The sequence below is a fragment of the Phalacrocorax carbo genome, chromosome 5, assembly GCF_963921805.1.
Source record: "Phalacrocorax carbo chromosome 5, bPhaCar2.1, whole genome shotgun sequence".
NCBI classification, from domain to species: Eukaryota; Metazoa; Chordata; class Aves; order Suliformes; family Phalacrocoracidae; genus Phalacrocorax; species Phalacrocorax carbo.
In genome coordinates this window covers 752334-890000 of record NC_087517.1, presented here as the reverse complement: position 1 = coordinate 890000, position 137667 = coordinate 752334, and the positions used below count along the sequence as shown (strand labels likewise).

The following is a 137667-nucleotide window of genomic DNA, read 5'->3' as shown; positions in this document are numbered from 1 at the left end:
TCCTGCACTCTGCACCCCTGCATCCTGCACCCCTGCACCCTGCACCCCTGCATCCTGCACCCTGCATCCTACACCCTGCACCCCTGCATCTTGCACTCTCCTGCATCCTATGCCCTGCCCCTTGCACCCTGCACCCCAATCCTAGAGCTGACTGCGCCTTCAGAAAGTTGGGAGAGTGTCTGTCTGATATTAGTCTGTGTTTCTTCTTGCTCTTTCCCTCCGGCAGCTCCCCCGCGCCCCGGTGCTGTGTCACAGCCCTGTTTGCCGCAGTCTGAGGCAGATCACACCTCTCACCATCAGCAGTGAGATAACAATTCATATGTAGCTGAAAACCTTAGCACCAAATATTTTCCTAGGTTTGAAGGTCCTGCTGCCTTAAAATATTTATCAGCTAAGTTTGACAGCACAGCTGCCTGCTAAGTGCTGTTTTTATGGTGAGGGGGCTGTATGCTCCTGTGCAGCCTGGCTCTGAACAGCAGGGTCCCTCCTCAGCCTCGGGGGTGCTGGTGGGAGGGGTGAGGCCAGCAGAGGTGAGTGGGGACCCCCACCAACACAGCCCAGGTCCCGGATTGCCTCAGAAGGCTGAAGCTGCCTTTTCTTGACATTTAGAAAGGATAAGCGCTTGGTTTAAGCTAATCCACTTTAGCCAGCCCTCGTTTGTTGGGGGTCGTTTTGACAAAACAGGGTGCCACCCACCAGCACCCCGGGAAGCTGGTAGAACAGAGAGAACCTGGTTCTGAATCCTCCCCTCCTGCCTTTGCTGGAGCGCCCCGGGTCCTGCCCCCCAACACGAGAGGCAGGATTTGCGCCCAGGCTGCCGCGGGAGGCAGCGGCCGGCGGTGAGCAGAGCCAGCCCGCGGGGGGGCGGCGGCGGCCCCGACCCGCCTGTCCCGAGCCTGGCCGAGCCCCGCAGCAGCCGGCGGTCCCGCAGCAGCGGGTCCCCAAAGCCTGGGAGAGAGGGAAGCGGGTGCAGGGCCCCAGCGGGGCTGCCGCCGGCGGTGCGGGCCGAGCGCGGCGCCCCGCGCCAGCCTCGAGGCAGCGCGTCCGCGCCTACACGCGGTGCCGCTGCAGGAGGGGCCAACGCGCCGCGCCAGCGTGCGGGTGGGCCCCCCGCCTGCGGGAGCGAGGGCGCCCCGCGGGCCCTTCACCGTCGCGGGGGCCACGGCCGGGCGGGGGTGGCCAGGCTGGGCGGTGGCAGGGCAGAAAAGGCGCGGGCGGGCAGCAAGGGGAGCGCAGCGGGGGAGGGGCGGCGGCGCAGGGCGCCCGCCTGCAGAGGGGAACCCCTCCGGCAGCTGCACCGGGGGGCCGGGGGCAGCCCGCAGCCGGCGCGGCGGCCGCAGCCACGGCACACGCTGGGGAAGATGCCAGCAACGGGGGCTGTCACCGCAGCCAGGGGGTCAGGATGGGCACAGAAACACCTTTGGAGGGTGGGCATGTCCGGTAGTGCAGAGGGGCGGAGGGGAGGAGGAGGGAGCTGCCTTGAGTGGGACCTTAAAGAGCAGGTGAAACGCACATCTGAGAAGGAGGCAGGGACACCCAGGGAGCCGGTGGCCTCTGGCCGTCCCTTCAGGCCTGTCCTTCAGGGGCTGTGAGATGTCTGGACTCCCCAGCCCCACCCCGGGTCAGGTCCTGCCAGTCCTTGACGAGACCAGGCTTGCAACCTGAAAACTGGACTCAGCAAATAATTACAAACTCCTGCTTTCATTTCTAATGTCCAGAAAACCAGCCGTTTTCAGACACCCAGTTGCTGGAGGCTTCCCACAGCTGGCAGAGCAATGGCCACAAAGGCAAAGGCATTGCTTGCTGTGGATAACCAACTAGGAAATAAGAAACCCCAGAATAATCCTGGCAGCAAACATCCAGAGTTCATCCAAGAGCTCAGACTTTCTTAACTTGCTTAGCTATTTATTTTTCCCTTCCCCTTTTCTTCCCTCCCCATTCCCTGGGGCTCCCAGCACGGTCAGTCATGGGAAGGAGCTCAGGATGTCCATATGGCACCAAGGACAACCTGGGACTGTGCCGAGCTGTAGATGGTGGGGCTGGGAGCTCCGGGCTGGAGCTCAGCCAAGCCTGAGTCACCATGAAGAGTTTCCATGTGATATTTGAGATAAACCATGAACTGAACCTGCTGTGGAGCTGGGGGCTGCGCCCGGAGGGGTGGTCAAGGGGTCCTGCACTGTGCTGGCTGGTGGCACGGGGGTGCTTTGTGCTTTTGGGGCGGTGAAGGCGAGCTCTGGCTGCCTCTTAGCTAGCTGGGTTGTAAAGGGGAGAGGGGAATGCTGCAGCCATAACCGCTAAGTGTACCTCCTTACCACCACCCCTGCCCTTGCACAGCACACCGGGCAGGCTCTGGGGTGCCCCAGGAGAGCTGCAGCGGGTTGAGCACTTGCCACCCGTGCAAGTCCCCATCGCCCGGAGCGGCCACCACATCCCTAACAGGGCACTGGCACACAGGGGGCTTCGCACGCGCTTTGCAGCCCAGCACGTTAACATCAGCGCAAGCTGATTTCTTCACAAACCAGACCTGCGGCCTTGCCCCAGCGTGAAGGCAGAGCCAGGGTCTGTTTGAGGTACTGGGAGAGGGGTGGGAATGTGGGAAACTCATGGGACACCAAAGCCATCCCTGCTGCCCAGGTGAAGGCTGCAGCGCGGACCCTGCCATGGAACCCACCTGCAGACGCCGGAGATGAGGGCGCAGGTCTGACGTTCTCCCTGCACGGTGCTGCTCCTGGTAGAAAAGCAGCTGCTCCCTGCATTAACTTCATTTCCCAAATGGTTTTAAGGTCTAGCCCCATGTTGAGCCTATTGCATTAATCTGTCCTTAATGGCACTGCATACGCAGGCATTTCATTAAGTGCCTTGCCTTTATCTACGTGCTCTCACTGATGTTGATGGGTCTGAGAAACTTGCCATTGATTTCAGTGGGAGCTCTCTGGTCCTCGCCATGTGAAACGCAGCCTATTTTTCAGCAGCTATTGGAAATGAAAATTAAGGCACAGGCGCTCTCTTTCCACGCTTCTCAGCGTTTCCAGAGCTGGGCTGTGCTGGGTTCAGCAGCGAGCTCGGCACCGGAGGGGGTGTGAGGGAGCGGGAGGATTTCCAAGAGGGCAGAGGGGATGAGCAGGGGCTGGTGCAGGGTTAAGGGCTGTAGGGCGGCCTGGGCTGTTATGGGGGGACAGAAAAGCCACCTGCTGCTGAGCTGCAGCCTTTGCCCACCCCTGGGTTTGCTCTGCAGCCGCAGCTCTCCGCTGCATCCATCCCCACGGCTGGGACCCCTGGGGCTCCTGCAGCCGAGCTCTGCGCTGAAGCAAGCGAGGGGCTTGTACAGTGCTGCAACCTTCCTGACCACACATGTCCATAGAGGAAAATAATAATGGAAAAATGCAATCTGCTTAAATATCACATGGTGGGGTTAGAACACAAAAAGTATGCCATCTTTTAACATACCCTCTGGTGCCTTTAATTTCCCCTACTGCTTTCAGTAATGTGTGCAAGGCAATGATATTGCAGTCAGAAATTATGGGGTTGTAGGAAATAAAGCAGTATGCCTTGTCAGAAGACTCAAGCAAAACTGGAGTTAGAGACTTGCTAGGCAGTTACCGACACAGTAACATCGCCACAGGCGGTATCTAGAAGAACTCGTCCCAAGGGTTAAACTCAATGGGCAGCAAGTGTTCCTCTAAAAGAGTAAAACAAACAAAGTTTTAGCATTTCTTACTTGAGGTCTGAATCCAGGTTACGTTCGGATCACAGCATCACACTGTTCCTTGCCAGCTCAAATGGTTATAGCTTGTTTGTCTACAAATGATTTTCCCGCTCGCATGCACACAGCACAACATCTTCCAGTGGCTGATGGCACCAAGGCTTCAGTCAGCCGCTGGACCCCTTCCTGAATGAAAAGACATAGCTGGTTTGAGTCCCCACGCAGCACTGGACGTGCTGAGGAGCAATTGTGGCGGGTCAGCCGAGCCAGCGCCGCCGAGCCCCGCTGCAGCGTGCCAGGGAAATGCCCCGTCCTGCTCTGGCGTGCGAGCGCGCGGGCCGCGGGCCGTCAGTAGGGCCCAGGGCACACAGCGCAGGCGGGGCGGGGGCAGACGGAGCCGCTACCCGAGGCTGCCCGTGCGGCGCGGCCGGCAGGCAGGAGCCTGGCAGCGCGGAAGGCTTTGCGTGGTGCACCCACCTGGTGCAAGGGGGCAAAACGAAAGGTGGGCGGCCCGCCGCCGCTCGGCCCCTCCGGGGTCTCGGAGCCCCTGGCGGCTGTGTTGGCCGCGCGCCGAGCGTAGGGTTTGCAGGCTGCGCGCCCAGCAGCGATCCTGCTGGCACCCGGTGGGTGCGCTGGGGCTGCTTTCTCGGGGCCAAGGAGGCTGCATGGCGGGGGCGAAAGCCCGGCGGGGCTGCTTTGGCTCCAGAGCCGGGTCAGAACCTGCAGAGCCGCAGGGACGAGGTGCGGTGTAGTGACGGGGTCTCGGTTTCGGACCATCCCCCCGCGATGGCTGCTTTACACCGCCTCATTCCCACAGCAGAGCAGGGTACGCACCCACGGGATTTGCGCCTGCTGAGGGTGTGCACAGACACGGAGAACAGCCGAGGAGACGTTGTCCTGCACCGTGCTCTCAGCCCTGGGGCTGTATCTTCATGCCTTTGTGGACACAGAGACACTCTTGCCTTTACACAGGCTACCCTTACCAAACGTACGTGCGTGCAGATACGTGCTGGGGAGTCTGCGAAGAAAGAACGCAGTTTTATACTAATTCCCTTAATTTATTCACACCAAATGTCAGTGCAGTGTCATATAAAAATCTTTAATGATTTTAAAACAAATGGTCCCTGAGGCAGGAAAATAGTTATAGTGCCATTTCTAAAATTAATTTAATTCCTGTGGAATAGAAATAAAATAAAAAAAAAAAAAAAAAAAAGAAGTGGCTGCTCGGGTGCCTATGCATTACAAATAGCATGAGAAAATACCTGAAGAGTCTTTTCAGCTGAAATCACACAGGGTTTCCCAGCCTTTCTGCCAAGTCTCTCGACACGGCAGCGCTGGGGGCACCTCGCTTTGCTCCCTTGCAGCTCAGCAGCGTGCTGAGGGCAGCCCTCTGCCTGCCGCACCCCTCCTCGCTGCTCCCCTGTGCCACGGAGAGCACCCAGATTAATTAGTACCTGTTATTTTCTTTACACAGTAGCAGAACCTATTTTTGCTACGTTTCTCAATGACTCATAATAGTATATCTTCTCTGCCATATGCGCACAAGCTCAGGACAGCATTGCACTGATATTCTGGGCCTGGAATCCTTCCTCTCGCAAGCTCATGGGATGATCATGTATGGTCCCGCTTCGCTGCCCACCACCCCGCTCAGATGCTGTCATACCTACTCACCATATGGTACGTTGGTTTCACACTGGGATGCTGCTGGCAGCGGCTGCGATGGGCAGCCAGCACCGTCTCTGTGCCACCGCTTCCCCCCGTCCTTCTGGCAGGGGGGGATGCTGCCATCGTGCCCCGCTCGGCTCTGCCCGGCGAGCCCGGCCATCTCCCGATGGAGGCGGCGCGGAGGCGGCCAGGGCGGCCGAAAAGCCACTCCACTCCCACGGCTCTGGGTGCGATGTGCCAAACTCAGGGAGAGGGAGGAGCAGCTCGAGCATCGCTGTGCTTGGTGCTGGTGCTGGGCTGCTGCGGGGTCTCCCTGCACGTCCTCTGGACCCCGGGGCGGGGGGCCCGCAGAGAGCCCGGACGGCAGCGGGGTGCAGGGAACATCTCAGCCCGTTCGCGTCAGGGACCACGTGCTTTCCAGAAGAAAACAGGTTAGTGGAGCAAAGATGAGCTTAAGCACATGCTTAAGCCCAAGGAATCAGTAGCAAAAGCCAGTCCCTCAGCTAGAGCTGCCGCAAAACAGAGGTTCGGCTGGCTTTTGCACGACAACTCCACCTGACAGCTGGGACCTCCGGGGACACAAGCAATACATTTAGTGTAAGAACCAAACATTCGGGTCAGTCACCGCCCCCAACCCATGAGTCTGTCTCAGAAATCAAGCACTTTTATTTTAAAGATGATACTATGACACCAAATTTTCGTCTGCATTTTTAGATAATTTGTGACCCACGAAGACTGAATTTGTTGCCAGACCTCTTACACGCCCTGAACGAGACGAATTTGGAGATAATTCTCCTCTGTACTGCCTATTTGTACAAATTTTCTGGTCTTTCCCCAGACTTCCAGGTCCAAACTAATGATTTTTCCCCTTCTCCCAGCGCTGCAATGAGTTACATATGCCTTGGTGGTGCTCACCAAGAGGCAAAGTAACTCCGATAGTTCCAAAGTTTAAAGTGTTTGACCTTGCAACCTAAAGGAACTAATCTTCTGGCTTTTTTAACAATGCTTTTGTAACAACAGCACCATTTATCCTCTGCTCAGAGGATGAGCATCCTCTAAAGGCAGAAGTCATTCTGCCCTGCCACTGTGGAAGCTGCTGGTTCCCTCCATGGCTCCCGCTGGTTCTCTCCCCTCGGCGAGAGCATTAACAGGAAAGCTAGGCAAAGGAGAAGTACATCGTGCCAGATTCCTCGATAGAAGCTGAGAAGGGACAGCATCAGATGGTGCTGCAGAAATTGGCAGCCCCTTCCCCACTGGAGCTGCAGGGAGACGGGTCCCTGCCGGAGCGGCACGGGTGGTCCTGCGGCGGCTGGGACGTCGGTCTGCACCTTCTGTGCTGAAGTTGAAAGGGATTTCCAGAATTTTCGGACTAACATTGGGCTCATGAAATGGTGGAGAATGTACAGAAAAGAAGCACCCAGAAAGGAGCCCCGCAATGAGAGGGGCCGCAGGGAGGCTGCTGGTGCGCCCACCTCCCACTTCCCGGGCTATTGAGTCAGTCGGGATAGCGGGACTTGGATCTCAGCTTGAGACCTGGTCCTTGCATGACGAGGGAGAGGCTGGTGCGTTAGGGAAAGCAAAGGGGAGAGCTGACCATAATAGTTTTCAGCACCTTGAATGAAGCAACGTGTTTGCCCTTTGTAAAGCACTTTTGCTGAAAGGGTGTCTCAGTAATTCTGGGGTACCTGTAACCACAGACAGTGCTGGGATGTCGCTGTCTGTAGCTGGGATGACACAAATGTGCAGTGCTTTCTTCCAGAACAGTATCCTTATCCATCCTTCTACCTCTTGGACCCTGAAGTCTTCACCGCATGTCCTGCATGCACAGCTGCAGCATAAGACCACCTGTAAAGGCAGACTAATATTAAAAACAGCAGCCTTTTTATGACAAGGTGCCTGTGATTGATAAATCACCCATTTGTTCCATAATTTCACCTTCTAAGTAAATCTCTGGGGCGGCAGAGGGCCAGACTACTCGAAGGATGCGTCTCTTCCCCAGCCTTGCCGTCCCGGCTGCGCTCAGCCCGTGTCTCAGGCCAGGAGAGGCGCAGGGTGCTGGCTCCGCGCTGTGAAAGCAGGCTGGCGGAGGCGGCGGTGCCAAGCCGTGCCTCCCATTGAGGCTGGCGTCAGCGCTGGAACCACAGGGGAGCGCTGGGAGGCGCACAGAGGTGGGAGATTTCCTGAAAACTGGCGGTGTGGATAATTAAAATAAAACCCAAACATACGAAATTATGTTCAGTGACTCAGTCCACACACTCCCTCCCACTGTCCTCCCACACGCCTTCTGATGCTTGGGGAGAAATTAAGCACTTACAGTTTTTTCATGCTTTGTACTTCACATTTTCGCTCTCCTTCTGCCCACCTGGGGCCACCTCCAGCGTGACGGCAGGTTTGCAAACCTACCGGAGATGCCTTCAGCCATCCTGACTAACCTGAAACCCTTCGGCAGCTGCATTGTTAAGATAATTATTTTACATTCCTTATGGCATTATTTAAAGTACCCAATGGGTATAGGCTTTAAAAAATTGAGAGATCGTTTAATTGCTGGGTTCAGGGTTCAGAGCAGAGCTGGAATTTATTGTGAATCACGTTCATTATGACTTTGGCGGACTTCCGTGGAATAATTGCGCATTCATTTTCCAGCCCTTCTCCCCCCTGCGTGGTGGAAGCAGCTCACAAACCCCGCAGGGCTGTGCTCCCTGGTGCTGAATCCTTGGTCGGCGTTGGTCGGCTATTCGCCAGGAGCCTTCTCTTGGCTCTCCCGGAAAACCCGAGAAAACCACGCGCAGGGACGCGATGCGTGGATCCCCCGCCAGCACGCGGACCAGCCGGGCCCTCAGCTTTCGGTGACTCCCCTGGGAGAGCGGGGGTGCTAAGTCAGGAGCCCAGCAGAGGGGAAAAAGAGAGAAATGCTCTTAAATACTTTGGTTTCCTTTCCGTTCCACTACATCTGTCACCACATAGGCAGTCTCTATTACGGAGCTAACACTGTGTTTAAAGGGAAACATTTCCAAAGGCGTAAAAGGGAGCTAGGTGCCTAAACCACATTCGTTTTAATTAAGGAAGAGGTAAACAAATCTGTCTAAATGTATATAAAAGATCCGCTGTCAACAATTCAGTGCCCTTATTTCCAGCACTGCTGTGAAGGAAGCTAAACACCATGACTTTGAATTAGTGGTTGTGCTTAAGCTGAGGTGCCAGGTTCTAATTATTAATAGATTCGATAGCATCCACATGGCAGTAGATTACATTTCAAACGAAGATCTGACATGTTAATTTCAGCTGTGCCTTTAGATTTATTCAGGTGGAAAACAGAGCAAATGACCATCTCCAAATACATCGTTAAGCCGTATGTTCTTAGCCTGGCTCTGCTTTGCTTTCAGTTTAAAAACTGAGCTGAGATGCACGTGTACTCTGAAAAAGCTCCAGCCCCAGCCAGCTGGAGCGCTTGATTCCACGCAAGGCGGCTGCTCTGCCCCGCTCCTTACCAATGGGCGCGGGTTTCTGAATGTTCTGGAAGCCTGGGGAGGGGACAGAGGCGTTCGAACGCGGCAGCACACTGGGCACGTGTGATACGGGCAGCCGCGGAGCCGGCAGCGTGCACGCCCCACACACGTGCACGCCCCACACACGTGCACGCCCCACACACGTGCACGCCCCACACACGTGCGCAAAGGAATTTTCAAGTCACTTATGGATCAAATCATTTTCAGGTCTCTGAGAAACCTGTCCGTGTAGGACGGGACTTGCCAAGGGCCGTACAGCTTAGGGCCGCAAACTCTTCTGGCTCCTGAAATCCCATTGTGGTGCCTCCTTATACTCCTCACAATACGTCCAGCAACAGGTTTTGTGTCCCAAGGTCTTTAAAAGCACTTTAAAAAAATCTGTCCTCGGGGTCATCAGCCTCTTCCACGCTGGCCAGCCTCTGGAGGGTGGGAAGCCTTCTTAGGATGTGAACATCAGGAAGATTTGAACAAACAGCAGAAACCCTCAGCGTCCTGGACAGATGATTGAATGCCATTTCCAAAGTCACCAGTTCCATCCGCAGGATGTGCAATTCAGGAAAATAATGGGGGGATAAGGAGTCAGGGCGTTAAGCGTGGGGGTGTATTAGTTGGCGACACACGGAGGGCCAATAACAGGTTTTAACATTGTTTGTGCATGGAAATAAGCTATTGCAGCTCCACACACAGTCACACCCAGCTTTAGCGCTCAGCTCTCTCTTGAAAGTCACTTTTTCAAAACGGTCTGATCCACTTTAACCCAACTACTGAAGAGCGGCACTGTAGGGGAATAGACAGGGATCGGCGACCGGAAGATCACGGGATGTCACGGAAAGATAGACTCCTCCCCATAGGAGTGGCAGGAACAGGAACCGCAAGAGCTATATAAGCGTGTGACGCAGCCAAATAGACGGACATTTTGTATCCATCATATTGGTGTCTGTGCATCACTGTCCCCAGGGTGGGTAGAGCCCTGTGTCCCGGAGGTATGCGGCCCAAGATAAGTTCTCCCGTAGAAGCGTACAGCTACACGGCACCAGCCATCACCTGGGAGAGCCCAAATCCAGAGCCACAGCCTTTGCAAAATGCACATGAAATTATATTAAACTCTCAGAAAAATTTAAAGATCGCTAAACTTGGGACAAGTGAGAAGAGGAAGATAGCATCATCTCCACTCTGCTTAGCCTTTTTGGACAGAGCAAGCGGAAATGTGGAAGCCCACGGCTGGTGCCGCAGCCTCTGCTCGAGCATCACCCTCACTGAACCCCAGCGGGGCGGGCGAGGGGTCAGCTCGGTGCGAGGGGCAGCGGCCGGGAGCGCATGCCCCTGCGGGGATTTTGGAGGGGCCAACCTCCCGCGAGGTGTGGGACGAGTCCTTGCGGCCCCACGCTGGGTGAGTCCTTGTGTCCCCTGCCTGATGGAGGCTGAAAAGGGACCGAAGCAGCTCCTGCTCCGGCACAGCATGGCAAGCCTCTGCAAACGGACGAGGCATGGGATTGCTGTGGTCACGTCTTGGTGGGTAAAACATGCTTGAAACAGCTCCCGTAGGGTGGAATAGGGAACAATAGCGCTTATGTAGGTACTTAAAAGTGTCCTGCAGAAAGCAACTAGGCAATTACACCTCTGCTACAAAACTTTCTGATAATAAAGTTAATAATAAAGATAATAAAGCATATGGAAATGTACTTCATTTCTGTATTTGTAGAGCGTGGCGCACCTTGGCTTAGTCACTGTGAAATCCCGACAGACTTTCCCACGAGGACTCCACGGGTTGCGGCCGGCGTCCTGCGCGCAGGCAGGCAGGCAGCGAGGCTGCGGGCCTCCACACCCACAGCACCCTGCCCGGAGCAGAGCCTTGGCTCAGACCCCGCGCTTCGCAGCAGCTGCTGGCAGGGGTGAGCCCACGCGGGGCGATAGCCGCGGTGCCGCGGCCGATCCGGCGGGCAAAGGCATCAGCCGGCGGCGGCAGGGAAGGGCGGCCGCGGCGGGACCCCCAGCTTGCTGCTGAAACACCCCCTCGCTTTCCCCTGCAACAGCGGCGTGCACTGTCATGCCCCAAGGCTGTGCAGAGTCACCCCCGAGTCCTCCGCACCCTGAAATCTTCCCCCCAAAATACCCTCCAGGTCCTGCCAGAGAAACCAGGTAAATGCATCCCATTGCCCTAAGAGAAATGGTATTTTCAGTCCAAGCCCTTGCTTTGGGGCTGCATCATTAGTCCACCCCAGACGATGCCCAAGGAGAGCCCCGGGCCGCAGGGAGGGTGCGAAGCTCACGGCTCCCGAGGGCTGCCCTCGCACCCAGACGCCGGCAGAGAGGCACGGCTGTTCAGGCTGTGAAGGAAAACTTGTGGTGGTGGTCTTGCTTCAGTTTCCCTAAATCTGCAGTTGCTTTTTTTTCCTCCACGAAAGGGAGGCAGGCAGCCCGCCTCCCCGTGCCAGCCGAAATAACCCTCCCACATCATGTCCGCAGCCTACAATGCCACACCTGGCCCTGACCAGCCTCGGTGGGAGGGATCCGCTTCTCAGTTTATCATCCCTGCTACGATGAAGAACAACTTTAAAATATGAATTCCTGGTTATTTGCTGCTTCCTTTCTAAGCAGCGCGGTCGGCAGCAGCAGCCTGATGCGCCTGCTCGTTCCCACAGGCACCGCTGTGGGACTTGATTTTGGACGCACCACAAACAAGACCAGGAATTCATTTTTACATAACCCATGGGCTTTTGAAGTTGCTTAGGAAACCATTTTGACCGGCAAGACCAAGGAGGGTACATTCCATGTTACTGACTTCTTTCCCTGGCTTGCGATAGATTGCTGATTATTTTTACTTTCTTATGCATCATGCATGTGAATTGCTCAGCGAGACAGTGACAAACTGCCTTATGGCGATCGTGCCGACTATCTTTACATGACATATCGTTTCATGGCCATCAAACTACCAAAACATCGTCACTCATTCTCAGGACAGGACTATCACACACAGCGACCGCCTGGTTACCCCTGATTTCATGGGAGGTTTTTTCAGATTAATCCCATTTCTGTGATCACTCGTCTTAAAATATTAAATAAGGACTGTACATTTGCTGCTATCGGTTGCTTTACCAATTGCAGTACTTCTAAAATATTAGCGTATTGCACGAGCGACTGAGGATACAGAGCACACACTGCCTGGTGTCTTCCAGGAGAGTTGGAACTGGTAACTTAAAGGGAAGCGCCAGTTCAGCCTCGGAGGAGCCGGGGCCACGCAGAGGTACCTGTGCAGAGGTGTCCTGCCCTGCCCAGCCCTGCCCGCAGCCCCCCCGGGGCGAGGATGCTCACAGTGCGGGCAGCCCCAAGTAACCGTGCGGGCTCTAGAGTGTCAGGGAGGGTTTTCAAACCTTTGCTCACCACCCGAGAGAGGGAAGCACTGAGGAAAAAACATCCAAACCAAACCATTTGCGTTTTGTTACCTAACCCTTTTGAACTCCCTGCTAGTTTTAATTTCTGCCAATGCCCTAGTTGAAGGGATTATCAAGATCAATGACCAAAACAATTCAAGAGCACTTCCCAGAAATAGGTATCGTAAAAAACCCTACAAATTCCTGAATATTCACTTTGCACCAGAAAAGCAATGCTGTGCAGAGGGCAGGAGAAACCAGACTTGCGGACCTACCTGCTTTGCACGCGAACGGGGAGCTGCTCCCGCCACGCTGTGACACAGGAGCCAGGACCAAACGCGCGCCCACGTACTGAAGAAAATGTCCCTCTTTTCTTAAAGGACTGTGTACAGAAACTAATACAAGAAGTGATTCATTTTAATGTATTTACCCAGCAACTTTAGTCCCCAGGTAGTTAAACATTATCCCTCAAAGAGAGACGAAGGAGCAAGCTGAGATTCAGAAGGGAGACTCTTATCTTTGATTTTACATTGATGGAGATAAGCAACGCTACAAGCTTATTTTGCCAGACTTCTGGCAATGGGCTGCACGTACTCAGGGAACAACCAGGCCTTTCTTCCCCGCCTGCAGGAGCTGCCCCCAGACTTCACGTCCTGCCTTACTCACAGGCTTTTGCAAGTTTCATCCGACATCGCTCAGACGTCAGGGAAAAAAAATCAAAGGGTGGGAGAAGAGTCTCTGCACGCCAAAACTCCGGGTCCGCGGCTCGCAGGGAGGGGGGCGCGGGGAGGAGACCCCCGCCGAGGCTCCCGCATCGCTCCAGGTGCCGCTCAGGGAAGGAGCAGCAGGAGTGCCTCGGCAAGGCGGGCTGTGCCTGCAGCCAGCCAGACACCCCCAAAACAGTGTGTGGAGGCATTTGTCTCAACTCCCGCCGGCGAAACAGCTCAGCCGCGGCCCGCCCGCCCCGTGTTTGCTGTGCACTAACGTATGTGTGCCCAGTCCTGCTCGTGCAAATATTAGGAAAGTTGCGCTAATGTCCACCGTCACCAGCAGAGGTGCACACGATTGCACACCCGCAACTCATTCTATAGAACCAGCACTCGTGATACCTTTCTAACGGTTTTAGCCTTTCAGGCAGGAGACAGGAGATAATGTATAGCCCAGGTGAGCTGTCAAGTACCTCAGATATTAAAGAGTTATTTTGAACAGGCTTCGAACGCCCTGCCCCGTGAGCTGAGCACATACAGAAGTATAAATTTACAAAAATCTGGATCCGACCATGCATTAATCAGGCTGAGAATGAAAGGTTGAGCTCTCCTGCTAATGCATTCATGGCGGGGCCGCCATCCTCAGCAAGCAGGAGGAGCAGCCGCCCCGAGCAAACGGCCGGGGCCCGCCCCACGTGCCCCGCGACTGGTGGCACCCCTGCCCCACAGCCACCCCTCCCCGCAGCCACCCCTGCCCCACAGCCACCCCTCCCCGCAGCCACCCCGCCCCACAGCCACCCCGCCCCACAGCCACCCCTCCCCGCGGCCACCCCTCCCCACAGCCACCCCTCCCCGCAGCCACCCCTGCCCCACAGCCACCCCGCCCCGCAGCCACCCCGCCCCGCAGCCACCCCTCCCCGCAGCCACCCCTCCCCGCAGCCACCCCTGCCCCGCAGCCACCCCTGCCCCGCAGCCACCCCTCCCCGCAGCCACCCCTGCCCCGCAGCCACCCCTCCCTGCAGCCACCCCTGCCCCACAGCCACCCCTCCCCGCAGCCACCCCGCCCCGCAGCCACCCCTCCCCGCAGCCACCCCTGCCCCACAGCCACCCCTCCCCGCAGCCACCCCTCCCCCACAGCCACCCCTGCCCCACAGCCACCCCGCCCCGCAGCCACCCCGCCCCGCAGCCACCCCTCCCCGCAGCCACCCCTGCCCCACAGCCACCCCGCCCCGCAGCCACCCCTCCCCGCAGCCACCCCGCCCCGCAGCCACCCCGCCCCGCAGCCACCCCTCCCCGCAGCCACCCCGCCCCACAGCCACCCCTCCCCGCAGCCACCCCGCCCCGCAGCCACCCCGCCCCACAGCCACCCCAGCCCCACAGCCACCCCTCCCCGCAGCCACCCCTCCCCGCAGCCACCCGTGCCCCGCAGCCACCCCCGCCCCACAGCCACCCCTCCCCACAGCCACCCCTCCCCGCAGCCACCCCTGCCCCGCAGCCACCCCTCCCCGCAGCCACCCCTGCCCCACAGCCACCCGTGCCCCACAGCCACCCCGCCCCGCAGCCACCCCTCCCCGCAGCCACCCCTGCCCCACAGCCACCCCTGCCCCACAGCCACCCCGCCCCGCAGCCACCCCTCCCCGCAGCCACCCCTGCCCCACAGCCACCCCGCCCCGCAGCCACCCCGCCCCGCAGCCACCCCTGCCCCACAGCCACCCCGCCGCAGGGCTGCAAACGCTGCTTTGGGGGCCCCCGCGATGGGGTGCCAGGCAGGAGGGCCGGGCAGCGGGACGTGCAGGGGAGGGCAGAGGGCAGCTCGTGGCCATGGGGGCGTGCAGGGGGGGTCCTGAGGAAGGTTTCCCACTCCCGGGGAGTCTAACACGCGGCTGCTGGAAGGGTCGGGGCAAGACGGGCTTTCCCTAACCGGCGGGCTGAGGTGGGAATAGCCCGGGAAAGCGCTGCAGTGGTGGGATGGGGCGGTGGGGAGCAGGGTCACCCCGTCCTCCAGAAGCTGTGCACATTTGCTAAAATATAGTGTAGAGAAAAAAGAAAAAAACCCAGCCCTATCAAAATTCACATGCTCGTGCCCTTGTTGTGGCAAAGTTTCTTCTTTCCTAAATTTCCTCCTTTAATAATTCTCGGAGTAATTTCTCTTACATTCTCTTGTACAAAATACCCTCTTTTGAAGTGATTCTAAGTGATTTTTTTTTCCTGGAATTTTCTTGAAAATTTGGGCACTTGCAAAAATAATTTGAGCTCAAAGTTGCTGAAGTCTCAAAATCCTCTGCAGAAGGTAACTGCCCCCCTCCAGGAAGCTCTGCTGGTCAGGAGGAGGAAAGGCTAGCCCTTACACAGTAGAAACACAGACAATTATACCCTGGATAACACTTCAGCTGCGGGAGGAGGAGGAAGGGCACCCTCCTAGGGGTGTTACCCCAAGAAAGATAGCTGGACTGCAAGGACACAGGGAAGTGCTTCGTATTTCTTTGGATCTAGTCAGGTATAAAAGGAAAGAATTCAGGAAGCTCAGACGAAACGCTGCTGTAAATCTGTTTGCACCAGCAGAAATGTGCTGTGTAAGCGTATTTGGTGTCTGGGACCCACGGGAACAAAGTGTATTCGGTGCATTAATGCCACACTTGGGATTCCTCACTTCTCCTTACCCTCACAGCAGTACATATAACTTATTTATTCACATTTCTGCGTGACGGGTGGTGAGTGAAGCTTTCTAGCTCACAGCAACCACTCATGCAGGTACCTGTCCTGAGTTCATGGCTCACTCTCGAGTGCCCCAACAGACCTAGGCACTGTTCGCTAGCACTTGGTTTTTAGTTTATCTTCCACACCTTCTTTCACAGCTCCTGGTCCAAAAAAAGGAAATCTCGGGGTCGTGTCAAAGGAGGAAACACAGCAGAGTGCTACGGGCCGGACAAAGAGGCTACGAACCCGGTTTGCGTTGCAAAAGGCGCTTTCACTCCACCGCAGTGTTTCCGCTCCCCTCTGAACGGTCTCCTCGCCGCGGAGGAGCCAGCTGGGAAGCCGGAGTCATTCCTCCTGAAACTCAGAGTCGGCAAATCGCCCCGCCGGGGCTGTCGAAGCGGCTTACACCCGCGGAGCGCTGACAGTCGAGGCTGGTTTTCTTCGGAGAGAGGCACAAAGAACAGAGATAACCTCTGCCACCGCTGCCCGTTGCAGGGAGCATCGCTTCTCTAGCAGGGCGTCGTCTCCTCCCGCACGGCTGAGCCGGGTGTCCCCGTGCCCATCCCCTGCTGCTCCCAGCCTTTTCACCATCCCTGACCCGGTGAACCAAACCCCACGAGAGCTGCCGACCCCAGACCTGCCCTGCGCAGCCCCAGGACGCATGCCGGGCGCGGCAAGGCTCCCCAGGAAAGGTGCGGGAAACGATGCTCTTCCAGGCACGAGGAGGAGGAGGAGGAGGAGGCCGACCTGGGATGAGGGTGAGGGGCGAGGGTGGCGAGGCCCGAGGTCTGCCGGGAGGTCTGGGGAGGGCGCAGGGGCATTGGAGGACGTCCGGAGGGTCCCCACAGGAGCTGGGACCCGGGGGTGATGGCCACACCGCGGCGGCGGCTCCAAACATCCCAGAGCTTTGCCGACAACTTGACAAATTTAGTTTAACTATTTTGATGTAATAATGTAATTAGGTAAAAGGGTTCAGCAACCGATTGCGTTTCACTAATTTCAACCATCTGCTTCAACATTTGTTCTTATGTGTACCAGATTTCAGAGTGTCTTTGCTCTAATAGTAATTAATGAAACTGTTAATAAGCTACATATATCATATTATGCTGCAATAATTTATCAAGGGATAACGTTATGAGACAAATTATATATAACAATTATAGAAAACGGCTTACATTACTAAATGTTGCACACTGCTAACTAGTTCCTTTACTCTTCTCTTCTTAATGAATTCCCTAATTAATTTAATGCATACTTTATGCGTAATTTGAAATTTAAAAACATTGCCGGGTCAGGATTTAACCATCCTCTTTTACATGCTGTCTGCTTCTACAAGACACATATTAGCAAAACATGACCTCTATGCAAATTGCGGAGCCCCGCTGCTGTTTCCATTCCCAGCCCCAGCGAACGCCGCCCCGCGCTCCCCCTCACGCCCGCGTAGCCCGGCTGCCCTCGCCGGCCCCCGCACGCCCCTCGCGTGCCCCAGTGCCCGCAACGGCAGCCGCCTAACAGTGGCGTATGTCGCGAGAGCCACAGTGAATCTAGGTCACTGTTTATAACCAAAAATAAACATAAATGGCTGTTCTAATCTTTTATTACGTAACCAGCTCCATTTGGGGGAAAGCTGCTCTCAATCACGCTTGGCGCAAACAGCATCTAAAAATAGAGCTTTGCCGCCATCGTACACCGAAAATCGCCCCGGCCCCAGAATAACGAGGTCAGCTTAAAAATCCAGAAACCTTTCAAAATAGAAATGTAAACTTTAAATCTTCTGGGTTTTAAGCCTCCAACACACAATTGCCTGGTATTTCCCAGTTTTCTACATGCACAGATCTGCAGTTTTCCTACAGAACACGACCCTAAACTTTTCTTTCAAAGCCAAAGTCTCCGTTCTCGTCCGACTGCGAAATTGCTGTGTGGGGGGACTTCAAGAAAATCGTCAAATACCCCAGGCAGTACAGATGAACTGCCAGGGCACTCTCCGGTCAGTGTTCCCTAAGCTTTTACGGCCTGAATTTCCATGGTGAGTGAAATAAGACAGCCCACCACGGAGGGTACAGCCAGTAACTTACGACCGGACTGTTCACGAAATGCACGGTGGAGGTGAAACTCCTCTCTCTCGACAGTTACATGAGAACTGAGTCTTCTTTCAAGTTTTGAGGCTCATCTGTGACTTGCCAACATACTGTAGGACACCCCTGTGTTTATACAGTGCACGTACCCGCTGCTTCATTACATCAACAACTTGGATCTGGAAAGGGATTCAATGGAAAATTGTGGATCGCACTGAGGAACAGGCTCGCAGCTACGGGGATGGCAGATGTTTGTTTCTGCGGCACAAACATTTGCTGTCATACCAGTAATCGACTCTGCCCCTCGCTGCAGGGCCAGCGTTTGCCAAGGCTCCCTTGGAAAGCTCCGGAGGTTCGGGTTTCTGGCACCTGCGGTGCTGCCCAGGCAGGCAAACGCGCACCACGCCACCCGAGAGGCTTGGGATGGCTTCGTGCTGGCCAAAGGCTGCCGTGCCCGAGAGCTTCCGCGGTGCCGCATGGAAATACAACCCCAGCTCCAGCATCAAATGGTCAGAAAATAATTACTCCCAGCGGTCATAAATACGTGACAGGTAGAATTGAGGTTTCATGTGGAATTATTTGCATTACTAACTAAGACTCCCGAAAGCGATCCAGCGAGCCACGGTGCCGCGGCCACGGGCTGTGCCTGGCCAGTGTCTCCCGGGGGAGGATGGCCAGCACCGTGCATCCACCCTCGCTGCTCGCAGACCCCCGCGGCGAGTCACAGCGTCCGGCCCCTGCCCGGCGCCGCTCAGCGCCGGCACGGAAGGGGCAGAAAACGAAGTAATACAAGTAGCTCCGTGATCAGAGCAACGCGCAGTTCTTTGCACGCTCCCTGCTGCCAGGTACCCCCGCCGGACAGGGCAAGGGTCCGGTGAAGTGCATCCTGCCGCCGAGCCCCCATCACAGGCCACAGGTGTGGGTTCTCTGATGTCTAAAGCAGCAGCTGAGCATTCACCTTTTTTTTCAGTGGGATGCTGAGCTGGGTCTTTCTTTCCTCCACTTGGGTACTTAATGTCTTCAAGACATGTATCTTTCTTTCAAATTGAATTAAAGTTGATCAGCAGATTCAAAAGCCAGCAGAACCTCAGAGAGGACACACGGACACAGAGAGACAGAGAGATATTCATCCTATCACTCAATACAATTAATATCTTATCGAACTTAATGAACAAATCACAAATAATTCACTACTATTCTAGTAGTTTATTACCATTTGGTATTTTTGAATGTATTTCAGAAATGAAAACGTGACTTAATAACGGGAACGTGTAGCTGAACGATAAGGTGCGAACTAGATGGAAAGAGCCAGAGTGCTCAGAGACGCCCGGGGTCCTGGGAGAAGGGAAGGACCTGTCTCGGGGTCCTGCTGAGAAGCTCTCACAGCTCTGGAAGCGCCAACGGGGCACAGCCCTGCGCAGGAGGAGCCAGGCACCTCGCCAGGAAAGCCGCAGCTGAGACCAGTGTTCTGGAGGCAGAAGTCCTCTCCTAACTCCTGCCACGGCCACAAACCGTCCCAGCTGGAGGGCAACGGGCCTGAGGACACGTTAACCACCCCGGTGCGCCAGACACCGTGATGCCTGCAGTGCATGGAGGCATCCTGGGCTGCTAACCTGCAAGAGCCCATGCAGAGGTTCCCGGTACAAGTCTCTTCGCCCCTCCCCACCTGTTTTTCCATCAGGGTTTCCCCGTTTGTATCTTTTGCTTTCATTAATTTGCCAGATTTCACCTGACCGCTACACCAAGCTTGGCTTTTCTTGCTCAGGAGGGACACGTAATGTTAGTGAAAAGTCACATAAGGAAGATCTAAACTGGGATGTGTTTCATTTAAAATAGCTTCGGTTACTGTGGGCAGCCCTCAAGCACGGAGACGGAGCAGCCCGAGCCACCGCAGCCTGTCGGCAAAGCAGGCGTCGCGCTGCCGAAAGCTGCCAGACCTGGCACCACGGGGACGCCGCCCCTCTGGGGTCACAATAACCTGTGCGTATGGCCGTTCCCCCAGCAAAATGGGGCCACGCGTATGGCTGCAACGTCGGCAAAGAAAGGTAGCCTGGCCTTTTGGCAGGTTACTACCAGTCAAATGTATACCTCCTCTAGCGTCACCTCTGCTATTAAATTTTATCCACGCATATAGTTGCATAGAAACTTGCTACAGTCGCCCGTACATCGTATATTGTTCATAAACCGATTTCTGAGAAAGCTCCTCAATTGTCAGGTCTTTCCTCCTTCTGTTTGCTTTTGTGCTTCAATACGTCTGCTTTGCCCTGCCCCCTTCCGTGCACAGAGCAGGTTTCTTCAAACAAATGTCTTTTTCAACATGATTTGCTTAATGCAGTGCCTGTGCCCATATCCGTGTCGGCTGCCCGTGAAGAGTACGCTGTGGTGCTCTATGACGGAGAAGTAACTAAGTAATCAAGTAATTAAGATATAGCAGATCCTGCCTTGTGGCAAGGGGAAGAGCTGGATGGCTTTTTGCGCTACCCATTTGCGCTATTTTCTGCTGTTTTCAGCCAAAAGGGCCCTTGTATTCCGCATGGTAGGATCAGCCATGTGTCAAATCCTGCCCTTTGTGGACCACTGTGTTGGCTTCGGCTCTGCATGGTCTCTTGCGCTCCAGAGCAGAAATACAATTTATCAAGCCAGCCAGGCTTTAGCAAGAGATCATTCCTTCCCAACTTTTCTTTGGACAATATTTTTTTTCCGTTAATAAAATATTATACAGAGACCCAGAGAGACTTATTATAATGTTACCTCATCTCCCGGGACGCTTCTGGCTGGAAAAAACGTTGAGTTTTCGTCTTCAAGTTAGCTTGCTTCTGTGCTTTTCCATCTGACACTTCAGATTATTTTAATGATGGAGTAGCCTTGATTAAATTAATTCCTCCCCACAAAAGCAGCTGTCTTGTGTCAAGGAATCTGTTCAACTATCTGGAACATTTATACTTGCCAAGGAGGAGAGCCAAAGCACGGTTAGGAGAGGGAATGCCTGACCGTACCAAACCAGCAGCAACGTTCCCACAGCTCACAGGCATGGAGCCGAAGCTTGGAGGCACGTCTTGGGTCTCTCTCCCCGCCCTGCGCAGGGCCGGACCTTGCCGCTGATGTGCCCCGCTATTAGGAAAAAGGCTCTGCAGAGGCACGTGCTCCCCCGCAGCTCCTGGGGACCGAGGTCCGGGGGGGCTCGGGGCTCGCCGGCACACACCGCCAGGTCCCCCCGCACAGCTGCACCCCAGGGCTGGCTCCCGGGGGGTGGCACGGCCCGAGCGCCCGGAGCGCAGCCCTCGGACGTGGTGCCCAAGCCCCAGCCGCGGGGAGGCCGGCCGCGCCGGGACATGACGCTGAGGCGGGATCCTGGGCGCTCCCGCTGCTGGGCGAGACAGTAAGGAACGGCAAGGGGAGAAACCCAAATAAAAACGAAAAAACAGTGCCAGCGCGGTGCATGAACTCAGCCTGTGGTTTATCTTAAACTTGTATTTCTAAACCAAATGTATAATTTCATTTAAGTTTGATCTTGACTCCAAGCTTCCTTATTCTCAAACAGCTACTCATTTTTTTCCCCTTTTAACCATCCTTTTGCAATTTCATCCTTCACTCCCTCTTACTAAAAGTCCTTAAGCATGTACCATCCATACACGGAAATCCTGCTGGACTCAGAGCTGCCTGCCACGTCTGAGGGGAGTTTGCTTTACAAAGAAAAGCCTTGGAAAAAACAACAGGATTGCCTTTTTTTTTTTTTAAATACATGTTTTCAATCTCACAGTATAACCATAGGCTGGACTTCGAAATTACATTTTTTTTTTTAAGTATGAATATGAATGTAATCTTTTCCCCATTTCTTTTCCTTTCAATACTCACAAGCACTGCAGTGGGTTGGAGCCCTTTATTTAAAAAAAATCTCCTGCTTTGTGATTTGGGATACTGTGCATTGCTTTTAAATTTATTAATACCAGAGTTTGAGAGAGCTGCAAAATAGTGACTGGCTCAGGCTTTTTCCCTCTTTCACTTCAGGGCCCCTATCCCGAGTTTCTGCAGCTGATGCCCACACATCACGACTGATCTTACAGCTCTTTAACCTGGCCGTGCCCGCCGGTGCAAGAGATGCCACGCCGCCTGTGCGACGCTGTCCCCGCTCGTGGGCTGCGCCGCGTTCATTAACGGAGGGAAGCTGCCTGATGGGGACCTTGGCGCGGGGAATAGAGTGTCCCAGACAGGGCCAGTGCCCGGAGGTGACGGGGTCTCTGCTGCAAGGCTCCTCGCAGCGGTGGGGTGGCAGAGACTCTCCAAGCCATGGTTTTGCTCAGTTGGTGCAATCCAGCCATGGGGGTCCTGTGCGACTGCCCCAGCATGCGGAGCTCACCGTGGCTGGCACACCTTCACCCAGCACACAGCTTCTCCTAAATATCCTAACCCTGCACAGGCCGCCCCATGCGACCATATCTGCAGGAACAGCTTCTATGGATGATTCACCAGGTTTTACCCTCCACAACGTACCACCCCGACACCAGGGGACACCGCAGGGTGCTGTGGGGCACTGCACCCAGGCGTTAACCCACAACCACAGCCATACAGACCCGAGCCGGCACAGCGGGGCTGCCCTGGGGCTGTTTCCAGGGCTCCCTGCAGAACCCACCTGAGCCCTCCCCAGGCTGGAGCAGCCGTTGCCTGGTCCCTGCCGGCAGCCCCAGCCCTCGCCTGCATGCACGGCCAGCACGGCCCGCACACCCAGCACAGCCAGCATGGCCAGCACAGCCAGCACAGCCCACATGGCCAGCACGGCCCGCACACCCAGCACAGCCAGCATGGCCAGCACGGCCCGCACACCCAGCACAGCCAGCATGGCCAGCACGGCCCGCACACCCAGCACAGCCAGCATGGCCAACACAGCCGGCACAGCCCACATGGCCAGCACGGCCCGCACACCCAGCACAGCCAGCATGGCCAACACAGCCCGCACAGCCAGCATGGCCAACACAGCCAGCATGGCCAACACAGCCCGCACAGCCAGCATGGCCAACACAGCCCACATGGCCAGCACGGCCCGCACACCCAGCACAGCCAGCATGGCCAGCACGGCCCGCACACCCAGCACAGCCAGCATGGCCAACACAGCCGGCACAGCCCACATGGCCAGCACGGCCCGCACACCCAGCACAGCCAGCATGGCCAACACAGCCCGCACAGCCAGCATGGCCAACACAGCCAGCATGGCCAACACAGCCCGCACAGCCAGCATGGCCAACACAGCCCACATGGCCAGCACGGCCCGCACACCCAGCACAGCCAGCATGGCCAACACAGCCGGCACAGCCTGCATGGCCAGCACAGCCCACATGGCCAGCACGGCCCGCACACCCAGCACAGCCAGCATGGCCAGCACAGCCCACATGGCCAGCACGGCCCGCACACCCAGCACAGCCAGCATGGCCAGCACAGCCAGCATGGCCAACACAGCCCGCACAGCCAGCATGGCCAGCACAGCCCACATGGCCAGCACGGCCACCATGGCCAGCACATTCAGCATGGCCAGCATGGCCCGCACACCCAGCACAGCCAGCATGGCCAACACAGCCCGCACAGCCAGCATGGCCAGCACAGCCCACATGGCCAGCACGGCCACCATGGCCAGCACATTCAGCATGGCCAGCATGGCCCGCACACCCAGCACAGCCAGCATGGCCAGCACAGCCGGCACAGCCTGCATGGCCAACACAGCCCGCACAGCCAGCATGGCCAGCACAGCCCACATGGCCAGCATGGCCACCATGGCCAGCACATTCAGCATGGCCAGCATGGCTTGCACAGCCCGCACGGCCAGCACAACCAGCATGGCCCACACGGCCACCACATTCAGCATGGCCAGCATGGCCACAGCCCGCCACGTCTCAGCCCGCGATGCGTGGCAGGAGCAGGATCAGAGGGGTGGTTCCCGGCTCTTTCTTCACCCCAGCCGTGGCTCAGCCCGGCGGGAGCAGCACCGTTCGCCGCCCGCTTGCTTGTCCGCGCGTGCCGGCTCCTGTGCCCCGTCATCGAAGCCGGGACGTGGAAACCAGCAGAGGCTGAACGTGCGGCGCTCTGCGACCGCTGCCACGCAAAGCACCCCGCGCTGCTCTAGCGCTGCGCGATGCCCCTGGCACCAGAGACCCCCGTGCCCCCGCATGCCGCCCCGCCCCGCCGAAACCAGACCCTTCGCGCCCCGTTCACCCCGGAGAGCCCCTTGGAGCGCTCGCCCGCGGGCTGGCGGGCGAGGGGCCGCGGGCGGGGGCGGCGGCGCGGAGGGTCACGGCCCCGCGGGGTGCGAGCGGCGGGGGCCCGCCGGGCCGGGCCGGGCCGGGCCGGGCCGGGCCGGTTTCCTCCGGCGTTGGGTTACAGCGCGGCGCTGGGTGGGGCGGGAGCGGCCCGGCCCCGGCCCGCCTCCCCGCTGCCTGCGGGCCCGGCCGTGCGGCGGCCCGGCGGCTCCCGGTCGGCCTCCGGGGATGAGCGGGCTGCGGCGGCTCTTCCGCGGCAGCGGGCGAGCGCTGGCGTTCGTCTTCGCCGCCTCCGTCGTCTGGCTGCTCCTCGACATGGCCGCGCTCCGCCTCTCCCTCGGCGAGGCCGGCGGGCGGCTGCTGAAGGAGGCGGCGGGGCGCGGGCAGGGGGAGCGGGCGCGGCCGTGGCGCGGCCCCGAGGGCCCGGCGGGCAGCCCCCGGCCCGACCCCGCCGCGCTCCGCCGCGGCCGCCGCAGGGGCGGCGGGACCCCGGCCGCCCGGGCAGCCCGCCGGGAGCCCCCCCCGCCGCCGCCGCCGCCGCCGCCGCCGCCGAGCCCCCCGCCGGGCGCCGCCGGGGGCCGGGGGCCGCGGGGAGGGCAGGCCGGGGGGCGCCCCGCCGCCCCCCCGGGGGCTCGGCTGGCCCCGCCGGGGCCGGCTCTCACCTTGCGGGGCGGCGCGGGGACTGTCGCGGCGCCGGCAGCGAGCAAAGCCCCGGCGAGGTTTGTAACACACCCTCCCGGGAACGGAGCGGGGCGGCGGGAGGCAGCGCCGTCCCGGGCGGGCGCCCCCCGGGCTCCCAGCAGGGCCCCCCCGTCGGCGCCCGGGCAGCGAGCTGGGCGTGGGGCGGCGGCGGCGGAGGGACCCGCGGAGCCCCCCGACGGGGGTCGGCAGCGACCCGCCGGCACGCCGGGGCAAGGCGGCCTGCTGCCCCGGGCAGCCTCCCCGGGGGAGGCCAGGGCGGGAAAGAAGGAGACATCCTCGGAAACCCACTTCATCCTAATCAGCAAAGAGGGTGCAGAACCCGGCAGCCCAGCGGTCCCGCGCCCCGGATCCGACTCCGCGGGGAAGCTCACCAAGAGCCAAGAGAAGCACAGAGAGCGGCAGCTCGCTAACGAAGAAGGCGAGGGTGCCATCACCGGGGCCGCGGTGGCGGGTGGCCGGAGCCGGACGCTGGGTGCGACACAAGGAGCGGCTCCCAGTGCACCCATCGCTGGCGAGGACGGGCGGGCGGCAGCAGGCGGGAGCAGCCCGGGAATGCACAGGGTCTTGGCAATGGATGCGACGCTTGCCCCGAGAGACCCCCAAGCTCCCGGACAGTTTGGGCACCCTGTTGCAGTCCCGGATGATAAAAAAGAAGAAGCAAAAATTAGATGGAAAGAAGGAAACTTTAATGTCTACCTCAGCGACCTGATCCCCATAGACCGAGCCATAGCGGACACCAGGCCTGCCGGGTAAGATCTGCTTCCCCTGCACAAATACCTGTGCCGCGACCCCGGGAACGTGTTCGGTGGCTCCTGGGGAGGGCTGCTGGGCACACCGAGGCCTCCCCGTCGGGCATGCTAGCCGTGAGATGGCTTTTGCCTTTTGGGGTAAAAGCAGCTTGTTATTAAATGTAAGCTGGGTAAAATTTGCCGATCATCTTAACCCACTAAGCTCCGCTGTCCAAAGCGGCTGGGGCACAGGAGGCAGGCAGTGGGGCTCGTTTTACCTGGTTTGGTTTGTCAGGTGCAGCACTGAGCACTGTTTGGTTTTGATATTTGTGCTTTTGGTTCCTGGACCGCTCCTGCACCCCGGCAGCAGAAGCCCTCCCTGCCCCGGAGGTGCTCTCACACCTGCAAGGTGCCGCTGCCCTTCCCTCGAGGCAGAGGCACCCCAACAGCCCCCCCTGCTTGAAGGGGGCTCCAAAAGCCTCCACGGGAGACAAAGCCGCGCAGCTGACGTGGCTGAACAGCACATGCCAGGCTGCAGTCGAGGCGGTCCGGGGGATGCCCTCGGGGCGCTTCTTTCTGGGGAGCGATGGCACTGCTGCCCTCGTGCCGCAGAGCGCTGCGGTCGGTCCGCGCTCTGCAGAGGCGGCTTGGGGGACTCGCATCCACGGGCACGCGTGGGGAGGGGTGCAGGGGTGTGCGCTGGAAAACTGTGGTTTGGTTACAGCTGTCCCCACGAAACGTGCAGCTGATTCTGCAAATCTCAGTATTGCGCTTCAAAAGAGACTCTCCCCCACCCCCGCAATCCCCGTAGAAAAGTGAGGTATAAGGTGTGGGCAGCCCCTTGCCGAAGGAAGGGGTGAGGGGCTGGAGGGGCTCCCTCTCCTGAGCTGCTGTGAATGGCAGGTTCATCTTATACTCGTCTTTTCCTGCGGCAAATGTCCCTCAGCCCCTTGGCAGGTGAGAGACCTGCCTCGTGCAGCGACCCTCCCGTGTCCCCCTTCCCATGCTCGCAGACCACAGGTGCGGTGGGACGGGAGTTGTGCTGTGAGTTGCCTCATGTCCCACAGGACATCGCGCAGACGTTCCCGCCGCGCTGCCGGTGCTCGCCTGTGAGCCGAGGTGAGGTCCTGCACGGGACGGAACAGGGCAGGGAAGGGAGGAGACAACGAGGACTGCTTTCCGGCAGGCGGAAGATGCCAGCTGCAGAAGCCACCTGTGCACAGAAGAAGAGGCGCGGCCGCTCAAAGCCAGTGTTTCGGTCTTTGAGAGCAAAGCCCTGGGGCTGCGGGGCAGAAACCCGCCTCCCGGGAGCGCCCGTAAGCACAGCCCACCTGCCTCCGGTGAACCACGTACCTGCGTTGCTGTCTGGGCGTCACGGGGACCGCCGTGGCTGAGCAGGGGCGCGGCCGTGACGGCGCTGCCTGGGCACACGTTGGCATGGCAGAAATGAAGTCGTACGGGTGAGCTCACGGCAGCGGCTGCTGGCAGCTTTCCGTGGCCAAACAGCACCTTACTTTTTTGCTGGATCCTTCTGGTCTCTCCCAGCTTAGACCACAGTTCATCTCTTGATCCTTGCTGGAGTCCTGGACTAGACCACTGAAATTGGGCCAGCAGTAAACTTTTTCTGTTGCAGCCTTCAGTCTGTCTGTCTGGATGCAGTGCTTGCTGCTGTGTGAGCTTTACTTACCGTGCTGGTGCTTGCCGAGCACCGTGTCGCTGCAGGAATGCGTGTAGGAAGAACTCCACCAAGGAGCAGCGAGATGAGCCAGCCACACGCTGAAGGCTGGGGGTGGCCAGGAGGCTTGCGGGGAGCGCTCCTTGCAAAGCCCGGGTCAGGAGCCCTGGGCCCCGTTTCAGCCCAACACTGCAGCACTGGCGGCAAAGGTCCCGGCGTGCCTCTGGCTTCTGCCCAGGCTGCCATCGTAGCTTCTCTGGGACAACCAGATTTCCTGGCCTCACAAAAAAAGACTCATGGTACATGGCATGGTATGGTCTGGGTGAGTTAGCACCCTTGCCGGCAGGCGTGGGGAGGGGACGCGGCTGCGCCAGCCAGCTGGGAGAGGGCAGGGCTGGGCACTCCTGCGGCTCAGGCTGTTGCCAGACTCAGGGCAACAGGTCTAAGGTGACTTTTTCCCAAAGCAACTTTAGCAAGAGCCTACATTTTTCTGACTTTCAGTGTGATGTCAGCAGAACGTAAAGGCTGTGGGCTATTTTTGTTTAAAAGCCTGATTGGGGTGGAATTTCAGAAGGATTTAACTTCTACTTAACACTAGTTTTATGTATTATTATATACATACATATATATAAAAATATATTACGTGCATGTATGTGTATAGTTAGCTGTCATGGTTTAACCCCAGCAGCAACTCCGCCCCAGGGGTGGGATGAGGAGCAGAAAAGGCCTTGGCTCTGTGCAAGCCCTGCTCAGCAGGAACGAAACCATCCCTGGGTTATCAACCCTGTTTCCAGCACAGATCCAAACCACAGCCCCATAGTAGCTACTGTGAAGAAAGCTAACTCTACCCCAGCCAAAACCCGCACATTAGCACAGAAACGGAGCCCAGGCTCACGCAGGACATTGTGAAATGTCTTTAGCTGGAGGTGAACAATAACAAACCCATTGCTCTCTGCCTAGAAACCCTGCATTTTTAGCTAAGAAAGGAGAAAAAGGTGTTCCTCAGTTTGAGGTTTCCCGTCGCCCTCGCACGGATGCTTTCCAGCTGCCCAGGGTACGCGCAGGCTCTGGCCGAGAGCCCATTTGCTGCCTATGAAGGGGCTAAAGAGAGAAGCCCTCGTAGCAGGTGCTGCCTGGCTGCACGCAGCCTTCATGGCTGGGGTCTCAGCTGCATTTTTCCTGCTGCTCTCACATCCCTCTCTCCATGCAATGAAAGCTGTTGTTCTCAGCAGATCTCTCCCGCTTTATCCCTGGTCTCTGTCCCTCCTCCACAAGCTGCCTCCTTGGGTTTACTGCAGGAGCAACTACAAATTCATCTTTTTCCTCCTAGTTTTGCTGTCCCTTGTTCTGTCTCCTCCTCACAAGTGACCTCCCTGGCAGTTCAGCCCCTGCCTTCTCTCCATCGACCCTGGGAGTCCTGCCGGCGTGCCCAAACCCCGCGCTGCAGAGGGGTCCCATCTCCACGGGCCAAGGCCGCTGCAGTTTCCAGCCAAGCCATATCGAATAGCTCATCCCCTCCTGGCTGAGCCAGCCCTGGCACTGCCCGAGGTGAACCAGGCTACAGAAGAAAAAGGAAAGACACGTCCCAAGGAATGTCACAGAGGGTAATTCTGGAGTTATTTTCACTTACCCAGAGCACTTCTGATTAGCTGCGAAGCCCTGAAATACCTCTGAATTTTCTTCTCTGAGCTGAGCAGTGCCCTGGCATCAGCATTTGAAATGAATCCAAGGGCCCGTTCATCGAGGCAGAAGAACAAGAAGTCAGTTTTCCGTATGCTCCCACATACGTGTCCCTGTTTTCTGTCCATTGCCGACAGCAGAGAGAACGGTGTTTACATCACCAAGAAATCCATTCTCTGCACCCGCAGATAGGCTGGTGCCTGACCTGCCTGCAGGAGGTCTGCTCTGGAAGGAAGAGAGGAAAACCTCCCATCAGACTTCAGCTTATTGACAAGAGAGAGGAAGCACGTCCCAGCAATTTGTGGGTTTTCTGGGGCAAACCCGCCAGTCTGGGGGAGAGGAGTCAGGCGTTCTGCAGGCCTGGAGATCCACTTGGAGATAGGAGAGCTGAGGGAGCCCCGCTCCCCAAGCCACGCAGCAGAGCGGTGCTTGAATTGCAAATGGAAGATGAGAAAAGCTGCTCCTCGACCTTTTGTTCAGACGCTGAAGACACGGGCCTGACACAGCCGCTGCATTTTTGGCTGTCACAGAATACAATGACAAACTCATAGACACGGGAGAAATTTTATCGCCCCCTCAGATCCACCGATGCGTATCGCTGGCTGTTGGCGAGGAAGCAGGCGCCGCTCAGAGCCCCTGCACGTGGGCTCGGGGCACAGCTGGCCAGGCCGGGGCATCCCGGGGGAGGCGTGGGCCCTCGGTGTGAGATACGGGGTGCTCAGGGAGCCGACCCGCTGGTGCCATCGTACGTGAAATTTGGATGCTTAAATGTTTTCCCATCCTCCACGGTGCCCTGAGCTAGGTGCAGAAGTTGGTCTGGGAGACTTCCTCACTGTCTGTGTGTTTGACAAGTTGCTGTGCCGAGTAACCCTTCATGGAAATGGCCGTTTCCCTGCATTTTGAACATAATACCGGTTCCTGTTTTTCCAGAGAGGGTCTCTCATGCAGCCCAGGATCCCAAGCCCTGTGAGCGTTGCGGGAGCGCACCCAGCACACGGGGATCCTTTCCCCCAGGAGTCCCCGAGGCCACTGGTGCAGAGCTGGGATTGGCCTCGCTCTGTTTGCTGATGGAAAGGAGGTGATATCACCCGGGCGTAGGGAGGGAAAAAAAGGGTTGCTGTTAGAAGGGAGCGAGTGTGTCCTGTCCCATGGGGCTGCCCACGAGAGGGGTCCTGTGGCTGAGCGGGGAGTTCCCCCCGCTCACCCCTCTCCTCCCTTTCCCGACGAAATCCCATCACAGGGGTTTGGCCCTGTATTTCCCTTTTGGCAATTCTCCTCTTCCTGCACATTTTCCCAAAAAACCCTAAGCTTGGAGATTTTCAGGAGCGCAACAGGCCATCGCCTGTGAGCCTGTGTTGGTGTTGCAGGTGCTCCGAGCAGCAGGTTCACGATGACCTCCCGACCACCACCATCATCATGTGTTTCGTGGATGAAGTTTGGTCCACCCTCCTCCGCTCCGTTCACAGCGTCCTCAGCAGATCTCCTCCGCACCTGATTGAAGAAGTCATTTTGGTTGACGACTTCAGCACTAAAGGTAGGCGAAGCTTCTTCTACCTTTATGAAAGTAATATAACTTGAGGCCAAAATATGATTTGTTCTTTGTAATTCAATTCTGAATAGTAGAAAGAAATCGCATTTTCTCCTTTTGATGTATGGGCGTGCGTCCCCCTGCGCTGTTACCTTTCCAGATGAGGGGGATCAGAGGCCAGATGGGCATCGGGGTCGGCTGTGGCGCATCGAGCTGCAGCTCTTGCCCAGCACCCTGCCAGATGTTATCGTCCACGTCTCTCCCATCCCAGTTCACTCGCTCAAACAGCTGCTACATCTACAGCTGTGCGTCGCTAAGTGAACGCTCCTGTGCTGCTTTGCACGTGTGCCGGAGGCTGGAGGAGGCGCTGCGGTCCAGGAGCACCAGGGAGCTCTGTCCCACCCGACCCACGCATCTTCAGGGTGTCCTGGCTCAAGGGCTTGTGCGTTCATAAAATACCCACTGTCACCCTTCTCTGTGCAGTTTCCAGGTGCGTGCGCCCGTGCTTTCAGTGCTGGTGGCAGGGGAGGAGCGGCGCACGCTTCCCAGGTTGCTCAGAGAACGGGGTAGTTGCAGCAAGAGCAGTGGTGAGCCAGGCGGCTGCACGTGCACAGCGGCTTTGTGTGCATGCTCACGGGCATTTCAGATGATACTGAACCTCTGCTTTGTAATGCTTTGGCTCTCTGCTGACTTCAGCCCTTAAAAATTTAGGAATGATGTAATTTTCCAACTGCTGGTTCTTCAGGGAAAGTGCTGTCTCAGGCAAACTCCAGAGCTCATGCCACGCATACAAAGAGCCTACAATGCAGCAAGACAATAGGTGAAAAAAAAGAGGAAAAAGACTCAGTTTGCTAATTTTTGAAATAATCATTAAAACATGTTCATACCATTTCCCCTCAAAAGCATCTCTTTGAGTTTCCTCTTCACTTTCTCCCAGTGACTTCCCTTTGTACCTGCTCGTTAGCCAGTGAACATCTGAAACGGGCCTTTGCATTTCAGGCACCTTTGAAGCCTTTCAAAGATTTTAAGTGGCTTTTGAAATGCAAACAGTTGTATTGTCCCGAAAAAAAGCAAAGAGCACCAAAGAAGCCGGTTGGTGAGGGAGGTCGGGGGTCCTCCCCGCAGACCAACGATGTAGGTGGGCGGCTGGCTCCCTCGGAGCAGCAGCAGCCGCAGCAGAGGCCACCGGGCTCCTCTGCCGGGGGGAAACGGCCCGCAAACAGCACTGCCCACCGCTCGAGTCCCCCAAACCACCTTTCTCGCACTCTCTTATTCCTGGGAGTTTACCACCAGCTGCCTCCACAGCCACGGGAAACCATGACAAAAGCAACCTGGGAAGTAGAGATGTGCCACAGCAAACCCTCGTGCAGTTTGAACCCAGGCTGAGTCTTTAAATGTGGCGCTTAATATCAAGGAATTCGTAGAACACAAACAATATTTTTTTTTAGGCAAAGGAAAAAAAATTTACAGCCAGATTTTAATTGCAATTATAGTGCAATGAAGAAAAAAACCCTCATTTTGGAGTCTGTGAGCAACTGTTCGATACCTGGTTTGGATCATGAAGTACCCAAGTGAGGCCACTGGGATTTTGCTCGTGGCCCGTCACCAAAAGCCCTGCACTTGCTGCTCTCCACTTCCCACACCTCCCGTGTGCATCGAGTCACCGCGCTCACCCAGCACCGGGTACGCGCCCGCCTCTGCTGCGTCCGCTGGGTTTGTGCCGAGGCAGAGCAGCCGCCCGCTGTGCAGGGAGCCGGAGGCGATGCCACCACCCGCAGCCCTGCCCTTCGGAGGGGCAAGGGCAGCCCGTGGCGAGCCCCCAGGACCAAGCGGCACACCCGTCACAGACTACCAGAAGACACATCTCCAACAGAGATTTTTAAACTCTTCAACTCCAGCCTAAACCTGCTGGCACTGATGCGGCAGGGAGTTTCAGTGGAGAGCAGGCTCGGACCGCAATGCCGTGCACCAGAAGCCCTGCAGCTGTGCCCAGATGTTCACACCCCAGACCCGAGGACCCTGGTGTGTCTGGAGATGCTTTTGGGGAAAATCTGCCTTTTCACCCTGGAAGTGGGTGTGAAGTGGGTAAGTCAACCTCACCCTCTCCTTCTCCTCCTCTGCAGAGTACCTCAAGGAGAAGCTGGACAAATACATGTCACGGTTCCCGAAAGTGAAGATCCTCCATCTCAAGGAGAGGCACGGTCTAATACGGGCCAGACTGGCAGGAGCGGAGATCGCCAAAGGTAAGACGAAAGCCATTTTGCAGCCCTTTCGGGACCACCCGGAGGAGCCGATAAGCCATCTCCAGCACTGAGCTTTAGTCCCTCCTAAGGAGCTAAGGGCACCTTTTCCACGCGCAAAGCACGAGGCCTGACGAGGGCCGAGCAGCGGCTCGTCCGGCACCTCAGCACGGCCCGAGCGAGCGGCAGCGGGGACGTCCAGCCGCGCCGCCCCGGCTCCACGGCCAGCTCAGGCTGGGCTGCGTCAGCACCGAAACGGCCGTTTCTGCTGGGAGCCGCCCCACTTTGCTCTGCAGGCCGCGGTGGCCGAGCGGTGAAAACATCCTCTGTGCTATGGCTGGGTGGGTTTTGGGAGCCGTGGAGGGTCGTGGCGCCGCCAGCAGCACCCTGAGCCCGGGGGACGCCCGGGGAGGCCGGCAGGAAGGGGACAGGACGCCTGAGCCTGATGCTGCCCCGGCCTCTGCCGCAGGCACCGTCCTGACGTTCCTGGACTCGCACGTGGAGTGCAATGTGGGGTGGCTGGAGCCGCTGCTGGAGAGGGTCCGCCTGAGCCGGGCCAAGGTCGCCTGCCCCGTCATCGAGGTCATCAGCGACAAGGACATGAGGTAAGGCAGCGCTCGCACCCCTGGGAAACCTAAAATCCACGCCAGCGGCTTGAGCAAAACCTCTTACTGGGACCACCAACATATTAATTACAGGAAGACGCAGGTCCAGACCTCCTAACTGGCCCTCAGCAGCGTTTCACAGGGGATACGTACTATTGCCGTACACCAGAAATTAACGTTAGCGGTGGATGTGGCCCCTATGTTTATCGCACACACCTTTTCCCTTTTTCATGACTTTCAGTATATGAAGAGGATTCCTGATGAAGTTTGTTAAAATCTGCTTTTAATTATGTACAGATATTCATCTTCACTCATTAAGGGTGACATTTCAATCAGGAATGTGACTCAGAATTAGTCATCCCGATCTTTTCTCCGTTTAGTTACATGACTGTGGACAACTTTCAGCGTGGGATTTTTACTTGGCCAATGAATTTTGGATGGAAGCAGATTCCACAAGAGGTGATCGAGAAAAATAAAATCAAGGAAACCGATATAATAAGGTAAAAACAGGCAAATGTGAAAGCTTTGTGAACCAACCTGTTCCTTTGTTAATCATTTAGCAACAAAGGCTCCTTCGAGGCCAAATGTTCCTTTGCTTGTAAGGACAACAGAGGCGATGGTGCACGGTGGGCAGCCACATCGCTGGGCATGGGCAAAGCCCAGCGAGCCTTTCTCACGTCTTGCGGCACCGCTGGCGTTTCACCGGCGCTGCCAGGGCCAGGGGAATGTACCGTTGCATTTTTCCCTTCCATGCCCCACTACGGCTTTCAGACTGGGTAAAGCCGCCTAAATAGCATCTATGTGAACATTGCATCTGTCAGCCCGCAGCGAAGTGACGACCTGGGTGCTCCTTGCTGTAAGCGCAGGCTCAGGCACCATCCCTGAGTGTTTAGGAGCCCGCAGCTTCCAACGATTCCCTCATCAAAGCAAGGGGGGAAGGGACGGGCGCTTCCCAACCAGCTGACCCACGTGTGGCTTCTCTGTTCCCAGGTGCCCGGTCATGGCAGGTGGCCTGTTTTCCATCGATAAGAAGTATTTTTTTGAGCTGGGAATGTACGATCCAGGACTGGATGTTTGGGGAGGTGAAAATATGGAGATTTCATTCAAGGTATGTCTCTCTGACCGGCCTGTACCCCCACCAGCCCGGCTCGGGTGCCTGGGGCTCAGCCAGGGTCTCCCCGGAGCAGCCCCGTGCAGGAGACCCCGTCCCTCCTGGCAGTTTACTTGTTTCTCTGCTTCTGTCTGGCTTGCACAGAGCCAGCACCCGATATTTGCCCGTGTTTCTATCAAAGCAACCTGTGTTTCTCAGGTCTGGATGTGCGGGGGAGAGATTGAGATTGTTCCGTGCTCCAGAGTTGGACACATTTTCAGGAACGACAATCCTTATTCCTTCCCGAAAGATCGGGTGACAACAGTGGAGAGGAACTTGGCCCGCGTTGCAGAGGTCTGGCTGGACGAGTACAAGGAGTTATTCTACGGCCACGCTTACCACTTAGTCTTGAAAAACCTGGATGTCGGCGACCTGACTCAACAAATCCAACTGCGAAAGAGGCTTCAGTGCAAAAGCTTCAGGTGGTACCTGGAGAACATCTACCCGGACCTGGAAGCTCCTCTGGTTAAAGCCAGCGGGCTGGTGCGTACCCAGGTTACTTGCTATCCTTCCTTTAAACACGTTTCCAGTGGCTGGCTAGGGACTTGGTGGCATCCCAGTACACTTGTCGCTGAATTGCCTCCCTGGCATTTGGTAGCATTTTTGAATATTTAATATGCCACAGTGGTCTGGATTCCCCAGTATTTTTATAAAGAAATAGGTCACGATTCCAAGGGACAGTTTCCCGTTAAAGCGCCAGTTCGGTGGTTACACGCCGGCTGAGCTGCCCGTGACGGTGACGCTCAGGGGACGTGCCTCCAGGGCGGCGGGTCCAGCATCCTCCCTACCTGCACAGCTTTTTGGCCACGGCAGGAGGAAAAAGTTGCGTTTTGGGGCGGATTAGCAGTGCCTGGGCGGCGCAGGCAGGGGAGGGCAGGAGGCCGCGGGCAGGGTTTGTACTGGTGCTCTGCTGCCAGCAGAGCGCAGCAGCAATCTGCGTTTGCTCCGTGCAGGCAGGTTTTCGCTCTCTGCAGGCGGGCAGGGCAGCAGCCTGGAACAGCCCCCGCGTGTTTGCAGTGCAGGTGACGCCTGCGCCTCGGGGTGGGGGTTAGTGGGCAGAAAACACCTTGAAGTGTTGGACTGGGGTCCAAGGACTTGGGTTAAGTCCTCCGTCCTGCCTCCCCAAGCCCCTTTGCTGGCTGGGTGGTTGAGGAGCGTCACCGGGTCAGGCTGCGTTTCTCCTCCACCATCCCTCCGGCTCCACGCCAGGGAGCTCGTGGTGCTCTCTGGCACTGGGCCCTACTTGTGCAGCTGCTCCACGCGTGTTCAGTGTCTCTTCAGCAATTTTAAAAGGTGAATTAAACAAGAATAAAAGGCGGGTTCTGAATTTGGCCCAGCCCTGAGCCTCGGCAGAATATCAGCTGCTGCTCTGAACGTTCAGAAACCTCAAATATTCTGCCAAAAGAAAAAAACCACAACAGTGCTTGTGATCTAGTTATAATTGCAATAACAAAAGTAAAATATCTGGTTTGTCCGAAAAACTACAGCGATGCCAGGAATGAAAACTAGAGGGTTTGCTGCCTTCCCCACCCATCCCCGTCTCCCGGTGCCGCGGCAGGAGCGGCACCGGCCCAGAGGAGGTGGCCAGGAGCCGCTGACCACAGGGCTGGCACGGCCGGGGGAGCGAGAACAAGAACTGCCTGTCCCCTCCATCCCTGCCAAGGTGCACGGCCTCCAGTTACTGCACCGGCTCTTCTGGGAGCCAGGAAAAAGCACAGCAACTCTTTGGCCGCGTTTCAGGCTTGTCCGTGGGCCAAGGGCGTAACGTGAAGGTTCCCCGTCGCAGGGATCCGTAGGGATCAGGTCGGGCTCTCTGCCAGCCGCAGCCAGCGCGTTACTTTGACGATCGAGCCGTGAAGGTGTGGGAGGGTGGCTCTGCAGAGAGCACGGGGAGGGGTGCCGTGCTTCCTCTGGGTGACCCCTCGGCACTTGCGGAAAGGCTGGAGGGAACTGCTGGGTCCGGGCACTTCGGTGGATCCGTTTGGATGTGCCCGCGGGTCTCGGCGTGGCAGCAGCGGCCGCTCGGAGCCGCTGCAAGCACAGGGGCTGAGGGCTGCCTGCTGGGGCAGCCGCTCTGAAGCCGTTGTGTGGCTGAAAGCCCGCGTCCCTGCGTCGCCTTCTAGAAAGCACCGTTTGGATTAGACTGAAGGCTTCAGTGGAACGTCGCCTTAAGTGGCATTTTTTAAAAAGAATTAGCTGTAATAATCTTGAGAACATCAGAAATGGAAATAGCTTGAGAAATATTTGCTTTTTCAGCTCTTTTGTTTCAATCAGAGGATTAAAACTTGATGTCATACTCAATGCAAATCAGTTAGACCATATAGAGAGACCTCTCTTTCAACTGAACCAAGACCTTGGCTTTTCAGAGGTGTCTGTGAAGATTTTCAAGATGTTGCCTTGCTTTGTCCTGACCCAGGCCACCTGAATCGCTCCTTTATCTTCATTCTCAAAATTTAATAGGGCAGAAAATCTGTTTTTCATCTAGCTCTGCAAATTCCAGCTGTCCTGAACGTTATCCAAAGTTACTTGAGAACTGTTTTCTGAATAGCTTATTTATTCACTGGGATTAATTCATAAGTTCTTCAGAAATTTTGAAAGAAAGAGAAGGAACGGCATCTGCAAGGAATCGGAGGCGTGAGCAGCCCCGACTGAAGCTCCACCGGGGTTGCCTGAGGAGCCGGTGCCCGCCGGCTGCAGCCAACCAAGAGCCCCTGCAGCGCGGGGGGCTTCAGCCCGGGCACCGGCGGGGGCTGCCAGGGCTCAGGCCAGTGTTTCCAGCTTTCCCATACAACCTCCTGAGCATCCTCTGAACGCGCCACACCAACAGCGTTAGGAAGGCGCCTCTTGCAGAGCACGCCGGCCAGCAGCGGGGTGCCCGCTCGCCGGTGGGGGACGGCTGCAGGGAGGCAGCGCGAAGAGGAGCTGAGCCAAGGAGCAGAGCCCGGCGCTGGCTCGCAGCGAGCTGGCGGCCGAATACGCACACACGGAGGAGCATCTGGTCTGCGCTGCGCAGGGCGCAGTGCTCGCTCGTCCTCTCCTTCACCCCACCGGTGCGAGGAAACGGCAGTTCAGTTAAAAACAGCTTCATGACGACGTTCTCTCCAGGGTTCCCCGCTTTGGGGGACCACATCTGCGCTTCCCCGTTGATGGCAGGTACCAAGACAACCAGCCTGGATGGAAAACGGGAAGGGTTACCTCCGGGTGAGGCACTGAGCGCATCACATACGGTGATGGAGTCGTTCCCTGGGGCCGGCCGCGGGGTTCGTGGTGGGCTGCCAGAGCCCAGGGCCCCGTGCCCAGCTGGGAGGGGACCGGCCAGAGCCAGGATGGGACCACCACAGCTGCGCGCGGCGGCTGCTGGCCTTCACGGTGTAGCAATGGGGAGGGATTCCGCAGCGGTACTGTTGGGAGCTGCTGTACTAGGGATTTGCAGAACAGGAACGTTAGCTGTGTCCAAAAAAACCCCAAAAAAGAACGTGTCTCCTCCAGCCTTGAACGTTTCTGGAAAGGGCTAGTTTCAGACTTCTCTGAGTAGAAAAACAGATGTAGTAGAACGAGAGCAAATGTAGTGTGCGTGTATACACCCGTCCAAGGACTGCGACACGTCATCTCTGCTTCGCTCAGTTAAGGGGACAGTATTAATCAGTGTCCTATGAATCCAGCAGCTTAACTGCAGCATAACAGCCTCTCTTTCATGGAAATATATGTCTAAATTTGCATTTTTGATGCTGTTTTATAGCTTGTTAACGTAGCCATGGCAAGATGCATCACTGTGGAAAACAATACCCTAGCTTTTGAGCCGTGCGATGTTAACAACAAGGTAAGGATATTCTGCATACTGAGGACATAATACTATTTTTAGTGCATGCCATAGAGCTCATGTACCTCCCCACGGTGACCTGCCCCTCCCCAGGAGCTAATGCCGTCCTTCCCACTGGGGGTCACAGCCGAACGATGCCTGGGAGCAGCGAGGGGCAGGAATGGCCTCTGTTTGCAAAGCCTGTAGCCAAGCAACAACCCCAGAACCAGCAAATTCAGCTGGAGTAGGAAAGTTTGATTGAGCCATGAGCCTGCACGTGAAAACGGGGAGAAACATTTAAATACAAGCCTGTGTTTTGTGCTGCGCTGCTGCAAAACATCCAGCTGCGCTCTGCCACTAGATGGGAAGCAGCTGCTGTGGACAGCCTCTCCCTGCCTTTACAGGCAGAATTTCTTAGGCATTTCCCCGCTAATTGCTCAATACTGGCACAGGCCAGCGTGCAGATTGGGCCCTGTCGTGTACGGGGGTTTCCCCCTTTGCACCCCAGCGCCACGGCACAGCCAGGGGAGAGGTGGCAGGGCAGAGGAGTGCGCAGCTGTCGGGGCTGGGGTCTGGGCTGCTGCGGTGGGAATTGCTCCCAGAGCCTGCAACGGGGCTGTCCTGAGGTTTTTAGCTCTGCAAATCCACAGGAAAGGTCTTCCCATGGATCACAGCCTTCCTCCTCCCCCAGTCCTGGGTGAGGGTGGGAGGAAGGCGAGGAGACCCTCTGCCAGCAGCCCGCCCCGCTGGGGAAAGGCAAGCGGGGTCACAGCTCTCACCAGCTTCTCCCCACAGAACCAAAAGTTCAACTACACCTGGCTGAGGCTGATCCAGCACGGAGGGCTGTGCATCGCGCCGGGCGGCGCGGCGGGAGCGCTGGGCCTGCGCCCTTGCGAGGGCAGGAGCCGCAGCCTGACGTGGCTGCACCGGTCGCTGGCCGCCTTCCAGCTGGAGCTGGTAAGTGGCGCGCTGGCGAGGGCAGCCCCCGGTCCGGGTTAGCGTGCCGCCGTGCAAACTGACGAGCGGCTGCAGCCCGGTGCAGGGCGCGGGGTGGACCCCGACCCTCCGGTCCCGGCTTTGCCAAAGCCGTCTTTTCACCCGACGTCAAGTGTTGGTCCCCTGGTGCCACTGCCGTCCCTCGCGGGGGTAGCGATGCGCGCCCTGCCATTAGGTTGCATCGGTCCGGGTGATGTGCAGCCCACGCCGCCTCCCGGGGCTGGTGAGACGCTGGTCGTGCCGAGGCATTCGCTCCGGCAGCGCTCTGCTGCTGCCTGCGTGGCAGGAGCAAAACATCCCGGTTTTACATGGAAACCATCGATAGCGCTTACATGGAGATTACTTGATATTGATTGGCATTCAGCTCACAGTGGTTTTTTAACAGAAAGCGTTTATGAAAAGGAAAAGAATGGATACTTGTATTTATTACCTGCACTGCAAAAAACAAGAAAGTCCTGACTATCTCTGTCAGCCTGGTATAAGTATTGTTCAAAATGAGACGAAATGGCACACTTTATGTTTAAGACCGACGTACTCTTAATCTAAGACAGAGAAAAACGTAGCTAAGTTGTACGCTCATCCTATCAACAAGCTCCCATTCCTCTGTAGTCTGAAAAAATAAAACTTGCAAAGCCTGAATGCCGCGGTGCCGAGGCTCACAAAGGCCGGGGTATTTTGTGAAAAACACGTGAAAATTGTCACCCGCTTAGGTGCCCAGGCAGCATTGTCCCTGCACGGGCAGTGTTTGTCACTGGTTCCAGCCTGAGCTGGCCTCGAGCCGTGAGTTGGGTGTGTTTGGTGGTCCCCGCAGGAACAGGGGCTGGGCACGGGCAGCCGCTCCCGGCCGGGGACGAGGGGACGGGGTCTGGCCGCCGAAGGCACGGGCACCGGCACGCCCTCGGGGACAGGCGGCCTCAGGCAATGTGGTTGCATCAGCCTTTACTGGTCCCAGCAATAGGAGGTCTGAAGAGCAGCTCAGCAGCTGGTGAAAGCTGACCAAAGGAACTACAATCCTTTACCTTCTTCCAGTGTCACCGTCATTGTGTCATATTAATGGTGTGAAGTGCATTTACAATGTGCGCAGAGATGCGGCTTTTGCCCAGACAACACTGCGTGTCATTTCAGGGGTATTTCATCTAGGCATTAACCAAATGCTCATCAGAAATGCTGCAACGCTAGGCGGTGGCACGGAAATGTCCCTTACCTTCCGCAGCTCTTGCAGCATCGCCTCGCCGGCCACACAGGTTAAGTAGGTAAAGCCAAGTAGATGTGAAAAGCAAAAGGATGGAGAGCAGACTCTTCATTCCCTCATAATCCAATTCACTGCCCCAGCATTTGAACTTCAGTGCTGCGTTACCTAACATCCTTTTCAGCGCAGTAAATGTGCTTTGAGTTCCTCAGCCAAGAAACTTAAAAATACGAAAATCAGTCTCCTGCCGTACGTCCCCCTATATTGCAAATATCATCTGGAGTGTTTTCCTTTGCGCGGTAATTACCACTTGGTCAGCAAGAGAACTAATCTTTCCAGTGGCTGAAAAGCCACGAAGCACAGAAAGTATGGTCTGATCCTGGCTCAGCAACAGGGGCAGGCTTTGGATCCCTCCCACCCAAAAGTCCCTGTAAGTCAGCAGAGCTCTCACGTAATAGGGAAATGCAAAAAAAGGGCAAACCATAAAGAAACACGCTTTCTCAGTGGAAAAATAGAGCACCTTACAGCAGCTGCACCCTGCGTCCTGCTACCTAAAGCCCTCTCTCTCTCCCCTGCAGATGGACCACATCATCTCGGAGCACCTCCAGCAGCCGGCGTGCTTGGAAGTGGATCCCTCAAACAAAACCCTGAGGGTAAATGCCTGTGACTCCACAAATCCTTATCAAAAGTGGCAGTTTGGCAATTACTATGCAGAGTGAAGGGAGCACAGTTGAGCCAGAAACGCTGCGTTTTCACCTTGTGAATTCAGCACGGACATCTGTGCGACTTACGACAGCAATTACAAAACTGGAAGTTCATTTCCAAATGATAATTGAAATCCGTAATTTAAACCAGCATACTGAGAGATCAGAATACCAAGAGCAGCACACCTACTTTGACAATGTCTGAAATAGATAGGTGTGTTTTTCCCTCACTGAGGGAGACTTTGGCAAAAACTCAAATAGTTTTCTGTATTATTAAATGGAAATATTTTTTGAAGTCCCCCATCCTACCGTAAGCAAATCTTCATCGCTTCCCCCTGGACAACAGCATTAGCTACAAAAATACTTCCAGGGCTCTATAGTCTGTAAACTGCAAATTGGGCTGCTTATTCTCCCACAGAAAATGGAATTTTATTGACCAACGCATTAAAAAAATCTATCTGACATGCCTGTGCTGGGTCTGGCCGCAGGATCCTGCCCTGTGGGACCCGTTGCCTCTGACAGATGAGTATCAGGGTTCCGTTAGAAATTGATTGCTTATCGAAAAAGCCTTCTTTTAATAATGGGAGGCAGATGTGGGTCAATAAGCCGCCCAGCAGACGAGGTGAACCAGGGGCTGCGGAGGGAGCCACGAGCACGCCTTGCCCGCGCCCTGCGGACAGCGAGGACACGTGAGCCTTGCTTGGCTTGGAGGCGAGCAGCTGCCGGGGAGGCGAGCCAGGGGCTGGTCCCGCTTCTTGCCGCGGCGCGCGCCAGAGGCCAGCTGGGGACCACCTCATCCCAGGGCGGCCAGACTGTCCCCACCCTGGGGCTGCCGGGACCCCAGCCGTGTCCCCAAGCCCCCGTGGCTTTTTCAGGGCTCCCCCGGGACCGCTGCTGCTTTCCTCAGCCCCCGGCTGGCCAGGGCATTGGTGCCTGTGCCAGAGCCTGGTGATGCTCGGCGCAGCCCCGAGCAGGGTGGCCCTGCTCCTGACAGCGCTTTCCCAAGGGAAGCTTCACCTGCTGGCAGCACAGGGCAGGCTTCTCCCCATCACAGCATCCCCCCACCGTGGGCGGAGGAGGGGCCGAGACCTCCAGCAGGACATCTCGCCACCCAAACCTTCTACCCGCCAGCACTCAGGATGGATGAAAACACCCGCTGAAGTCAGTGAGGGCTTTTTCTCCAAAAGGCTGCAGGACACAAGCGTGCCTGCGTACACGTGTTCCACGGGGACCGTCACAGAGGGGATGCAGCGCGACGAGGCCTCGCCTGGCACCAGCCGCCGACACGGGATGGCTGGGCTCCGCACACCGAAAGTGCCTCTGAACTCACTGTCGTGGGTACGTTTTCGCCTTACTGTGAAATTTTATCTCCAAAAGCCAGGTTTTGAAGGGGCAGGCTGGATGGGAGTCTAAATTCAGCTGTGATGAGACGGTGCGATCCAAGACGCGTGACACCGGTGCATCCCAGGCAGGATGTCTTCCCCCATTCTGTCAGGGGGCTCCGGCTGCGGGAGGCGGCTGCCCGTACAGCTGCGGTGTTGCTGCGGGGAGGTGGCGCTTCTCCTGCCCCGCTGCCCGGCGCTGGGGCGAGGGGCTTCTCCACCACAAGCCGGTGGGGGTACGCGGGGCCGAGCATCGCGCTTGGTTCTCGTGCCGCTGCTGGCTGCAGCCGAGCCTCCGCCATCCCGCGTTCACCAAACGCCTCAAACCTCTCCTTGGAGTTTTAAGAAGGCCCCGGCATAACCTCGCCTCTCACGTGGCGGATCAATGCCGACAGCGTCTGACGGGCTGAGTCTGCCAAAATATTGACTGGCCCGACAGATTTTCCCAGTTGGCTCCTATTCCAACTGTCTTCTTGATTTTCTCCCCCTCCTTTAGTGCAGCTAGCCTGCAGTCACTACCAGAAAATTGACACAGATGTTGTTTGTGCAGTCATCTTTTATCAGGAGCATGAATTCCATCAAATTCTGTTTGCTGACATTCAGTCACTTGTCACTGAGTAGGCACCAAATGGTCGTATGTCACGGTCACATCGCATTGCCAGGCCTGTCACTTGCACGCTGCTTCCCCGTTTGTGTAAATGCTCGCTTCCACGTTGGTATCTTTTGCTTAAAGACTGGAGCCTTCGGGGCTGCTGGCAGCGAGCTGTGGCCCCGCTGCTGCACGATACTGAGACGCGGTCGGATTGCACCAGTCGGCCCCGTCTGCCAGAAACGAGCGCGTTTTTCCCGGCGCGCTCGGCAGACGTGGCAAGGGGCGTCTCGCGCCTCCCCAGCGCTCCTCTCGCCATCTCCACCGACGGCGCCCGGCTCTGCCTCGCCCCCCAGCACGCGGCGAGGTTTCGGGGCTGTTGCAGGCTTTGTGAGCCTTCAGGGAGGGGAGGGAGGCACCACGGGTGGGAAGGAGCGCTGTCGGGCTGGGGGCAGGAGCCGCCGCCGTCCCCGGTGTCGGCGAGGGGGAAGAGGTGCAGCTTTGCCAAACGAGAGCAAACGGCTCCTGGGGGATGGGGCACGGCGTGCTGCGCTTCCATCAGTAAGTGCCCTGAATCGAAGCAGCCACAGCTGGAGCCCCATTTCGTTTGTTTTTAAAAAAAAAAAAAAAAAAAAAGCTTTAAAAAAGGGAATAAATGATAGATGACGCTTCTTCCTCTGAGCCCTGCGTGTTAACTCTGTTTCTGACCAACTTGGACCCTTTCTAGGGGCTCTCCTGCCTGAGTTACTGCCAGGCTGAATGGCAAAACATCATCCCGGGAAGAACTTTTAAACCACCAATTTGCCCTGATTTATGGCTGTGCCTTGGCTTCTCATTTAGCGCGCTATTGATGCAGGCAGCGGCAATAGCCGGCGCTGGCTGCTGTGCCCCGCAGCGGCTGCAGGTGCTGTGGCAGCTGTCAGGTTTCCGCCAAAGCAGTTTGACTCACGTTTAAGTTGAGCATTCAGTGCTGCTAGAAACAGCCCCCAAAGGTGAGCCAGCGCTATGCGGCACTGTCCGGAGAGGGTGGAAAAGCATCACAACCCTCCGAAAGAGTCCACCTCTTACTTACCCGCCATCAGCCCGCATCTGGCACTGTGGAAATGGAGAGAAATTATGTTCCGGCTAAGGCCAGACCTGTAGTTACTGCGTCCCAGAGCTGCACAACCTAATCAGCATCCCCACCAGCTTTTCTGCCCGAAACCGCCTCTGCTCCAAGGGGCAAATTTCAGGTCCTTGGGTGTCCTTCCCCCCCACGCACCGCGCAGGCAGCTCTCTGCCCAGCTCCTCCGCGCGCTCATGCACCCCACCGACCCCGGGTTTGGCCAGCCGCAGACCCCCCGTGTCCGACCGCGGCCCTGCAGCCCCGGCGGTGCTGCCTGCGGGCTGCCCCAGCCAAGGGAGCGCAAGCCGCCGTGCCTGCCTGCTTATTGCCTGCACACCCCTTGATTGCCAGAGCGCGCCCACCCTGAGGGCGGGCAGGAGGCGGTGTGTTTGTGGGAAAGGCCCCTAGAGCATCCCAGGGCTTTTCATTTTCTTTCTCCAGCTACCAAGGAAAGCAAGAGGAGGAGTTGCAGTTCTCAGGTGATCAAACACCACTTTCGAAGGAAGGTAAGAAAACTAGTCCCAGTTTCTTGAGAGTCTCGGCAGGACTCCACAACTAGCTGGAACCCAAGCCCACAGTCAGCACACCAAGCTGCTTCTCATCCCTGCACTTGCCCAAAAAGCCTGGGAACTATTTTAGCAGTCACCCGGGGTATAAGCCGTATGTTAAACACTCTTACAGGCAGATGTAAGGAGAGAAAAAACCCTACCTTCTGCTAAAGCGAGCACAGGGTCCGGCCAGCCCGTGCAGCGTGTGAGGGAGCCGGAGGGTGTCCGGCTGGCAAAAGGGCTGCTCCTCGTGCCCGGGTGCTGCGGGCTCGGCCAGATAATTCCCTGGAGGAGATGGGGACCGTGATGGCGAACGGCCAGGCCACGAAACACCGCTGCCTCTCCTGCTACCGCTCTCCTCACCCTGGGAGAGGCGGAGACGTATTTGAACTCTGGCTTTGCATCTCATCGGGTGTCTGTGCTGTTCTGGGACCCAGCCTCAGTGCTGACCCCCAGCCCCCCAAAGCCTACCTGCTACAGCAGCCCGTGCCTTTTGCTCTGGTACCGACAGCTTCCCGCTCCCCGCCTCTCCGCCCTCAGCGGCTTTTCCAGAGCCGGGCGCGAGCACCCACGTGTCCTGTCGGCCCCGATGGGCACGGGCGGGTGCTGCCCATCAGCCCCTGGCCTTACCGCAATATAACGCCTTAAAAACCCCAGCTTCTCAGCAGTGCACACAGTTGCTCACTTTAGCTCTGATTTTTATTTCGTTTTGGGGGTTTTCTTGATTTCTTCCCTGTTGCATCTTTTTAACTGCAGTACAGCAAATTTGTTACTGGCAAATCAGGCCGGGCAGTGTGGTGGGGAGGCGGTGGTCACCTGCCCCACCTCAGAGGGCGTGCGGGCACTTGAAGCCAAGGCTGGTGAGCTTGGAGCAGCGCTCTGCCACCCACAACCTCAGCAAGTCACCGAAAGTCCGGGTGATGGTCACATCTTTAAGAGAAGCATAACGCTTTTACAGGAAGCATCGCAACGGGAGCGGTGGGGGGCAGCTGTCAGCATGCGAACAAACCCGCAGTATAAATCCATACAAGCAAACCTCTGAACTTCCACAAACCAAAGAGCGAATAAACAAGTCTGAATAGCACAATGAGGGCTGTGTCTGGGTTGTACAATACAGACTTGCCCTTTATTATTTTCACGTTGCCAATAAATAATTGCCTTTATGTAGAACGAGAAAAGTCAAAACAATATTCAGTGCTGCTGGAGAGGTGAAACTAATCCTTAAAAAAGCGCTTATGGCTGGAGGAGGCCACTGCTGCTGAAGTTGGAGTCTGACTTCATTCTTGCCTCCTCTCCCTTTGCCAGCTGCTCTCAACTTCCCCAGATGCATCTGCAAAGCTTAGTCCCAACTCAAGACAAACCTGTCTGTAAAATAGTTTTAAAAAAGGCTGCATCAACAATACTGTAGTTACACAAAGGTTTTTAAAAGTGGAGGAAGTTGTGTTCAGATGACACAAAGCCAAATTATTCATAAAGCCTGCCTGGCGCTGACAAAAAAATTTTGCATCTAACCTTGGTGTGAAAATCAAGAAGAGAGTCTAAACTAGTGGAAAATACAGGTTTCTGGTAGTGGCTGGTTTGGCAGGTGACCACGGGCGGTGGGCGAGCCGCTGCCCCCCAGGCTGGCCCAGACCCCAGCTGTGCCGCTGTGGACGGCGCCGGCCGCCGGGACCCCTCCCCAGGGGCGCCCCTGCCGCGGGCTGGCGGGTCGGCACGGCGGCCGGCCACCACCACGGCGGCTCCAGGGCTCTCGGCGAGGGAAGGCGGTGGGGAAGAGGAGCGGCTTTGTGGCCAGCAGCGGTTTGGGCTGGCTGCACCCGTGGGTTCGCGCTACCGCCCAGGAGAGGCGGGTGGAAGGCCGCGCTGCGTGAGCCCGGCGGCACCCGCGGTGCGGGCGGGCAACGTCGCGTCTGAAAACATCCACACGGACCCCTCTCACCCCAGTGGGCAGGGGCCAGCGGGTGGTACCGGTCCTATCTGGTGCTGGCTACGGTGCTGCGTAAGGAACCCAGCTCCCTGTGGGATGGCGGTGGGGGAACAGGAGCCTTGATGCCTTCCCATCTTTTTTAATTCCTGCACACCAGCATCTACCCAAGAATGCAAATAACCCTCCATCCCTCCAGCACAAGGTGGAAATGGACGGCCGCTAGCAGGAGGTGGCTGTCAGTGCACCGTGAGACGCCAGCATGGACGGACAGCAAAACAGAGCGCGCTGAAGTGGCAAACAGTCACCTCTTTTATTATTCACACTGCCCTGGCCAGTGTTAGCGGAGCTGCTGCGCTGCCAACTCATTACCAGCCCGGCTGACGGCATGGATCACGTGTGTGCCGGCAGCTAGAGAAGCCCCAGCCAGTTCAAGACATCCTATTGTTTGAATATGGTTACAAAAGTTGGATAGAAAATAAGAAGATAAACTTTAAATCAAATGGTATTATATTTAGCAAACTGATTATTTATGTTCCTGCACTATGGATGTCTCTTCCCGCTGTCAGAGCGAAGATGTTAAATTTTCACAGTGAATTATGAAATCATATACAAAAAGGCAAAAAGCAGTGACCTCATGTTGTGTGAAGAGACATGTCCTGGGGGAAACAACAAAGAAAAAATCAGAGTGAAGGCTTTGCTCATTAAGCAATTCCCCACCTCAGTTTATAAGTGCATCATGGATTCAAATTCATCGATTCGCTGTTTGGTGTTTCCTTTTCTAATCCTCCGATAGGAGATTGTGTTGTATCTGGAGTAGCTGTGTCTGGAGATATCATTTTTTTTCCCCAGGCTGGGCTGATCCCCCGGTTTCTCTGCCTGGGAGTTGCAGCCTGGGCTGGTCGGGGGAGATGCCTCCTTGCCGCTGTCCTGCTTTAGACGGGACGCCTCGCTGTTCTCCTTCTTGATTTCAATCACCTGAACTTCATCCTCTTCAGTGTCCTCCTCCTCCTCCTCTGCCTCCTCGTCCTCCTCGGCTGCGTCCCCGCTCCCGTCGGCGCTGGCTGCAAGGGTCTCCGCCGCCGTCCCCAGCTCTGGCTCCCCGCTGCCCGCAGGCGTCCCCTCGCCACCCAGCCCTGCAGCAACACAGAGGGGGCGCGGGTGAGGATGGGCTCAGCACCACCGTCCGGCCCCTGTCGCACGTGCTCTTGGTGCAGCATCACCCTTGGTGCCTGACCAGCTCCTGCCACGGGAGCACCATCCTCCGGAGGCTGCCTGGGGAGGGGTGCCCCGCAGCTCCAGGCTGAGCCCCACCACCACGGATGCGTGCGTGTGCTTCAGAAAGGCTTTGTACATTCTCAGACTTACTGCTTGCAGCCACCCGCCCTTGAGGTTTTTAATGCCTCTCTCTTTTGTACCACCTTTCCCATGGAGCCCTCCCCACTACCCTCCTTTAAAAGGAGAGGCGATGCAGATGCCAGTGGTGGAGCCTCGAGGAGGGAAGAGCAGCATGGGGTCCTCTCTGTGCCCCAGGGCCAGGGGCTCTGCCCCCCTGCATGCACCAGCTCTGCTCCTGCCCTCTTGGAGCTGCTGCGCCCGCCTCGTGGGGTAGACCCGGCCACGGGAGCGGGGGTCCCATCTCCCCATGGCTCAGTGCCGCTCTGCCTGCCATGGGGAGGGAAGGGGAGAGGGGAGAGGGGAGAGGGGAGAGGGGAGAGGGGAGAGGGGAGAGGGGAGAGGGGAGAGGGGAGAGGGGAGAGGGGAGAGGGGAGAGGGGAGAGGGGAGAGGGGAGAGGGGAGAGGGGAAGGGCATTTCTGCACACAGTGCCCAGCTGTGCCAACGATGCAGAGGGACCCTGGCACAGCCCTCCTGGGACCCACCCCCCCTTCAGGGGTGGCCGACCAGGCTAAGATGGCTATCTCCTATTTGTCCTGTTTGGCACGTCTCTGCGTTAAATGATGCTTTAGTGTCACAACAAATGGTCTATTCAACATTTTGCCTGCGCCGTCATGAGTATTAATTAGACTAAATTGGTTAGGTACTAAAAGCTGCCTGCAATTTAGAGATAAAGCGCTTGTGACTGGGGGGGTTGGGAGTGCAGGGGTGGGGCTGGGCGAGATCGTTTAATAGGTTTTATTGTGCACTCATAAAGCAGCACAGCTGGAATATGGATGTCAGCTCTAAGTGGGAAAACCTCCGTCATGAGTTACCTCTTCAAAACCTTTGCAGCTCCTATGAAATATTATTTTGCCCATGACAAACATTCATATATTTTTTCCCTTTTTGTAATCAAGGTAAAGTTTCTGTTTACAAGGCATGGCTCATACATCTTTTAGGGCTACATTCAATGATGCTAGCTTTGCCAGCACTGCGACAGCTACTCTGCCTTGTTAATCTGCCCTTCTCTGAGGACGGGTTTCATTTTTATGTGGCAGCTGACATATAGACAACACCAACATACTGCAGCCAGGTGGGTGTAAATGACAAGAGGGACCCAGCTCGGCCGGGTGCCGGGGAGCTGGGGCAGTGCCGCCAGCCCAGCGCCCCGACCACTGCCAGGGTCAGTCCGGGGTCGGTCAGTCATCGGGGGGGGGGGGGGGGGGAGGTGTTAGCAGCCCACGCCCAGCTGCCCCTCATCCCGCAAGAGCCCATGGGTGGGAAACAGGGAAGCTCAGCAATGCCGAAAGCCCACCCATGGGGAGATGTAGCTTTCCTCCTTCAATAATACTCAATGAAATACTCCTCCTATTTGGAGGAGGGGCTGCACTTTGCATAGTATAATTAAATATGTTCAGTTGTGTGTATAACTATTCAATACCCTTTGACTTGCTGCCAGGGACGGGCAGTGAGCGCTCCCCTGCAGCCCTTCTCACTGCAGGAGGCAAGTGCGAGGTCCAGCCCTGGCTCCAGCTGGTTTTTACCATTTTCTCCTAGGAACGAGTAGAGGGACCCAGGAGCAGACGTTCAGGAGAGCAGACAATTTACTGCTAGATACTTGGGCGCGGGGGGGGTTAGACGTTTGGTGAATCAGGCAGGAAAAGAATTTGGGGTTTGAGGCCACACATTTTTGGCTGAGCATCCCGAGGTTATCCTCTGAGCTCCCCCGCATGGAGCAGAAGATAAAGCATCTCCCAGCTTCACAGGGCTGTTGGAGATCTCCTGGTCAAAGAACCTGACTGCCTCAATAGCCCATCGTAATGGAGATACGTGCAAACCTCGGGGGGAGAGATACCAGCTGTGTTTCCTAAGATGTGGCAACTCTACTGATGAGAAATGAGTCACTGTTGTCCGCAATATAAAGGTCTGGTTGAATTAAAAAAAAAATAATAACCCTCTGTATGTCATTGTCTTTGAGGGCTGCTCATTGCTATGCTTCGGGGAAACCTCACGTCACACAGCATTTCCCATTACCTTCCTCCAGTTCCTCGCTGTCCGTGCCTGGGTCCTGGATATCAGCTGAACCCTGCTGTAGCATCCCATCACTTTCTTCTCGCTCTTCTTCAGGAAATACAAAGCACAAGAAATGGATGGATGGAGCAGTTAGTGATGACAATAGGTTTTAACAGATGCAGATTGGCAGCAGATTTTCAGAGCAGATCAAAATACTGTTTGTTTCTATAGTCACATACTTTTCATTGCATCCTGTGTAACGGCTCGCTCAGATTTGTCCCTGAACTCTGAATTACTCTGAGCCGTTGTTACAACCACCATAGGTTAGGAATTTTGACTAACACAGAGAGAACATCATGCTATTCATACGGCTATACATAAAATAGAGCTTTTCTTTCCAAACACTTAAAGAAAGGCAGCCTTGTACTTTACCTTCACATTGCTTTTCTCCATCAAAATCCCCACGCACTGTGTCCTCTGCCAATGAATTTCTATTTTCCTCCTGATTTTCTGTTGCAAGTGGAGAATCAGGGCTTATTTCTGCATTCATGTAAGGGACCGTCCCAACAGATTTTGCTATTTCCTCGATGACGCCAATGACCTGGAGCGGGCCCTTCTCCGGAGGCACGCTCCCGTTGCACTCGGGCATGCTGGATGCCGCTGGGACGTCTTCTGTCATGCTTAGGGCCGTGCCGTGCACCTCCGGGGGCCCTGCTCCTGCACCCCGGGGTGGGGAGCGCTACACCTCACCCCTTTTTCCCCGGGGATTTTTGTTCCCCTGCTCAGATGGTCAAGGCACGTCTCGTCTCCTGCGGGCGCTGCGGCAGAGCAGGGTCCGCGGTCACACCATCAGATGTGCCAAGGGCTTGCCAGCGGGCTCTGGCCACGGGGCGATCCAATCAGCACCTCGCTTGTTGCTGAGGCTCGTCCCGTTGCATAATTAAATGCACCACTTTAATTTACATAAACAAACAATCTGAAGCAAGGAAGCTTTTGTGCTGGCATGGAGAGCGGGTCTTTCAGCATGTCAGCCCCATGGTAATAAACAGAGATTTTGTGCTCCCGGCACAATGGCTCTCTGTGTCTCCGCCTGGTCACAGGGACGGCGATTGTTCTGCCCTCTAATCCCCAGAGGGTGACCACCTTCCAGGGCGCTGCTGCCACCTAACCCGCTTAACATTCCCCGTTGGGCTGGTGTGCCGACAAACCTCGCCGCGCCGCTGGGCGGACAATGAACGCCTTTTGTGCTGGTCAGGGAGCAAACCGGCCGGTTGGAAGGGGCACATGCCCCGCACACGGCGCGACCCCACGCTCCTCTGCCCCACAGCCGCAGCCCGGCCGCGCGTGGGGCTGAGCACCTGCCATGACCTGCTAAGCGAAACGCATCGCAAGGGCTCGGCCCTCAGGGACAGCACTAGAAGATGAAAAACGAAAGCACAAGCCGAAGTGGCATTTTGTGACGAGATATGCACCGAGGTGGCAAGTCCCCGCGGCCGAGCCAGCCGGGCGGCGGGACGCTTGCTGCCGGCTGACACCCCGGCCGGACCCCCCAGCACCCCGGCAGGTCAGCGCAGCGCTTCCCCTCCCACGCCCGCAGCGCAACCCGCTTTTGCAGAAGCAGCTTCTGGCCACAGCAGCAGACACTCTCTTTAAAGGAATATAAAAGGGGTAAGGGATGAGATTAGCTCTTACGTCAGTAATTGTCAGTCAGACCTCAAGGCAGCAGGAGCGAGAGGGGAACGTTTTGCAGAGGGAAGCAGGAGGCTCGCCCAAGCAGCACCGGGGCATTTTCTGACCATGGCTGAACTCTGGTTTACGTAAGAGCGTAATCTCCTCCTGTGAATGACTTTTTGTGCTCGTACAATACAACATTTTTGACATCTTTGGGCTTTAGGATTTGGAAAGCCTCTTGTCGAGTTCAGACCTTGATTAGAAATGGACCCAAATCCTTTCCACTGGTTTTGTTCATCTGTCAGTTTTCATCTTTAAATCCACAACTTTTCATCATTGTTATGAAAATTACTCTGGTGCAATTGATTTATAAAATCGATCCTACACTAGAAAAAATTTGTCCAAGAAAAATGTCCATATCCCTGAGATAATCCAAAGGGCCCTGCAGGTGGCTTCTCGTTTGACAGCTCCTGTCCCCAGGGCTTCCCTCAGGGTGGAAACACCGCTGCAAAAGGTTCCCTGGCTGGGACTTACCCGAGCACCCCGGCTGCGCCGCCAGCCGGGCCCTGTGCCGTTGAGGGCCCCGAGAGGCCGATGAGCTGCAGGCGACAGCGGCAGCGCCGGCCCGGGGCGCATCAGCCGAGATGCAGCCGGGCGCCCGCCCTGCCCGTCCACGCCGTGACGCCGCGGCTTGCGCAGACCCGCAGCCCCGGGCGGGGAGCCGTGGGCATGTCCCCCAGCAGCCCCGCGCAGCCCGGGCCGGCTCATCGCCGAGCCGGCGGCGGGCGCGAGGGCAGAGCGGGGACGTGGCCGTGGCACGGGGCAGGGGGCCACGGCTGCCCCGGGGTGGGCACCGTGCCCCGCCCAGGGCAGCCCCCGCGGATCCTGCACCGGGGCTCGAGCACGGGGCAAACCCCCGGCCAGGCTTCAAATCTGAAACACCCTGAAGCTGAAAGCACGGCACCGGGCGCGACGAGCGGGGAGCCCTGCTGACCCGGGAGCCCCATCGGCTCCCACGGGCACCGGGCTCACACGGGCCCTGTCCCCATCTCCCCAGCAACCTGCCTGCCTGAATTCTTGATTGCAAAAAGAGATTGAAACAATTTTAGGTATTTCCTGGTGCCATCTATTGGTTACACAACCAAGTCTCGACAATTCACATCTTCCCAAATGAGCGCCTCGTGGCCGAAGCGTGATTTGCATGAATATATTATAAATCATTTTCCGTGTGACCTTTAAGGCAGGAAGCTTCCGTTCAAGCTATCCTTTGCTAAAATTTCAGAATCAGCACCTGGGATTTCAGAGCCGCTGGGGCACAACAGGGATTTGAAAGCTGGTGAGGTAAATCATTAAATCCACAGCAATTCCAAATCATTGCGGATACAGGAAGAGGCCGCCATGGCAGGGTGTTTGCAGAGCTGTGTAGGCTCCCTGCTCCCCAGTTTCTGCTCCAGTCACAGGTTTCCAGGAGCAGGTCGTGGACGCAGCTGGCCCGGGGGAGCACCTGCACCATGCACGGTCACCGGAGCAGCTCTGGAGCAGAAGCCATGTAACCCGGGGTGACCAGGGGAGATGCAATGCCAGCCGAAAGCCAGGGCAGGGTGGCAGGCGTGGTGATGCTGGAGGCAAACATTCCCACTGCTGTGCACAGACAGGAGGGATTACATGTCACTTGAACACCCAGAGGAAAACTTCCTGTGGATCGTGCCAACAAAGTACAATCAAGCATTTCCGTTTTGTCAGCAAGATAAATACCTCATGTTTATGAAAAAATGTACTGTGAGATTCCTCTTCTATAGAAGATTTCAGAATTTTACCTTTCCATGGAGCAGAGGGATGAAAGGAAAGGCATGAGCATTCCCCCTGGCAGAACTATGCCAGGCACCAGCCAGCCGTCGCGTGTCCTCGGGGCCGGGATGCTGCTGCTGCTGCTGCCCTGATGCTCCTGCGGCCACGCTCGGCTTCAGAGGTGAGCTGCAGGCGGAGCGGCGCGTTTCCTCTGAAAAACAGGAATACATGCCAGAGCGATGCAGCAAGAGCACGCTACTCGCAAACCGTGGGCACATGAAAAGTAGTTCAAGTTTTAACAGTGTTAAAAATAGGCAGCTACTGCTTTCTTCCTGGCAAGCACAGCACAAGGAGCCTGAAGGGATCACTAATGAGGGGAGAGCCACCCCTGCCTATTTGAAGGCATTTGCCCGCACAGGTTGGGCTCCCCAGACCACCCCCAGGAGCTGAGTGGCCGCCCGTCACCCCCAGCTCATCACGGTGACTGAAAGCCTGGAAGCTGCTTGGATGCTGCAGCATCCCAGCGGTATTTTTAAGCAGGCAGAGTTCGTAGCTGGGCTTGGAAAAAGGAAAAAGTAGCTGCAGGTTCCTCCCACCACAGGCAGCTATTTATAAACAGAGCTGGGCAAAACCTCCTCCCAAGGCCAGGAAAACATTTCATTTGCACAAACCTCAGGCGGTGTGATTGCTGCCTCTTTAAGCTTTTAAAAAAAGAAAAAGCCTGTACTGAAAGAGGCAAACTTTCCGGAAGCAGCTCGGGCTGCGGCTCTTTCCCAAGCAGAGCTCTCTGCCCTCCCGGAGGCTTCCACCCGCATGAGGAAGCTCCTGCCCCCACCTGCCTGCGGGTGCCACCGGGCCATTTCCCGGCCGTGCAGCCCGGCGTTGCCGCTGGCGGCAGCCCGGCGTTGCCATCCTCAGTCACAGGCCATCAGCCCTGCGCCGAGCTGGCAAGGCCTCGGCGCTGGGGCCCGTCGGACGGGCTTTGGGCTCCGCGGTCTTGGCCTTGCTGCGATGGCGATCTCTGTGCCTGACCAGGTGCCAACGCTGAGTTTGCTTTGCTTTTGCTCGTCTGTGTGCGGCACAGCCATAGTCTTGTGCAGACGGCAAGGACAAGCAGCTGGTCTGCGCTGGGACCACAGCGGTTTCTTGGCTTTTTGTATGTATAAGGCGTGCTTCCCCCCTGCCTTGCAGTGGCAGGCAGGACAAACTCCGGCTCCCGCGATAACTACATTTTGTGATCTTAGTGCTACGAAAGCTGGGTGCAGCCAGCTGCTACACATGAAAACTTCTAAAACAGCTGCATAAGAAAGGAAATGTCAGCTACGAAAGCAGAAATTGGCGGAGCAGAACTGCACACAGGAAGGCAGAAACAGAGCCATCCCTGAAAAGCGTGCAGAAAAATGGTCGCTGAAGTGAAGCCGCCTGCTCTGAGCACAACCAAAACCGAGCAGAACCCAGGACCGGCAGAAACAGAGGTCAGGCGGAAAAACACAGAAACTCCTCACGTATTTCAGCAGCTTCCAGGGCTGGACCTTTAATCTGCGACGGGAGAGGTTTTCCAGGATAGTATAGCCTTGAAGCCAGAATGATTTTCCACTGTATTTGAAACATTCCCAGCAGAAGCCACAACCTGTTTCATGGTTTTGTGGAAAAAAACTTCTGCAGTAGAAATTACAGGCCAAGAAAGCCCAGCAGGAAAAAAAAACCCAAACCAGCTATTGCAAAGGAGAAGGGCAAGGCTGGCTGCCAGCCAGTGAAGGAGGTGAACAGGTCTCAGGGCAGCAGCTGAAGAGGCACTTCTAGGCCCTTGGAGAACACTGCTGCCATGGCCCCCGCCCAGTGCGGGAGCCGCAGGAACCGGGGCGCTCAGCAGAGGGGCCGTGCCTGCACCCCCTGCACCCCAGGAGCAGCCGGGCGACCCCGGCACTGCGCCTGCCTCTCTGCCAGTGCAACGCCAGCGTGTGAGGCTGTGCTGCTACGGCAAAGAGGTTTTGCCAGCCCTTGTGCTGGAAATGCCTCAGCTCACTCTGTGCTGTGATAAATCAAGCCTAAAGATTTAGGACCCAAATATTCCCCTCACCTCAAGGGGGTTTTCTGCCCATTTACTGCTGACCCTGGGGCCGAGTGCCGTGACTGTGCCTTGCCCATATTTGATGCAGGGTCTGGAGTTCAGGGAGTGGTTGCCTAGAACTGGGCACTGGGCAAGACCCGGTTAAGGGGTTAAGAACCCTTACAAGGTCAGGCTTAGTAGCACTCAGCTAACTAATTAAAGTTTTAAGTTTAAAAAGGAATTGCATTATTCATAGCAGCCCCACTTCTTTCTGCAGTAAACTCACGTTGCCCCCTTTATCCAGAGGGGATAAGAAGAGAGAAGGTAATCCCTTGGCTATTAGGAAATCAAGCAAACCCTACAATGACTCCACGATCAGTGAGAACACCTCCTCTGCTGAAGGTCCAGAGCACCGACCGCACACATTGCTCGGAGCCCCAGCCCTGTGAACCACGGCGTCACCACGCAGCATTGCCTGCACGCCGCAGAGCGGGGATCATTGCAGGTTGCTCTCTGCAAGGGGAAACGCCATTTTAAAAGAGCTTTCCCGTTCATTTCGCTCTCTGAGCTGTTTGGTTTGCCTGTGACCTCCTTCCTCCCCTCGGGAGGCTGGGGCACTGTCGATCTCGACACCTGCTGCAGCGGCCCCGCGGAGCCTGCCTGTCACCCACATCCTGTTTTTCATCGTGGCCTCAAACATGTCATGTTGTCGTCTTGTAGCAGCCAAAGCATGCTCCTGCCACCGCTGGAAGGCTGTCTTACTGCCCTTCTTAAGCTTGTTGGATGTCTAGGCCCATTCCGCCTTTCCACACTAATAGCAAGAACATATCTCACAAGGTATGTCAAATTAACTTTGCATACCAAAAGGAATCACTGCTTTAGACCATAAAGCTGCATTAATTTCCACCAGAGATGCAGCCTTAGGGAATAGAGTTCATACAGTGTTCTAAATACCATTTTTCCCCTCTATAAAGCAAGGTGGAGGATGTAGGCTGTGACCAAGGCACCCTGCCCAGCCCCACCTCTGCCACTGGCTCTCTATAAACCAGCTGCGACAAAGGCAAAAGGAGACTTTAATTCAGGAGCTGTAGAGGGAAAAGCGAAGCAGGCCCCCGTCAGGCTAACACATTTTTATCGGTCTCTGCAGATCAGTCAGCCCACGCTCTCCAAGGCAAAGACCGCCGGCCTGGCTCTGGGCATGCACTGATTTTTCACCCAAGCAAAAGAGGCCGTAGCACCGGTGGGCAAAGCTTCAACCCTCCGGTCAGACACGTCGGGCTAGGGATATTTTGTCCTCTGACACAAATGCACGCAGAAGTCACGGCTACGAATACCCTTTGGCCAGGCAGAGAGAGTAGTGCTCCCACTCCTGAGGCGCAAAGCACCACCGGCCCCCCAGGCCACGTGCAGCAACGCGCCAGACTTTGCCTGGACGCGTCCACGGGCTCTGCGAGCCGGCAGGTGACGGCCCTTGGCTGTCGGTGCGGCACCTGGAGCCAAGTGTCCCGACTGCAGCGCGTCACTGGGTTTAAGGTCCCTTCCCAAGTGCTGGAGCTGTTCGTTCTCTTTGGGGCACCATGGCAACCTTCACCAGATTTTCTGATTATTGTGTCCGCAGCTGCTTTCAGACACCCATATATCTGCCTTTAACTCCACAGTCTGTCCAAATAGAAATAACCTCTACTTTTTTTTTTTTCTCCTTTCAGCTGGTGTTGCTGGCAAAGAAAAGTAAATCACAGGCAAAAAACTTGATGTCTAGCAATGAGCTTCAGAGCCCAGCACCCGAAATATTGGCTGGAATCAGCCTGGGCTGACGGATGGGCTTTGGCTCTGTGCAGGTGTCAGACCAAAGCCCACCTCCGGGCCCGGGGGCTGGGGGCTGAACCGACAGCAGAGGGGCTCACGGGCTGAACTGCAGGTGTTCGGTTCAGCAGCACGGACAGAACATCCCTCCCATAGGCAAAAGCCTGGTGAGCAGCTCTCCCGGGCATTCGCCATGTTACTGCCTACTTAATCCTTTTAAGAGAAATTACAGACGCCAGTATAGATTCTGCTGGCTTTGAAATGTTCGTTAATTAGAGAAGTATTGGGAACAGGTTGTTTCTGTTTGGGGTTTATGTTGGAGGGAAGCTATTGGGTTTAGCCTGAGGTTTCTGAAAAGACCAGGAAATCCTGCCACAGCAGTACCTGAATGTAAACAGCCGCATGGTCTGCTCGGTCAAAAGATGAATGAGTCACACAAGGTATTTAAATTATATTTAAAATTCTTCCAATTGTATTTGAAAAACATAATTAGGTTGCTCGGGCTGAACAAACAGCCTATTTCTGTGTTGCCTGGGAGGGAAATAAAATTTCTCTTTTTCTTCACATCTATGCCCGTATTTATTAAATCACTTCATATAAGCCATCAAGTAAATCTTACTGCCTGAAGTCTCTGCTCCTGGAGAAATGTGAACAGCTAATGATGTTCCTGCCGACGAGCAGCCCAACACCCGCCCAAGGGGCACCTCCTGCAGCCCCCGGGACCGCAGAGGGACCAGGCACAGCCGCTAGGGAGGTCCCCAGAGTACGACTTGTGACCTGCCACCACGTCCAGGCACAGACCACTCCTGCTCGTCCCTGCAGGACAATCCTCTGCCTTTACTTCTCTCGCCTTAAAGAGGGCAAATCAATCCGAGCTGTATAGTTACATCATTGTAAGCGGCCGAGTATTTTCTCAAATCTCCTGAAATTCTGGCCAGGCGACTTGAGCGCTGTGCGCTCCGGGGGTGCGGGGGGACCCCGGCCCTCGGGTGGCCCTTGCCGAGCTGACCCCCTGCAGAAAGCGCTGTTTCTAGCAAGGCCGGCAGGCACTGCAGGGCACCGCAACTTCGGCAGGGAGCCACACAGCCGCGCTGGGAAGCAGGGGGCATACAGAGACCTGCCGCCCTTCGCTGGCTCCCCACTGCCCGCGCTTGCACCCTCCCCACGGCAGCCACTGCCGCTGGCCCCTTGCCCCCCCCCCCAGACCACGCAGACCCATGCTCCTCACCCTTTTTCCCTTGGGAGCACTGTCTCGACAGGGGCCACCAGCCTGTTTGCACCCCTGCCCAGTGCTGCTGGCGCTCCCCACCGCGCTCCTCCTGTGTTTGACACAGGAGCCCACACGGGTACGTGGTGACCAGTGCTCCGGGCACGCAGCGCTGCGCAGGGCAGCGAGTGCACGGCCACCACCGGCTTCCCGTGCACTGGCACGAGGAGCCCCGGGGCTGCGTCTGTGCTCAGGAGGGTCCTTTCTATCCGAACGCCCCGGAATAAAACAGGTTTGGCAGGACACGGGATATCAGCTACTGGCAGAGATGGCGGCTGGTCAGATCACAACTGATAAACCAGGTTATTGCAGGGTTTATACAACGGCTGCTAAGAGATGTGAAAGCATTGGCAGCCAGCGTTTACTTCATGAATCTGTTTATTGGTGCTGTCAGCATGGGGGACCCGGTCCCTGCTTTGGAGACTGGGAAGTGGATTGTGGAGCTCACCCTTTCTTTTTCTGACACACGTACCGAGCGTGCACGTCCTCGCGCCGCAGCAGCGCCTTAGGGCAATGGCCCGGCACAGGCGGCGGGAGCCGGCGCCGGCCATACCGCGTGAAGCGGCCGCCGCGGGTCCTGACGTGGCGAGTGTGCTCCGGGCCTGCCCCAGCGCCCCCGCGTAAATCTCCCACCGCAAAGCACGGGTGAACCGGTGCCCTCCGGTTCAAAACATTCCTGCCCAGGGTCTCTCTCCGATGTACGCTCTGGTCTCCATCTGCTTTCTAATGGGACTCTGTCGCTGGTTTTAGTAGAAGCACTTGCTTTATAAAGACTTCTGGAAGACTAAGACGTTGGTAACAGGAAATAAATAGCTATCAATTTTGCATTCAATTAAAAACTATTATTAACATTAAAGTACGCTGAGGAAGTTCTGCAAAGGTTCCTCACATTCCAGAGTTCACCATTTTTCACGTTAATGAAAAGGTCCACAGCGTCCTCTAATTAAAAATTAAAATAATTAAAAAGTCCGGAGGTTTTTAAATATCATCAGTACTGTTTGTTGGAGGACTGCCATGCAGCGCCCCCACGCTTCACCCACCGCGTGCTGCCGGGTGAGCCGCTGCCCTCGGTCCGTGCCACGCAGCCGTCCCACGTGCAGAGCCCCAGACAGCAAGGATGACACGTGCGGTGTCAGACCCGACTTTCTTCCTCTTCCACCGCCCGGTGAAGGCCTGGAATGAATTTCAAAAGATGCTTTCGGACACTGGATCTCCTGCTTTTCCGTGGGAGGGTCCCAAAACCACTGGTGCCGCTGCTCCCCTCCCAGAGCGGGGACATGGACCCGCTGCTGGCCAGGCTGATGCTGCGGTTCCTCCGCAGGGAGGACCGCCCGACAGCGCTGCCCCCATCCCGGGGGAAGAAGCAGTCGTCATCCACGCTCGACTGGCGGCTCAGGCTCTCTGCAGCTGAATCCTCGAAGGCACAGCTCTGGTAGAAGCTGTCCTCGCTGTCCACGGTCATCAGGCTCAGCCGGCTGCGGGAGCTGCTCTCGCTGGAGAAGCGAGGCTTCGTCGGAAACAGGGGCTCTGCTGTGCTGCAGCCGCCAGGCACGCTGGACTCCTCCAGCTCCAGCATGCCCAGCAGAGCGTTGTCGTTCACCTCCCCTGGAAGCAGAAGCGGAGCGTTATTTACCGGCGCCTGCTCAAGGCCGCAACGGAGGATGCTCGTGCCGCGGCGGCGCAGCACCTCAGCGCGGGGAGCAGCCCCTCTCCCTCGTGGGAAGCCGTTTCCCAGCTGTGGGGTGCTCTCTGCCCCTGCCTTCCCCCACACGCAGAATCAAAGCTGCTCCCTGGACAACCCATAAAAAACCCCAAACAAACTAAACTCTCCCCTGATAAGTCCAGAATAAGAATGGAAAAAAAAACTTTGCATCCCGCATCAACTCCTTTCCTAGAACTCATGCAAAGGAGCCTTTGGTCTGTGTTAGTCAAGCGGCATCCAAAGCTTTCCCAGGGGCCAGCCCCATGCCTTCAGTAACAGGGAAAAGAAAGCAAACGAAAATCAGATTAAAGGATTGCTTTTTACTGATCAGACAGCATTTCTGCAGAAGGACTCAGCAGCGCTGTGGTTTCCTACCCGGAAACAAGTACGCACCGTGCAGCAAGCGCTGTTCCTGTAAGAGCAGAGAATGCAGCTCCACCCATTTCTGCTGCAGAGTTTGCTGCGGAGGAGAAAGAGGGCTCTGTCACTCACACACTTTTGCAGAAGCACAAAACACTTGTAAAGATAACAGTGTGTTCAGAAAGTACAGGTCACCTGAGCTTGTACATCCCTCTTATTACTAAGACAATTTTCCCAGAATTTAGCGAAGTGCTTCCGGAAAGCTCGATCCCGCTCGTGCGCTGGCGCTTCGGCTGAGGTACTGCACGTGCGCGATCTGAAAAGCCGAAGCCTGGCACCCGGGGCGCGTGCTGCTTGCCTTCGGCTACAAAGGGCGACACCGGCTCCCCTCAGCAGCCCGCAGGCTGCCCCCCGCCCGCCCTCTGCAGCTCCAGAGCCCCCCGGCCAGGAACGGGCACCCCCTCCTCCTTCCTGGGTCTGGCAGGGCAGCGCGGGCACGGCACAGCTAACCATCCCCAGCTCCCGAGCAAAGAGCCTTGTAACCTCTAAGTGCTACACGCCAGCCAACCGTGAGCAATGTTTTTCTTTCCCTGTGTTGCGGGTCAGCTTTTGGTGGAAAAATAAACCTTTGCATAGTCAATTAAAAAAAAAAAAACAAAACCAAAAGAGCAGGTGAACCTCCAGCCAGAGGTAGTCGCCGTAGGCACTTCCCCAGTAATCTGCACGAACCCGGAGCCCCTCAGACACCAGCCTGAGGCGGCAAAGCACACATTTATACAACCAAACTGACCAGATAAAGCTTGCGTGGGCAATCCTGTTGTTGCACTCACCTATTTTTTTCTCTTTTCCACATTTCAGAAAAATCAACAACAAAACGATAACCATGGCCCGGCTTGGTTTTCCACCTTGCAGGGTGGCAGCGCCCACATGACAAGCCCCCAGTCCCCACGGAGGCCAGGCGGGACCCAGCAGCAGGAGGAGGGGGCGGCACGGAGGATCTTCCTGGGGCTCCCCGAATGTACTGAAGAGCAGCAATTTTCAAGGGCACTGGGAAAGAAGCCTTTTCCCAGCTGCTCTCCTCCCTGAATCACCTCGTAGGGGATTTGGGCACGACCTGGCAGAGAGCTGGTGCCTGGGGTCTGACCGGCGCGGGCCGGCGGGGCGGCCTTCGCCAAGGCAGAGGTACAGGGTGGCTCCAGCTTCCCCACAGAGCATTCCTACAGCACCGAGACAGGCTTGCCGGTAAAGTGGGAGCAATGGCTGCTTTTAAGGAGAATTAGTTTGGGCAAGTTTGCTCTTACGGTCTCTACACAATGTTGAATAAAGTAGTTTTTAGAAGTTTATAATTCAACTAAACCTAGGAAATTGTATGCAAGAGATGCTGTGGAGTTGTCCAAAGATTTTCTTTATCCTCGTCCGGACCCAGCCAAAACAGCATCCACCTCCTAGTCCTGGTTTCTCCCATCTCATTCAAGCATAACAGCGGCGGGGCTGTCAGGAGGACTGGAGCACGGAGGGGGTACCCGCTCGCGGCTGCCAGGACGCCCGTTCCGCCGGCGCGGCGCGGCGGGGGCAGGGGGCTGCGGGTCCCACCTGGGCTGCGGGTCCCACCTGCGCTGCCTTGCAGGGGCTGCTGCTGCGTCCCGGGGGCAGGACACGCTTGTGCAACGCACATCCAAACCTGCCGTGCCTAGCACTCACGGGCACTGTCACGCTGTGGTTACAGGGGTTCGCAGCAACTGAGCACGCCCTTCAGTGGGGCATCAGAGACAGTTATAAACAGAATTAGGTTCTTTCCGCTGCAGCCACACCGGTGTGAGAGTGCAGGGCTGAGCATATACCCATATTTGACTCTGTAACGACATTTGCCACAGTGGCTTGGAACATTTGCGAAACAGCTGTTATCTAAAACCAGAACATTTCACAGCAGATTTTGAGATTTTGGCTTTATAATTTCCCTGGAAAGGGGTGAGGGGGGGACACGGACACAGGGAGAGACCCCATTTCTGGTAATGTCCCTGGTTATTTCATCCAGATTGCTACGGGGCCTGACCAAACGGCTTGCCATGCAGCACTGACCGTGGCCGGGACGGAAGCATCCTGCTGCTGTGTTCTCATTAACACAGTGATGAACTCTGCGGCTCTGGGGTCTGGCTCGTTTCCCGCCAGGTCTGGACTAGCTGGCTGGCCGGGCGGTCTCAGCATCCCCAACCAATGCTCTGGCTGCCGCCAGCCTTGGGACCCGGTGACGTGGTCACACACAGCTCCACGCGAGGCCGGCGCGGCCCCTGCACTCGCACCCGTCTCCCAGCGCCTCCCACCCTGCTGGGCCACGCCGGGCGTGCGGGGCTTTGTCCCAGCACCACAAGGAGCACCAGGGATGCCTCTGGGCTTGGCTCTCCCAGCTGCTCCCACCACCCAAGAGCCCCCACTGCCTGTTAGTTGGTTTTACCTCCTTTGAAGAGAAGATAACAGCCAGCTGCGGGGAGCAGTGCCTAAAACCATCCCAGCTATTTCCAAAAGAATCCTACCTAGCCCCTGTCAGTGTAATGAGCCTCTGAGGGGAAACGAAGCTCATGGAGGTTTTGCCCCGCTCTCCTTGCCCTGCTCTCCTTGCCCTGCTCTCCTTGCCCTGCTCTCCTTGCCCCTGCCCATCTTCTAGGCTGAAGTGACGGTGACCAAGACACCGCCCGTACAGCCGGGCACTGCCCTCCGCACCCCGCTGGCCGCAGACCGGCAGAGGTTGGGAGGGAACCTCCTTCCCTCCCTGTCCAGCCCCCACGGCCACCGCTGACATCACCTACAGCATCGGTGACACGCAGCAAGTTACAACAGCCTGTGCTGTACTCTCATAAATACAGTGCAAAGCAAATTAAATAAACATTGTTTTAAGCATGCTAAATACCGAATATAGAAATCACCCCCGTGGCAGGGCTTATATTTTATAGGCAGTGGCACATACGTCAAACCCGTCCCCGCTGCTCAGCTTTGGCAAGCCCAGCCCATTTGGCATGAGGTTTGTTCTAGCCAGATTAATTTTTAATGCACTTTTAAAAGTACCATACTCCTGCGCGGAGGGTTTTGGCATAGAGCTGCCATAAGGAAGAACCCCTGGCTCAGGCTGACCGAGTCCCGGCTTTGGAAAGCCCTGGCCCTTGCGGCGCCTGCGGCTGCAGCGGGGCGAGCAGAGCGGCACGGCGGGGCGCCGGCACATGCAAACCTGCTGCCGGCCCGGCAGCCTCGGACTCGGCTGGGGAACAGCGGTTCTATGAATCGGCGGTGCCGTCACCCTGCCGTCCCTAATGAGCCTGAGTTTTGCTCGTGAAAGCCTGCTTTCCCTTTTTGCTGAATACAAAGCACAGTAAAATAAGCTCTTCTGTTCTTACAGGGGAGGATTGCCTACAGGCTGGGCACAGCTGAGACACAGAGGGAAACGGAAATTCTTAGAGAGCTACAGAAAGTATTGTGGGGGAGAATATTACAAAAAAAGTTATACAGAAAATATTACAGGGACCGTGGCTGGGGGTGCTGGCGGCAGGGGACACATGGGGGTCCTGACCCAGCCCCACAGACACCCACTGGCAACGAATCCACAACGGATTAACTAATGAATTATATTACCTTCAGTAACTGCAGCTTGGTCTCAAGCTCCATTTTCCGCAGAAACATGGCCGCGTTGACAGTCTCTAACCTGTGAAGAGCAGGTGACGTTGGCGTCGAAGCGGAGAGGAGCGACGAGCGCTGCCGGGGCTGCCGGACCCCGCACCGCGGCTCACCGCGCCGCAGTGCGCTGCCGGGGGGTCCTTGGGGAGCAGCCGCACGGGGGGATGGGGAACACCCTGCCTGGCCGGACCCTCTCATCCACGGCCGTCCTCAGCAGCAGCCGTGCCGGCGCAAGCCAAGCAAACACATGGCAGGGGCAAGAGGAAAAGCACTTGGGGGGCAACACTGGGGCACCTTCGCAGAGCTCCTCCCTCCCGAACCCTCACCTGCAGTAAGAGTGCGGCTCCGCACAGCCAAGCCCACGGGGATTTCTGCTTCGAAGACAGCACAGGGCTGCAGGGTAGCACGAGAAGCTTTCTAGGCTTCCAGCAGGAAAGAGTATTAAGCTAAAAACCACTCGAAGGAGGGATGCCTACCTTAAGTAGTTCCCTGAAGACTTTATCAAGTTGACTATTTGCTTGTGACTAAAACCATCAGTGTTCACGCCATTGATACTGGAGAGGATATCGCCTGTTAGAGATACACAGAGGTGAAAATTAGCGTCTGCAGCACCCGCACGCCTTCCACATGCTCTACAGTAAAAGTAATTGGGAGAAAAGCAAGATAAGGCCACCCACAGCAGGAAAAAAACATGAATAGTTACCGGTTTGAAGGCCAGAAAGATGGGCAGGACTTTCTTCTTGAATTTTGCAGATGCAAGTGCATACCTCCAGGGAGTCATCATTTTGGTGCGGAAATCTAATAGTCTGTTAATACCAAAGTGACGGTGTTACCAATATTACAGCCATAAAAACAATTTAAAAATTAATAGTCTTTTTACACATTTTTTTAAAAGAGAAAGCTGTGATGAGCAGGGTATATTATCACGTAGGTGAGAACACCAAAGTGTTGTACCCTAACAATTAGAAATTGCATTCTTATGAGAGAGAAGAGCAGACACCTGATCGATGCCTGTACGTTGTTTTTGCAGAAAACTAGATTTAAGGCAAGTTGGTTACTTATTATCAAAACCTCAGTAACTTCAGTCACGAATATCTGTTAGCATGGCTGCAGATTGCTTCCTGGAAGGGTTTTTCATGTTCCCAGCCGCAGCATGGCAGGGTGTGACTCAGGCTTCTCAAGTGATTGACTCCTACTCATTGGGACTGCCACGTGAAGGCAGCTGGTGCTGCCAGGTAGATCGGCCCGCAATGAGAACTGGAAAGCAAGAAGAGTTGAACCTCCTTTTGTTCTTTTGGCCTCTTAAACTCATTATCCACGCGTGTCCCCACACCTCCTCGAAAGTGATTTTGATTCTTGACTTATACATTTAAATATACATTAAGTAATTTTTAATATATATATATATATAAATATATAAATATATAAATATAAAAATAGATAAATTTTATCTATATAAATCCATCATGTGCTTATCAGTGCTGACGTGTATTTAGAAAAGCGCAAAAGTGGGCCACGCAACCTGACCAGATCCTGTAATGACAGGAAATGTCTTCTCAGTTATATGCAAATACCAGTATTTAGCCACATCTTCCTACCAATATTTAAACTGAAGCTGAACTTCCTGAAAACCTGAGACAGCCACGTCTAACCCAGATACAAGAAGTCACATTAGATTCCCAAATTTCTCAGTCAGTGTGGAACAAATAGGGATGAAGACTGGGTGAGTTGAGAGCGTACCTGGCCAAGTCACACCAACGCAGTGATTTCAGCCCTTAGACCAAGAATTTTGGCTAAACTAAGAGTGCCAAGTGAAACACGAGGGTCGTGGAGGACGTGCCACTGCAGGTCACACGTGCTTTTTTTTATTTTTTTACTTATTTCAGAGCGGTAGGTCTCACCTACCAATCTGAAAGACTGGGCCAGCTTGAGCAACACGAGCTGGACAGGCAGGATGGGATTCATCACACCTAGCTGGAGCCGTCTGGAGAGAGCCAGGGGAGAGGTGGACGTCTCCAGGGTGTGACTGATGGCCCCAAGAGAAGCACTCCAACCAGGAGGGTGGACTTCCCTTCTTCCACTCGTGGAGTGCGGAAGATGGCTGGGCCGTGGTGGGGAAACCTAGCTTTTAGGCAGCTGCAGTGAGGGGAAAGACGTGCTGCCAGAGCATCCGCTCTGCAAACACCCGGGCACTCGGAGCCACACGGCATCCGCCGTGCCCCCAGGCTCTGGTCCGCAAGCGGGAAGCAGGAGAATAAGCAGTCACAGGCAAGAAGCTCTGGCATCCGGCCATCACCGCAGCTCTCATGAGCTCCCTGCAGACGGTAGACCTAGAGTTTCACATCATCTTATTCTGCTTTGCCTAAATTTAACTTGTAGCAATGAAACTGCAGCTTCGAAATAATGGCTTATCCTCAGTATCAGACAGATGCTGCCTTTCCTTAGCCTGGACTTCCTAGTGAAGTGCTCACACTGCATGTATGCTCGGGAAGAAAATGTGCCAAGAACAATTATTTTTAATCAGAATGTCACATATAATGAAAATCTGCCCTGACAATTTATATAAAAGCCCAATAATTGACTCAATTATCCGCCCTTCTGAAAGCTTTCCACTGCTCACGAGCTGAACACTTACCCGCTCATTAGTCACAGAACCAAATTTGAAAAAGTTAAGCTTTTCCTAATACACTAATTTCACTGAAAATGCTATTTTCCCTTTGTGCAGAGATACAGGCAAGCGCTTTGGAGACGCCCTGCCACCGCAGTAAAGGAAAGAGAGGGGCGATGTGGGAGGGTCTCGTGGGCACTGGCTCACGGAACAGGCTCCTGCCCGCAGGTCCCGCCAGCAGGCAGAGCTCCGCGGTGGTGCCACGACCCGCTGCCCCAAAACGGCGCCTCTTTATTCCTGGGATTATTTTTTATTTATAACCGGGATTTTAGCAGGCCTGATGATCCAAGAGTTACCTTTCTCACAAAAATCTACAGAACAAGAATGTCCCATTAGCAGTGCTCCTGGCAAGATTCTGGTTTTCCTGTTTGATGATTTACTGACTTCTACATCTAACAGAGTTTCTTACTGTATGATTTAGCCCCCAGCAAGTCAAGCTTAGCAGTTTTTTATTAAAAATACACCAATACTCTACATCTACTTCAAAAATACATGTGTCTATATATGTTAAAGGAGGAAGTAAAATGCTAGGTATAAGGTATTCTTTGGAGAGAGAGATTTTTAATATCTCTCTTTTTATATGAAAATATTCTCATATACAAGACTCAAAGAAAAAATTCTCTTATGGAGGTATGAAGACGTTACCGTTGCTTCATATGGGGATTTGAATAAAATTTCTCCTACATTCAGTGCTCTGAATTGTGAAAAGGCCGGAAACTCTCATCTGTGACCTTCACTATGAAAAAAATCGTTGGAAATGCATCCTATTTCTGCATCATTACTGTAAGTTCTTCAATTTCATGACGAACTGATGGATATCTTTCTCCACTCTATGCTGTTTTAACCTAATTTTGAGGATCTGCCACTTAAGAGATTACACCATATTTTATTTTTAAATGAAGTGACTTGTCATTGAAGTCTTACCTGGATTTCAAACCCAAATGTCTCTTTATCTTCTTTTAATATAGCAACGAAGTGTCTGCAAGAAGAATACACAGAACTCCGCATGAACGCCGGGGTGTCGCATGTCGTGCGCGCTGTATGTCGAACCAAAGCAATTGTGCCCCCACCATCGCCCCTCCCTGTGCTAGCAGGGTGTCAGCACGCCTCCCCTCAGACGTTGCAGAGGGGGTGCTTGCTCTTTCCTTGCTCAAACTGAATGTGACAATTTCACCTGCATGTCCCAGGTGTTGGGTACCACTCTCTGCCTTGCACCCTTAGCCGACTAGGGCCACTAACGGGGAAGATTCCCACGATACATGCTTTATGCAGAGTAAGTATATGACAGTGATTATAGAAGGATATCTTCATACCTTTGTGGCCTGGAGGAGTCACCCAAGGAGCTGGATCTGACTAACGCAAGCTGTAACCAGAAACAGGAGTGGAAAAGGGTCAGTAGGTTCAAGGTTCTTTGAGGCACATGGCTAAAATGAGCAGTTTAGAGCAAAACTAAAACTAGCTGGTGGCATCCCACCACCAGCTTGCACCAAAACAGCCTCTCCCTCAAATGAGAACTTAAACTTCCAGATGAGGAGGAAAGACAGCTAGGTCCAGGGTGCAAGACAACTGGTCATCATGTTCAAAGCCACCTGTCAGATGCTGAAGGTGAGCTCAGCTGGGCACAGGCAAAGACTCAGCAGCCAACAGCAATGACCTCTGGGCACGCTGACCACTCCCTGCAAAGCTTGGAAGAGGGGCTCCCTCCTGCCCAGGATGTCTTCCTCCACCCTACGGTTCCTTTCCAAGCAAGTTAGAGAGTCATTTTACACAGTAACAGGCCTGACATCAACACCCATGGAGGACGTTTGACTGGCATTGCCGCAAGACTAAGTATCAACTGCCACACATTCTGGTGTGGAGGTTTGCGTTAACCTGCAAGAGATGGTTCTTGAAGGAATCGCCTTTATGAGGAAAGGCTGAGGGACCTGGGCTTGTTCAGCCTGGAGAAGAGAAGGCTGAGGGGGGATCTCATCAGTGCCTATAAATATCTGAAGGGCGGGTGTCAGGGGGATGGGGCCGGGCTCTTTTCAGCGGTGCCCAACGCCAGGCCAAGGGGCCACGGGCACAAGCTGGAACACGGGAAGCTCCCCCTGAACATGAGGACAAACCCCTTCCCTGTGCGGGTGCCAGAGCAGGGGCACAGGCTGCCCAGAGAGGCTGTGGGGTCCCTTCCCTGGAGACATTCACCCCCCGCCTGGACGCGGCCCTGTGCCCCTGCTCTGGGGGTGCCTGCTCCAGCAGGGGTGGGACGGGGTGAGCTCCAGAGGGCCCTTCCAACTCCTGCCACTCTGGGATTCTGTGAATTCATGTTTATTTTTACTATGCTGGGAATTAAGCCCTGGAAAACTGGGTATAGGTCAGCTTTTTGTATTTTTCCAAACTTTTAAATATAAAATTGAGTGTCTCCAAAGTAAAACAAACATGGGGACTCTTAGCACATCACAAAATTGATTCAGTTTTTCTCCTCCAGAAAACATCTGGGCATCCTCGCTGGGAGACTGTAATGCAGTACCTGGTCCAACTTTATTAGAAAACATTCACCACCCACTAGCTCTCCAGGCTTCCCTGCAATAGGTTAAAATTGAGAGCTGAGCTACATTCAGCCAATATAAAATGAAGCAACATAAGGAGGGTTTCTGAGCAGGGGTGATTATTTGGCATCTTCACTATTAGTTTTCATAAACTCACAAACACCTACTTCAGAGGTGGAGAGAGGTCTGGAACCAGAAGCATGTTGGGTGGGAGACCCCTGTAGCAATACCTGTTGGAAGACCCTGTGGCAGGAAGGCGCTATCGAGGGTGATAGAGGTTGTTGTGAAAAAGCATGAAAACAAATAGAAAAATTGAGATTGAATCCCAAAGAAAATATTCTGATGGCAAAAGTGCTCCAAGCAGGGAATTAATTCTTCCCACAAAAAGTGAACCACAAATAAGCAATTACATTGTCACTAAATGGTTTGTAGAATTTAGTCAATATAACAAAATGTCTCAGACTTCAGCAGTATAAAATGGTGCCGCAGTGTGACACCTACAGAAACACCCTACTTCCTAAACACGCGTTTACCTGGGGAGAGGAGGGGGAGGCTACACGTATAATAACAGAGCACACAGGTGAAGGGGCTAATGGCAGGGATACGCCAGGGCTGCAGGGCCCCTGCGGCGCGTGAGCGGTAGGCACGGTCTGCGCCGCGCGATCCTCCGGCCCGACGCCCGTGTTGTCATTCCTCTTTAACAGAGACAGCCACATCACAGCCATTATCGTCAGCCTTCCCCTGCGCTGGCAGCCGCTGCCGCGCACAGGGCTGCTCCGCCACAGCCGCGGGAGCTGGATGCCACCCAGCAGCAGCGTTCCCAAGATTAGTCTGCCTCTGGCTTGCCTTTATCTCCCCACACTTGTACAAAGAAAAGGATTAAGCATGTTTCCACTACTGAACAAAGCCAACACCTTAAGTGCACGGATATCATGCACCGGTTTTCTGATAACACTTTCAGATTATAACGTGTCTCTAACATTTTCTGTTTAGGTTTCTTCATGCTAGACAAATAGACCGAAGCTGGAATTGCTCAGCTGGCAATTTACAGCAACAGCAAGAGAGAGTTTTGTGGCAATCCAGTTGCAAACAGCAGAATTGTGCACAAATGTGCCGTTCAGTTCTGGGGGAAAAGCCCAGACGAGAGACGCAGCCCAACCAGCCCCAACAGTTGTAGCAAAATACTCCAAAATCCGGATGGAAACAACCCATGGTAGGTGCTTTCTGCCAGTGTTGCAGAACAAAGAACAGTCCAGCCAGGCCACAGTACTGAAGTAAATGCAAGTTTAAAGGAACACCCAGCCAGCAAGAGCCTCTTTTGACTCGCAGCACTGCTGCAAATGGAGAAGAACCACAAACGGGGCAGGATCTCGGCTGCAAAAGCACTTCATGCGCCCAAGCCACCCCCGGCAGAGTGCCTCTCTGCTTGCTCCTCTTGGGAGCTTCCCGCACTGACGGTGTTGCAACGGTTTCATTGCAATCCCAAAACCAGCTAGGCTAAAGGCGCCCAGCAGTAATCCTTCCAGCACCCCGAAGTCAGGAGCGCGCAGCTCCGCGGGGAACCCGTGCAGTCCCTCGGGGCAACCTGGCCGGTTCTGCTCGCGCCTGCAGATGCGGGCAGCGAGCGGCTGTCGGGGCAGAAGGCAGCCATCAGCCTCCCGGAGCACAGGAGCCACCCCGTACCTGCTTGCGCCCGCGGGGCAGCGTCCCCACCGTGTTGGCCAGGTGCTGGATCCTCCTGCTGTCCATCGGCAGAGCCTCCTCCCCGCCGGCGGCACAGGTCGGGCCGGCGCCGAAGCCTACGAAGTTGGCATTCTGGTTCTGCTGAATGAGTCGCCGTAGGGCCATGTCAGTGGAAGGGCATTTAGAGCGTCATTGCTAAACCCTGCGGCGTGGCTGAGGAAACTAACACGCTCGCCCCTTCGAGCGATCAAAAAGTATGAGAGCGGAAAGCCAGCCACGTGACCTGTGGTTTAGGTGCGCGTTACATAAATCTCTTCTAGCAGATCGCCAGGGCACTCGGTATGCATTGTGCTCATAGGAGAGTTAAGAATCAGGCTTGGCGATTAAAGAAATCTGCATAATTTTTCCATTCCTGCACACATGAGTTCTCACCGAACAGCTGCTTCTCTTTGCAGTGGTTTGTCCCTGAATCACTGCTTGCTTCAGGCACTTGCCTGAAGCCAACTTGTCCCTCTCTCAGGTGCTCAGCACCCCTTGCATTGCTCAAAGTACCTTTTTTGCAAAGGTGGGAAACCAACGCTTTCTTTGATTAACGGGGTCAGCGCGTGACTTCCCAGCCACAGGGAGGAAAGCAAGAACTGAAGGCCGCAGCCTGCGAGCAGGAGCCGAAAACATCGCAGAGCAAAGGCAGAGCAATGCCCTCGGCAGAGCATTTGTGTTTTGGTAAGGAGCAATGACTTACCCAGCAAAGCAGGTCTGGCAGCACACAGCGGTGTAAACACAGGGCCTGAAGGAAGGGACAAGAGGGCTGCCTCAGCAGAGCCACAGTGCCAGGGAGAGCCTTGGCGTCTTTGCACCAAAGATGCATCATCACGTCATCCGTGCACCTTTCCGGGCTGGAGGAAGCCAGCGGGGGCTGCTGGTGGGTGGACAGGAGGGCAGCCACGCTGTGCCAGGCCGGGGGCCACGCTCTGAGCCCGCCCAGCCGAGCAGCTGGGGTGGCTGTAATTGCCAGCGATGCCCCAGGTGCCCTGCGGACCCTCCCAAGGTGTCAGCCTCGCATAGCTGCTCGACACGCCATGCTGGCAGCCAGGGTCCCTCTGGGGGAGCCAAGCTGTCGGTCTGCCCTGGAGCAGAGCGATCCCAGCCAGGATCTCGCCCCAGTTTGCAGTGGCCAGAGCATGGACTGACCCCTGCAGCCAGCTGCTGCTCCAAAATCAAGTTTTACCAGGGGTTCCTCTCTTCCAAAGGATTTTGTCCCAGCAGCAAACAAATCTGGGAGGATTCATGATGCTAGGAATTGGGGGCTGGTTTGTTTTTTCACTCCAGTTATCATCTGACCTGTTGTTCAGTTCAGCATGGCTTTTAATAGCTTTAGGTTTTGAGAACCCCTAGCAGATTACTCACTCCTGGGCTTCATGAAGAAGCAGGGGAAGCAGCCCTGAGCACAGTGGGCAGCAGGGCTGCCTGTCCGCGCTGCCCCTCGGCTGCAGGTAAGCAATGCAAAAGGAGGGCCAGGGCTGAGCCCTCGGGCAGCACAGCTTGCCAGCCTCACCCCCACCAAGTCCTGGACACAGATGGACCGGGAGCTCCCTCCACCTCTGCACAGCTCTGCAGCCGGTGGCCAGAGCCCCGCGTCCCCGGGCAGCGTGCACTGCCAGCCACCGGTGGCCAGGAGCAGCCCTGGCAAGGCTGGACATCCCAACGGGACCTGACTGAAACACACGCATTTTCACCTGAGGTAGCTGGACAAACACCGGGGACAATAACGTCACAAAGCCCCCAGAGTTCATCACCATTAACTCTAGCTGGCACTTGAACGTTCACGAGAGAAAAGCAGGGCTATCGCTCTTAAAAAGGAGAATAAAAATTTACAAGTTACGCTCATTTTTCTCAGTAGAGGCTTCTCATGCACCTTTACAAAGTATTGCTACATGTGCCTTGGACACCCAGCTCCGAGAGACGAATCTGGCGGAGGCGCAGGCAGCGGAGGCGCAGGCAGCGGAGGCGCAGGCAGCGGAGGCGCAGGCAGCGAGCACTGCCGGGAGCAGCACGCCACCGCGGGGTGAGAGCTCTTAGGGTTTGCCTCTGCTAACCTCGTGGCAGTTCAGCACGGTCTGGTATATGCTGTCATGACAGTTTAATTCAGAGCCGATTTGCGTGCCTTTTGTAATGGCTCTGCCCCTGTAGATCATGGTGGAGGAGGCACAGGGATGGGTGTCCGGCTGTGCCCCCCACAGAAAGGGTGACAGCTTTTAAGGCATTGCAAAAGAAGCACAATGAGTTTTTAAAATTAGTATCGTTTATAAAAAGAAACCTGTGTCTCCTCGTATGCTGGAGACAAGCCCATATTTGGTCTGCGGAGCGCTACAGATCACATCATGATCTCAGCAGAAACTCAGTCAGTAAAACTGAGCGTGGTGGGGTGGGCCATTCAACTAAAACGAGAATTGAACTCCTAGCCCAGGTTTTTTTTCTCTGTTTGCTTTTTTTGCATGGCTGATTTTAATCGTATTTCTGACACAGTGAGTTTGTTTTCCTCCTACTACTTGCCCAGCCCACCTCTGCACCAGCTCACCAGGGAGGAGCTGCCCTCCCCCTCGCGCCCTGCATTGCCAGCAAGCACAGGTCTGGGCACAGGAGACCCACAGGCTGCTCCTCCCACAGTGCCAGGAACCACGTCTGTCTGTCCAGCCCCTGTCCTTCCAGGTGCTCTGCCATGCCCAAAAGGACAACTGGAAGAACATGTTTGCATACATATATCAATGTACCTGGACTGGTTGTTTGGTAAAGATCTCACTCAGCTGTTTTTTTAAAGCTTGTGATTCTTCATCTTGCCATTGAGCAAAATTACCAATAGTTTTAGGAGCAAAGGGAAATATTCCATTAGAACAACAGCAAATAAGATACTATGTGCTATCGAAAAATATCATAGCCCTTCAGAACCAGTCAGTGCTGGAGAGGAACTCTGGAACGACTTGGAGAAGGAGCAGAGTCACCCACATTTGCATGCCCCAGCAGAGACGCCTCAGCTAGCCGCTGGCTGGAGTACTCCACCTTCACCATCACCAGTCCGCCCTGGCAGGGCTTGCAAGTCCTGGGGGTTAGAATATGTAGTGTGACCCCTCCCTGCGCCGGGCAGGGACATACGGTTTTTCATCCAATGCGAACTAAAGAATTTTTTCCACATTTTTGTCACCAAACAAGAATTATTTTTAAATAATTAAATAACAAATTTTCACCGAAAAGGAGTTTTCACAGAACTGGGCTGGCAGCCATTGCCACTGGCACGCTGTCGGGGACCCTGCCTGGGCACAGGTTCACCGCTGCCGGTGAGACTGACCGCTCGCCACCCAAAGCAACCGAACTACGGACCCAGAAGCCTCCTGCAGCCTGACAGACCTGACTCTGCGTGAAGCACCCAACTGCATGAAAAAGTACTTAATTCAGGTTTTTGGCTCATGAGGAGTTTCTATCAGAGGCTCAGTAAAGCCATCCTGGTCCTGAGCTGTAACACAACCTGTTATAAAAAACATTATAAAGCCCCAATACAATTACCCAGTGTGATATAAGCAGAAACAAGAACAATCTCAGTGCCTGTACAGATTTCAATCCATTCTAACTCACTCATTACTTCAGTAAAGTCCATTTTAAGTCGTATTTAAGTAACATTAGTTTATTTCAGCTCTATAAACTGCATTGGTAAATGGCACTGACTAATCTGTCCGAGCTGCAGAAGGAAGCCCAGGCGACAAGGAAAGAGGCAAGCGTGCACCGACGTTTGCTGGACCCGGGGCCGCGGGTGGCCGGCCCCAGCCCTGCGCCTCCCGCGTCGCCCGCCTGGCTTCGGCGGCTCAACGGCCGCACATACGCTGGCTTTAGAAGTGGGTTTTTCTGTCAGCCCAGAAAGAGAAGGCTGGCACGCCGACCCATCCTGACACCCAACTTCTAGTCCGACAAGCACCCGGTAAAACCCAGATTTTGCAGGAGACGTCGGTGATACAGCAGGCAGGAAAACAGTATTTTCCACTTTTGAAGACGAATTGGCAATGCTTTGGGATTTAATAGTGAAGAGGGCTATTGTTTTATTCTTATTTCATAGCAGTCCTATTGCCTTGCCATGAACGGCCTGCAGCTCTCCCAGGGAGGCAGCCTTCAGATGTGGAGTGTTTGTGAGAAGGGCACTTGTTTGAAGGACCTGTGTCTTCCTGGGGATCTTGAGGCACATCATTTCTTTCTTCAGCCAAAGGCTGCGTTAGCATTAGCATATATTAGTGTAACCAACTTAAAATATGGCCACTGAAACATTTTTATATTTGGCAGATATCTGCAATAAAAAAAAAGTAATATATTCCGGCCCAAGCTCAAACTATTTTAGTCTGTAAGTGCTATTAGTGCCACAGAAGTTCATGTTTCCAGTTAACATTCCCTCTTTATGCTAAACTGCTGCTGCTGTTACACCACACGTGAGCTCTGCTGTGCTCTGCCCTCCTGGCCGGCTCGGGAAGGCGTTTGCCAGAGCAGAGGAACCCCTGGTGCCAGGAAAACGGCAGCACAGGGCTTCCCCCCCCGCTTCAGGGGATCCACTCATTCCCCTGGAATGCTGAAGTGTTGGTACATTCCCATCTTAAACTTTCATCCCTCAAAAAACCAGCAACTTGCAGCAGGTATTTCTACCCCATCAGAAAACATCTGGCCCCCATGCCTGGAGAAGGGCTTGTGGCTGATGTGTGACGGGCCCCTGCGGTCCCCGTGCCTCTCCTGGCAGGCAGCCGGGCACAGACGTGTGTTGCATCTCACAGCAGCACGACGGGGACAATTTTAGACATCCATCCTTTGCCTCTGAGAAGGGGAATGAGTGTTCTGACAGATCCAGGGGGAGCCTCTCGGTGTCAAGGGGTGGCACTGACCCTGCTCACATTTTATGTCTCTGTCATCTCCTCCCTGGTGCTCATTCAGGAAATAAAAGTGTTTAAAAAGCAATGTACGGCAGGGAGGAAAGCTCTCTCTTTTTTCCTAAGAAAAGTAAGCTGTTTCTTAGGGTTGGCATCTGCTTACTTGCTAAAGCACGCTGAGTAATGCAGCGACCGCGGTGACTCAAAGCCTCTTCCCCTTTTCCTGCTCACAATCACCCCTCTAAGTGGCTTTGAAAACAAACAAAGTGCATTTCAGTTCCTCAGGCAATCCTCTTTTACGTTTCTGAAACCGAGTGACTCATCTCCAAACAAGCTGAGAGGAGAAACAAATAAAAAACTTCCATCAGAGCAAACAGCAAGACCTTGCTCCGAGCTGCCCCAGCAGCCTCGCCGCCGCCCTGCCCATGGGCGCGAAGGGCCAGGCGCTGCCCTGGCCCCTGGGTGATGCCACGCGCCCCAGCACCCTCCAGCCGCCGGCCCCCACACGCACCCCGTCCGTCACAGACCAACTGCTGTCTTGCTGGCCATACCCACACCTGCAGGAAGCCCAGACGAGGAGCGTGAGTCCAACCCAGCCGCCCACGGCGGCTGCCCACGCGTGCCCAGGGCGCTCACCGAGGCTCCGCTCCAGCCTCCTCCCCGGCACGGCGCTGGCTCTGCCGTCAGGGCCAGAGTCATGGGCAGCCTCGTGCCCTCTCCAGGAGCAGGCAGGAGTCCCAGGATGGTGCGGGAGAGTTGCTCACAACCCCCTGGAGAGGCAGAGCAGGAGAGTGCATCAACACTGCTCTTGGGGCTGCCCACCACCGATGCAGAGCCTCTGCAGCTATTCAGCTGAGCCCAGCTTGGCACTAATCACCCAAGCAAAGGACACACAGCAACATGCAGGTGCCAAGCAGCACTGCCAGATAATGTTTATCTTGCACTTTAAATCCCCCTAACATGCTGTTACTGCTGGGGGACTAGTGATATGGCACTATGAACACACTGTCCTGTCATCCCTCCGGTCCCCTCCAACGTGTCCACAGTGCTGACGCATTCTGGGCAGACACCCAGTGCTGGTTGTGCCACGCTGACAGCCATCAGCCCAGGCAGTGCTGTAGGGAAAGGGAAGAGCAGAGAAAACACATTGGCAGGGCCCTCCTTTTCTCCCACCAGTTTTTGTGGAGGGAAAGCCGTAAATCCTCATCTTCCATCCTCAGACCCCAGAGAGTGGTTCCCTTGCTCCTCCATGGGGACCTAGTCCTTGGTTGCCCACCACCTCTGCCCCTCTAGTCCCAGAGGTCCCCATCTCCTCACAGGCACCCCAGTTCCTAAAAGTATCTCTGAGCACTGGTGCCCACAGAGGGACTCCTCGCCGCACATCAGAGCGGGTCCCGGCCTCCCCGGCACTTCCCAGGAGCAGCGCTGGTCCAAAACGGAGCGCGGGCACTGCTCGGTCCTGCAATAGCTCTGACTCGTGCCTTCAGCCCTGGACTCAGGGCACAGCACCGTCCTGAAGGACCACAACACAGACGCCTTTGGGATAGCTCGTTCATGATGAGTCGCTGCAGCTTGATTGCAACATTATCCGTCAAACCAAGCTTGCTTCTTTCTCGGTGCCGTTACCTCCATGGGCTGGGTTTGCCTTTCCCACGCACATTCAGGCCCTGCGCTTCCCTGCAGACATTCAGGCTCTGCTCCAACCCTTTCTCTTATCCTTTACACAGCTTCTTTGAACCACAGATTTCTGACTGTTTTGAAAGGAGGCTGTAGCGAGGTGGGGGTCGGACTCTTCTCCCTAGTAACAAGCGATAGGACGAGAGGAAACGGCCTCAGGCTGTGCCAGGGGAAGTTTAGGTTGGACGTTAGGAAAAACTTCTTCACCAAAAGGGTTGTCAGGCATTGGCACAGGCTGCCCAGGGAGGTGGTGGAGGCTCCATCCCTGGAGGTATTTAAAAGAAGGGTAGACGTGGTGCTTGAGGATATGGTTTAGTGGTGGGCTTGGCAGTGACAGGTTAGCGGTTGGGCTCCATGATCTTAAGGGTCTTTTCCAACCTTAATGATTCTATGAGTCTATGAAAACAAAACTCTTGTGACATTAAGGGACTGATTTTGCATCAAAACAAGTGGATGGATAATCACAGACCTAGGAAGGATTTGTACGCATTTAATGAAACAAGAACTGGGCTCTTACACGATCTGCCTGAAAAGGCAACACGAGGATGTTCCCATGAGTTGGTCTAACCTGAATAACTTCATACGTTCCTCTACAGACTCATTTTATGAGAGTGCACAAATCCTCCTCAAGGCTGTAATGAAATCTGCTGCGTGATTTCAAACAAGCAGTCTCTCTCTGAATTTTTCGAATAAGGTTTTGTATTGTCACACTTTAACACGTAGACAAACCACATGAGCTATTTTAAGTAGCTAGTCCTTTGTGCTACCAGCTTTTCCATTTGACAAGTAGCTGGTAAGCTATGCAATGACTCAGACTAACGGTTTGAGTACCCAAATGAGTATCACCCCGTGTGTGTCTCAGCATAGCTGCTGATCTATACCCCGTGCTCTTCTCTGCTTTCCTAACCAAAACATAAATTCTTCAGAATACCAAGATACAAAGCGTAGGGCTGATTTTGAAGAAGTCTTGAACAACAAGACTCTTGCTGAGGGTTGGAATTGTCCTGAAAGTTTAGATTCCTAACCTCTACATAATCTTAGTTTCCATGATTTTATATCAGGCTTTCAAACACTTGCAGAAGTACAAGATAATGATCCCAAGCAATAATCTCGGTGACTCTTTTATAGCCAGTAAATTTCCAGTACCTTTCATTTAACTCACCAATGAAATCAGAAGGTGGTTGACAATGAATCAAACGTGAGCAGCAACCCAGAAATACTCCAAATATCTGTACAGTTCATTTTTAAACAAATACATACCGAGGACTCAATAGTACCTTTAGGGAAAATAAATGTCAAAGGGCAAATAAATACGACAAACCCCTCAATTTTATCAATGCAGTATAGAGGTGTGCCTGTGTCCATAGAATACAGCTGAAGAGGTGTGTATGTGTATAAACACTTACAGGGAGATTAAATATTCATCCAAGACAACACAAAGATGAGGAGTTTGTGAGCAATTTCATACGGAGCACCGTGTCCTCCCGGCAAGGGCAGAAGAGCAATGATGATCTGAGGTAGGGAAGGACCCTGAAAGATATGCGGTCAACGCTTGCATCCATCTGGGTGTTCTCCAAGGTTGCGGTGACCCTCCACCATGCCAGGATTTCACCACAGCTGTGGCCCGTGCGCCACGGGGCAGGGGTTTCAGCAAGGACACCAGGGTTGTCCTAGCAAGGACAAATGTAGACCAATATGTTTCACAGCAAAACTATCACGTTAAAGGGGATTCCTGCTACCTATGCTGGAGTAGATCCGGGTCACACAGCTTAGCAGCTCTGCCCGCTCTCAGGAGCGGGAAAAGGGCATTCAGCTGCATGTACACATGAGCAAATAACTGCCTGTTTGTAACAGCAGCTCCTCAGGCAACTGCAATAGCACCCTGCTGTAGTAGCCCATCTGTGTTGCTGTCTCGTTAAAAGGTAATTGTCATCTGTGCCCATCTTATTTGTTCTTAAACATAATCTCAAAAGGTTTAAAAAAAAAGTAGATTTTGGTATTACATCCCCCCCACCACGAAAATCCAGCCGCGTATCAATTTCATGTTAAACTGTCCCATAATTTTGCTAGCCCTGGGACCAGCTAGACTGAATCCCTCCAGTAGCGCAGTTCTGTAAGTTACGGCTTCTTGGCTATTGCAGTCCAGCCCGAAGAGAACAAGACAAATCACATAAATCTCGTTGAACCCAAAGCCCATTGCTGGGCTGTGCCATTGCCACCGCAAATGGGCACAGAGGAGCTTCATGGGGCTGTTCCCCTGCACTCCGCTCCCACTGCAGCGGCCCCCCATCCACGAGAGGGCCTGACATGTCAGCACAGTGATTTTTACCCGACTCTGATTTGTTCCCTGTCGCACTGGCAATAAACCTCCGAGCGGCAAAGGCAGGTGCTACTCTTAGGGCAGCGCTGTGAAACGAGCGCTCCTCAGGAGGGTATTCCCCGGCTCCCCGGGGGCATCTGGAGTTCTAGCAATCATTCCCAGCAGTGAGGAAGTTGAAGGCACCTCTTCCAGCAAGTCGGTAACTGTCACCTCTGGAGTGCAGAAAGCACCCCTCCCTTCCCCTCAGATGCTTTATCAAAAGGCTTAGTGTGAAAGAGGAGAATAATGCATTTGTAGGACATATACCGGGACTGGAACATAGGCTTATTAAAGTATTATAAACATATTTATACACAAAGCCCATCGCAATGCTTTGGAAAGTCATTTGCGGTGAAAAAACTTGATAAAGATAATGCAAGGAAAAATCCCAGCTTCTTTTGGTTTCCTTTACATTTACTTCGAGCCCAGATTCTAGTCATATGGCAGACCCTACACTCATGCTAGTATTAAGGGGAGCAATATCTCAAGTAAATTCTTTAATATTAAAATAGAGCTCCTTACTTCCAGTCTCCAAAGAAAGGCCAGTCATCAAACTGTGAGAAGTGAGCTCTGAATTCAGCTCACGGCCTGACAAGCAGGGACAAGAAACACCAGCTACAGAGCTCAGAGAGGAGTTGAATCCTTATAAATAAAAAAGCAGCGGTTCGTGTCTCAGCAAGCCTTTACATTTGAGTCTGCTGTTAACCATCTCTAAAACGCACAGAAAATGTTGGGAAGCTTTCCTAGGAGCAGAGATTATGCAAAGCTGCCTGCTTCCGAAGCATCCAGCCTTCCAAGGCTGCGATGCCTGCAGGGTTTCTGCCCATACTCACATTACCAGGGCAGAAGGAACGAGCGAGGAGTCATCCTCTGCAGGACATGAACCTGTACCTCCAGGGACTCGTGAGCTGGCTCTTCTCCTTTGCTGCCAGGTTTGACCAACCTGACAGCCTTCTCTGATGGCACGACTGCTGGGTAGATGAAGGGAGAGCAGTGCATGTTTACCTCCACTTCAGCCAGGCTTTTGACACCGACTCCCGTCACACTCTCACAGGTGATCTTAGGAAGCATGGATTAGATGAGAGGACAGTGAGGTGGATGGAGAACTGGCTGAGCAGCAGCGCTCAGAGGGTCATGATCAACGGGGCAGAGTCTGCACGGAGGCCTGTAACTAGCGGTGTTCCCCAGGGGTCTGTGCTGGGTCCAGTCCTGTTCAACATATTCATCAATGACCTGGACAAAGGGACCGAGCATCCCCTCAGCAAGTTCGCTGACGATCCCAAGCTGGGAGGAGTGGCTGATGCACCAGAAGGCTGTGCTGCCATCCAGCAAGACCTGGACAGGCTGGAGAGCTGGGCCCGAGGGAACCTCATGGAGTTCAACAAGAGCCAGTGCAAGGTCCCGCCCCTGGGGAGGAACAACCCCCCGCACCAGCACAGGCTGGGGGGGACCTGCTGGAGAGCGGCTCTGCTGAGAGGCCCTGGGGGTGCTGGGGGGCAGCGAGGTGACCCTGAGCCAGCACCGGGCCCTTGGGGCCAAGGGGGCCAGCGGTGCCCTGGGGGGCATGGAAAGGAGTGTGGCCAGCAGGGCGAGGGAGGTTCTCCTCCCCCTCTGCTCTGCCCCAGTGAGGCCACACCTGCAGTGCTGGGTCCAGTTCTGGGCTCCCCAGTTCAAGAAAGACAGGGAACTACTGGAGAGAGGCCAGGGGAGAGCTACGAAGGTGGTCAGGGGCTGGAGCATCTCCCTTATGAAGAAAGGCTGGGGGACCTGCATTTGTTCAGCCTGGAGAAGAGAAGGCTGAGGGGGGATCTCATCAATGCTTATAAATATCTGAAGGGTGGGTGTCAGGAGGATGGGCCGGGCTCTTTTCAGCGGTGCCCAACGCCAGGCCAAGGGGCCACGGGCACAAGCTGGAACACGGGAAGCTCCCCCTGAACATGAGGACAAACCCCTTCCCTGTGCAGGTGCCAGAGCAGGGGCACAGGCTGCCCAGAGAGGCTGTGGGGTCCCTTCCCTGGAGACATTCACCCCCCGCCTGGACGCGGCCCTGTGCCCCTGCTCTGGGGGTGCCTGCTCACGCAGGGGGTGGGACGGGGTGAGCTCCAGGGGTCCCTTCCAGCCCCCGCCAGTCTGGGATGCTGTGATGACTCCTGTGGCCTCCTGTGCAGTTGGTTTACCTAATAACAAGAAAATGAAGAATTAGCCCTTTCTCTTTTAGACCCAAATCCTCTGCTGAGCAGTTCCCCATGAACACCTCTCCCCACGTGAAGGCCCTTGGCGCTTTGCTGGGGTGCTGAGCGCCATGCCTGCCGCCGAGCCGGGATGCAGCAGACGGGGCCAGCAGCCATGCAGGAATGCACCTGTCTGGCTCACAGCAGCAACCTGCTCCTCCTTCCACATGTGCTGGGAGCAGGGGTCTCCGAGGAAGCAGGGATTTTTCAGGCTGCAGCATTTTGCTCTCCCAGGCGATGGACACGCGCCTGGCGCGGCGCTGGCCAGGGGATGGCAGCCGACGCTCGCGGACGCGCCACAGGCTGCTGCTGTTTGGCCGGGGACCCGCTCCAGGGGCACCGCTTGCCTTACAGAAGCCAGAACCTGCACTTCTTAGTCAGCATCAGACCTGGCGATTCAAACTTCCTTGAAATGTCCAACTACCAAAACATGAGGGTGCACTTATGGATCCCGCTGTCTGTTGCAGAGGGACCAAACTCACAGGTTTGTTACAAGTCTGTAATACAGTGGGCATTGAAAGAAAGAAATAAAAACCCACAGTATCATTCAAAAGCCATGGAGGTCTTGATACTGTTGGGTAGTAGCAGGGTGGATTTCATTTTGACATGCCTTAAATTTGAATAAAACCTGACTTAAATCCCTGTGTTATGGTTACGATATGGGGATTTTCAGGCAAGCAAAGACTATAGAATTGAAGTCCTGTACGCGAGCAGGTCTCGCTCGCATTTACACCACTGCAAACATAAATAGCTGGAAGAGTGGGATCAAGGGACTTCTATGAAAGGTTACTCAGCCATCAGCATAGGTGCAAGAACAACGTGCTAAAGCCGAGAGCTGGCTCTCCTCCCTTAGGTGCAAGATGTCAACCCCGTAATCTCAGGAAGGTGGCTCTCAGTATGGGCGAGAAGCTGCTGTTCCCCAGACAGGGAGGCCCAAGGGTACCAGGAACGCGGCACTGCAGCACCTGTGCTTACTAGCTGTCTGTCGCCTTTACTAGAACAAGGGCTCCAGATAGCCATCAGCAGAGGCTGCATGTTTCACGCTGTACACCAGGAAGGGCACAGGCAGGGAGGAGCAGCCAGTCAGAGGCCGTGCCCCATGGCTGCATGCCACCCTACCAGCACAGCAGCCCGGGAAGCAAGCAGGACGCCCTTCCAGACAGGACTTACTCCCCATTCAGCAGCGCATCAGCCGGGAGCAGCAATGGGAAGCTGAGGCAGCGGTGGCCAGCAGGAACCTGTCCTTCCGCAGTCTCTGCAGAGCCCCAGGAGCCCCGTGCTCGGTGGCGGCATCGCCCTGCCCAGCACACCTGCGGCCACAGCCAGGTGAGAGGCCGGGGGCACGTGCTGGCGGAAGAGCTTCGTTTCGCACCTGAAACCTCCAATGTCTACAAGTTACCTGAAACAGCCCTCAACCATTTTCCCCTCACAAGATTAACATAAAAATAATAGTTCTACACATCACAGGAACACAATGGCAGACTGTGCTTAATTTATTAAAATTGCCACATCTTTCCGAAAGTATACTGGTATGTAAAATATGCATACAAAATACAACATTTAAACAAATTATTTACATCCAGGGCAGCTGCAATAAGCAATAAACTTTAGCAACAGTTTTAAAAATAACTTGCTGCAGTGTACACCAGATTAGGTATTTCACAATACAAAGGTTGAATTTTAGCGTTATACTGCTATACTAAGTTCTGTTACAGTACTTCCAGATAAAATATTAAAGCTTCTTTAAAAAAACCAGACAACTCAGAAACTCGTTTGTAGATTGACCAAACACTACACATTTTGGGGACTGAAAGCCACAGCAGATTTAGACACAAATGTAAAAGCTACATTCAAAAGTCATTCGGTCTATTTATGCCAAAAATACATTCAGAGCCTTTGGTTACAACTTATTGCACATTTCTTACGTTCTGTAGAAATATATCGTACCTCTTAATGCTTACTTCCTATACGTTCATGAGCCGTGCTGCCTGTTAACACAGAACACGCGTGTCTTCCCCTAAAAGCTTCACAGGGAGCACAGCACGCAGGGGCGATCCCTGCCGCACCACTCCGAGGCACAGACACGCAGCCTGCGCCGCCGAGGCGACAGCGGCCCGACTCACGGGAGCAGGCTAACTCCCAGTGCTGCTGCTGGTCGCACCCACGCGCGGTGGCACGGGGCTGGCACGCAGGCCAAAGGCAGCTTTACCAAACCACTGCTAAACCACAGCAGGAATTTTTGAGCCATAACCTTTATCGACACGCACCACTACACAAAAAGGTGCTTGTGCATCTGTATCTGTAGACCCCAAACAATGCGACAGAGCGTCTTCCCACCTGACCTCGCAACAAAACCCACCAGCCGGGTGGGAGCCCTGCAGAAGCACTCCCTGCCACGGGTGGAAGTCCTGGTGCTAAACATGTCCCCGTAGCGGTGAGGCAGTTTGTACGATACCATTCTCAACAGCAATGAGAAACAGAAAAACTTCCTTCCCATTGGCAGGGGTGTGCTGGGGACACCCTTGAGCCCATCGATGCTCGCAGGAGACCCGGGCAGATAGGGACCAAGAGAAGACCTCACTCTGTTCAACATTAAGACTTGCTGTAGGGACTAGACATGTTTCTAAACAAATTCATTTATAATTTCTGAATGTATTCCCCAAAAAATTGACACAACAATGACTAAAGTATTATAGGATTCATTATAGGATTACATGAGGGAATGATCTTGGTCAAGTCCAAATTACTATAAAAATAGCAAAGTGCAAAAGAGATTACAGTTTGAATTTCTCATGGGGTATTGGGGGGCAGTTCAGGAAATAAACAAAAAATTAGGTGCTATAGAAAATGTTAATTAACCTTCCCTTTCAGTTCATATTCCATGAATTATGCTTTAGGTTGTTACTAGAAATTAATGTTAAAAAATTATTAACTCCCCCAAAACTAGAAGCATCAATTAGGAGAGGCTAACTGAGGTGGCTGGTGTTGAGCATCCTTGAGCCTGAAAATTTCTACGAGCTTAAGAACTTGTGCCTTAAGTGAAGATTAACAGGAACATAAGTGACCTCTCAAGAAACCTAAGCCTCCCTAAAACTACAAAGAAGTGGCTCAGTATAATCTCCGTTCTCAAATTTGAACAGGACAAATCTACACTGAGGGAAAAGTCACTAAAACAAGGGGGGTTGGGGTTTGGGTTTTTTTAAAAGGAGCATACAGTTTACAAACATCTTGAAGCCCAGTACATCAGCCCCTTGGCTCAGTTAGCATAGAATCATAGACTGTCCTGAGTAGGAAGGGACCTACAAGGACCATAGAGCCCAGCTCCTGTCCCTGCACAGGACAGCCCCGAATTCACACCATTTCTCTGAGGGCCTTGGCCAAGCGCTCCTTGAATATCGCCAGGCTGGTGCCATGATGCCTCCCACCACCCTCTGGGGGAAGAGCCTTCTCCTAATGCCCAGCCTAACCCTCCCCTGGCACATCTCCCTGCCGTTCCCTCGGGGCCTGGCGTTGGTCACCAGAGAGCAGAGACCAGCCCTGCCCCTCCTCCTGCCCTCGGGAGGGAGCTGCAGAGCGCCATGAGGCTGCCCTCGGCCTCCCCTGCTCCAGCTGAACAACCCCAGGGACTCCAGCCGCTCCTCGTACGGTTTCCCCTCTAAACCCTTCCCCAGCTCCGTGGCCCTTCTCTGGACACTCTCCAGTAGCTTTATACCCCCAATGTCCTGCGGCGCCCAACGCTGCCCACAGCACTCGGGGTGAGGCCGCCCCAGCGCGGGGCAGAGCGGGACAATCCCCCCCTCGCCCGGCTGCGATGCAGGGCTCGGTGCCCCCCAGGGCACGGCTGGCCCTCGGGGCTGCCAGGGCACGCTGGGGGCTCGGGTTCAACTTGCTGTCGGCCAGAGCCCCCGGGTCCCTGCAGAGCTGCTCCCCAGGCTGGCTGTACAGCCAGGGCTGCCCTGCCCCGGGGGCAAAACCTGGCACCTGCCCTTGTTAAACTCCATACGGCTGGTGACTGCCCAGCTCTGCAGCCTGCCCAGATCCCTCTGCAGGGCCTCCCTGCCCTCGGGAGTGTCAACAGCTCCTCCCAGTTTTGTGTTATCAGCAAACTTAATTAATATTCCTTCCAGTCCTGCATCCAAGTCATTTATGAAGACGTTAAAGAGTACTGGCCCTAAGATGGATCCCTACAGAACCCCACTAGGTACGGTCACCAGCCCGATGTAACCCCACTTACTGTGACCCTTTGAGCCCGACCCATCAACCCATTTCTCACCCCCTGCATTACATGTTTACCCAGCCATGTGCTAGGCATTTGTCCAGGAGGATCCTGTGAGGGACAGTATCGAAAGCTTTACTGAAATCCAAAAATATTACATCGACTGGCTTCCCTTGGTCAACTAGGTTTAACTCTAGTTTTCTAAAACATACATCTATCTCTCAACAACAAAAGAAAAAAGAAAAACAGTGCAAAAATACTGAGCTAAGTGAAAGCTAGCGCATACAGGCCATAACGTCTCATGCCATGAGATACGCACACGAGAAGATTTAAAGTATTCCCAGGGCAGAGCTGTGACCTGAGCGGTGCAGCCGAGTCAGGCCAGCGCCCGGCTGCGCAGAGCATCCTTCCCCTTGTACACCTCCCCGGCCTGGCACAAAAGGGTCTTCTGCAAATTCCAGGGTTGTTCAACAATTTTCAGAAACTCCAGGAGGGAAACTGAAAAAAGAGAGCCTAAAAATCCACCGTAAGACTGACAAAATGGATAAGAAAAAGTGGCATTCACAACTAAAAAGAAGTTACTGATGGTGGTTGCAGTGGTGTCTGAAGCAAGATTAAACTAAAAAGAGCAGGGGGAACAGGCCGCACCCCAGGGCAGACCATGGAGGAGCCGCAGAGGAACACAGGCTTGTGCTGGTGAGCTCCCCCTGAACACTCTGCCTGGTTTCACCACCCCACGGGGTAAATAAAAACCGGGCATGCTGCGGCGTAAGGCCACCGTAACAGCCACCCGCGCCTCCCAAAGGCGGGGACCACATTTATTTCGGTAGACACAACGCGCACAGGCCGCACCTTGGTCCCCGGAGCAGGGGAGGGCTTCAAGAAACACCCGAGCAGCGGGAGCAGCCCCAGTCACAGCCCTGATCGCAGGCAGGAGCAGGCAGCGCCGTCCCTGGCCGCCCCTTCACTACCGTGTAACCCGGTAAACCCTCCTCTAAACACCTCCTAGCTCTGCCCCGAGCGCGGGTCGCCAAAGTCCCTTACACCAAAAGCACATTTTTCCTAATTTCCCAGCGCCACTTGAAGCCTGCCACGGTTCCTGGGCAGAGGAGCTTCTGCACAGACACCAAATTCCTCCACCATGCAATCCCGTCACAAGGACAGAATTCCCTGGAACAGTTATCAGAGAGACTTCAAGGGCATAGACACTTTCAAAGGGTAATATAGATTAAAAGTGCATAGGAGTGAATTTAAAATGGAAGAAATATCCTTAGAGACCATCCTGATCACTCTCCCTGTGAAGCTCAAAGAACGACCCCATCTTAGGCAAAAAAATTAACATGTTTTAGAAGTGGTATAAGAGAAGCTGATGGTGTCCCTTGGTCATCCTGCGCTTTGTACGGCAGCTGACCAAGTTTTCATTAATGAGTCTTAATGCATCAAGGCTGCTGCAAACATCACACACTTTGCTATCGAGATGGCTTCTTTGCACCGCTCAGCAAACCCCGCTCTCCCCTCTGCTCCCCTCTGAACAGTCATGAGCCTGCTCAACCACGAGCCGTCCTGCTAACAGAGACCGTACCTGCTGTCAGCATAGGGGCTGGCGGCCTCGGGACGGAGGGCATTCCATTGCATTCTCCTTTTCAAGCTACAGTACTTCCTGTTTTAAAATTATTTCCTTCCGTTATTTCAGTGTTATTTTAAACAACTATTTGCGTTTCTTAATTTACGGCTCCGGCACGGGTAAGCAGTGCTGTGACTGTGCACCTGCACCACGCTGCGAGGAGCAGACGTCCAGAAACACGCTGGAGCCATCTTCAGAGTTCCTCGGGCTGGTTGTTCATGGGTGCCCCACGCCAGCAGGTAGGTCACCCTGCAAGGTGGCTCTGTCACCTCAGTAGACTTCACCCTTTGATACGCCCTCCTCGTTGCTAACTGCTCTAAAGCACTGGGTTAAAGCATAGTTTGACACGCTACTCTGGTTGTTCACAAACATCTGATTCTTTTTTTTTTCTGGAAGAGGAGCTAACTGGGTCTGCAAGCGCCAGGAGCTCTGGAAAGAGGGACCGGCTCCTCTTGGGCACCTTCCCGAGTGCTAAAGCAATTCTGAAAAGTTCGTCTCACCCGCACAGTTTAAATACTTTTGAAGAAACAGGCCTAAATCAGCATACTATTTAAAATTACTTTTACTCCACTACCACTGATTTCAGACACCTTATGCTGCAAATTCAATAGAAGTTGACTTCAATGGATAAAACATTTCCTTTTCCCACGTAAAAAAACAACCTTGATTGTTCCTATTTAACAGATTTTTTTCCAAGTGACATCTACAAGAACAAATCCTGGATCTTATGTTTGCAAATCTTTTGATACTCCAGTCAGCATCACGCTTTGAATCATACAGTTGCAACAATTACCCCTCAAACAGCTTAGAAAGCACGCATCTGTTGAGCTCCCTGGTGCAGTTCATGCACGCTGAAGCACATCAGAATTAAATCTGTAAGATGACTTTGATTATACCTCAGAAAGCATAATGGGGAAAAAAATCTGCTGGCAATCTAGTAGAAATATTCCACCATTCAGCTAACAGACCATGAAGTGAGGCAGAGACTTGCGTTCGAGGCATTCCTGCTTGTCTGGAAGTTATGCAAACAGGTAAATTACCCTTAGAGCCTATTTGTGGGGCAATTAACATCCATAAAGAGTCCATAATGTCCCGAGAGTGTGTGTCAGGATGAAACACTGAGTACTGATACTACTGACCGTCCCACTCAGTAAAAGTTTAACCCATTCTTCCACGTAAGAGCCCCATTTCAAGAGGTTTCATCTGAAAGATTGCTCTTAAATACCGTAATTAGCTAACAGCTTACTTGCACAGAGCTGCGGGTGCTACGCCGAGTTTTTGGAAAGCTTTGGTATTCTGGAAACATCTATGGGCTTAATTTCCATGGGCCACCTGGATGTAGAAGCATTTAAAGAACCATATTATTATGAAATGCATAATTTTGGCTATTAAAAAAATTAGAATACTATATTCAAATGTGTGGACCACAGGGTGGGGCAGAATTCACAAAATGCCAGAGCATCAGTGATTTTTGAAAGAACAGCCCGCTTTTTATAGCTTGCAGTATTATGGAAATATGATACTTTTCACCAACCTGGTGCTATTACAGAAATCCATAGGAAACATCTGAATAGGCTGTATTGGCTTTGTGCAAGGACATCAGCGCTTTAAATTTACATTTTAACAGGTCCCTAGGCCGTGACGGACAACAGCAAACAGCGATCCAGCCCAGAGTGCAGGTACATTTGAAACATTCATTTTAAGAGCCAAAAGCTAGGGTGGTAGAAAGCACGTTAATCTCCCGAAGTCAGGGGCACTGCTCCAGCACACGGCCTCGAGCAGGAGCTCTGCCATTCCCGAACGCCGCAGCCGCGGCTCCCGGTCGCGTGGGCGTCCCCGCACACCCCGACACAGCGAGGTGGGCTGCGCGGAGCGTCGCAGCAGCAAGAAACCAACCTTTCTGCCAGCTTTCAACTGTTTGCTGAGCCCTACTTTTGTTAAAGCTTCCCCCAAAAACATCAAAAGGCACTAAAAAAACATTACCAGTGACAGATTGGCAAGATGTTGTTTAAAAATATATACTTTCTCAGTTTAGGTGGAATTTCTCCCATTCCATCTCTACATATCCTATCAGAAAAGTATTGCCTCCATTATTTTTCCTACTAACTGGTAAACAGAAAAATTGTCCCTTGATCAGTATGTTCAATGAACAAACGAACAGAGTAAAATAACTCCAAACCCTAACTATAATATTGTATATAAAATCAAGACAATAAAAATAAAAGTTAATGAAAAAACAGGTAGATGCTTTTGTTCACAATATATATGCTTAGTGGAATTTCCATCTTTTTTACTTAGGTAATGATAAATATAGTATTTTAAAATGCATTTTACTGAGAACCCCTTTTCAGATTCCTGCATAAAAATATATAAAAAATTTGGATTAAATTTGGTCTTTGACTTCATTTGAGGATAAAACGTGTGGTTTCTCTTGCAAACAGGCTTTAACCAATACCAGCTATTTCCAGTACGTTTTGGATTCAACAAGGATAAAAAGCGCAATAGCGAAAGGTGTCGTTACACCGTTGCGGTGTTTCAGGCACCTTTCTGCAATCAGCCTGGTGTCTAATTTACTTTAGAAAACCAAAGCAAGTCATTGACTTGCTGTATAAAACACGAACTACAAGCCAAAAGCTGCCCCTTCCAGTGGCCAAAGACAAAGCTGGATGTCAGTGCTCTGGTTTGGGCACTTAAATACTGAACCACGTTATGTGAGGTAGACCAAAAATAAAAATAATATCACACGTTAAAAGACGAACAGAAGAATTCATTCCCGTCTCTCGCTCCAGGGAGCTCCGTCAGGCTTTGGAGTCCTCCTGCACACGGAGCTGTGAAATCGTTTTCTTAACGCGCAGCGCGGTCAGCCGCGCGGCGCCGTTGGCGTACCAGCATTCGCGCATTATCCTGCCCATTACTCGCAGCGCCTGCAAGGCAGAAGTTAAAAGAACGGGTCAAGAATAAAACCATCACCTCCTGCTTTTAATTTTTTAAGTGCCATACTGGAAGATTAAATACAGCTTTCTTAAATGGTAATACAACAGCAACATCATAAATTAAGACCTATATTCCAGAGAGTTCAGCATTTGGTGCAGTTGCCTCCGTATTGATCTGGGAGCTGAAGAACAGCCAGGCACCCGAAACACTGAGATTCAGAAGAGGCTGGACATCGGGTTCCCTTTGCCCCACTGAAAAATTCTGTCTCAATTTAAATATGCTTTTTAGTAAACTGGAAAACTGCTTTTACCTCACAGCTTTGCCACTGGTTTGGAATATTTGGTCTGAGCTTCTGCTCACAAACTACCCTTCTCATGTCTTCTATCGAAGGATCGGAAGGCACGACGTCATAGTAAGGCAACTGGTATTCCTCAGTGATCCCTAGGAAAGATTTATTGCGTAGGTAATGCAGAATCCAGAGTAGCTGCTCCAGAATAAATTCCATTTATTTGTTTTCACGGGCAATGAGAGCGCGCAGAGGAACATTTGGGGCCGCCTCGAACAGCTGCTCCATGACAGACTTGTACCACCACAGACTGCCAAGAAAGCTGAGAGTGCACGGGGAGGGACATACATAACCGGTTTTGTTTTATATAAGACAAAAGCAGTCTGGGTTGCAAAATGAAAAGGCCAGAAAGCTCACCTCCAACGGAGCACCTTCGGGCTATCTCCCAGTATACCAGCCCAAGAGAGTATATGTCTGCACGCTTGAAGGACTCAAAGATGTTCATGTTCATCACATCATCAAGTATCTCAGGAGCCATATACCTTTAAAGTATACAAAGGTCAGTTTGCCAGAGGGAGATGGTACAGAAGAGCGCCGCTGCATGCCGGCGCCAGGTACGAGCCGGTCCTACGGGGACGCGGGACGGTGATGCTGCGTGAAAGCAAGGGAGGCGGCCGGGGTCATGAATACAACGCTGAGGCTGCCTACATCCACACACGTCCCCGCGCTGGGAGCGCCGCCCAGAAGGACCCGGGGCGACCGACTGCGTGGGATGGTCATCTCCGTCCCGAGCCGGGGCTGGCAGCCGCCCTCCCCACCAGCCCAGTGGGGACAGGGGGCTTAGGTCTGCCACCGACGCTTGGCAGGCGCCAACAGCAGAGGGGGAAGTCACCGACGGGGGGCCAGGAGGGCCAAGAGCAGCCGTCCTCACCCACCTCCTGGTCCCCACCCGGGGGTTCTGGGGGATGTCGATGGTGTTCAGCACCGAGTCGTGCTTCACCGCCAGGCCCAGGTCCGCGATGGCGCAGCTTTCATTCCTCTTCACTAGGATGTTTTTAGATTTCAGATCTCGGTGTGCAATCGCTGGCTTGCCTGTTCACAGAAAGCGAAAGCGCCGTCAATTCTGATAACAACAGTAGGAATTTTAATGTAACGAGCAAGGAGGCAAAACCAGCTTTATTCAACTTTGTTACTATACCCTGTAAAAAAAAAACAACATTGAAGCCTATTTTGTACCAAGTAAAGCTCTGCTAAAGGCCATCAAATTAAAAAAAAGCCTTGAGGGCATTTTTGTTCCAATATCTGTATTTCAGGAATAAAACAGGAAACGAGAGACTAAGTTCATCCTCCAAATTCACTCAGAAAATCCTCCTTTAGGACTGCTGCTCCCACAGACACCACTTAAAGATGTGGAAGGAGGGACAGACAGGGAAAGTGGGAAGATTATATCCCTATTCTGTTTATACTGTATCACAGTCATACCAATACTGTTTCTTGTGGTATAAGTGTTTGTAAAATGCTTCAACATGCCACGTCACCCATAAACATCTTTGCAAACACTGAAATTCCTTAAACTACTGGAAGGACAAGTGGAAGGGAAGCACTTGCCTTGCGTGCCGACGATCTCCATGTGGAGGTGCGCCAGGCCACTGGCCACCGACAGCGCCAGCTTGACCATGCCCTTCACCGTCACCGTGCCTCTGTTCAGGTAGTCAAACAGGGACCCTTGCTCATGGTATTCTGAGACAAGCCAGAGCTGAGTCCACGTCCCGTTATCTACCCAGAGGAAGCAAGATTTTTCAGATTTATGAAAAAAATTAGCCAGGAAAAGCCTTCCCCGTTTTGTGGCCAGCTCAGGCATGCAAATGAACAAGTCTGCTGGCCGCCCCAGCGGGGAGGAGCTCAAGGTGCAAAGTGGAATTTCAGATGGGAGCAGGGGCATCGAAAGCAATTCCGAGACAGACACGCGGGAGCTCACACACGGCTCGCAGCATACCCTTGTTATCGGCAGCAATAAAGCCCAGGATGTTTTCGTGTCTCAGCATAACCGTCTGATAAATTTCTGCCTCCCGAAACCAGGACCGTTCGTCTCTGGAGGAGAAGATTTTGACAGCTACATCTTCCCCGCACCATTTTCCACGCCAGACTTCACCAAATCGTCCTTTTCCTACAATTTCCTGCAGGACAATAGTCCTTGCGATTGTTCTTTGTACGAGCAGAGGTAAGCCTAGTTTAAAAAGAAGAGACGGATATTTGTGAAATAGTTCACCCGTGGTTTTTAAATCACAAAGTTAATTTTCCAGCAAGTTGTACTCATGACTTTGCTCTCAGAGAGTACCAAGGGAAAGCCCTCTCCCAGCCGAAATCTCCCACAACTGTATTTTCAGCGTTACTCGCCAGACGAGTGCGCATCGCGTCTGTCACCAGGTACGACAGACAACCTCAGTCCCAAAGCGAGTCGGGGGCGAGCTCTCCCTCCCAACAGCCCCACGCAGACCACAGACCACAGCGCCAGGTTTTGGTGCGTGCCGGTGACAGCCTAGTGTCTGTCAGTCGGCCAAGGGACACCCGCGATCCCCCCTCACACCGGGGACAAGCTCCACGGTTCCTTTGAGGGTGACAACCTAATCTGGGTCACGGCAGGAGTCACGTACCCTTCGGGGGGGGGTGTGTGTGTGTGTGAAAGAAACAGAAAAGGTCTGAAAAGCTGGCGTGTACACCATGGCCTGCCTGGAAAATAAGCCCAGCTTTGCTATTCTGTTGACAAAACAAAAAAGACTGACTGGGGCCAATGTGTAAAAAGCCACAAGACACTGCAGGAACCGTGTGCTGGCAAATGCCAGGGCTGGGCCCCAGAGCCCCGCCGCCCCCACGCCGGGCATCGCCTGCCACGTCCTCGGCAGCCTTGAGGGGCTTCTGCCCCAGCTCCGCCACGCCACGCCTGCCAGCCCTGCCCAAGGCTGCGCGCTCTTCCTCCCGTGGTCCTCAGTAAACCACTACGCAGGTACAGTTTCCAGCAAAGCCAGGAGACCCATATGGCACAGGTACCTTTCTTTCCCCAAACTCTACCTCCCTAAGCCCAAATAAATGTAAAAAACCAATAAGAATCAAAAAAACAGGCCTGAACTACGTAATTTGGTTTGATATGGACTCCAGTTTGTTTTGCAGTCAATGAGTTGATCTGTTCTGGCTGAAATTTTCAAAAATAAAAATAAATTATCATAGCAGCTTCGTTTTGTTTTGCTAGCCATGAGCCCCCGCCTCATTTGATTGGATACTGTGTTTGTTTGGGACTTAAATATTTCTTTAAGAAAATCAAGACAACCTTGCTTTTAACAGAGCAAAACAATCGGCAGGGAAAATTATAAGCTGAAGGTCATCTTATTCAAATTTATTCAAATTTTCCCTCTGGTTTCCTCGACAGAGCCCTCACACCTGCAGCCACTACTGCCTTTACACGGGCTTGTCCCGGCTGCACATGAGGCTCTGCCTGCCTCCACGGAGGGTCAGCACAAATAAAGCCCTGTTATTAGCTCAGGGATGTCTACGAACAGTTAAAACTTCAGGGTAAATAAAGCCAGAGTCTACTCAATGCATCTGCGCAAAAACATTAGGGAAGTTCAATAAATTAATCCTGAAAGGTATGCAGTTCCTGGAAAATGAAGTAAATTAAGTACAATTTATGAACTTTCCACTTATAAATAAAAGTAAGCATGAGTTACATATTTTGCAAGTGAATACAAATTCTAGTTACAGAAAGCTGGGCTGTACGCCCCAGACGTGCCACCAGCCTGATGGGCTGGAATTGTTGAATTACTGCCTCATTTTTGCATTTCTTTGATTTAACAAGTCCTCAATAACAATAGAGGCATTGTAGTAGATAGGATATCAGAAATGGGAAAAACATCAAAAAGGTTGGCGTTCTGCTCAAAACAAGAATTTGGAGTAACGTTATTCTGGTGTAAAAATTCCAGGAGTGGCATCCCGACTCATTCAGTTAATTTAGTGCCTTTTATCACCAGCTACACCACACCAGCCAGCAATGCTTTGTTTCACACTTGAAACTGACTTCTGAATCAACTTTTTCAGCTCTTCCATTCAAACAAAGAGTGGAACTTTTGCAATTTAACAGAAAGAGAGCAAAGCAAGCCCTATGGCTGCTGTAAGGTGTGCCCAAGCATATCAGCACAAAGCCTCCCTTGACATAAAGCTTGTCGCCAGTGCAAGAGCCTCTGAGACAAGGCTCCCACCTGCACCCTCTGCCTGGCAGGCAACGCTCTTCATCACCCTACAAGCAAGGCCTTTGGTTTAAGCATCAAGAAAACGTGCTCTGGGAGTTGCCTCCGCGCGGCTGCCGTTGCTTCGCTGACAAGGGCGGCGGGCTGGGCATCCCCCACGTACCAGAGCCAGAGCCGGAGGTCGTCATGTCGTAGATGAGATCCTTCAGTGTCTTCCCAGAGTTCACCAGGTTGCACTCGGAGAGGGGCTCCTCCACGTTGGGCGGCTTCGCCCTGCCGCGGGCGCAGCGCCGGCCCTGGCAGCCGCACGCCACCAGCACCGCCGCCAGGGAGAGGACGCAGACCGGCACGGCCACCGTCACCGCCAGCACCACCGGTCCCATGCTGGCTCTGCCGGGAGACTCCGACGCTTTCGGAAGACAAGGGAGAGCAGGGTGGAGGGAAAAAGGCGGTAAGTGAAGGGCTGCAGAGCAACTACGTTAAGATTTAGCGATTTCCCACAGTCACCCTGACTGGGACTGGCAGCTGCGAGACAGACCACATTTCTCTAAGTCAGTCTTTTTTTCCCCCCAACGCCTTTTTTGCAGGTGGCTTGGGCTCAGGTTAGCGCTGTGATCGCCACTGAACACCATCTCGGACAGATGGCCCCACCAGCAGTTCCCCAAGGAAACCCCAGCGGGGACGTTCAGCAGCGTACGGCTGGCGGCAGCACAGCTGGAGGTAAGGTGCCGTACAGACCCTCACCACGCCGGCCCCCATGAACAGCCCCCGGAAAGCTCCTCAGATGTGCTGACCCCTCCTGCAGGCTAGTGTCTGGTTGTGTCTCCACTTTTATCTGCTGCTAAACCCACGCAGACTTCTCACAGCACAGTGCCTCCTGGCCACCAGCTTCTCCAGTTACTCCCACCCCACCTCTCGGTGCCATTCAAGATGGCAAACACCTGAAGAACATCTCCTTGCAAAACATTTCCTTCCAAAAACGCAGCAGGGACCCTACAGAGTACACATTTTTAATCTGCCCGCATTGTCAAAATGCCATTTGTCTGCAGCTGGCGGATCCCCCACCCTCCCACTGCAGAAGATCAAGAAATAGGACGAGCAAGACGTAGGCTGGGGCACAACCACCACCCCGACAGCAGCAATTTGCCTTTCACACACAGTGGCACAGACAGCAGCTCCACACGCAGGCAATCTGCGTTCAGCGAGGGACACCCAGTGGGTGCAGCACCCTTCCCACGCTTGAAAGCCTGTGTATGAATGTCCCAGCACACTGTCCCTGCTGAAAAACAAATCCTTGGAAAAAACGATTTCCTAACACTTCATGCATACAGGAATACAAAGTTCTAGCAAATGAGGCAATAAAAGGATTTCTAAGACAGAACACTTTTGGAACTTGTGTCCATGAAGCTGCACTTCACAAGGGTCAAGAAATGGGACTGTCCTAGATCATTTTCCCTTTTAAAACTATAGGGGTGAAAAACATATCAAGAAGCGATAGGAATACATTATTAAGGTATTTACTTGCACATGCACACAAATGCCTTAATACCCCCCAAATTGTAAATAGGCTTTAAAAAAAACAACTGAAACAAAAAACCCCCAAACAACCAATACCCCCACAGCACCCAAAAATAAAACAAAACAGAAACACGACCCAAAAAAAAAGCCCTCAACACTCAGAATCACAAGTACCAAACGGCAGATCTACAGGCTACAGAAGATTTAAGAACCATGAACTCCACACCATGCAAAGCCACCTCTCAGCCATCCTAGAAAACAAAAAGCCCCTTTCTCCCTTTAGGCAACTGCTAAGCAACGGGTACAGCGTGATCTGAATTTTGAGAGACCCCGCGGCCCGACGGCCCTCAGCACTGACGGTTACTCTCCTCCAGTTAACGCTACAACAGAAGTACTTCTTCACCGGGCCTGGTCAAGCCACGCGCCCCATCATGCAGAAGTGCCAGGAGCAAAGTTCGCTGTGCAGCGTTAGCTCGGTGCTTTTTCTTCTCTTCCTGATGTTTTAGCACTGTGCGCTTTAACTAAGCGAGAAAACATGATATTAACGACGGAAGGCCCCGTGTCTATTCACAGCGCACAACTCAAATCATTCTGAGCACAAAGTCACCGTGTCTTGCCCACAGGCTTTTCCTCTAACAGGCTTTCGCAGGACACTTGGGGTTCTCTGGTAGATTTGTAAGCGCCCTGCAAGCAGGATTCCTCCTTGCAACTGCTGCTTGTTAACCGACGCACTGAATGCCTCGGCTGCTTCTAATTATGTCTGCACACGGCAGAGGTTTCCCCGAAGCAGGTATGAAGCGCGGTAGGTAGGTCTCTCTCATCCGGACTTCGGCGCTGCCCCGGGCACTGCGCCTTGCAGAGCTGCCGCACGGCACCGCACGGCGCGCACCCCACGCGGTGCCGGGGGCTGCAGAGGAGGGTGGCCGCGCCACGCAGCGGGGCGCGTAGCTGGTGCGAGGCATCGGGGCGAGGCGGTGTCCCCTGGGTGTTTGGCACCACAGTCCCTTAGAGTGTTTCACCCAAACCGGCGTCCTCACCCACAGATTCATTACCTCCCGGCAGTTGCTGTTAAAGACAAGTGCACACAAGATACTTACTGTAAAATGTCAGTTCTTTCCATCAACTGCTGAAAACCAACATAACATGAAAGAAACAGAATATAAAACTTTTTTGTTTCTAGGCCAGTGCAAACAGTACTCGCAGCTCGAATCCCAGGCTCAGGTTTGGGCCCCTCGGGACGAGAAGGGCCTTGAGGGGCCGGAGCGTGTCCAGAGAAGGGCAGCGGGGCTGGGGCAGGGTCTGGAGCACAAGTGTGCTGGGGGGCGGCTGGGGGAGCTGGGGGGGTTTAGCCTGGAGAAGAGGGGTCTGAGGGGAGCCCTTCTCGCTCTCTGCAGCTGCCTGAGAGGGGCTGGAGTGAGGGGGGGGCTGGTCTCTGCTCCCAAGTCACCAGTGACAGGGTGAGAGGGAACGGCCTCAGGCTGCGCCAGGGGAGGTTTGGGTTGGAGATGAGGGGAAATTCCTTCCCTGCCAGAGCGGTCAGGCCCTGGCACAGGCTGCCCAGAGAGGTGGGGGAGTCACCGTCCCTGGGGGGTTCAAAAAGCAGGCAGACGTGGCACTTTGGACATGGTTTAGGAGGCCTGGGGGTGTTGGGTTAACAGTTGGACTTGATGATCTTAAAGGTCTTTTCCAACCTTAATGATTCTATGATTCCATGAAAAGGAAAATAATCAGGCAGCTTTGAACAGCAACAGCTGAACCGGTGGGGGGAGAGACTCAGAGGGGCATCTTCGCAGACTGGCACGCAAACTCCGTGCCCGGAACTGGAGCAGCAACTCTCCCTGCTGCAAGCACCAGCGACAAGCAGTGCTACTGGAAAGTATTTGCTCCCAGCAGCGAGTGATCTTAAGCACCTGCAGAGCCAGTGGGTGCTGCACATGTCGAACGCCAACAGGCAGGCGGAGAGCAAGCAGCGGTCCTGGTGCAGCATCCCTCACCCGTGCCTGCCCCTCGCCGTATGCCCACATCGTCTGCTGCTGGAGAGCGCGTCACTTCACCAGCACATGGTCCGCTGCCGGGTCACAGCAGTCCCTTCTCGCCGCCTACGTTCACCCCTGGCCTGTATCCCCCTCCTGCTCCTTCCAGCTCCTTCCTTCTCCTCCTTTTTTTGCAGCTCCCTCCATCCCAGAAGCAACTTCTTAAAAATCTCCAGGTTTGTTCTCTTTTTCCTTTACTTTCAATCCTGTTTCCTCAGAGTCTGGATGTTACAGGTGGCACATCTGTACAGGCAAAAAAAGAGTAACAGTTACCGTTGGCTTTCATTTTATCTTAAAATTATATAGATCCCAATGTATACACAAAGAACTTCCCAGAAACTGGGAAGTAGCCCTGGAGATACTTTGAATAGGGGAAAAGCCAAGTTCGCTAAGGGCACGATAAGTCACTTTGCTTAGCTTTTGTTAGCTGCACATCACATCGCTGCCGTAACAGCTCACCCTGCGTTTGGAGAGACTGCCCAGGCCGTGATTTCCGACCGGCAGCTAAGGGAGTAACTGGGTGATGGCAACAAGCACAAGGCACCGAGGCGCGCAGCAAGGCGAGTGGAGAAACGTGCGCTCCCGCAGGCACTCTTTTCATTGCAGGACATGCTGCCGACTCATGATGAACCTAAAATAAGTACCCATTTTGAAGGGTTTTTAACATTAAAGGCATATTACTGTACTGGCTACACGTACCCTGCCTTGTCATACGTTATGCAAATCTAGGTTCAGTTCACAGAGTTGCCGACAGAATTAAGTGAGACTTCTGGGATGTGACAATTTGTAACTTGCAGTGCACTGTCTGCACATTTTAAACAGCCGAAACAGGTTTTACAGCAGAATTTTAAGGGGCTCATAAAAAATGCTCGGTATATCTTTTCAAAAAGAGCAACAAAACCATTTTTATCAGGAAAAAAAAAGTCTTGAATTTTAACAGAAAAGTGATCTGACACATTTTTACTGAAAACATATCTGAGCACATCAAAGAACTGCAGTGCAGGCTTTGTGAGAGAACTGCATCAGGACTTAATTATGAGAGCTACTTCCCTCCCATATGGCATTCTGGGAGCCAGGCAAGCAGCAGGGCAGGCAGGGGGAAGCGGCAGGCTTAGCAGGGGCACAGTGAGCACAGCAGGCCAGCGAGCTCGTTCGGACACCCTGGGGCAAGGAGCGGCAGAGACCTCGGCTGACACAGGAGGATGGAGGAGGGAGCAGAGCCAGAGGCTCGTGGCCATTCTGGGGCTGTGGGTGAGACGTCAGAGTGAAGCAGAAGCGAAATTCAAAGACACTCTCACACCCACTCAGGAGGGTGACAGTCCAGCATCAGGAATACAAACAGACACCAGCTTTATGACTTACGCAGTGACAGTTGTTCAGAATAAAACCAGGTTCAGTGATGCTTACAGGTCTCCTCCGAGGTGCCAATAAGCTGAGAGAGCTCAAGTGCAGAGGGCAAGTTAGCAGGGAGACTGGAAGCTGAGGTGTCTGGGCCAGTTTGCCCGGGGTCTCCATCAAGTTCCTGGGAAATGAAGAGATCCTGACCGTCTAGAGAAGTGTCTTGGAAGGAGTCAACCGGGAACCTCCTTTGTCATCCTTTAGTCTACACCAAAGGCAAAGTGCAGATCAAGGCTGGTGGCAACTACTCAAACCCCTTCCAGTTCTTCATAGAGCACACGTGGGAGACTTGAGAAGTACCAGTGCTGTGATTTCTCCGTTACAGTTGGTTGTAGGCCATCTTCAGTCCCAAGCCTTGCAGCACGGTGTCCCACCGCCATGCCCGTTCCTGGGCTTGCACACCACGGCCCCTCGGGGATCCCCGGCGCTTCCCACAGCACAAACCACACACAGAAGGAGTGACAAACTCACAAGTGCAAAATACATGACACGCACGGTACAAACAGTAATTAAAGGCAACATCACCAAGTAAGTGTGGTAACGTTTACAGCAATTGTGCAATGTTAAACTCTCTGGGAATAAGAAAATCCCTCACGACTACCTAAAACCATCAGATCAACACCATTCATCATAACATTTTGCAATCTGATTTCAAATGTACTATTCAGTAACTTAATAATCAAGAATAGAAGCTGAAGACATGTTGCCATGTATGAAACAAAAATAGCACATCTGGCAATATTTAGCAATTTCACAATATGGTATAGTTACGTTCCAAGTTATGTAAATAAAAAAGTACTTTCAGGCAACAAAAAAAAAAGGAAGGTTTTTTCTCCCTTCCAATGCAAAGACATTCTCACACACAACGTTTGCCTTGCTTTTGACATATAATGGACACCTTAAGGCCTTTTTTGCATGTTTAAGTTCCTAAGCTACTCAGGGGAATTCTTTCCACTGTAGTAAGAAAATATATTGCATCTATTGGGGGGGCTCTAGTCAGACATACAGAATGCTTTTAAACAATTTCAGAAGTACACAATTTGGACTAGAGTCTAATATTAAGTTTCTCCAGCTTTCACCATGACTACAGACCCCATCATCCCTTTCAGGACATTCAGAAATCAGCTGGAAAAGATCTGCTTAAGGATCCAGAAGTTCAAGCAAACGCATCAGGGATACAGCTACGAGATAACCGGATGCATTATCAGAATTGCTATTTCCCCCCTCCCCGTCCCCAGTCCTGCCTTCTCTTTCCATGGCATTCTTACCAACCCCTCCAGAGACCACGAATCTGGGACAGCCAAGATGGACAGAAGTATGTGAAACATTTGCAGAACGAGACATCCCCAGAGCAGCTACGACAGGCTGGAGGTCTGCCCGCAGGGGTTTTGTTGAAGAGACCCTCAGGAGATCGGTCCAGCCCGGGGGGGGGATGGGGGGTTACCCCAGGAACTGCACCAACGTGCAGAGGAACGGGTTTGGTGCACCTCGTGCAGCTCTGCACCGCCACAGGCCAAGCTGGCAGCCCCCTTTGGGTCATGGACAGCTAACCTCTGACAGCCAGAAAGAAAACGTCTGTAATTCAGAGGCCGATGTGCTCAGGCCAGCTGTTACCGGGATGAAGGGCTTCTCACGCTGGCCTACACAGGTGCCAGCAATCACATCTTCTCCGAAGCCCCCTGACCAGGCTCAGCCCACCCCTAGAAGGCTGGAAGGCGCTAGATCCAGCTCTTCCTCCCCACTTGTTCATTTTGTTTTTGAGCCCCGACCTCCATCCGAGGCTGCCCGTGCCACAGCAGGCAAGCTCATCTTCCTCGTTAAAAAACCAAACCAGAAAACAGTCAGCTGAATTAAGGTTTCTGTTACTGTTTTGCAGCAGAGTAGAAGCACAAACTGTTAATGTTGGCCGCTGAGCTCCATCAGTGGCTCTCAGAAACCAAGGGTTAAGAGGCAACAAAGCAGCCACACAGAAGAGAGAAAAAAGGTATCAAAATATTTCCCCCCTCTTCTTTTTTTGCTCCCATCCTCCCTGGTTTTATCCATCACTAGCATCTTAGGAGAGCTACTGAGAACTGTGTTTTGTCTCTTCCCTCACTGTCCAGACCTTCCTTCTAACTCTATCCTTGGACAAAGGCCATGCTGGGAAAACAAAGTCAGACCTTTTCGCCGTGTTCAGTAACAGACAAGGAACACCAAAAGTAAAGGAGAGGGAAAGCCTGAGCCGTGCCCTGACCCGCAGCACAGCTGGCACATCCCTCTGCCCTTCAGGACCCAGGGAAGCTCTCAAGGCCCATGAACAATCAAAAGAGATTCCCCTACAATTTGTATTCAAACACTGTTTTATTCAGAAGGTCATTGGTTGAAGGCTGATTTTTCTTAATTTCTGGATTAATATGTACCTTATAAAACTTCTGGTACAGTAGTGTCCGACTTCTTTAATGCTAACATATCCAAGTGCACCATTCTCCTAAAAGGCCTTTAATGTCTTTAGGCATTTTCAAACCAGGTAAATGAACAGTAATTATTTGTTCATTAAAAACCTACAGTCGATATTAAAAAAAAACACCGCACAAAATATGAGAATCTTGCCCAACAATTAGTCTAATTGGTACCATTCATCTCTCTTGGCAATACGTATATAGTCAAAGGATTTTTGTCTTAGGAATTCTCCTGTATTTCTTTTTCTTTCATCCCAGTGTGTGCCACTGTGGGTGATACGAGGGCCAATTGTGCCTTTGAACAGTTTGGGCAATAGGAATAAAGAAGAGAGCTGGGAATTACTTATTATACAGTTTGTTAATCCCACTATTAGCTTAATCTTGTTCCATAAAGCCTCCTTTCTCCTCTGACTCATATTCCATTATGCAAATACAGAACAGAAATTGTATGCTTTTCATCTCAAGTTCTAGAGGTGCCGCTGTGCCAGGTCACCCAAAACAGAGCAGAGACCGTTCTTGCTGCGTGCTGCCTTTTGCTGAAATCAGAGAGGTACTTTTGAAGGAAAAACCCTAAAACCAGCTAATTCTTTGCTGTGCGCAAGTTTCCCTCCAGCTCACAGACATGTGGCTGTACACGCTGAACTCATCCCCATGTTTTTTCTCAGAGGGGCTGACATTTTCTTTAGCCAGCCTCTGAAATCCTGGTCAGAAAGCCCAGAATCCTGTGACAAATTTGCAAACCCACCTGCACCCATCCAGCCTCAGTTTTCAGCATCTGTAAAGACGGAGACGTAACATCCAGCGTCACTAAGTGTTTCGAGATCAAGAGGTTAGAGTGAGTAGCAGCATGCACTTTTCTCCACACATCCATAGACACACAAAGACGCCAGAGCTCAAGAAAGTCCTGTTAACTACATCTGGTAACAAATGTGAAGCATCTGAGCCTTCGGGCTCCGGTTCAACAGCTGCTGAGTCACTGCCTCCACCTAAGGAGGTAACTGAAGCCAACATCAACTCTGCTGCTTTGGAGATGGGAGGGGAAACAAGCTCCCCAGCCTGCCCTTACTCTTCCTGGGGCCAAACACCACCCTCCACCACAACCAAACGTACGCATCGGGTTATAAGAAGCTCCAGTAGTCTACTCCAGGGCTGCAGGTGAAGGTCTGTCATCTATGAGCAGGCTTTTGAGTGGGGTAAACCCCGCTCACGAGTGGGGTGGGGGCAGAGATCACAAGCACTACCTCCCAGATCTGAAATATGGCCTGAAAAATCCTATGAGACACAAGTCTACAACTGGAAGAAGTCCTCTAGATCTTATTAGCAACTCCTCAGAATAGTCTGTTACATGCTGAGGTGCACAGAGGCAATTTCTCAGAGAGAGAGAGATTCGCAGAAAGGTCCGCCGAGGAAGCGGCATGCAGGTCGTTTTCTGCAGCCCCGTGACGACACCCCACTGACAGGGGAAGGTCACCTCCAGTCACCTGCTGGGGCACAAAGCATCCCAGTTAAAAGAGTAGAAACCTGGAAATAAAGTCAGGGTAACAAAGAAAAACCCTAATTACTGCAAACTAATCCTGCACTTTGAAACTTAGCACCTGTTAACGCAAAAAACTGCCATGAGATCCCTGCTAACGGTGAGTATATAAAAAGCAGATATCCAGGTTGAATCTGTCCTTAAAAATTTATATTTTCACCCGTCATAAAAAAAACCAAACCAAAAACCAACCAAACAAAAAACAACCACAAAAAACCCCCACAATTTAAAACAAGAACAGCCTCCCCTCAAGCACGGCACGGCAACACAAGCTCTGCTGCTGAGGCACGCGTTGCCATCTACAGTTTTACTACAGAAATTCATGCATGAGCAATGAAAGCAAACACATTGTCTCCTGCTCTCCGAGATCCTCGTGCTGCCAGTCATTTTACTGTGTTCCAGTCATACATTTACAGCGTAAGCCCCCGGCAATTAACACAGAGTCGAGCCAAAGCGGGTGGGCACGAACCAGAGCTGAGGGACCGGCGTGCGTCCCCGGCTGGGGGCAGCTGCGGAGGCAGGGGAGAGCCTGCTGGAGCTCCTCCTCGCCTGGCAGGGACGTGCACCGCACCTTCTCAGGGCTTCTCCTCCTCCGTGAGACTCACTCCCGCCTGAAGGCGAGCTTTTCATATCCACGTGCTCTACTTTTAAACTAGAATCTGCAAGATGGAGTGAAATAGACAGACACAGATGTAACTTCGGTATCAAGATGTCTGTACCAAGCGCCAAACCGCATGTGCTATTACTCTTTTAAAGAGAGGGAGGTGGGCTGGCTTAAATAAGCATCTTGACAAGGCAGCTATGTTTTAAAGACCAGAGAGCCTGTGCGCTAAGTTCGGCACTGATGAACGGGCCCAGTGGCTCAGTAACCCACCGCAGCTGGCAAGGGACAACCACCGAGCACGAGACAAGCCGTCTCACGGCACGCGGTGACGCGCCGGAGGAAGAGGCGGCATTGCACATGGGCCTCTGGGCCATCCTGCGCGGGCCCTGCACCAGCGGGGGCCGGCACAGCAGCTCCCAGCTGTGCGAACCCTGGCGTCGCCCCCACTTTTACAATGTCAGTAAGGTAATGGACCAATTACTAAACCTAGACCTGGCTCCATGTTTTGCCAGACCAGTTAGTTCCAGTGCTGGTTACTTGCTATGGTGCCTCCACTTTAAATTTCTTGCCCTCAGTCGGGGAAGCCAAGATCTAGGTTTGGATTTCTGAGTGCCATATAAAACCAGAAGTGAAAGAAGGAAAAAAAAAAAAAAAAAAAAAAATGCAATCTGGGCAAAGAGTTGCCTGAAAACTCACTTACGGAAACAGCAACTTCCTAAGGACAGGAACGCACCTACAATGCAGCCTAGGCAAAGGCATGCAGACCGTTTCTCCCTGCAGCAGAGCCCGCCGCCGGCACGGCAGGTGCGCCTCGGCTCCAAACCTCCGGACGCGAAGAACACGGGTGCTGCAGAGGCAGCCCGGGCTTGTGCCACCTGCACGCTCACCTACACCCCCTGGAACCTTTATCTGCACTGGGGCCCAAAGGAAGCTTTCCTGTGACACGAATTATGTGAAGAAGGGCTGTCAGAAAAGACCAGCAAACAAATAACATTGGCATTGTTCAGTTTTCAACTAACATGAATCCCCCCAAATGTTTAGAGCAAAAGGCTCAGGCTAAAAAGTAAGTAATTTTCTCTGGTACTGAAACATGAAACCAGGGGTTTTGCAACAACCAGTTCAAGCGCTAGGACGACAGACATGCCTTTGCCACTCCTCCATAAATAGCAGTTTTCCCCCAAGATTCCAACATCCAAATTTAAAAAAAAAAGCATGGTATTTTATTTCTGCATTTCTAGAGCTTGACCACTATTAGTAACTCCCTTCTGTTGTCAGCTGAAAAAAAAAAAATAATTAATCCTTATTCCTGCCCCAAGCAACAGGTGAGATTAGATACCAGGGTACAGACGTCCCCGGTGTCAGGCTCCTCCGAGAGGCTGCTGGGAACGGACCTTCCCTGGCAGCGCCCAGCACCTGCCTGTCAGCACCAGGACCTGACAGTCCCCAGGGCTACCCCAGCAAGACCCCCATGGTCTGCCCTCCTGTATCTAATACGATACAGCAAGTGCTTCCCCTAACAGCCTTTTCAATCAAGTACCACATGATAGCAGCTTAAATGCAAGTTAGAACTGTAAATTATGTGTTAATTTGCATCTTTGTCACATGTAACATCTCTCACTGGTCTAGATAAATAGATAGATAAAAAGGTATCATCTGATAAAGTAGCATATTTTGCAGCTTTTTCAAAAGAGCCTGGATTAAACACCCATCTTGTAAAGAAAAGTCAAATAATTAAACCTGAAAAGAGTATAAATATTTATTTTTTAAAATACTGAAAGCACTGATTCAACTTCATTACAAAATTCATTTTGAGTCTGGCAGACTCCAGTACTGCACCAGCTGTGTAATACACACAGCTCCTGGAAGTGCAAATCTTTTTCCTCCCTCTAATTGGGACCAGGAATCTTACACGTTCTCATCCCTGCTGGGCAAGGATCAATGATCCTGATCTAACACAAAAGAAAAGCTGCCTTATGAGCTGCTAAAATGAACTGCAGAACCCCAAAGTTCGAGGCAGACTAAGACGACTGCTGAAACGGCATCGGCCAAAGGCATCCCCCAGCAACGACCTGGTGGCCTTGACCCCCCTCGCCGCCCACCAGAAGACCCTAAATGCCCTATGACCCGTATCAACAGAGAGGACACGCCTTTCTGACCACAACGAAGCCACTGCAAACCCCTTGCTTCCAACGCACAGGTGTGCCAACGTAACCGCCAGTAACCGCTCAATCCACATCACCAAGACACGGCACCCGGTGACACGGACCGGAGGACAACAAGGAGGGGGGCTCCCCGCGTGCGGGGGGACCACCCACCATAGGTCAAGCCTCGCTGCCAACCCAGGCACCCCTCGGTCCGAAAATGCAGGGGTGCGTTTTCCTTATACACTTCACAGCCAGCACCTGCAACTACCCACCTTCTTTTCAAACCTCTCTTGTCTAAATTCTTTCCCAAGCCATCTAAAGCAGGTCTTTTAAATTGTGCACAGAGATGTTTGAGACTGTAAAACTTCAGCCAGTGCAAGGTCTTCATGATTTCCTTGTGATGCACCAGTTAACAGCTCTCAGCTCCTCACAATTACTGATTCACAGCTGCTGATCCATGCCCCATGGAAGGTCCCCAGTACACCAGATATTATTTTCCTAACATCTAGACCAAAGCCAATTCAAATCACAAACTTCCTTAAGAAATTCCAGCCCATAAAACCTGTGAGGTTACAAGCCTTTTTCCTTCAGACACTTCTTTTCATCTTATGGTTAATGCCTCAGGGGATATCAAAGATGACGTTTGGAATATCTTTGAGGAAAAGTTAATTTCTTGCATTTCCTAAACAGAGTTGCAGTTTAGATTCCCCTGTTTGAAACAAGCTGGGAAAAACATAGCCACTGTTTTACAGACAGCCTTTAAAAGCCCCATCAGCTGGCTCGCACGGTCACGTCCTCTGCACAGCATTTCCACACTCTCAAGCCATCACACAAGCGTTTGAACAGCATTCTGCACGCAGACGGCACTTACCGATGGGCAGGCGGAGGGTGATGTTGTTGCAGAAGTCGGTGTAGCAGCACTCGGTCTTTGTGATGTTCTTGGAACTGTGGCAGAAGACCTGCGCGTTCAGCTCCGGGAGGGAGACGCAGGACTTGATCACCTCCTCCCGCCCGTTGGTCAGCATGACCGAAGCCCAGCAGGCACCCTCCGTCTGGCAGGTGAAGTTGGTGTGCTCGCACAGCTGGCACACGCACTTCAGACCTGAAAAAGAGGTTTCCAGCTTTCATGAGAAGACCCCAGGAAGACAGACCCCCCCTCACAGCAACCATGCCCGTTTGTCTTGCCAGTCGGCCGAGGCTAGCAAGTCCACCAAAAGCGCCCCGCAGGAGCTCCGGCGCAGGTCCCGTGCCGGGGTTGTCGCCCGTGCCCGTGAACAGCCTCCTGGGCGGCAGGAGGGAGCCGACCCCAACAGCACAGGTCCCCAGCACCCACAGATGACAAGTTTTTAAACCAGGTGGTCCTTGGTCACAAGAAAGTGTACAGCATCTCTCTTGTGCGGTGGAGAAGACCGACCACCCCAAGAAGAAGTTTCTGTGCAAGCTGCCTTTTCCCTAGGTGGGGAGAGGGAGGTTCAAGTCTTGAGTTTATGTTGTTCCCAGCTCCCATGGACTCACACCTCCGACGACACCCAGGACAGACACACAGGCACGTGCTCCACTTCGAGACGCGCATTTAGGCAGAGCGACGCTCGTTACGAACTGAACTCTCGGTAACACCAGCCGCCGCCGGTCAGGCAGCTGCGCTGACCTCCCGGAGCACAGCCGCCCTCGCCTGCGCCAGCAACACGCGCCTCGCCAGAGCCGACGGGGCCAGAGCAGCGGGTCCGGGGAAGCGCCAAGGTGCAAAGCCCCGGCACCCACCACCGACGCCCTACAGACAGACACGGGCAGTAACTACAGACCCTCCCTCCCCACGTCTTCTGAGATGATGCACGTTTTCCAGGCACACAAAACAGCTGCCCAATTTCTTCAGGTGCAAAAGTCTGATGGCTGCTAAGCTTTGCATGTTTTTAACCGTATCTTCATGTTTCACCAAATCAAATAGAAACATGTTTGATAACTACTACATTTTTCAGGCTTTATTGACTCTTCCTTGGAAGAGGAGGAGGAAACCAAAGCCACATAATCTCAGTGATGCCAACAATGAAATTTTTTGCCTTCCTTGTTTTCTTCATCTGCATCATAACAAACAATTTTTCCGCGCTTCATGCCAAGTTTAGGAGCCCATCTTAGCAGTGGTACAATAACCAGGACATCTTAACCTTGGGCTGAAAGCAATTTCTACAGGAAACGCTTCCTTAACTGCACGTTATACAATTGTTTCTGTAAAAAAACCACACATTTTACAGTACAGAGCCTTGATCTCTTCAGCTTTTGACAGTTCTTATCCGACTGCAGGCCCCCCAAAATGCATTCTGTACACCTTTCCAGGTCAGTTGTAACTCTGCAGGATTGAACGTTGCTCTTCTTATGGGAGCTAGGGTATAAAAAAAAAAAAAAGTTATTTTATCCATAAATCCCTTCTGTTTCTTCAGGAATGGGTGGAGGGGGAAGGTGCGGTGACCGACGGCTGCAGCAGCACTCGCCACGTGGCAGGAGTAGCAGGGGCTCATCTCAGAGGCTCCGGAGCAGCAAAGTCCTGACAGACGTCAGCGCAAATCTGATTTCTGTTTCTGTGACACTATTTGTTTTCTTACAACAGTCTTCATCCTGTGCTACCCTTCTGAAATAACAGCTTGTAGTGTTTATCTTCCGCTCAGGCCCGCAACAAACTTCCTTGGCACCATATGTTCGTGTTTATCCTGGATGCAGGGTACGCGAGGAACCGTGTCACTGTCTGTCTGCTTCAGCTTTCTCTCGGGACGGGGAGCGAGCACAATCAATCACCCAGCACCAGAACAGGTGAATCTCTTCCTTAAAGACATTACTGTAGTGTTAGAAGAGATGCCAGGAGCAAGACTCGTCAGCTCCAAATAAATAAGAGATTTAGCAGAAGAAAAACAGACGCATCATCACCAATACTGCAAAATAAAAGCATTACTTGAGGAAATGAATATAAGACTGGCACAAGTGTCTTCAGTGGATCAGAGGCAACATTATGCTGTTTTTTCTGCCCCTTCTCATGGTCTAAAAATAAAATGGGAAATGGTCTTTATGACATTGTCCACAGTAGGTAACTGACACTTTTATCCATATCCGGGTATTTTGCAGATGGCTGGAGAAGGGAGCTGATCAAAACCGTCACTGCAAGTCCTGAACAGCTCCAAGGGTATTACTCTGGGCACCGTGAACACAGGTGAGAGCAGGATGGCAGAGGAGCCTCATAGGCTCTGGAACCTCACTTTGACCAAGCTAAGGGAGTCACTTATTTCCAGGACGAAAGGGCCTTGCACCACCTCACGCCCACCTGTAACCTGCGCCGGCTGGAAGCCATGCCAGCAGCAAAGTCTGACGGCTGGCTCGCTTGGCGGGGAAAGCAAGGGCTGCCACCACGCGAAGACTGGTATTTTCTACTGTTGCATTCAGGGACCATTTTACTTTGCTGGATGTCCTTTTTTCTTTCTACATCACTGACAGAAAGATTCTAACCCCATTTTTCCTGTTGGTTCTGAATAGGTTGCTTGAAATGGACTCGTCCAATCCACTGCCCACGACTGCAAGGTCACAGACCTACAGAAATCAGCCCTGTTCCACACAGAACTGGTCTGCGAGAACCCATTATGCAAAGAAGAATAAAAACAAAAACATACAGGGTCAAAAATCTCAGTAGAACCGTGTTGTTATTGCTTCTGAAAGCAAAAGCATTTGGCTACCAGACAACAAGCTGGGAGGAGTGGGTAAAGAAGCATGTTGAACTCAATATTTACAGGGAATTTTATGCCCACTGGAGACTAGAAAGTCCTGGAGACCAAGAGGGCTTGACAAGCATTCCCCCTTCTCGTTCGGAAACACTGAGCTCACAGCAGTCATGTGAGACAGGCACACAAACCTCTGATGGGAACACCACGTTCAGTTTGGAAGAGGCGGAAGAGCACATGAAGAAAAACTTGTCCACACCCAAAAGCATTACATCCTAAAAAACTTTCTAATGAATGTTTGTCCTACCACGCTTGAACTGTTGCCTGTTTTCAACACTCCTCTAAAAAGAAAGCTGAGAACCACTGCCCCAGCAGGTACGAAGCCTTCAGCCTGTGCTCCTCAGCCCACCTCCTTCCAGCTGTCCCATTCCGGTCCTGACTGCCACCCCGTCCCAGTTCCCATCCCCTCATCGTTCGGCAGCTCCAGACTCCCACTGCCACCTAGCCCCAGGAGCCCTGCCCCGGAGCGGCCGCCGCTCCCCTCCGCTGCACCCTCCGGCCGCCCCCGCGGCGGCTCGCACTCGCTGCGTATAGCGTGCCAGCCCCGGAGTGTCGCTGACGCGTCCTCCCAGTCCACTCGCCTCCTCCTTCGCCCTCTCCCGGTCCCTCCTTTACTCCCCCGCTCTCGGTCCCGCTTTCTTTCCCATGGCGCTGCCAGCTGCAGCGTTGGCCCCCACAGCCTCTCCGTCCTGGCTCCATCAGGCTCTTCCCCCACCTCTCGGCCAAGGCTTCATCCTCCCCCCGCCCGGCGGCAGCGGTCAGCACCGGGGCAGGGGAAGCACCGTGCTGGCAGCACCAGGCAGAGGTTTCTCTGCTCTCTGTTTCGTCCGACAGCCCTGCGTTAGCCTCCGTCCAGGATCAGCTGCTCCAGCCAAGCCTTCCTAAACTGAGACTCTCTGGGCTGGAACAAATTTGGGCTGAATTCAGATGGGCAACACCGGGAGAGCTGGGAGTAACACGCTGGTCGGCAAGAATGAAGACTTCGCACATCTCTGCCGCTAACGAGACTCCAAGGGGTCCTACCGAGGGGTGGAGTCCGCCCTCCCTCCCCCTTCAGCCTCATATTTCAGATTTTCCTAGCGTTGTGTCTGCTGCCATCGCTCACACAAGGTTAAATGCTGCCAAATTTCAAGCCCTTATGCAGGGGAAAAAAAAAAAGGCAAAACAAAACCAAAACAACCCAAACCAGACAAACATCACAGCTAACTCTCTTCAAAGACGAGATCATAGCTGGAGTTGTGAGCAAGATGAGACTCTTCCCAGAGCATTTACATAGACCACTTTTAAATATAATTCTACAACAGAAGCCCAAGGCTCCCCAGCTTACCAGCCAATTTCTCACATAGAAAAAAGGATAGAATACTCAAAACAGATACAAATACTTGACCTTGTTTCCAAGAACATTTATGTACATCAAGAATCCTTTGCTAAAAGAACAGAAAGATGCTCTTAAAATATAACCCTAAAAGTGCAACTTCCCCGCACCCATGCTATTCCAGCTGCCTCGCCTCAGTGGAACTGGGAGAAGAGGGGCCTGGGCCCTTCTGAACATGCCCTTGGGAAGCCCCACGCTCTTCCTGCTCCCGGTCCGGCTGAACAGGGGCAGGTGACAAGTAGGTCACAAGTAGGTCGGTGATGTCAGCTCTCAGCTCCCACCCAGCATCGCACCCCCGTACCGTGCCACGCACAGAGCTCCTCGCAGGCGCTTGTACAACCACGTGAGCTCTGCCGAGCCTGAATCACCATCCCCACTGACACCCTCAGGGACGGGGGACTCGCCAGAATTTGCAAATTATCCATGTTGATCCACTAGACGTGTCCCAGTGCTGCTCCGGCTTATTCACGACAACTTCCTCTATTATCCTTCCCTTTTTATGGAAAAAAATTGTCCATATCCAGGTCTGCAACCTAGCAATGTATTTCAAGCTTTCACATTACACATCTGCGCAGTTTATGCTCTAATTTGACTCCATCGCTGTCTCAGAGAAGTTGGCAAGATGTTCCCCCCATTTACAGACCGGAGGGATAACAGCATGACGTTGAATGTCTCTCACACTGCTCAAACCAACACCACCTTTGAGCCGCGCTTCCCCTCCCAAGTAGGCATTCTATGGCACGAAGGAAGAGGAGGAATTTGCAAATACCGACTGAAATTCTGCAAGGTCTTACATGCAGCAAGAAATGCTTATTCCCTGCATGGGGAAGGGACGCCGCACTTCTCCAGCTCTGCTCCCAGGGGCGGTCCTGGCTGCGTTACCGGTGACGTGTGTCACGGGGGAAAGTCGGGACTTCCACCGCCACGGAAGCGGAATAAGGTGGTTGTGAAGGAGTTAAAGGGAAAAGGATCAAAGAAGCAGGAGGCAAATGTACTCCAAGAGTTTCAAAATAAGGCACTCTCTAATCCAGTAACGAACATGACTCCTTTATTTACTCAAGCACAACATTCCCTTAAAATGTTGCATTCTCTGGTTGAGAAATTAGGAGAAAGTGAACAACTGAAATATGCCACAGCCTCAGAGCGCTATGCGAGGCATCCAAACTTGGTTACCAATGGTTACAGCTCTCTGAGCACGTAATTCTCCAGCAGTCGTTAACAAATTTGTCCCGAGTCTCCCCAAAGCACCGCACCCCCCGCAGAGGCTGCACCCCCGTAAGGATCACGAGCACGTTGTCCTGCCGAGACCACTGCCCAGCCCAAGGCAGGGCCGGGGGCAGCGCGGGAGCGGACACGCCGTGGGCCCCCGTCCGTAGGGACGGCAGTTCGCAGGACCCGTTGCACGGCAGAGGCGTGCAGTCGCTCTTGCCTTCCAAGAGGAGCGCGGCACTTGGCAAGACCCAAGTGAACAACAGGAGAAACTAACAGCCAACCGAGGCGACTAGGAAGTTGATTCACAAGTTGTCAGAGACACAAGGAAAGCAACTTTTAGATATAGAGACCACAAGGAACAGGTGTTCCCGGTTTTAGCATTTTTAAGACGTAAGTACCATTCAAGAAGTTTTTTTCTGCTGTTATTGCAATAGCAGTTGAGCCCATATAACCAATTTCTTGGATGAGACTCACTATGAATCAAGGACAGAATGACTTGCTCTTCAGAGCAGAAAATAACTGACATGACTTGCATAAAAAGCAACGTTTCTTTCTTTTTAGTTTTCAATGCAACCATAAGAAAACGCACAGTACAGGTAAGCACACCGTGCAATTAACTTACGTAGCAGGAAGACGTGAACCAGCAGCCGATTCACAACAAATCAACACAAAGATGCACAACAGAAGATTTTTTTTTTTTTAATACTTTCATTAGTTTTTCCTGAAGTGTCAGCTTCGAATACGTGAATCACTAGATAACTAAGGAACAAGGATGATACTTCACATGAACATATGGAAAAATGTGAGTTTAGATACCAGCTTTAACAAGTAGATAGAGATAGCGCAACCTCAAAAGTTAAATGGAAAAAATTGGGCATATAACGGACGTAAGCCGTCTAATAGTGTGGGACTAAAAGAGTAGACTAAGAACTGTGAAGAAAAAAAGCCACACCTGCTGTTTCCTATGAAGAACACAATGTTCTACATTTCAACACAGACTTTTTACTATACAGCTTAACAAGGCATGAATCCTCCATTAAGTCATAACCCAGCGCTACCCACAATAGCTAGCAGTTTCTTCTTGTGACTACAGGGCAGTGGGGCATCTCAAAATTAAATTGGAAAGCAAATACCTAAGTGGCCTTAGAGCAATTAATTGCCTTTAATCACAGCGGGAAGCTGTGCACCCAGCTGAGCACCCAGGACGTCTCCATCCCCGACCTGTACACTCAGTCTGCGTTGGGTGCTGCAGGGATCTGGAAAGGGGATGGATAACAACACAGGAAGGTTTGCTGAGGAGGGAGAAAGCAGACGTGACTTCAGCGCATCGCAAAGGAATCTCGCCGTGCTGAGGGATCATAAGCCAGAAGAGAGCAAAATCATACAGGAGGAAAAAACCCAACTTCAGCTGCGTACGTGCAGTAACCAGCCCGATGTCAGCTATCGCCCCTCGGAACAGAGCGCTGCGCCCCTCCGGGGAGCTCGGGAGAGCATCAGCTCGGCTCACGGAGGGGAGCACAACCAGGAGGAGATCCAACACCCCGTTCTGCCCCTTGGGATTGGTTCCCGTCACCCCATTCAAGGGGGCACGGGAAGTGGGAAGAGTTACGGGACAGAGGGCACGGGGGGCTGGACATATTAAGAAACTGGGCTCTTCCACAGCAAAGGCAATTTTGGGGAGATATGAAAGTTTTATAACAAAACCATAGATCATACTGAGAAGGCAAATGGGATCTGCCACTCTCCATTTCCCATTGACCTGAGGTTTCTCGGGCAGCACAGACATTACGGGCAGCAAACCCACAGTAACCCAGAGGAAGCACTCCTCCGTCTCGTGCTGCCCTGCCACCTTCCCAGCAGCATTCGGCGTCGACACTGTTGCCACCGCTTAGGATAAAGCATCAGTGTGTTCAAAGTGTCACCGGACAAATCCACCTTTAGGTACTAGAGATTTATAGAAACTGCTGTGCCTAATGACATAAATACGCCTTCTGACCGAGAGCCCCTCACGTGCAAGCTGCCGAGAGCTGGGAGAGTTCGGAAAGCGCCTTCTGAGCTTGCACTGCATCCCACCCTCCTACCTCGAGCCTCTGCCGGAGGGGCAGCGGTGGTGTGGGCTGCTGAGACCACCCTTCTGCCTCCTGCACACGGCCACGAGTGCAGCTAAGCAGGAGGGGAGGAGAATTAACTTGCAAATATCAGCTCTCAAATTCGTTCCGTTGTAACACATTTCTTTTCTGAAGAGGAATCCAGAACCTTGAGCAATGACAGGTCTCGAAAAAATTTTATTTTTGGACTACTATGAAAAATATGGAGAAGTTCCCTCTCTGGAGAGGGCTCTGCAAAAAAATAGTGGGAGTAATTATAGATTAAAGGCTCACTATGCAGGTATAGTGCAAAAAGGACTGATACCAAACCAGCCAAAAAACTAGGAAGCTGCAGAGAAGAAAAAGTAATTGTCCCAGAACTGAAGAAAATATCTTAGAATGAGAGACTTTAAATAGTTCCAGTGCTTTCATTTCTTAAAAATACTGGGAAGTTATTTTATTAATGTGTACAAAAAGGACCTTAATTTTGGAGGCAGGGTACCAGGTACTCAAAACCCCTGTTCTAGAAAAGCTCAGCAACCATGACGAAAAACCAGTATTGAATTAATATTAACTGAGCAGGGAAAGGGCAACAAAACCCAGTGAAATTATGTTTGTTGGAATAAGCTGTCAAAGGACATTTGCAGATTTCTCATTAGCTTCAAATAGGCAGGGTATTCTTTGAAAAGCTGTGCTTTAGGAAAGGTAAGCAAGGCGGCAAATTGCTATGCATGCAAGAATTTTGTGAAATAGAGCATATACATAAAGCTGAGGAAGAATCTGCTGGTCTCGGTCGGGAAGGCGCTGACGGAGGACCCAGCGTAGGGTACAAATTCCATGGGGAGGCGGCGGCGACGATAACACGGTGCTGACGGTCAGCATTTACTGACTCCGAGTCAGAAATAGCCTGCATAAAAAAGAATCCCTAGCACTGAAAGCTGAATACAGCCAACGCCTGAAAACAAGGTATCGTACATCCAGGAAACCACACCAGCTGTCTTCTCCATTGCCACACAGTTCCCCTCCAGTTAAACGTAGCCTTCTTCAGAAAGAGTAGGTACTCCTGAAGAATGAAATCTGGCTTTGAAGATGAAAATCTGACCGGGTTAGGATTACTGTATTAAGAACAAAGTATTTCAAAACACCACTTGGCAAACAAAAACGTCCCCTTTTACTTAACTGTCGCTGGTTTTGCCCCACTGTAAGTCAGACTGAAAACACGTACTGCTGGAGGAGTGAGGGGGATGCGAGTTCTGCAACACTGCTTCGATCCCCCAGGATCAGCTTCCTGGTAAACTTGGAATCAAGAACACATTAACTTTTTAATGCTCTTTGTTTATTTTTGCCAGCACCAAACTTAAGATGAACCAAGAACAGGAAGACAAAATGCCGATTGCACACCGGCAGTGGGACTTAGGTGGTCATCATAGGTCCCTGTCAACTGAACTATTCTCTTCTGTAAGAAAAACAACTTGCAAAGACCACTTATTCTGGAAAAAAACATTCCTGAGGCTACACCAGCAGTGAAACGTAGCTGCCTCTGAGTGACGGCTGGCACGGGCAGAAGCACAGCCGGGGAACGTCCATCACTTCAGCACTAAGGCAACAGAAGAATTCTCCCACGCTGTGGGACACCAGGATTGCAGCGTCGCTGAAAGCGCTCAGGACAGGGCAGGATGTGTGCTAGAGCAACAAAACCTGCCAACCTCCATCGAAGGGACTTGCACTTTAATGGCCAGACTCATCTACGTGAGTCCGAAGTGGCGGGGGCAATCCCCCCCTCAGCAGGTATTCACAGCATCTGAATGTAAGCATCTGACTTGGGCTTCAATTAGGACTTTGTTCTCTGCATGATAGCTACTGACAATCCAGGGTAATTCAGAGCCTAACAGCACTTGAGGTAAAGAGAGGAAATGGCATTTTTGAACTGGGATGGAGTTATTAGCTAAATAACTCTTCCCCGTCAACCGCTCGCTGCCCACTTTCATGTCACAGTTCCATTAATTGCCAGGTTATCAGAACCTTCACAGCCAGGCAGAAACTGAATTTCTAGCCTATAAAATAAGCATGGAAAAAAGCCCTGAGCCTCTCCCTCCCAGCAGCTGATAGAGAGAAAAATGTGGTAATGGACCACAGCTCTGAGGGGCACGATGTCCGCAACCCCTTTCTCTAGGGGACGTTGCCGAAACCTCTGACATCTCAGAGCCGTACCCCAGAACTCAAGACAGGCGTCGGCCGGCGCTCCGACGCAAAGCCGCTGGAGCAACAGGCTCACCCCAAGGGAGGGACGGCTGCGCTGCACCGCAGCACGCACGGAGGGCAACTCTCGTTCCAGCGGTGCTTTTCGGAAGCGTCACGATACCCTGGCCAGTTTAAAGCCCAGAATAATCATTTGCAAGCAACTGGTAAGGATCTAGAGACTACTCCAAAAAAAGCAGAATTAAATTACACCCACTCACCCCTCACACAGTCTTTCATCTGAGCGAATTATTGGCAGACACCCCGGTAGCTCACGCAGTCAGGCCATTAAGTGCTTATAGTTCTCATCCACATTGTATTATTAAAGCTTTTTACTAAAAGCTGGGAAAACGGAGCTTCAGTGACCCACAGAAATGAGAAGATAGCATCGTACTGATAATTTGTAACACAGCAGTGAATTAAATTGTTTAGTGAAGCGCAACTGCTTTGCTATTGCGGTGGTACTTTCCAAGGACATACTATTTTTGGTGCTTGACAATACGTAGGCTATTCAATATTACCAGTTAATAAGGACTAGGCAAATCAAATTATTAAGCTGGAACAAAGATGCTTTTTGCAGAATGAGCTCCCTGGACCTGTCAGCAACACGCTTACGTGGATGGGCAGTGGCTGTCCCACAGCTTTGCGTGCAGGCAGCCGCCATCCCCGCGCCCGTTACGTACCTCAGACTTTTAGTCCAAGTTTACATTCTATAGGAAACACTGGAATACACAGTGTGCTAAAAATTCAGACTTAAGATTCACAGGGCATTTTCAGCAGCTTTTTATAACTCAATACAAGGATATTTTACAGTATGGAAAAGACAAGACAGCAAAGTTGTTTGAATACGGCACTACTCATGAGGCAAGAGCCCAATTTCATGCTATTTCATGCATTTATCCTTATGTAGCACTTTCCAACAGCAATCTATTTTGCTCCTCATTTTTAAACAGCAAGTTTATACCACCTGGCTGTACACAGCAGCTGCTCGTGCGTGTGCTCTCCACTTTGAGCTGCACAGACTAATGGCACTCCCACAGTTACAGTGAAGATCCATTTCACACCTACCTGTTTTACTGGACATACAGGCATCTTTGCCACGCATCAGGGATAGCTTACGGGTTTTGTGGCTTGCTTTTTGGAAGATTAGAATGCATTCAGGTGGGAAACAAACTGTCACAAACTCAGAATTTGTCTATAGGCTCTCTTAGGAAATGCAACGCAAGACAATTCAGTGCTGAGCGCCAGGAGCGGCTCACGTGCCACCACCTGGGAGAGCAACGCTTTTCCTTGCTGCAATCCACACCCTTAACTCCTGTTTATTCAGAAACCCTACAGCACACCGAGTACTCGTTACTTCCCCCGAAATAATGCTGTGAAGAGTATAGAAGAGTAGGCAAAGCATCTGATACAACAAGATGGAGGCGATGTAGAAGAAAGGTGATAAGAGCCGAGGGGGTGGGGGGCAGCGGTTTGGAGAAGCCCACAGGAGGAGAGCAGGTAGGAAGCAGTAGGACCATCACCATGTCAGTAGCAAAATACTTTTCCTCTTAACCCTATAAATGTTCCTGAATACTGGGGCACAATGGGAGACCTCCACTGCTCAGCATCTTCAAACTTGCATGAGAGAGAAGGGGGGGGGGGGGGGGTTTACCTGAGTGTCCTTAGTCACATACCTCGATCAGAGAGGTTTGCAGTGGAGTATGAGCAGATGTAGAGTTAATCGAGCAGATGCACAGCTAAACACCTGATGCTCAAGAGTAACCGCTGCTCGAGACCTGAAGACCCTTTCTAGGTACATGTAACACCCCTTGGTGCCGCCCGTAGAGAGGTGAAAGGGTGAAGAGAACACCTGCCCTTCCCGGACCGTACGCACACGCGCCATACCTGATCCCGGCTCCGAAAAGATAACTAAGGAGGTAAGAAAACCAGAGGACAATACTATTGCAACTCCAGAGAACAAAGCAGCGCAAGACTTTTATATAAGCGAGAATCAAAGCCAGTGAGATTCGTTAGCGTATTGGTCTCCAGAGGGGAGCGGTAACGGCCACAGCACTGGCGACGCCTCGATTCCATTCGAGCATACCAGGGAAAAACAAGAGTAGCACGGGGTTGCCCGCTCCTGTGGTTCACTTCCAAACTTGAATAAAAACAAACCAGACAAACAAAGAGAAGAGCTCGGACAGATCAGGTTTTACATCCCTTGAAGGTAACAAAGATGTATCACACTACACAGAACTACTTCAATCATCGGCAGCTGAGCTTTGCTGCTCCTCCTTTCCCCAAAGAAGGGGTTACACGGGCACTGTGATGCAGGAGCGGGCACAGCCCTTCAGCTTGGGGCTGTGACCACCCCCCTCTGCAAGAGCATAACGAGCATCACACCGAGAAACGCCCGTGGTGAGAACGTTGAGAGAAAAGTAAATTGGAGTAAACCTAATAAAAAATTTTAAAGTGTTCTGCTCTACGCTGCCTTACTTTACCTCAAAGATAACTGCTGGTTTTCGGAGCATTATTTGAGAGCATAGGTTTTGTTTTTAAAGGAAAGGTCGATGAAAATGAACGTTTCATACCACCTGCCGTGCAAAAGAAGAACCTAGACACCGCCTGTTGGAGACCCCCGCCCAAAGCCCTCCAGCGGGTTGTGAACTCCGTCCCACCACGGTGCGACGGGACGGGATGGGAAGGGGACACGCTGCCCGGGACGGCCCCCCGCGACACCCAGCACGGGCGGACACAGGGACCTCGGACCAGGACTGACGGCGCTCAGCCTGAAGAGCTGCCTCTGAGCACCAAGGAGAGGCTGAGCAGAGCTTTAGGCGCAGGCTAAAACACCCTCGGGCGAGACCTGCCAGGTACGGCTTGTTAGAACCCAGCGGATCGAGAACTTGGGGGAGCGGGGTGCCCAGGCGGCGCGGCTGGAGCCGGCTTCGGGCCGGTGATTCCCCGTAAGCCCCAGCTGACCTATTTCTGGTGGATACAGGTGGATCATAATTAAATGCATTAAGCTCCTTAACCTCCCGAGAAACAGGGCTGACCCCGGCCGGGCGGGGGCACGGCTGCCGGAGCGCCGGGGGGTCGCGGGCACGGGAAGGGGGGCTGTCGCGGTGCTCGGCGCGGCGGGCCAGGCGCCCCCCCGCCCCCGCCCCGCACCCCCCCGCCCTACCTGCGCACAGCGAGACGGCGGCGCCCAGCAGCGGCAGGGCCGCCCGCAGCGCCGAGCGGGGCCCCCGCCACATGGCCGGGCACCGGCGCCGGGGCCGGACCGCGCTGCCGCCGCCGCCGCCCCCCCGCCGCTCGGCTCCCCCGCAGCCGCCCGCGCCGCCGCCGGCGGCAGCTATAGCGGTGCGGGGAGGGGCCCCGCCCGGCCCCGCCCGCCCGCGCTCACCTGCCCCGCCCGGGCAGGGCCGGGCCCCGGGGGGGGTCGGGGTGAGCCCCGCGGCGGGGGGAGGCAGGGCAGCGCCAGGCCCGCCCCGTTCTCCGGGAGGGGCGAGGGGGCCGCCGGCAGCCGCGGGCCCCGCTCCGGACCCCCGCCGGGCTGGGCTGCAGCGGAGCCGGGGCCGTGCAGGACTAGGCGCCGTCTCGGGGCTCGGCTTTCGGGGCTCCGGGGTTCAGCGGGACAGCCCTGGGGGAGCTGTAACTGCAGCTGCGCACAGAACTACCCCAAAACACGACTTCAGCGCAGGTTTTAATCCACACACACCCCCCACTACCCCTCCCCCCCAATACCTCTTAGTGGTTTTGGGCATCTTTCCCATCATCGTCGTCGGGCTATGCCAAATGCTCCACGGACAGCAAGAATTCTGAACTGCCTCCAGCCTTCCTGCACTATCTGGTTATGGCCTGCGCCAGGGCGCGACCCTCACGCACAGCCCTCCCCTCACAGCCCGGGTAGCACCCGCAGCCCAAAAGCTCTCTCGGACACCACAAGCCAACGTGACGCTTTTTAAAGCCATCGTGCTGCTCTAACCCAGCGGCCTCAGTAGTAGTTAGGGGTATCCCCATCAAAATCAACTAATCTTGAACCGAGATGTAATCAAGTCTATTCTAAAAGCGTTAGAGGAGCAGACCATGTAGCCTAAGTTGTCTTTGGGAAGGTGTTGCACATGCTCCGTTTCTCTGTATTTGTTTTAAAGTAAAAACACTAGCAATAACCCCGTTTCCCACACATTGTTAGGTGCATCTCTAGATTTTTATTACTGCCATGTAATACTTTACTATTATTATGACATCTCTATTAAGCCTTTTAGACTTCCCTCGACAGTAATTTCCCAGCAGTAATTTCCAGTTTTCTGAATACTGAAGTTAGTGACATTTGTCAAACCAGCCTTTTGCAGCCTACCTTGTTCTACCTGATATTTCAAAACGCGCTGGCAGAGGTTCCATAATTGTATCAAAATACCTCAAAAAAAAATTATCACTGCCTGTTGATCTTATTGGTGTAATTTTCCTTAAGTATTTAGTCAGGGTTACAACACGGGCCATATCTACCAGGTCGTTACTAGCTCCTAACCCCGACATGTCCCTGCTGTAGGGTGGCGGCGGAGCCTCCGCTCTGGCTCGCTCGCCAGGCTGCCTCCACGCACCATTTGAGCCGGTGTTGTTCCAAATGCCTTTTCCGAGGCAGTTAGAGTCAAGGAGTTTCAACAAGGTCCTGGGATTTCAAATGCATTCCCATGCCTTGCTGCTAACATTAGAAAATTAATTTAGGACTCAGTTTAATTAAGAGTCTCAGGCTGTGAAATGGAGACCCCAATAACCTGAACGAAAACTTGCCGACAGTAAACGCTGAGCGCACGGACGTGCTGACGCTCCCGCTCCATCCCTCGGAGCTTCGGCACCACAGCGAGGCATCCCCCCGCTGACTGGGGATCCAGATCCTCCTTCGTAACCTGCTTTTGAAAATTAAGCAGATCTAACTAAATTCTTTTAAAGTATCCCAGAGGAGGAGCGCCCAGCTGTGTAGAAACAGAATCAGTGATGGAAGCCTTCACCTGGGAAGTGAGGAAGCTTGATTCCCTCTGCAGCTGAAGATGCTATTCCAGCTCCCAGGGAAGAGCGTGGAGCCGCTGAGGGCTCGCTGTACTCCGGTATGAAAGTGCATCCACGAGCGGTGCCTTCCAGGGAGCAAGAAAGGAAGAGAACACCACAACACCCATGCAGTGAGAGGAGTACCACCGCCTTCCTTTCCAGCTACACGTGCACTCAGACATAGACCAGAGGGAAATTACCTGGGTAGAGGGGCAAAAGCCCCAGCGCCCCCTTGTCCGCCCGGCTGCAGAGGCGTGTGGTCTTCTCTTCCCTTCCTCTCCTCTGAGAGCACCGTTCTTCGCTCAGTGCTGACCCAAAGGACAAGAGCTGCCAGCTTAAAAACACCCACCTCACAATCCAGTAAACCACACTCAGCATGGTTTTCTGTTTGTTTCAGTGTTGTGGGTTTGTTCTGGTAATTTTCTTATGTGTTTATCTGAACTAATGTGCTCCAATAAATATTACTTGATATGTGTTTTTGCATTACTTTTTCACAAGCAAAAAGTCACTTAGCTAAATAGTTTTAGAACAAAAATTAATTAGCCTATACCAAGATATGAATACGGCAAAGATGAAATCCAAGTAGTCTAGGATTAAGTAGTCATTAAGTAAGACCAAAAAAAAAAAAGAAATGCTGCTTTTCTACACTTTTTTTTTTTTAAATTGTCATCCAAATATATCCAGAGAATATATTCAGGACGTCCATGTCACCCCATCATCAGTTAAATGCAATGAGAATTAAAACATCTTATTACAGTTGAGTCCAACACATTGACTATTTCACAGCAAACACTATAGGTATATACAATATCATACTGAACACTATAGCTATATGTAATATCATACTGAAATATAACACAGCAGCATATTATACACCTTTATAATATGTCTTGGTCTAACCAAGACATACATACATGTCTTTATGAATTTCTTTATAAATGGCTTTATAAAAGTCATGGTCTAACCCCAACCAGCAACTCAGCCCCACGCAGCCCCTCGCTCTCCTCACCCTCGGCAGGATGGGGGAGAGAATCAGAAGGGTAAGTGAGAAAACTCGTGGGCTGAGACAAAGACAGCGTAACAGGTAAAGCAAAAGCCGCGCACACGAGCAGAGCAAACCAAGGAATCCCTTCCCCTCCTCCCCTCGGGCAGGGGGTGCTCAGCCATCCCCAGGGCAGCAGGGCTCCATCGCGCCCAACAGTGGCTGGGGACAGCAAACGCCATCCCTGCCAGCGTCCCCCCCCTTCCTTCAACGCCATACGGTGTGGGACATCGCTGGGGTCAGTGGGGGCCACTGCCCCGGCCATGCCCTTCCCAGCTCCCTGTGCCCCCCCAGCCCCTCGCTGGCCAGGCAGGGTGAGGAGCAGAACAGCCCTCGAGGCTGTGCAAGCACAGCTCAGCAATAACTAACACATCCCTGTGTTACCAACACTGTTTCCAGCCCAAACCCAAGCCACAGCCCCACACTAGCTACTGTGAAGGAAATTAACTCTACCCCAGCCAAAACCAGCACAATAAGTAATGGAAAGTGAATAGAAAATACACACCAAGTTCTAATAAAAAAAAAAAATGCAGGTTTGGGTGTTAAAGCAATAAAATAGAGGAAAAATTTGCAACTCCTTCCCTTCTGAAACCATAGGGTTAGTAACCGCTCTCTGACTAGTTTGCCAAATACCTGTTAAGCCCTATGTTACTTTCACATAGATCCTAGCTTGCTCGTGGGAATGCCATGAAGGAATGACAAAATCCTCACCAACATCTAGCTACTGCTCATTTGACAAAAAAATCAGACAAACATAACACCGGTTCTTGCCAAATCCATGTTTTCTTTTTTGCTTTTGAAGACTTACAAATAGTTTTATTTGCCCAGTGAATCACAGAATCGCTTCGGTTGGAAAAGACCTTTAAGATCACCACCATTAACCCAGCCCTGCCAAGCCCACCCCTAAACCACATCCCCAGGCACCACATCTACACAGCTTTTAAATACCCCCAGGGACAGTGACTCCCCCACTTCCCTGGGCAGCCTGTGCCAGTGCTTGACAACCCTTTCGATAAAGAAATGTTTCCTGATATCCAACCTAAACCTCCCCTGATGCAGCTTGAGGCTGTTTCCCCTCCTCCTATCGCTTGTTACATGGGAGAAGAGACCAAGCCCCACCTCACTCCAGCCCCCTTTTTTGTTTGAAGGAAGGCATGTATGAATTATGTAATTAAGGTAGTTAAGGCTATTCTTCAGCTGTAAAAAAAAAACCTATGTAACACAGGTGCTCACATTTTACAGAACTGATGAAGAAAACAGTATCTCCTATGCTTGTCAAGAACAAGAATCAAAGTTTGTAGAAAGAAGTTTGCAGCACGCATACTTGCAAAAAAATAGTTCTTAATAAAACATCCATCCTGTTTTTAAATAAATATTAATGATTAAAAATGGTTAGCAATTTATTTTAGTAACATCCCCAAACTTACTTTTTATCTCACTACATAAATAAAAGGAAAAGGCTTTTATTCTAAAATTTTCCATTTTCATTAAGAGTTAAAGGGGTCCAGCAGGAAGAATGTTCTGTACTTTCTCCCTTCCAGTGTAATAATGGAGCAGAGCCTCGGGATTTACTCTATAGCCTTTCTCTCTATGTACCCTTCGTCTATACCGCGTAGCCTTTGGAAAACCCAGTTGTGTAAGCTTACTCTCAAGCAGGCGATAGAGCCAAACTCATCCCTTCCCCAACGACGAGAACGTTGCAGTTGGTACCTGAATGCTGGAGAGGGCTGGTGAAATCTTTAAAAACACATACTCAGCCTGGCCAGGTGTACCTGGGACAGATAATTTCAGTGAGACCCCGATACTGCTGGCATACGAGTTCCCTGTGTGTGGAAACCCGTCCGATCACCCACTGACGTTCTTGCGTACCGCGCGTGGTTTGCTTTACTGGTCTGTCTCTTCTGGAGCAGCGTGGCTCAAGGTCACCCACGGGCTGGATGCCCTGGAAGCAGGCAGCCCGCCTGCGCCCCTTACGCAGCTCCCAGCAGCACGTTAGAGCAGGTGACAGAACCGCATCAGCGCTAAAAGCCGGTCTCCACCAGAGGCAGAGGAACAGGGAGAGCGAACGGGCTTTGGCCGTGCAGGTGTGGGTAAATCAGGTTGTCCCCAAACTGTGCAGGGGTCCTCGACACCGCTGGCTTCAGCCAGAAGGGATCTGTTCGGCAACTCTGGTGCACAAAGCCTGGGGACCACCTGGATTTGCCCCAGGAAGAGCCGCAGCTCTGTCAGCCGGGGGTGTCCCATGAGCACCCTAGAAACTCATAAAGAATAAAATTAATTTTTATATATATTATTATATCTAAATTAATTGCAACCAGGCTGTGGTTTTGGTTGTGGCACTCTTAGTCACCGAGATAAGGGTATGAAGTGGCTTCTTACTACAGAGTTTTGGTGTGTTATTCAGCTGCCAAGTGCTACCTGACTTCACCTTTATAAATCCGATGGCAACCTCTATCAATAACTTTATTTCTTGTTTGGACAAAATCTAACCAAAAACGTCAGGCTGAGATGATGCACAAAGATCACAGGATTGTTTTCCAAATACCTCAGTGAAACAGTCTGTGCATGGTTTATTACTGATGAGGACCTACACGGCTAACGCGGTATCCCACTACTGTAAACCCAATAAGTCAGTATAAAGGGCAGCAGCTTCATTCTCATCGAGTACCTTGTTTGTGTGTAGAAGGAGGGTTTCTTGGGTTTGCTCAGGGATTTGGGGGTGCGGGGTGGTGTGAGAGATGCTCTTTGTCTCATGCCAGTTTTTAAATCCAATCCACTTTTACCCTTGTTTGGATTATTCCCTTTGTACTTAGGCTGCGAGGAATCTCTAACTTTATACCCTTGTACTCTTGCCATAGAGACACAATAGCCTACATGGAAATCCCGAGGGATTGTTTGCATCCAGCAAAGGAAGTCACACTAGTACGTGGTCTGTCACCGCAGGAACAGCAGCTGCTGCTGATGCAATGGGACAACTGAAGAGCAGCAGAGCTGAAAGAAAAACAGCAAACGCACGCAAGCGCTGTTGTTCTGACTTCACAGGCCCTACCCCTAACCAGGGCAACGCTACCCTCCCGGTCATTTCAGGGAAGAGTGAACACAGGACACAATTCTTGAGCAGCACAAGCTTGCCTGAAATTGAAGGTGATGAGTCGGACCCTTACCGCCTCCAGGCTTCCTATTTTCTATGACAGTTCTCATCTCAACGTTTTCCCTTTTCCCCAGCAATCTCCTATCCCCAGTTCCATATAACATTTTTAGGGTGAGGAGATTCACAGAAAACTCTCTCTCACCTGAATATACTCCGTTTCAGGACATTTTTATCTTCACATCTTGACGAGACCTGGATGGGCAGATTTGCATCAGGAGCAGCAGGCACATGTGGACAATTACTAAAACCAAAATAATTTTTAAAAGGAAGTGCTTGCAGAAGAAATCCCACTTACAGTAAAATTGGAACTTTATGGCCTGCAAACATTTTTTTAAAAAAAAACACAAAACAAAACCCACCCCTGAATAGCCCAGGCACGCCCCACCGACACGCCCCACCACGCCAGCCCTTCCACGCTGCTCTGCAGCAGGTTTTGTGGCAGAGCATGGGGGGTGTAACTGTTTGAGAAGCCCCTTCCTCGGCCCCCTCCTCTGCCCCTCGCCCCCAGCAGTATTCCTCCTCCATCAGAGCCTGCTGAATGTGAAGGGGTGCTGCATCTTCCTTCCAAGCGCCTCAGAGCTCACAGAGCTCGTGTAGTGGGGGTTATCGCTAACTACAGTCAAGGATGCAAAAAGCTGAAAAATTTGCCAGGGAGAACTGTTCACGAGGAATATTTCCTCTCCTGTTGCGATACCAGCTTTGTTCCAAGGTAACCTCTATAACATCAGTGCTGTGGAACCCCGCATAAGAGGCGGTAGATTAGCTTTAATACACTGCTGAATTAAATTACATGAAAAAACATTAAAATATTACATAGACTTGTGGGGGGGGTTGTTGGTGGGCAAAGCAACCAGACTTTTGTTTTTTGGTTAAGTTACAGTAGATAACTGATTATGCATCAAGGCAAGAAAGTTTCAGTGAAATATATATACTTAAGATCTTCTTCCACTAAAGCAAAATAGAAGATAATTCATCCATCTGGATGTCGCATCCACCGGTTTGAACAAGTAGGAAGATATGTTGCATCTATCCAAACCGCACCAACAGACCTAGAGAGATATTTTGAAACCTTTGGATTTATTCATATCGTGAACATTGGGAGTGAAGAAATATCATGACAAAACCGATGCACCTGTTAATTAGCGCAGCCCATCCTGAGGGATTTCAAGCCCTTCAGTGACCAGGGACCACCGCTTTGCCAAAGGCTGGCTGCATCCAGCCAGCGCTCAGGGACTTCAGCAAATCTCTTCTAAAATGACGCCATCTCTGCTGACCTCAGGAAAATATGCCAGACACCCAAAAACTGGAAAATAACCAGTACTTTTGTCCCAGGTAAGAATCTTGTCTGGGGCAGGAGGCCGGACCCTCCTGACTGCAGGGATGACGTGAAGGAGAACCACAGGGTGGGAAAGTCCTCTCTAACGCTGGCGACAGGCACGAGCCTGCCCCGCCGGTCCGGACAACACTTGTTCCATGGTTTTGAACAAATGTTTCATCAATAAAAGACAAGTTTAAACACCAGCTAGTTACCACTTCGGAGACACAAGCCCTGTATATAAATACATGACTCAAAGTGGCTCCTCATCATTTGGAATTTCAGTTCTAGAAAGCTTCAGAGAACCCTAGTAGGGTAAAGGACCGATAGACTGAATAATTCACATGACTGAAGACTTGTTGATGAAAAGTGATGTTGTAGAGACCTGCATGCCAAAGCTGGAGAAGTTTATTTGGGGCCTGAATACACATCTATTGGAAAACAGAAATTTTAAGGCTTGTTGACACAAACCAGCCCGTATCACTTAGAATATGGATATTGGCAGTATATTTAAATATCTGACAAGTTTTTCTGTTCCCCCCCTCATTTATGTTTATGAAATAAAAGTAGCATGTCAGAACACTAATCATATTGCTCTATCACACCTATCAGGTCAAATTCACTACCCAGCCTTTTCATACCTCACATGGCGACGCTGTCCACGTTATCTATTTCAAACAAGGCCCCATTCGCATGATTTAATACTGGTAATACTGTGTGTCTCCGAAACACACTTGAGACCTTTTGTTTCCCTCTAGGCCGTTAAAAACTAATGGTCTGGGCACTTCATATGCTATCACGTTTTGTATTATATGGTGCCTGTGAAATCTGGAACAACACATTTCAAATTGTCTGCCAGGTCTTAACCTCCTACTTCAATAGGTTTCATGTAAATAAACGTCATAACTGTTATTGATACAGAATTACAAGCTGCTTACATTTTAAAGTTGTTTTGAAACTTGAGTTTAAAACCAAAAAACCTACCCCAAACCAAGGAACCCAACTGGATTCCCTCAACCCTTCTCTCCACTTGGTTCTTTGTAGTGGTTTGCCTCCAGTCCTCAACCTCTACCACTGTTTAGGAAGTACCTAAGGTTGCTACAATACGTAATAAAGCCCATCGCTAAAGCAACAACATACAGGCTTAAATGCCTTTTCACAAAGCTCACGCTCCGAACATTGGCCTTTTTTTGTTTTTCAAAGATTACCAACTTTGCTTAACTATACAGCCATGAATTTGGTGAACTCTCTGAGATGCAATAGGAGTAGAAAATACAATAGCCTGAATTTAAATTGGACTTCTGTAACTCAAAAGCAGAACTCTGTGCTAATTAGTACAGAATGAGAAAGAACAGCAGCGAGTGCCCTGCCTCCCCCCGCCACCTCCCAGCGCCAGCGGTCGCGGATCCCTAGCGCAGGCGCTAGCAGCAGCTCCTGCTGAAAATATCTGAGTTGAGGCAGAAGTCTGCACTAACGGGCCATGGGTTGAAACTGCCCAGCACTTCAGGAACCACTAAAAAGCACACGTAAGGGCAGAGGGGATCCAGTCACCCACATCTTACTGTGTCTGTAGAGCATTCCATGGTTTGCAGGCTTGGGCCCCCAGTTATCCGTGATCACTGATCTTTCACCCTTTGTCTCTGATCCTCATCAGGCCTTTGACACACCAAATGCCAGTGAAAAATAAGAGCAACAAAACAAGGGATAGTGGAAAAAACCCACCACACTTTGAGGCTATTGTGAGGCAAACATGCTCCCAAGTTAGATGCTTGCATGGCATGGTTCATAGTAGGACAGAAATAGCATATCCTGGGGATTTAAGAGTCTTTGGAAATGGGTAGCACCATAAAAACGTTTGCCAACTGGAAGTACTTCTAGGGTTGGCTGGAAAACAAGAATTTTGTTTTGTAATTCGTTTTGCTCCACATCAGGACAAAACTAAGACCTACTGAAATTTTGTGCAAGCAAAACAAATCGAAGTACGTGGGCATCCCAGAATGGCCAGCAGGTCAGTAACTACCCCTCACCTTGGTCCTCGGCGTCCCAGTTCAGTGTCCTAACTACAGAGCTGTCTTGTAGTCTGTCTCCCACTCTCTTCATCCCGAAATGCTTATGAAACCTTCCATAAATTGCCATCAGAATTATGTTGACTATGGCAGTTAGAAAGAGTTGAAAAATTCCCAAACTGTTCCAAGAACCATTTTACAATTCCTTAGTCACACCCCCCCACACACACCCTGCCAGGCTGCTTTCTACAGCTCTGAGATCTGCTAAACAGTAGCCCACACATCTACTGAAGAGTTCACATTAATAAAAGCAGGCGCCTTTTTGGTGAGGAGGGTAACAATGGAACTTGGAATTTTTTAGCATCATCCAGACATAAGGAGTGTCCAAGAGTGAGCATTAGTGTAATTAAAAAACGCAGTTCACTGGGACTGTCCCTCTGCTCCCTACCTCCGTTCTCGGCATCACGGGCACTGCCCTCCTCCCGCCATCCCAGCGCTGCCGGCGCCGCCTTCTCACCGGCCCCTGCCTTCCTCCTCCTCGCGGTGCTGCCAGCGCTGAGACAGCGGCTGAGCCCGCGCGGGACGAAGCTGCCGACTCAGGTGCTTGGTCTGGGCTCCTCTTTGTTGCCTCCTGCAGCGTTAAGCACGACGCAAACTAAGCCCAGGCCAGATGTTTAGCTTATGTTCTGCTTTGTGCCTGACCTAACGCAGCGAGGGCTTGACCTGACATCCATTAACTACCAGAGGCAGAGCGCGCACTGCTCGGAGGGTGACAGTTGCTAGAGACCTCCTGAAACGGCGCCCTCGCCAGTCGTTTCTATACTGGCGTGGACAAGAACGCACCGTTTTGCTCTTCCCACCCCTTTGATAACAGCAGTCCCGGGCTCTGGATCAGGGCGGGGTGCCTGAGCCGTCAGGGCTTGTTCAGTGCTTCCGACGGGGAGTTCCTGGTGGCCCGTGTCGGAGCCATCTCCTGGGGGGGCGAGATGAGAAGAGATTCACCAGGAACAGCAAAAGGAAGACTGAACCATCCGCTGGTAACTGCTGGAAACAGCCAAAGAAACCAAGGGCAGGAGTAAAGGAAAGGGCCCTTTCCCTAAAGGCTTCCACTGTAACCGAGATCCTCACAAACCAGAGCAGGAGACACTAAGAACATTTCTCAGGCAATTTTTAAGAAAGGTGCTTGCAGAAAAAACACAGTTTAAGATTATCTCGTTTCAGTGGGCAATTAGAAACAGTAAAACACCTTTTTTTTTTTTTTACTGTTAATGTTTTTTCTCCCAATGAACTTGGTAGTCATGTATTTTAAATTCACACAGAACTTCATTACAAGAGTTTTGTCATGGTAAATTTGTCACAGTTACCAGCTTGTTTTCAATACAATCGTTCGAACTCTAGCCATGGTATCAATCGCCCGCTGCAGGGCTTAGGCACGGCATCGTCTAAAGCGGACGTTCAGTGCTTGAACTCCTGCCACAGAACACCACTGCTTGTGTTCCACGTTTCTTAAACAGCTCGAGCGTCTGACAAACATTAAGCTATTTTTAACTCCATGCATTAAAGATTGCAAGATCCACATACAGCAAATAACCAGACAAGGATAAATGGGCAGACAAAAGGCATGATTTTTCCCTCATTTTGCAACTTCTTTGCATACCGAGCTATGCTAAGTTTTCCTTTGCAAGCAGTTCCACAATTCTTACAAACTTCCTTTGAGACCCTTCTATTTCCTTCTTTTTAACACTTACGTTAAACGTACGTTCTCTTTATTGGAGGTACACAACGTAACGCAATAGCTATTTTTGCAGATTTTTAGAATAAAATTCCTGGCTAGCATCCATCAGTTCGCTATCCCCCACCGCCTTTGGTAGGTGCCACATTTTAAGGCTCCAGGTTTTCCAGAAGAACGTTCCAAGAATGAAAAAGATCTATGCCATGAAGCTGAAATATTTATAATATTTGGGGTTTTTTGGATGGTGAAAAATGGAGAACGCTGCTGCAGAGACCTATAGGGGAAGAGATCGGCATGCTACAAAGTCCTTAGATCCACTTAGCGACAGCCATCAAGCGTCAGCCGAGTGTGTCATGATCTTTTACGATGAGAAGAAATTGACTGCAGGTTTTAACATCTCCTACCAAAAACGTCCCTGGCCTAGCTGAGCCCGATCTCCTTCTAGCACAGCTGGCGCGCAGCTTGTCTCTGACCCCAGAGGAAGAGGAGCGGTTCACAGCGGTGAGAGGAAGGTGGGCACGGCCTGGGGCGCTGCCCTTGAGAAGAAGCTGTCCCTCCGCCGGGACAAGCGGGTGAGGAAGGGGCAGAGGGGGAGTTTGGGAACGAGGAGGTGGAAGCGGCGGCAGGCGGGGCTCCAGCACAGCCAGGGCCGGCGCGGAGGGAAGGACTGGGCAGGGATGGGGCCGGAGGGGAGCGGGGCAGGACGGGCACTGGCGCAGCCCTGCGAAGGGGCGAGGCACCCGCCCCACAGACCGCGGGCCCAGCGGGGGCTCAGCGCTGCGGGACACCATCCATCCTTCAATAACCAGTGTGACACCTGCAAGGCCACGCAGGCTGGCTGCTGCGGGAACGAGCACGCAGAACGCCCAGCAGGGCTTCCCAGGGCTGCGGAGACACCCGTATAATCGTTGCCTTTGAGAAACCCCGTAACCTGTGACTTCCACCAGATCTCCAGCCACGGCAATGAAGCTCCCAGGGTTGCGTGCACGAACACCCAGACCAAAGGCACACTGGCACACCGAGCCCGACGAGCAGCGCGGCTCTCAGATGTCCCACACCCTGGTGAGCTGTCACAGCACGTTTACAAGCTCTTGCCGGAGTTACATGGTTAGAAAAGCATGGAAACCAGGTAAAATCCTCAAGTGACTCCCAGGGTTAGATCTCCATTTCTCACTTGTAGACTGACAAGAGATGAAGATTGCAGCCTTGCTCCACTAAGGCACTCCCATGTTTTTAAATCATTAGGAAGATGCAACTACAGAGCGCAGCATTAGCTTCGGAACTGACCTGACAGCAGTGCAGTGCTACCAGTGCGCTCTGCCTCTTCCTCTTGCCTCATGAGGTCAGAGTGTGCTGGCTCCTTCTATATGCTGTGAAAGCCACCCAAAAAACAAAAATTAAGCTTTCCAAGATGCCTACAAGAAAAAAAATACAGGTGTTGAAGCTGAACACAGCATCAGCTTTTTGTTTTTTGAAAGGAATAGATTGTAGCATAGTAACAAACCCACGGACTTGCTAAAACTGACGCTACTACCTGAATGTTGTTGATTTTAGGAGTTCAGGGCTTCTGTGACAGCTATTGCACTGGGAAAGGTGGTCAGTGTTTTGGTGGGGACTGCAGCTGGAAAGGCAAGTTAGTAATTATTAATCACAGAATCACAGGTTGGAAGGGACCTCAGGGATCATCTAGTCCAACCTTAATATTAGGCAATTTTAAAAATCCACCTCGCATCACCTGCTGCTTCATCGCTTGTGCAGTCCACAAAGATGGAAAACCCCGGTACAAACCCTCAGCATGCTTTGAGGTGTGCGCTGACGCCCCACCGACGGGCGAGCGCCCGGCGGGGGGAGGGAGCCGCAGGGTGCTTCCCCGCTCCCCGTCCGGGACACGCTCGGCCCACGGCGAGCGCTCGGCCCGTGCCCCCCAGCAGCGCAGCGGCCGCCGCCTGCCTCCCTCTCTGGTGTAACCCTGCCTCGTGCCAGGGCAGGGGGAAAGCGCAGCCTGACAGGGCTGCACAGCACCGTCCGCTGGCCATGGATGGGAGGTAGGAACGTTTTGGTTGAGAACAAGCGAAGATATTTATTAGATCTGTAAGTATAAATAGAGTCCTGAGGAGCTACGCCAGAGTGGAGGACAGGGTGTGTGCACACCAGCTCTCGTGATGCTCTGCCCCAGCTTTAGACATGCTGCTGGGACACATTCCACTACACACAGAACAACACATGGCAACGACTGTGGTGGAAAAGGGGACAGTTTTTTTAAAAAAAACCAAACAAACCCCAAAAAAACCCCAAAAAACAAACCCACATTAGAAAACTAGGTCTCCCAAGTCTGAGATCTGGCAGGCACTTTGGTGTATCGTGTTACAGGCCACCATCCCCAGGAGGATCACGTTCCCGGACCTCGAAGCAGTCTGGCTGGTACAGAACAGCAAGCACATGTCCCGTACCCCTTGGGAAGATCCCTTCGGCAGACTTCACACGGCTTTCCACCACGCAGGATCTGTAGGTAGTGAAACGAGCCCATTATCAGTGAGAAGCTGCACTTTGCGCCGAGGTCCCAGCTTCTCCCCCATGAGCACGAGGTTCCTCTCGCAGCCCCTCTTCCACCGTAACGGGCGGAGACTGACGTGAACCACGTACGGCTGTGCTTCGTTTTTCCTGGCATGCTTTGGCTTCTGTCTTGGCATGGTTTCTTGGTTCAGGCACTGGAAGGGTGGTGGGTTTTTTCCTTCTAACTGGGGATAAAGCAGATGTGCTATTCCCAGCTGAGGGCATCTGTCACAGTACATCATTAACTCCACATTTGATAAAATGCTTACTTTTCCCACACCAATCTGAGTTTTAAAATGTAAAAATGTGTTTGAGAAAAAGTTAAACTTCTCTCTATATACAAGGAACCGCACCGGTAACACCTTTGTTTCCCTTCTCCAACGCCAACCGCTGCGCCATGGCTGATCTTGTTGCACAGCAGACATTTCACCCCACAGGGAAGAGAATTGCTCCTTGTCCCTCCCTACCAAAATAGTTTAGTCCAGGTGAACAGAAAAATTCTGGAAGGCTTGATATGGATTTTTCATGGAAAATTCTAGCACAGAAGGCCCACAAGGGAAGTTACAGACAAGTGGGAGGAAGCCTTCAGTGACTTCGCTACAGCGACACTAACATGAGTTGCTGGCCACGGGCTGCTTTAGGCAGCTGTTCCCAGGACACCCGAAGTGCAACGTACTCCTAACCCATAATAAACAAGCCTTCTGCACAGGGGGGAAAAGAGAGAAATCCAAACACAAAGCAACAACCCCCCCAAATCTAAAGTACCCCTGGTTTTTGCCCGGCCTTCCTCCTACAGCCACAGGTGGTCCCACCTATCGACAGGATAGCGCAGCCACAGCGCTACTCGTGCGCCGATGCACCATTTTATTTATCTATCTTACACGCAGGGCCTCCCCTTACTAGGGCTCTGACACACGGCCAGGCCCATTTCGGGTGACAGCACCCCAGACCCATACTGGCTGTGTACAGTGCAAATCTGCCAGACTCATGTATAATTCAACTTCACCTATAGAACTGCTTGTGCCATCTCCATAGTAATAAATGCAGTGACTCCCTTAATGCAGCGGATTATATATAAGCATTCCAAATCTCTTTAGAAGATTAGATTTTATGGGTGTACTAGATGAAAGTCAATTAATAAACATGCTGGAAAAACAGCGTGGGAGGTGGGGGGTGTTACCTTCACGTACATCACTTGCAAACTCTCCCCCACTGCCCAAGCCTGGACACCTTGAGGGGAAAAGCAGCAACAGATTTTCACCTCTGACTGCCCAGACACTTGAAAATGAGGTTAATTAACACAGACCACAGATAATCCCTCACTGACTATCACTGAGCTTCTCCTTCTCTGCTCCCAGGTGCACCACCCTCTAGTTCCCAAGAATGCTGCTACTTCTGCTCATTTTTGAAAGCGTGGACCCTGACTACCCTCAGCAGCAATTATACATTAGAAAAGCACAGTCCTGAATGACTTATCCCTCAGTCAAGAAATAAGAAATTACATCTTATGATTATTTTCCACTCAATTTTCCTGATTGAAGTTTGCCAAATACTCACCTAATTAAAAAAAAAAAAATGAGTTAGCATTTCAAATAGTTCAGTCAAAGCCTGGACCAAAAATACTTCATTAGCAGAGCATGAATGTGAATTTGGTTTGAAATAATCCCTGGATGTTTTGATAGGCAAGAGGAAGCTACGAGAGCAGCACCAACCAAAATGCCCCTGGCTAGCACATCGATGAGAGCCCAGGAGTCCCAGCACTGGGCAGACTTTTTTTTACCCTGTCAGTAGCTTGCTTGGATAATCTTCTTTACCTAACACGGGATAAATGGGATATCATGGGGTGTTTTTAGAGTTTGTGCTTTTATCCTTTAGCTGGTTTTCCCTGCTTTATAGACATGGAGAGCCAAGACTCCAGTTTTAATTAATGCTAGAGTTCCTCAGCCAAATCTGTATCCCAGCTAAGAGGGGCCCAGCAGTTCCCGGAGCCCGGAAGAGCGCCCTGGAGAACTGTGCACCCCCTTGCTGCAAGCCCCGCATCCTGTGGGATGCCAACCAGTCCCAGCAGAGCGGTCAGAAAACACAGATCTTCAGAGACAGAATAAACCGCTGTGGAGTACACAGAGCTGTTTCCAACCTTAAGTCATGTGGTTGTTCTACATACACAGTACTTGTCAGAACATGCTACAGTGCAAAGAAGAGATGGATCAAGTATTAAGCGTGACCGTCTTCCCTAGTACCTAGCAAGATGCTGTGACTCAGCATGTTCGCATTTGAGCTAAATTCAGCCAACACGGCAGAATTGTTATTAATCATCAGCATGACAGATTGTCTCTCTTCTCCAACACCTGCACTGAAAAATGCTGGAGCTGTGGAAACCCAAAGTAAAAAACCTAACCATCCACTCCAGACTCACCCTGTGCACTGAGCTGTCTCCTCCGGCTCTGACCCTGTCGGTAGAGCTACCTCCCCCTCCCCTCCGCTGCCCAGACGCCCCCAGCTGCCCTCGCCCCCAAGCACTGCGGCAGCCTGGGACCTCTGAAAGCAGGCTGCCTCGCTTCCCAGTTGTTTTAAATACCGATGCCTGTTTCATCACACAAACACAAAGAAACACGCATTTGCGTGCGTGCACCAGGCACCTAGAACTACAGAACTTCAGGCAGTGCTCTATCAGGAAATTATCGCTAGCACAGCTACTTGTCTTGCAGCTGTAACCGTCAGTACCTCCTCGCACTCGTACAGCGTCTCAGTCCAACAGACCGATCTGCTCGCGTCGCTGCTGAAACACTGTCCCTCCTGGGCTGCAGCTGTTTAACTTACCCCAGCGAGCTTCACGTACACAAGCCAGTTTAAAGCAAACCAGAATGCATTCAGGCAACTGAGCCTTTGACTTCCTAATAAAAACTAACAATAAATATTAACCAGATCCCACTTTTCTTATGCTTTTT

The 137667-nt window shown here is 52.9% G+C and overlaps 4 protein-coding genes across 5 annotated transcripts; 1 reads left to right on the top strand and 3 right to left on the bottom strand.

Moving 5' to 3' along the window:
* Positions 1-24066: 24066 nt before the first annotated feature.
* GALNT5 (polypeptide N-acetylgalactosaminyltransferase 5) lies at positions 24067-41260 on the top strand. 2 transcript variants are annotated; one of them, XM_064450914.1, is made up of 10 exons: positions 24067-25420; positions 30122-30288; positions 32406-32525; positions 32992-33127; positions 33508-33627; positions 34118-34235; positions 34437-34772; positions 38017-38097; positions 38872-39033; positions 40840-41260. In XM_064450914.1, exons 1-10 carry the CDS (start codon positions 24198-24200, stop codon positions 40978-40980), a joined length of 2604 nt encoding a protein of 867 aa, XP_064306984.1. In that variant the 5' UTR covers positions 24067-24197; the 3' UTR covers positions 40981-41260. The 2 variants fall into 2 exon arrangements, with proteins under 2 accessions (XP_064306984.1, XP_064306986.1); XM_064450916.1 differs by having other exon boundaries at positions 24070-25420; positions 34437-34760.
* A 5506-nt stretch (positions 41261-46766) lies between these two features.
* ERMN (ermin) lies at positions 46767-50923 on the bottom strand. Its single transcript, XM_064453296.1, has 3 exons — positions 50337-50923; positions 49926-50012; positions 46767-47649 (listed from the first exon to the last, which is right to left on the bottom strand). The coding sequence occupies exons 1-3, from the start codon at positions 50581-50583 to the stop codon at positions 47240-47242; spliced, it is 744 nt and encodes a 247-aa protein (XP_064309366.1). The 5' UTR covers positions 50584-50923; the 3' UTR covers positions 46767-47239.
* An 8352-nt stretch (positions 50924-59275) lies between these two features.
* CYTIP (cytohesin 1 interacting protein) lies at positions 59276-71287 on the bottom strand. The gene is made up of 8 exons (XM_064450913.1): positions 71091-71287; positions 68190-68239; positions 67801-67855; positions 64912-65014; positions 64685-64778; positions 64167-64236; positions 60579-60645; positions 59276-60088 (listed from the first exon to the last, which is right to left on the bottom strand). The coding sequence occupies exons 1-8, from the start codon at positions 71253-71255 to the stop codon at positions 59616-59618; spliced, it is 1077 nt and encodes a 358-aa protein (XP_064306983.1). The 5' UTR covers positions 71256-71287; the 3' UTR covers positions 59276-59615.
* A 14763-nt stretch (positions 71288-86050) lies between these two features.
* ACVR1C (activin A receptor type 1C) lies at positions 86051-108313 on the bottom strand. The gene is made up of 8 exons (XM_064450912.1): positions 108076-108313; positions 95714-95938; positions 93309-93539; positions 92921-93088; positions 92248-92404; positions 91730-91854; positions 91337-91467; positions 86051-91016 (listed from the first exon to the last, which is right to left on the bottom strand). The coding sequence occupies exons 1-8, from the start codon at positions 108242-108244 to the stop codon at positions 90891-90893; spliced, it is 1332 nt and encodes a 443-aa protein (XP_064306982.1). The 5' UTR covers positions 108245-108313; the 3' UTR covers positions 86051-90890.
* Between the last annotated feature and the right edge of the window lie 29354 nt (positions 108314-137667).

Coding starts and splice junctions, on each gene's coding strand:
- GALNT5 (XM_064450914.1), top strand. CDS start 24,198: ATGAGCGGGCTGCGGCGGCTCTTCCGCGGCAGCGGGCGAGCGCTGGCG. Junction 32,526..32,991: donor AGGAGCGGAGATCGCCAAAG/GTAAGACGAAAG, acceptor CCTCTGCCGCAG/GCACCGTCCTGACGTTCCTG. Junction 34,773..38,016: donor GCGGGCTGGTGCGTACCCAG/GTTACTTGCTAT, acceptor GCTGTTTTATAG/CTTGTTAACGTAGCCATGGC.
- ERMN (XM_064453296.1), bottom strand. CDS start 50,583: ATGACAGAAGACGTCCCAGCGGCATCCAGCATGCCCGAGTGCAACGGG. Junction 50,013..50,336: donor TGGAGAAAAGCAATGTGAAG/GTAAAGTACAAG, acceptor TATTTCCTGAAG/AAGAGCGAGAAGAAAGTGAT. Junction 47,650..49,925: donor CAGCGAGGAACTGGAGGAAG/GTAATGGGAAAT, acceptor GTGTTGCTGCAG/GGCTGGGTGGCGAGGGGACG.
- CYTIP (XM_064450913.1), bottom strand. CDS start 71,255: ATGGCCCTACGGCGACTCATTCAGCAGAACCAGAATGCCAACTTCGTA. Junction 65,015..67,800: donor CATTTGGGTTTGAAATCCAG/GTAAGACTTCAA, acceptor TGGTATTAACAG/ACTATTAGATTTCCGCACCA. Junction 60,089..60,578: donor GGAACAGCGCTTGCTGCACG/GTGCGTACTTGT, acceptor TTCTGCTTCCAG/GGGAGGTGAACGACAACGCT.
- ACVR1C (XM_064450912.1), bottom strand. CDS start 108,244: ATGCTGACCAACGGGCGGGAGGAGGTGATCAAGTCCTGCGTCTCCCTC. Junction 93,540..95,713: donor GACCTCCGGCTCTGGCTCTG/GTACGTGGGGGA, acceptor TTTTTAAACTAG/GCTTACCTCTGCTCGTACAA. Junction 91,468..91,729: donor CCGAAGGTGCTCCGTTGGAG/GTGAGCTTTCTG, acceptor AATCTTTCCTAG/GGATCACTGAGGAATACCAG.